The sequence below is a fragment of the Haliotis asinina genome, chromosome 3 (genome assembly GCF_037392515.1).
Source record: "Haliotis asinina isolate JCU_RB_2024 chromosome 3, JCU_Hal_asi_v2, whole genome shotgun sequence".
Classification (NCBI taxonomy): Eukaryota; Metazoa; Mollusca; class Gastropoda; order Lepetellida; family Haliotidae; genus Haliotis; species Haliotis asinina.
This window is the reverse complement of record NC_090282.1, coordinates 34,258,431-34,376,548: the sequence shown is the minus strand read 5'-3', so window position 1 is coordinate 34,376,548 and position 118,118 is coordinate 34,258,431. Positions and strand designations below refer to the sequence as shown.

General features: G+C 39.4%; 2 protein-coding genes and 1 non-coding gene across 4 annotated transcripts; 2 read left to right on the top strand and 1 right to left on the bottom strand.

The window, feature by feature from the left end:
• Window positions 1–5,203: 5,203 nt before the first annotated feature.
• On the bottom strand, window positions 5,204–5,290 carry Trnay-gua (transfer RNA tyrosine (anticodon GUA)). The gene is given in 2 exon segments: window positions 5,204–5,239; window positions 5,254–5,290. It is a non-coding gene; the product is annotated as a tRNA-Tyr (tRNA).
• Window positions 5,291–18,183: 12,893 nt separating this feature from the next.
• Window positions 18,184–69,422, top strand: LOC137277869 (neuronal acetylcholine receptor subunit alpha-6-like). Its single transcript, XM_067809842.1, has 4 exons — window positions 18,184–18,448; window positions 65,089–65,314; window positions 67,010–67,110; window positions 67,278–69,422. Exons 1-4 carry the CDS (start codon window positions 18,399–18,401, stop codon window positions 67,720–67,722), a joined length of 822 nt encoding a protein of 273 aa, XP_067665943.1. The 5' UTR covers window positions 18,184–18,398; the 3' UTR covers window positions 67,723–69,422.
• Window positions 69,423–102,375: 32,953 nt separating this feature from the next.
• Window positions 102,376–117,269, top strand: LOC137277867 (cholinesterase-like). Of its 2 annotated transcripts, XM_067809838.1 has the most exons (13): window positions 102,408–102,739; window positions 105,130–105,279; window positions 105,926–106,082; window positions 106,915–107,100; window positions 107,818–108,023; window positions 108,513–108,678; window positions 108,802–108,980; window positions 109,971–110,097; window positions 110,627–110,789; window positions 111,420–111,601; window positions 113,203–113,350; window positions 114,140–114,184; window positions 115,409–117,058. In XM_067809838.1, the coding sequence occupies exons 1-13, from the start codon at window positions 102,479–102,481 to the stop codon at window positions 115,479–115,481; spliced, it is 2,043 nt and encodes a 680-aa protein (XP_067665939.1). In that variant the 5' UTR covers window positions 102,408–102,478; the 3' UTR covers window positions 115,482–117,058. The 2 variants fall into 2 exon arrangements, with proteins under 2 accessions (XP_067665941.1, XP_067665939.1); XM_067809840.1 differs by lacking the exon at window positions 114,140–114,184 and having other exon boundaries at window positions 102,376–102,739; window positions 115,409–117,269.
• The last annotated feature ends 849 nt before the right edge of the window (window positions 117,270–118,118 follow it).

The following is a 118,118-nucleotide window of genomic DNA, read 5'->3' as shown; positions in this document are numbered from 1 at the left end:
GAAATTTTCTCCGACTTTCGTTAAAAATGAATAGCTTTCCTGTAATTCGTATACTAGTATCTAAATCAAGAAGCCCAACAATACCTGTCGGGAACTTCTTTATTGAAAACGTTGCAAGGTTTCGGTGCATAAGTCAACGCCGTTAACAAGCAATTTATGAAAAAGCGTTAGGGTCAACAAGATTTTTGAAACGCTGTTTGAAAGCGGATAGATGCGTGTTTTGTTTACGTCTATGTAGGTTTGTTACAAACTGTTAATATTAAACAGTTAATTATACTGCCTTAGCAAACGGAAGAAGAGCTTTAGTCCTTATTCACTACAGCCTATGCAGAAAACTAAGATTTGGGTTTACCCATCTTCTTTTTCCTCATCTTCTCTGACAGTTCCGTCCGTGTCGTCTTTCTGTGCTATTTCCTCTGTTACATAAATAAACATATATGTTGTAACAGAGTTGTAACTAAATCCACCTCTTCGCCATATGAATTATACAAACAAGGGAGATTCGATCTTCCCATCACCATGTCATGGTGACCGATGTCGATTGATTACTTCTCTGATTTTGGATTCTGTGTGCTCCTCCATAACGACAACTAAATCTACCTCTTCGCCATATGAACAATACAAACACGGGAGATTCGATCTTCCCATCACAGCGTTAGACTATATATATTATACAACTGTGACCATTGAGCAATGACGCTCACTCACTCTTTCCTCCATTTACTGTCTGCAAGTTTGAACACAAAATCTATATTTTCGTGAGTGAGTCATCAGTGACGTACCGTCTTCCTCTGTCTTGTTCGCTCTGTCCATCTGTATGTAAACGCTGCATGGCAATCCACAAGAACCGGCAAACACCAATACCCATATAATGGAGCGATGGAGCGATGGAGCGATGGAGCGATGGAGCGAGTGAGTTAATTTAGAAATATTCCAGCTATATGGCGGCGGTATGCAGATAATCGTGCTTGGACCAGATAATCCAGCGATTAACAGCATGAGCATCTATCTACACAATTGGGAACCGATGACATGTGCCAACCAAGTCAGCGACCCTGACCATTCGATCCCGTTAGCCGCCTCTTACTGGGTTACTGAAGATCAGTTCTAACCTAGACCCTCAAGGGTTCCGCTATCATTGGTTAGATGTTGGAGTAGGAAATGAATTAAAATAGTAATAATATTAGAATGGTGTAAGGGCTTCAGAATACAAATCCACACATTCAAATGAGTACAGTGTACATTAAATGTTTCCGATTTTTTAAAATTAGATTATAGCATTGACATATATTTTGGTCACCTGATGCAAATCACAGTTTAGAACAGCCCGGTCATGATACAGATTATAATGAATGAACCGTATGCCAGGTTTAATAGTATTTAATGAGCGATCCTCAGGAGGAGAACTACATGTCGATGAAAAATGCAAGTCAGTAGCATTCCCGTGCATTAGCAGACAAACATTTAAACTGTTTAAATACACAAAATATATATCTATTTTTATTGTATTTATTTGAGCAGAACTCCGTCTAGCTGGTGGTCACAGTTAGCTGGTTTGGCTACCATTATCATGGTTTTTAGGAGTTAATCCGCAGTCACGCTCAGAGGGACTTGTAACATAAACAAGATCCCCTAGGATCAAAGCGCATATCTATCTATCTATCTATCTATCTATCTATCTATCTATCTATCTATCTATCTATCTATCTATCTATCTATCTATCTATCTATCTATCTATCTATCCTGTTAAGACCACGCCAATAACAGTATATACCTTCATGGCAGTTATTTTGCGTTACAAAACCCCGTAGCCATGGTGACATACTGTCTACTGATAACCGGAATCGATTATCGTTTGTAAACATAAAATAAGATAGGCTAAGCTAAGCTGAGATAGTAGTTATTGTATATACCTTCCTTTCTTATGTCAGTTATAGCTATTTGATCATGAAACCATAGAATCATTATGGGAAAAAAACGTGAAACTATTCTTCGGTGAATAAGATGCAATCGTTAACACGCTAACCATAGTGACGCTAGCACAATCCCGTGTACTTAAAACGTATCAAGAAATGTTCTCGACAGTTCGTCAGCATATCCAAAACGCAGCACCAATGCCCCAGTGCTGACACCGTGGCTAGTGGGCATGCTGTCACTGAAAGCTGATTGGTCAGTTTTTGAGGTAACTGGCGGTCAGAGGAGTTTGGTCCGGTCATATCAACCGGCAGTTTTCCGGTCAATGAGCATCACCATGCCAACAGTGCTTTCCACTCAAAGGGCGTTTTTACCTGTGAACGGGGGCTGTACTTTATGGGCTTAGAGCAGCTACACATGGGGTCCAATAGCTAGATGCACAACAATGGACCTGTACTAAAGTACTCTTATTTGATGTAGCTTTTGTGTTGTGCATTGTATTGTCTTCATTATTAGTTATCAATCAAACCTATATAAACTATATAAACGCATGCCACTATTAGCAATCATATACAAAACACAATATAGTACATACAGTTAGTGAACATTCCATGCAGAAACGTACAATATTCTGTACACTGTACAAACGTATATAATATGTCAGTATAAGAATAGTACAAAACATCAATAAAAATAAAGAACATGTTGTTTATAATATTTGTTTTAGGTATAATTTAAGACGCCAGTGCATGTGAGAAAAACTAAATTAAATATGTATTCATACAGGTGAAATATTTCCAACAGAATGGAAATAGTAATTTTCCCTTAATTTCTCTTCATCATCTGTTTCTTCCTTGGCTTCATCGCGTGCATTTCATCAACTTTGTAAATCCAATATTACCTATGTTTATTGAATGGTATATCAAATAAAGAGCATCACACAGATGAGAAAAGATATTTTACTGCACATCATTCCTTGAAGGAACAGTGACAATATTCTATAAACTGCAACTACAAGCGTAAAAGGTACCAAGATATTGAAATACACATAGATGATCTTTATCACAACAATTTCATAAATCAGGAGGATAATATTCTACATGCGATATAAACAAGATATATCATGACTGTAACAAGACATATAATATAATGTGTATAATAATAGCCCAAGGCAGTCAAGAAATCTTCTATATTTGTTTGAAGTTACACATGTGGTAACAAATTATTTCTCTTCTATTTGGTTGATTATTGCTAAACATGAGGCTAATGTTTTCTGTTGTAAGACTTTGAAATTCATTATTTTGAGATGAAAGGGAATTAAATAAGTAGCACCTAGCTTCTGAATATTTAGTACAATACATGAAATAGTGCTCTTCACCCTCAAGGACTGAGCATTGACTACAGAGTCTTCCAAAGGTGTTGGTGTTCTTGTTCTCCAACCTAGTTAAACATCTGCACAGTTACTGTCGGACACAGTGCTATTTTCCTGGGCAGTGATTATAGAGACGTTCTAACGCAGGCGTAGGTGATCTTGTCCTCCCTTTTTATTTATTTTTTTGAATTGGGTATAAGTTCACAACTTCAGTCTGCTTCACTGTATGGTTTCGGTATAATGTTTACAATATGTATGAACACGGTTTTACAGTTAAACTATACACTTGTGGTGTTCATAATTCTGTAGCCTGTTAAACGTATATGCATGGTGTCAAGTTTTGAAGGTCTGAAGACAAATTTGCACAGTCAAAGAAATTTAATGACGAAGACAGTAGTTATCGTTGTGGACTTTGTAGTTTTACAAATTGATCAATACTGTTAACATGCACACAAATAACCACATAGTCAAGTTTTTAGTCAAGCGCACCTGAAGTATTTGTCAACATTTAAAACAGCATGATGCGTTATGTTTGAATATGCCTACGTTTCTGTGCAACATATGGCATGAGCAATAAATCTTTGCTCACAAAGGTCGGTCTGCTACCTGATAGCCTGAGAGTCAAGTCAACCCCCTCGACCCCTCCCATACCGCCTGATTTCCATCGACCCAGAAATCCTACATGATACTGTTGCGTACTGTGACATGCGCGCGACACATACATGAACACGTGGGTACGTTTACACTTAATAAACAGTATCGCTTTTAATTCCCCCTATCATAATATAACAGTCGTTCTGTTTCTTTGACACTGAACCCCGTAACACCGCTGAACGGATACTACAGATATGTACCCAGATTTCTGTATACAGAAACGTACCTATGCCAAATTCTGAATACAGAAATGTACCCTAGGACAGGTCGGTTCTGCATTGTGCCGTTTTTTGATCGGAACTGTCATATTGTTGCATCAGATATATGGTTGCGTTAAGGAAGAATGGAGCTATACACAGTAACAAATATTTCGCTGCAGAAATACCACTCGCTATTGAGTTGAGTTTAGTTGAGATTTAAATCACATCCGCATTATTCCAGCCATGTAGTGGCGTCACCAAGCCTGAATACATAGCATTTTAAGTACAAAGTACAAATGAGTTTTATATAGAAAACATATAAAAACAGAAAAGTCATACCACCAAATTAGTTGAATGGGACCAATAACTTCCGGGGTTGGTTCTGGGTTGCGGGATAAGCATTCCTTCAACGTTTAGGGTAACGGGTACGTTCCTGTAGTTTGACTTTGTTAGGGTACATTTCTGTATATGGAAACGTACATGGGGTAAATGTCTGTGGTACATGTTCTGACAACGACTCCTTCAACCCTATCACTACACATACTAGATATTCATGTGGCACATTGTAGCACATTGTAGCAAAACTGACTTACATTATATGCGTTGCAGAATTAACTGTATTGTGTTATTAAGATTCACATTTCACGATGAAATGTGAGCATGTTGACTCGCCGATATGTGGAAACTATTGCAGAAATACGTATTAGTAATTATTCTAGCGGCGGCCTGTGTCACTTTTGTGAGTGAGTGAGTGAGTGAGTGAGTGAGAGTGAGAGTGAGTGAGTGAGTGAGTGAGTGAGTGAGTGAGAGTGAGTGAGTGAGTGAGTGAGTGAGTGAGTGAGTGAGTGAGTTTAGTTTTACGCAGTAATATTCCAGCTGTATGGAGGCGGTTTGTTAACTAGACAAGCAGCAGCAAACAAATATTTACATGATCACGGGTTTAACCAGTTTATTAGAATTCAACTACAAATATTTTCTGTTTTTTTTTCATGTAGAAATACGCACTAAATTGTAATTAACACTTCCAATAATTCGTGTAATGATTAAAAAAGTGTAAAAAGTTCCCGCGAGGCGGATTTGAACCACCGACCTAAGGATGTCCAAGGTAACCTCTACAGTCCTCCGCTCTACCAACTGAGCTATCACGGGGCTGATGAAAAGCGGAGGACTAAAGTGGCTATATGGTATTTTCATTTGATTACACTTATTCGAGAGAAAATTTTAACTAGATTTGGAAAAATCAATTTAGGGGCTAGATCATTTAAACAAATGCATGTAAACAAGAAAAGCACAATTCAGCTACACACGGACAAACTTACAGTTTCTCCTCAGGGTCAGACCTAAAAACATGGTCTCTGCTTAAAGTAAGACGGCGCCGTGTGTGCAGTGATGCATTGGTGTACACACCAGACATAGAACAGGGTAATATGGATTGAGATGTTAAAGGCAAACAACGATACAGTGCCTGTTTTCTTCATCTGGACAGTGAATTACACAGGAATCGCTAACAGACCCCGACGCGTGACCATAAATTGTGTACCGGAGGCCAGGAAGAGTAGCCTCCCTTGACTCTGTGACCACTCCTATATTGACAGAAGGTGTAGTAAAATACTCAGTCACCACTCACTCTGAAGTAATAAAACCGTACCTTGAATAATCTAACTAAGCCAATCATGTAAAATTCTTTCTACATATATGATGCCTATTTTTTCACATTAAAAGCAGTACACCCCACAGATTAGTAGTGCCAACTGTTTGACCTGTATCCTGTCTAGTCCCAAAGCAACAAACACGGAAATTAACCCCATGTAATAGGGTGTAGTGTATGGAGGTCAGGTCGATTTCATTCATAATGCTCACCACAGTGTTGACTTACGTATGATATCACCGTCCAGTGTTCGACATAACAATTTGCTCCCTAGCCCGTGTCTAGTGAAAATCCAGTTGTTCTAGTAAATCAATATGAACAGTCACTGGCCGGATTGGCGAGTGAATTATCTTGAGGACATTTATCACTCTCTCCGACTTGTTAAGTTAAGATAAACTTTTAAATCATGCAAGAAGAAGGGCTGATAAAATACTCAACATATTAGCAGCTTAATAAAGAAACCCATGTCTACATTCAAATTCCGGGCTAGTGAATTATTGTGTACGCTAGTAACTTTCGGGCACAGCTAGTCCGATTGGCTTGCACAATTTGCCACACTGTGACCATCGGCAAGTGACGTTCACAAACTAAACCGGCACTGATACGCGGGATAGTAGGAAGAAGACTTTCTTTAATTCAGGGATCGAATGTGCTCAGTTGTGAGTTGTAAGCAAACATTCTGTTTGTTTTCTTTTCTAACCAAGGGTAGTCAATTACAAGATACCGTGGGTGAAGTACCGTTGGTGTGGTACTTACCGTTAATTATCTGGCGTTTGACGGAAACTAAATACTAAAACTAAGCTGGATGTATACAAATCATTGACACACAGATATCTATTCTTATTTCCCTATTTAGTTATTCGATACTCTTTCCATGCGCAATCTCATACCAGACAAGTGTATGCAACTAGTAGGAATATGGGCTATTACAATACGAGAAAATGATACGCAATGTGAAATCTGAACCTTGCCTTATATACAAGTGTTCTTTCCGAGCACATTTCAAACAAGTGTTCTTTCCCAGCACATTTCAAACAGGTGTTCTTTCCCAGCACATTTCAAACAGGTGTTCTTTCCGAGCACATTTCAAACAAGTGTTCTTTCCCAGCACATTTCAAACAGGTGTTCTTTCCCAGCACATTTCAAACAGGTGCATCTTAACTTTTTATTTCCACGCATGATGCATTTCACTGCAATACTTGGTATCGACTGTAATTCTTTTGCAATATATAAGGGTAATTAGGGGATTCAGTTAAAGACTTTGAGTTTAAAAAATACTTTATGACCTTTGACACTGACATGGCAATCCGACATACATGTGACCAGTGTTTGTCCTCAACCCCGAGAAGCTGCAGATCCTAAGGACCCAGAATGATAAAAGGTTGTGGGTCCTGATCCGAATGTGTAGGTCTTATATTTTGAAATGGACAAAACTGCTCTAACTTATTGGGGATAATACTCTTTCTTATTGAGGATGAAAAATGCTGTGGTCCATAAGGCCTGCAGAAAACAAAAGCTGTTGGTCCGTGTGGTTTTCAGTCGGCTACTGGCCTAAGGACGAACGTTAATTTCAAACGCTGCGTGTGACGTGATTTTGTAACACTCTGCAATACGGCGCAAAGTCGTATCGTCCGCATTTGTGTATCGTCGAAAACATTCAGTTTGAATGCGATTCTACGCACACCGACGTTTTAGAATGGTCACTTTATCACTTATACTCGTGATGTATTTTTGGATATGTTTCTTTGTCAACATCAAAGTGAGAGGTGAAGAGGAGAGACATGTGTTTTACGATTTCAATAGAAATGTATCGCTGACGAGGTGTGTATCTACGTTCGTATTTGTTGAAAGAAGAGACTGTTGGAGAGACATCTGACTGAATTTGAAGGTTATACAGTATGGTGACACTATACACAAAAATATGAACAGTATAAAATTTCATTTTTAAATGTTGACGTTTTTAAAATCATTACAGCTGCACTGGGCGGTACACAAATACTGACACATTGAGGGACAAAACAGTAGGCTGCATATCGAGACACAAGAATCTCACACCTGCACCATGTAAATTGGCCTAGTGACGTCACTGTTTTATCAATTGACACGAGTGACGTCATATTTGCAAGGGACATAAGCCATGGAAACTCACTTTAAATGTGTAAAATATGAATCGATATAATGAGCACTGGTTTGGTGTGACAAACATAGAAACATAATCATTTTGAAATTCTAAGTCACGATGATAGGTTTCTAGGGGTGTCCACCGGATGCAACTCTATGCATTGACTGGGCACATCTATGTGTATGCTTCACACATCGTACATGTGAAGCTATCAAGAGTTCTTTCATGTAAACTGTCTCAGCTCATTATGTTTGTGTCCTGCGAGACACAAACAATCAAATAGTGGCCTGGATTGATGACTGAAGACTTTAATGTTTGTATGTGTTTTAAGTTGCATCTGTGATATCTGTGTATGTGGCTGTGTACCTAGCTGGTGGTTGCCGCTGATGCATAGTGTGTGTGTGTGTGTGTGTGTGTGTGTGTGTGTGTGTGTGAGAGAGAGAGAGAGAGTGTGTGTGTGTGTGTGTGTGTCTCGTGTTTGTGTGTGTGAATTTGTCTAAATGTGTGAGTATGCAGTTGTTATATTGTGTCTGTGGGTATGCAGTTGTCATATTGTGTCTGTGAGTATGCAGTTGTCATATTGTGTCTGTGCTTGTAGATGTTGCGGCTGTGGTTGTAGCTGCAGTTGCAGTTGCAGTTGCAGTTGGAGTTGCAGTTGCAGTTGTATTTAATGCTGCGTCTGTGTTTACATCTGTAGCATCTACGAAACCAAATGCGACGACCCATTGTATATTTCTTGGTATGTAAGCCGTTATACATTCACTGAGGTGATGGTACGAATCTCGCAAATGTGGATAAGGTATGGACAGCAGTGCAACGCTAAACCTATTCGATATTGAAGCAATATTAAAATTGCAATATTCACGACTGGTACCATTCGCACACACATACACGCACGGGCACACAAAAACACACCACCCCTATTTCACCTGACTAAAACAGGACCGAATGTTGGGCATTATTCAGTCTTCGTGTACTGTCAACACGGGATCGTAAAGTCCTGGGCGCCGATCCACAAAACGTTCATAGGACTACGACATTCGTAAGTGTATATGTATGATAAAATATAGAGTTACGACATGTCGAAACATTACGAACATTTTCCGGATCGGGACCTTAAAAATCCAAACCGACATGAACTAATTAACAGGGAGGGGATGAATGCTGGCGGTTGTAACGACTAGTCAGCTACTGTGGATTTCGTGTGGCCCATTAATCGTATCCTGTGATAAGAGGTAGCCCAGCTCTCCGTGAAATAAACCGAGTTTTTGAAATGCTGATTACGCCGTATCAAGGATTGCGCTACCGCGTTATAACTCACTTGACATCAAATGAGTTAAAATCTTACTCCACGGGCGCTGCAATATACGCCCCAGAGGGTGTGGTATCAACAAATTCCGAACAGGGCGTGGTGGATATAAGCTCGCGACAGGGTGTAAGAGGGACTGGCCTCGTTTTGATGTAAGTAAGAATAATAATCCCAGGTTACAGAATCTAATCATGTGTGAGGATTAAACCATTTCCAAACTATTTCGAGAGCGATTTTGGGCGTGTAAACAATGCTTAATGTTTCGTAGGTTGTCACTGATCCTGAACATAAAACAGAAATTGTGACCTTGATGAGAAGGTCTACGTCTACAGATGTGCAAGGGGGTTAACTGGATACTGAACTTCTGACTTATCTTTTATGGGTGCAAATGTTAAGGGAGATACGCTGTTTATATAGAACAGTAAATTATTTAGCCCAGTCTTATCATCTGGAATCTTACTTAGTAAACCATATGAAAATCTTTGTGACATTGTCTATAGAAGGTAGCGATCTTGGAGGTGAACTGGTTCAAAACTGCTCACGCTACTTATCTTTAACAGTAAATATCGTGATCCGTAACATCAAAACTTGGGAGGGAATATAATCAAACAATGTGTTTCCATACCAACCATAACGTCATCGGCCCCATTTCCACTGGCACGTGTCTGATCGTAGTATAATGGAAGAAAGCGTTGTTTTGTATTTTTTTATATTCCTGCAGACAGACTGTTGCGAACACGGCAGTCTTGGCTTTAGCCAAACGTCAGTGAGGGCCACATGTTTCCAAAGCACTTTCAGTCGGAAATGTAGAGCATATTTTTGACTGCAGTCACACAAGAACAATACATTGCCCTCTTTCGGGACCAGAGACAATATTTGTACAGGACTGGCGGTGTATTGACGGTGAATGATTAATGTAAACCTGTGCACTCGAATTTAAAATTTGATTTAGCAACGTTGAATTTTAATGTCACATGTTTTGCAGAGGATCATCATTCAAGGAATCACATTCTAAGATATGTTATCGACAACGTCTGAAGAGCCACTGGAAATGTTCTAAAATAATTCTGATTCAAATATTCAAATAAAGGCGATAGAACCCTTTCCGTATCTACCAGAAATCTGCTCAAAGCGAGTTAAATGAACAGTTGACTTTATCATGCACATGTGTTTATGAATGACTCTCAAAAAGTGACTACGCTATAAGTGCACAGATGAACGCCTTCCTGTCTCGTCTAATTCAGTTACTTTGGCAATTTACGAGACAGGATTAGACATAGAACTGCGATGCATCGTTTGAAAGTGGAACACGACATTTACTAGTCTCTTTAGGGGGATGGGTATCGCTTAAGAGATGAAGCAATTAAAGTGAGAGAAATGTTTATTCAGTAAACGAGATCATGGGCCCATGTTACAATACATTCGTTCTTACAGGTGACATAAGGTGCGCCACATGGTGAATTGAGATACTCGAGTGAGTGAGTGAGCGAGCGAACGAATTCCGTTTTACGCCACTTTTAGCAATATTTCAGCAATATCACGGCAGGGAAAAGAAGAAATGGCCTTGACACATTGTTCCGCGTCGGTAATCGAACCCGGGTCTTGGGTGTCATGAGGGGATGCTTTAACTAAAGCGGCGTAAAACTAAACCCATCCACTCACTATATCTTTTCTGGAGGCTTGCCAATTAAGAATACATATTACCTATTGATATGTGAGAGTGAGTGAGTTTATATTTGCGCCGCACTCATCAGTATTTCCGCTGTAACTAACCGATTCTGGACGAGACAATCCAGTGATCAACAACACGAGCACCGATCTATGCAACTGGAAACCGATGACATGTGTCAACCAAGTCAGCGAGCCTGACTACCCGATCCGACAAGACGTCTCTTACGACAAGCATGGTTTCCTACACGGATCTTCACGAGTCTGAAACCATAAGAGTGAGTGAGTGAGTGAGTGAGTGAGTGAGTGAGTTTAGTTTTACACCGCACTCAGCAATATTCCAGCTATATGGCGGCGGTCTGTAAATAATTGAGTCTGGACCAGACAACAACATGAGCAGTTGGGAAGCGATGACTTGTGTCAACCAAGTCAGCGAGCCTGACCACCCGGTAGTCGCCTCTTACGACAAGCATAGTCGCCTTTTATGGCAAGCATGGGTTGCTGAAGACCCATTCTACCCCGGGACCTTCACGAGTCTGAAACCATCTGAATATAACCATGCGGTATCTAGTTAGGTATTTATTTAATTTCACGCAATGTTTATAAAGACGCATAACAAGTGCGTGATCTATATCTGAATCAGCAACATTGCAACTTCAATAGAGAGACGTGAGCATTATGGAGCCCAACCAGACTATTCGTAACAAAACACTTCGAGCCACGAACACAGCGTTGTACCCACCCAATCCCCATTTGGTAAGATGTTAGCATGTGATCCTTATAGTGTAGCCATCAAAACACAATGCAAGATTCAACGAAATCACGTACACTGTTTACTGTTGTTGGCTTCCTGGGGAGAGGCAATTAGTATCATACTTACTTTTTAAAAATAAATATTTGTGCCATAAGTATCCCGTGTGGTATGGTAAGTGGTATATTTATACAGGTCTTAAATGTCAACACAAGACTCATATTACATAATTTGAAGTCAGTGGTCATGCATGTTGTAACAGAATGTCAGCAATTTACACAGCAAACCTAGCTGAATCACGTATACCCCAATCGTCTACCGTCTCCTGTTTAACGTCATTGTATCCTTCTCTTGAGTGTCAGTCTCCTTTGTTTAGACTTGTGTTCCAGTGGAATGTTGTAGTTCATGATAAAATGGTTTTACCCGTGTCGCTGTCAGTATTTTGTCCTGAAGGGCCAGCCGCTGACATTTGGGAAACTAAAGACAGTTTGCTTTATTTCTTGCAGGAGTTCGCGTATAACATTAATTCACTCGTTCTTTGAGTCAGTTCACCCACTGACTCAACAGCTGCTTGTTGCACTTAGTAACACGTTGTAAAGCGATGGGTCGGTCTGAAATGACATTTTTTTACACATGAATATCATCAATAATTTTCTAGGATCACAGTGACTTTACCAGTTCTAGTCGCTGTTAGTGCAAATATCACGGAGAACAGGTTCAAACTTTCTTTGATGGAAAAGGAGAAAAAACGACAAAAGTAGATCATTGAATGACCCGATTCTATCAAAAGGCCGTAAGCATGACCTGCCTAGCTGGGGAGTCTCACCATCAGTGTTTATTCATTATATCTGACTGCTGTCGGTCTTTCAATATTTGTCGAATATGCATGGGCTGTCCCTGAATCAGTGTTTGCCAAAAGAATCTGGCGTTTGGTTAATATAATAATCATCGTTGAACTAATGAAATGATCCACGATGCACATGTACGCTTGTTGTTTTGGGTCTAAGTTCCGCACATGCACACACACTCATGGGGTGAATCAGTTAATAACCAACCACATCGCAGCTGTTAGTCGGGTGCCCTCAGTGACGAACACGTCAAAAGTAGGACCTAGTTCTAATCCCCACAAGCAGGTTCTGTGCATGTCTTATTCTTGCGTAGTCTATTCGTGGTGTGGCAATTAATGTTATGCAGAGTTATTTTTTTCTGTACACAGAGCATGATAAACGATAAACTGGAAACAAATATACGTCTAATGAGAATGGTCATTGTTCATGACATAGATTTGTGTCTGCGAACGTTTGGATCTATGTTGCAGCTACATGTATACAACTTGAATCTTTACGAACAGACCATTTTTAAAGTGTCAGAAGTCAAAGTGAAAGTAGCATTTTGCTTGTGAGTGTTGCCGAAGGCATTTTAGCAATATATAGCCAGTATCATGGCGGCACACTTCACTCGTTGTACAGATGTAGGGAATCGAACCCGGATCTTCTGCATGATGAGCAAGCGTTTTAACCACTAAGCTACTCCTTAATTACATTCATGTTCCCAGTGGAGCCGAAACATCCTTTCAGTCTTTGAGAGGCATGTAAGAGGTACATAACAATGAATGTAATAAACAACAACACTAAAACGAGGATCTATGGATGACCAGGCCAGTTTTGTCCATTTATCTATGCTAGAATATTGCGTTGAGAAACAAATAGAATTATCATGCTAGGTTCACTTGTTCTTAGGCTACTATAGCTACTTATGCTGCTTTCACTGGAATGTCTTGTCCCGACTCGATTATTTACAGACGACCGCCATATAGCTGATATGTGTGTTTGTGTGCGTGCGTGCGTGCGTGCGTGCGTGCGCGGTCGTGTGTGTTTTTTGTGAGAGAGAGAGAGTTGAGTTTGGTTCAACCTCGCGTCAGTTTTATTAAGTTTTCTCAGCATGAGGTGGGAGGAATTCCTAATGGCAGGTCTTAGATTTTATCACTTGTGCAACTTATGAACTCTTAAAACCTACAAACAAATCGAGCCGAAGGAAAGGCACAAGGTTCTTACCTATAATGTTCTATCCTTATAGCAATTACATACGGTGGGAGTAGCGTACTGGTATAATATCTGGAAACCTGAAGAAACAGCTTTTCCCAATGAGAAAATAAATCTTACCGTTTACTTTTTACCAAAAGTCCATGCTACTTTTCAGTAGTTCTTCCCGACATTTCTGCACATATTATCTTCACAGCCGATTGAAAAGTTACACTTAATTTAAGTTCCACCGATGCCTATTAACTTAAAATGATGTTTGGATACATTCAAGATGTGAACCTGACGAATGTCGCGTGCATTGGAGTCCCTGGAGTCATCTTTTGTCGATGCTGAATTCCTTAACACGCGGCTTGCAGACGTAACCCAATGGCACTGTGTTCTAACATACAGAAAACAGACGGCAGAATCGTTTACAAATAAACGAGTGCTCTTGTGCTAATGATTGAGACTAGAACTCGTTATTGACATGTATTTCAATTACAGCCTTCAAGGTGATTGACATGGAAAAAGATAAAGAAAGAAAAACTGCGAAGGGGTTTCGGTGTTTGTCACTCATGTTTTTAAGTGGCTTAAGCGAGTAAGCATGGGTTTTCGTTATTCTTAGGTGCTGTACCTTAAAACCCTGCCTACATGGGTACGGTTGTACGACACAGGTTCATTGCCAGTGTCTGTTAAGGTATGGGAGTTACATCACCTCAGTTCTAGGATAACTTTGTTGAACGGCTCCCAGGCCCCTTCAATACGGAGACTCTGCCTTCTCAGCTAAGTTGCTCTGCCTTCTCAGAGAGTTGCGTCTTTGAACAGTGTTCCAGCATGTCATGGCGAGTGAATGAGTGAGTGAGTAAGTAACTAAGTGCGTTTAGTCTTATTTAAAGCAGCATCACAATATCACAGCGTGGGACACCAGAAATGGGCTCCAACACTGTTGCGAACTCTTTAACATAACATAGCCTTACCACCACGTGGCGCGACAGACTGACGTGGGGGGCTAGATGAAGGATTGCAGGTCGCAGACAATGCCCATTTCGATGAAACGAAGCACAGAATACATTCTGATAAATCCAGAAACGAAATTGACTTTGACCGCACGATCAACGGTTTCTTGCCTGACTAAGACGGGACCGAAAGGCGCATTTATAATTGCCTGAGATGACTGAGTATCCACATGGCGATTTCATTCGGAACGGCGTGAAATGGACTAAGCATGGAACTTACTATCTTTGGAGTCAGTGAGGCTTTACGCCACTTTTAGCAAGATTCCAGTAGAAATGGGCTTCACACATTGCACCCATGTTGGCAATCGAATTCCGGTATTCGGCGTGACGCTTTAACCACTTGGCTACCCCTCCGCAATAAAAAGTTTGGAAAATGGGTTCTATTGAAACAAACACAAGCCGGGACACGTGACCAACATTGAGGTCATGGTATGGAATACAGCTTGGAGTTTAAACCATTGGGTCTTTATACTGACCATTCTCACTGATCATCTTCACCTTGACCTTGTTGCAGGAAGTGTAGCAGCGTGACCTTTATTTGAAATGAGTTCACTGACATATATGATCAGGGACGTTTAACGCATTGCAATGACCAATTTTCCCAATTTAAAACATTTAACAATCGTTTACCACTTTGAACACTGAAACCACTTCTACATAAAATGCTGATCGTCCAATAATTCAGACCTCAAAGCTAAAGGCATTCACATTGGCTGTCTATACAACGGGAAGTTTCTAAACAATTGGTAAATGAGGAGAAACAAATTACACAGACGGTTGAATAACATATTAGTGATGACACCCGATGTCAATGTCAACTGACGGGAACAAAATCTATGATCGTTACAGTTCCTTTCGAGGCAGTGTGTTGAAGAGGATAGTTCATTCTTACAGGGACAAATCACCTATAATTCTTGTAGATATGTTAAGCTTTTTTTAAATTACGATTGGGAAGAACTGGACAAGCTCGACACGAACAATCATTCAAGATTTGATACTTTGCATATGTTATCTGGGAGATGGGAGAGTGATTGTGCTGACTGTTCTTGTAATTAATGCCTGACAAGTGACCATTGTTTCACAATCATCAGAATCAATATATTCCCATCAGATAAATAGGCACTATATGTCAAGCAGGGAGTGGAGAGATTCGGGCCAAATACGTGTCAAGTTCAATATTCTTATAACAGGAGAGTGAAAAGTTGTGACCACATGTCAACGTACATCAGTGCCATTGCTTGTGTTTTCAGTTCCTGTTTTCTCCTGTGTTGATTATCTACAGGTCACCGTGACATGGCTGGCATACTTTGTCACCTGTGGTGTTAAACAACAATCACGTCACTTCTGAAGCACCCGTAATTGTGAGAGCGGGCACTCAGGATCTACATTCAGAGATGAGACTAAATGTGACTAGGGAACGTAATGCCCGATTGAAATATGGTTGCAGAAGATCATACAGTCATATGTGGCCTCAGACAATGAAATGTTCTTGAACTGCATGTCACATAACCATATAACAAAGACAAGCTGTTTTAGAGGGACGTGACGTCCGAAACTCACTTCAGAAAACCCAAAGGCGAATGACGTTGCAAACACTTACGGCGAATCGAATCGTCGACAGCAGTTAGGTAGGTGTTAGTTTCACATCTCTGACAGGCTAATATATGTACATCATCTGTAGTTACTGATACTCCACCGATAGTCAGGGAAATGTCAGACCAATTGACACCACCGAGAGGATATCTGACGCCAAGCTTTCTACAAACGCCTGTGTAGTTATGGTCGTGTTCCCCGCTTACAAAATAGAGATTAATCAGTTATTTCTCCGCATGACCCTTTCTTCAAATAGATGGCTAGTGTGACGGACGTAGACGTATTGTGGTTTCGTGACAGGAATTAAAAACCAAAACACGCTTTGTTAAAACTGTATTTATGACGTAACTGCACGACATGTAACGGTGTCACACATCAGTAACAAGGGGCATTGGTATATCTTTAGTTGATGTATATTTAAAATTAAAGGACAGTTGTTAAACTGTTTTATCAAGGGCATTTAAACTGATTCCAATATTGTGTACTTAGTCTTGTTAAGGCAGAAACAATGGTCAAGCCGTCGAACTACGCGTCGTACCCACGTGGGGGAATCAACCCCTTGTCCCTGCTTTAAAAAAATCATAGGGCGATACCCATAGATTTGCGGACATTTAAGTGTTAAGTACATGGCGGGTGGATGCTGAGGGTAGGTGCAGGGGTTGAACCTCACTCCCCAACCCCCACACCCTGTCTCAATAGTGTGCACCGCCTTTCTCAAAACGCTGTATCCACCCCTGTTTTGATCAATGGGACTTGCACGTTAGGAACATACGTGTGATGTAAGCCTCCTTGTGGGCTGAGTAGGGCGATTGCTACCTTCAGCCACATAGCATGCTTCAGCATACTGTACGTGGCTCTTAACGTAACTTTTTATACATGTATTACAAAATACAGCGTCTACGCGTATCTCCGCCTCTACCGTAATGAGCTTCGGTAGTGTGGAAAGTGTGTTTAGCATCAGTCATTCATCCTTTATAACATGGTCACCAGTTATCTTTCAAGTACTACGTACGATGGACCATTGCTGACTAGAGTCTTTCAATTACACTGGAAAGATTGTCTTAATGTATCAGCCATAACATTTCCGAGTCTTGTGCTTGGCTTATTTTGCTCAAATTTCATACGAACGTGCTCAGCCAATAGGTGCCAATGTAGTGGGCATAGAGTGTCCGAGTCTTGTGCCAGGATTCGAACCACTGATCCGACATTGGGCGTCATGTCCACATGACCAATAAATTAGCACCATCAGCAAGTTGGCATTTTAATTAATGCGGTCGCCTCAAAATACAATCGCTCAGACCGAGGTTTCTGGAGTAAACTGTCAAGACAAACGAGGTGTCGTACATGTATTAACAGTATACTAATTTTCTCATTAAATTCATTTCTTAGCATCCGTATGTAACTACCCATTCTGTCTCGCCGGGGTTGGATTCCCCACATGGGTACAAACAGATATTGCTGGAATATTGCTAAAAGCGTCATATAACTAAACTCACCCTCTGCCCATCGTGAATTTATATTTCACTCGATCCATATTAGTCAATTCTAGGTTTTAAATCACAACCACCACCTCTGTTTTTAAGCCTTTGGAGATATGTAAATTATCAGCTTTAACATACAATTCGGCGCACTCTCACTCCCTGTTAACTAAACTATCACAGCTATCCGTCATGGTATATGTGTAACGAGATTCAGAATGTTCAAGACGTTTGTATACCTTCCAAAAGTGCTTGAATTCTCCTCTAATGAAAAACTACAGGAGTTACATTTTTTGCTCAGTGGAATTAGCAGTGAAAACCGATGAGTTTGGTAGATGCTGGTGTACAGCAAGATAATAACACACACATTCAAGGACGCGGAGAGGAAAAAGTACTTGCAGACTACAACGGCTGCCGTTTACTACAGAAAGTGCCTGTAGAGTAACCGCGGGAATTGTTGGTGGGATACGAGATTGACGGACGCTCAGTTCCCCAATTCGCACGAGCTGACAACGCACAATCTATCGTCTGCCTCTGGGTCTATTTTTGTTGGCAGAGTGTGAAGCGGAGAGACGGTCGCCAGTTTGCTTGAGGGATACAGAAGGTTGGATGTGTTGTGATTCTTGTAGGTAGGATTGGGGGACATAAACCATGACGACATTCATCGTAGTCTTTACCATTGGGATTTTCCTTGGCAACAGGTAAGTGAATTTTAATATTTGCTGAGTAACGAAGTTTTTGAAAGTCATTTAGGAGTTGGACGAACGTGAATACAAGACACGTTTTATGGATAAAAAAGTCATTTTTATTCTTTATGTCTCAGAGATAATTCTGATTCAGCATTCACATGAAAAAGGAGTAAAAAGTAGCATCAAGTGAATGCTGAATGAGAATTAGCTCTGAGACGTGGTATAAAGAATTAAAAAGAAGTTGTTATCCATAAAACGCGTCTGTTGAGTGATATTTTGTTGCAAACTGCCGACTGAAACCTTTTTGACAATTCTGTACAGTTCTTCTTGTGTCCGGTTTTTACCCACTTTACAAATGATATATGATATAACCATACGAATGATAATTTAAAACGATCAGGCTATTTTTAAAGCATGTGTTTTATTAATTATTGAAACAGCTTTTCAACGATCCTAAACTCAACGATAACGGATTTCACAGATGTCAACATATACTTTTACCATAAAGTGTGATAAAAAGATGTATCAGTTTTCCAACCCCAGGCATAAATACAAATATCCAGAGATACTGAAGGCTTTGAAATTCAAATGCACAAAGCCAAGCCCAATAGCCATAGCCAATACGAAATACTGATTTGGTAATAGTTGGGAGGGAAGGGAATCAGTCCTCGGGACTTATGGTAAACCATTGCAGCGACGTACCTTAACATCTCAGCGTTTTTAAATAAAGAGCACGGCTACTGGCGATAGAAATCTGTGGAGTTGTTGGCTGTCTCTTCATCAGTGCGTAGATGATCGCCGGACCTCTTTGCCAGTATCATTCAATCCAATCACGTCAAGTTACCACTGGTACCGGTGGAATTATTGCTTCCAGAATACCCATGTGTGAAAGATAAGCCCGTGTGCAATGGCCGTTAAACTGATGCAGCGACCACGATATGCGTGATTGCAAACGGATGGCTCCTGGGAACGTAATGCAACATACTTACGTATACCAGGTTTGAACTGTTTGGGCATACGCTTTCCGTAGGAAAGTTTGACCTATTCTATCCCCGCGAATGTTGGTTGTATAACCTGACTGTGTTGCTTTTCACAGAAATACCTATACACAGTTTAAAGTATTTGGAAGCTGCGTTGCACTACCAGGCGCTGCATCCAACAAAACCCTGTCTGAGACTTAAGGAACTAATGCAAGTGCTTAGGATTTAATGATGCTGTAAAACTCTACAGTCTGGTCAGTACCCCTGGCAGATGAATGTTCTGATTTACGGATGTCTGGACCAAAGAACCACTGGCACCGAGTGACTTTGTTGTTTGTAGCAACACTGCTGTGGTTTCTGGAGTTTGTGTCTGTATGTTTACGGGAAATCAGGGCCTCTGGCCGACCTTTCAAGGTGTGTCTAAGTGTCGTACTAAGTATATTAATACATGTATCGACTCTTTTCGTGAGGTTTATTGGGTATCCTGATGTAGGCTTCTGAAATGATATTAAGGATGTTGCTAAGGCCAGGTCTCCGTTGCTTAGTGGATCATAGCGCTACCTAAAGGTACCCTAGCGACAGCCGTAGAGCTAAACCAGCTTTGTGCAACATTGCCGTAGTAAGCGATGATACCTTTTTACAGGCTCAGATTTGCTGATATATTTAGTTGTAATTAACATACTATACACTGAAATATATGTATTCTACTCTGGACCCGAGTTACACATCCATGCATGAAAACACAATAACGGAAACTGAAGCATGCGATGTAACCGCATGTCTCATTTCTGGTCAGTGTGCTCGTAATTGCTGGAACGTGATGCCATGGCGACCGTCCGACATATGCCATCCGATGTTACGTTCACCATGAAACAATGCTGTTTCTGCGCTAACGGGCAGTCTGGCATCGGTATGACATACTATCTTTCTCAGCTGCCGTGCATCAGGAACTAGCAGCCTTCGGCAGATGTAGAGTCAAGATGTTTCAACATGTATCTATATGTCTGAGAGGCCGAAGGTAGAACACCCATAGATCGCTAAGACTTGCAAATGTGCTTAAGTGTCTTCCCACCTGTCGACCGCCCGTAACACGCTCCCTCCCCAGCAGCTGCCGGTTTAGATAATCACTGCAATCCTTTCCTTCTCGAACTTATCCATAACTCAAACAGAACTACGTTATAATAGGCTGTCATTCGCATAAACGCTATCCCAGTGAGCCAGGTAGAGTTACTATTGTACTGAGAGATCATTCAGAAGTACATTGTAATAGGATGTCAATCACAGTTATGCTATCCCATGGACTCATTCAGAACTATATTGTACTGAGGGATCAGCCCAAACTACTGTATCAGAGGAACAACCACAAAGTCTCTATAGTAGCGGAGCAGTCAGAACTACATGTTGCTTGGTTATGAACAAGAACTCCACAATACTAGCTGATCGTCTGAGATCAGCGAGAACTACAACATATAAGGGGAACAGCCGTTATAAAAGGGAATAAGCCCAAACTCCACAACACTAGCTAATTATCAGGGATCAGCATCAGTAGAGCCCCACTATACTAGCTGATCATTGGGATCAGCAGAGCCCCACTATACTAGCTGATCACCTGGGATCAGCCAGAACTCCACTATATTAAGGGTCACTCAGATCTTGATCATATATCGTCCTCAGCCCAAATCGCCAGCATGGTGGATTGTGGATTGATAACTGATGGATAAAACATTTTAAGTGAAGACTGTGGGTACGTTGTGTTATCGCTTGTCCCTGACAGAATGTCGCTTAAATTAGTATTTAACACTAGTGTGGACAGTCCACATTGGAACGAATTTGCTGACTAAGCAAGTCTTCCAAATGTGGTCAGATCAACGGTCCTTGTATTGTGTCAGTCCTATAGCCATCAGTTCACTGCTATTTCGAACTCTGTCGAGGTAAGAAAAGAACGTTTTGAATTTGAGTTTGTCTCGTGAGTACATGAGTGTATCAATTAGGCCACGCAGCTGGGAATTATATATTCCATTACGCCTTTAACCCCACGAAAGCGAAGCTGTGAACAAGAGACGACGCCAGCGTTAATGAACATGTTCCAACGGGGTAAATGGGCTGCTTTTCTCGTCTCACCTACTATGCGTGTGCACACTGGAATGCACGAGAGACACGTGCAGAGTTTCTAAGAATCCCGTTTGTTTTGACACTGAGTATTCTTGCTCATGCCTACACAATTACCACGATTAATGACGAAACGTCTTACAGGGAGTCCTTTCTGTACGTCCTTTCCATTCCTATCCCGGAAAATAAAAAATGCTTTGGGCTTCAAAGAGGTTTTTTACATGTCATGCTCAGCATTTTGACGGGAGAAATTTATAGTCGACGCAGCTAATATTACAGTATTCATGAACTGACTGAGGTGCTATTGACAGGTACTTGAAAACAACATTTCTTCAACAACATCATAGACATCACCTGAGGTAGTTGTTTTTAACCCTGGTGTATAAGTGCTTCTCGCTAATATTGAGTTACGATGTTAATCTCAAAATATTATATGTAAAGATATTTTTAAGTCATCAAGGTTAGGCAGCTATTTCATCAACAAACGGGATGGGTTTCTGTGTCGGAGAAAGCAGTGCAGTTGAGCTTCCATTATGATCATATTATTTTTTGATCTCGAGGGAGTACGTGTACCTGTTAAATATACGTACTACTTGTCATTAATATGATAACATATAAGTTGATCGGCTTAGATTCAGCGCGTTCAGCGTACAAACATACGTACGATCAGTTACACCAGCGATGTACTGCTCCTGTCTATTGATACAATCTTACTCAAAATATTGAATACGTAAGTGATTTGGAGATTTTAAGCATATTTTAACATTAATTTGGTCATTGTGGGCGACACGAACATGGGCGTCCACGAGATGTGAAATCGTACCCCTTTGTCTTGTGTGATACTTCAACTCTATAACCACTATCAAAATACAATACCAATCATAGAATTAGAACGTGTGTAACAGAGTGGGACCTATCAAGGTATCATTGGTTTTGTGAATCTTCTATTCTATTCTGGTTCATGTTTGATCGACTGTAATGACTTGATACCTCAGTGACTGTAAAGTGCTGGTCTAATAACCGACGTTCAGACGTCTACGTGAGCCATCACTTGCTGCATTCATACCATTAAGAAATGAATTAAACTTTCAAGCACATTCATTCCGTGTGATTATATTACGGAGCCATGAAACTCAATGAAGCCGTTGATCCAAGCAGTCAGGTCAGTTTAAACCCGGAATCATATTACGAACTCCCATGTTGATTGGCTCGACCACAACCAATATTTTCTTCAACAGCAGACAAAAAACCTTAAGATGTCTGAGTTGAATCTGCAACTTAACCTCGAACTAATTACCTTTAAGTCGTTTACCCTCCCGGTGAATTAACCAGTAAAACAGTCGACCTTGATCATTGGCGCAGAATGCTTGAAACGCGGGAGGGTATGTTCGCACCCTTTAACATTCAGAACATGTGAATGCAGGGCCTACGTAACAACAACTACACGTACAAACGTATACTTTCCTGTGTTGTTTTACACCTGCGTGTTTCTGGAGCGTATCTAGTTAGGACATGCACGTGTTGCACCTGCATGCATCATGTTAAAGTTGCAGCAGCTTACTGGAATGCTTAAGGAATGTGCGACCTCTTTAATGCAGATTGGCCTTGCATTTTCAGATGGTACTGATGCTAGTTTCTGTTGCTACTGGTGCTGATGTTTGAATGTTGTAATTTTTTATACTTGAGACATTAAACATGTTGTGTTTGTAAACAGGGAATAGGAATAGCGAACAAGCTGAATTTCACCATTCTTAACTGCTCAGGATCCAGAGGTTCCTTTTGTTAATAGAAAATCAACAATTAATGGTATAAACCTTTCTCTGTGTACTGTGTTGTAGAATGTCAGCTGTAAGGATTATATTTTTTTATTTACTTAGTTCGTGTTTAAACAAAGGGAAAACAAACTTTTCTTCCATGCATTTAACTCGAGTTTTGCAAGAAAAACGTTGTTTTGTCTCCATGTAAAAAAACTTGTGCTGTAGGAAGGGTACCGACACGTTTGTCTTCATGTAATAAAACTTGTGCTGTAGGAAGGGTACCGACACGTTTGCCTCCATGTAAAAAAACTTGTGCTGTAGGAAGGGTACCGACACGTTTGTCTCCATGTAAAAAAACTTGTGCTGTAGGAAGGGTACCGACACGTTTGTCTTCATGTAATAAACTCCGGTTTTAAGAAGGCTAAAGCTGCATGAAATAATGAATTGTTTCTCGGGCACATTTTTCTCAAAAGTGACGATGATGGCAGGACTTTTTCTTACAAATGTTTGATAGGAAAAACGTGACGAGGGAGGAACACAGTCTTATTTATTCTCTCTCAGAGATACATCTTGGAAGGTTTAGCACGTGTTAATGAGTTGTAGATTCAGTCACACTCTTTCTTATAGACACTCATTCTTATAGTGGACAAGCGGCTGATCGGGACGCGGTCAAGTCAAAATTATTATTTTTTTAATGGCAATAAAAATTGTTACCCGCACCAATATAAGTGACGCGCCGATGCTCGAGAAACATTTTACTTTTTTATTTGGCTTCACCATTATAGACCCAAGTTTGTCACCATGAAAAAAAATATGTTTAAGAAGGTTAACTACTAAGGACCCAATTTTGTCTCTATCCAAAAGATTCGTGCTTTTAGAAAGGTAACCATTACGGTACCTGAACGTTTTTACGTGAGCATCAGATGATGATTAAACCATCAGTGTTCTGTAATACGCTTTGAAACTCAACACTTTGGTATACGAATTCGTTGAAGAGCCGACTGTACCTATTATGGCATAAACGAAGGATAAGCGTTGACGTCATTGATGAATAAATGAACAATTCTTGTCTCCTTATTTAGGTTCCTGTCGATGTAAATGACTTTGACAACAGGTGTCATACATGATTGTCCATATCACACGCCCACCCCAGTCGTAAACATACCAATAATTACTACCTGGACCCGTTTGATGGTAGGTAATGCGGCAAAAACAGCCTCATTATCAATCAGGCAGTTCTGTGTTGATCAACACAAGATCACAAGCGCCTACAGAAAAGTGAAGCGTCTTCATGAACGGTAACCGGGCCGTGACAAAGAGTCAGCATCTGGAGACTGATATTAATTATTTTTGGTAAGAATCGGCGGCAAGGCCTAGTGATAGCATATTTTCCGGCTAAATATTACTGATTGGATTTGTTCGTAGAATAGATATGTCAAGGTAGTTCGTTTTCTTCTCGTTAATGCTGAGTGAGTTTAAATGACACTTACACATGCATATCTTTATAAGTCTGTTCCTTCACTTATTTTAATGTTTATGTGATAGGTTTATCATATACGCTCCAGGTTTCTAATTATCTATGTATTCCCGTGTTTTAATGGTAAAGATAAAGAGGTTTCTAATCTCTCAGGTGGGTAAAAGGACCCCAAACCAAACACATTATATACTTGCTGCATGTAAACTTATCTATAAAGCATTCAAAGAATGGCAGTATACAGGTACCGTAACCCTTTACCTGAGTAGATTGTTATGGAGAAATGCCTATCCAAATATTTTGCGTTGATCAAGTTCACTCATTCATGATGCAAGCTTTGCAACATCTCGTACTTGTTAAACGATTAAATTCCTCCGTAACCCTGTGTGGAGCTCAAGCTATAAATGCCAGAAAGTCTACTCCTATGTGCCTAGTCAAGGATGCGCATATCTTAGTCCGCTTGGAGCGATTATTCATAATTGAAGCAATTGCTAAAGAGATCGGTTTGCACTTGTTGCATCTGAAACCATTCCCATTGAAAACAGTGCACAGGATTCCGTGCTTTGTAGCCGAGGTGCACTGGTTTGGTACCCAGAGAGTCATCCTAGCAACTGTCAGGTTTCGGGGGCATTTATGCATGACATAAACGTCTGTTATCTTCAAATTGCTTATGAAGAATGAAATATGCTGTTATTTCTGTGCCTTGATAAGTAGTAGAACTTCGTGGCATATACGTCTTCTACAGGAACATGGGCCATGTTATCGCCCCTCAGGGGTAGTACATACAGATACATCACGCACGCACTGGTTTATCATCAACAGATAATGTTTGTTTATCGCAACTTTAAAAATAGCTTAAACCAAAGCGCATGTCTGTGATGTTTATCATGATGTAGATTTACACGAAGTTAAAGAAGGGTTTTCATACAAATTCGCTGAGTTCGTTTCTCTGAGTATCACAGAGCGATACTATGATATCTATGAAAGAACTCTTCATTTTTGGGCGTTTACAAGGCCACATGTGAGTCATGACAAAACAGGGCTACTTTCAGTGTGAATATGTTGCTGTCAGTGTGAACATGCTGCTGTCCGTGTCAATATGTTACTGCCAATATGAATATGTTGTCAGTGTCACCTTGTTTCTGTCAGTGCGAATATGCCGTTGTGTGGATGAATATATTTCTGTCAGTGTGAATATATTGCTGTTAGTGTGAACATGTCAGTGTCAATATGTTGCTGTCAGTGCCTATATGTCGCTGTGGGCGTGAAAATGTTTCTGCCATTATGAATATATTGCTGTCAGTGTGAATATTTTATTGTCAATGCGAATATGTTTCTGTCCGTGTGAATATATTGTTGTCAATGTGAATATATAGCTGTTAGTGTAAACATGCCAGCGTGAAGATGTTGCTGTCAGTGTGAATATGTTTCTGGCAGTGTGAATATATTTCTGTCAGCGTGAATATGTTTTTGTCACGATGAATATGTTGTCAGTGTAAATATGTTTTTGTCAGTATGAATGTTGCTGTCAGTGTGGATATGCTTCCTTGTGTGTAAATGTGTAGCTGCCAGAAAAGGGTGTGTATATCGTGAAAACCCCACCCCCCAGATAGGATCTATGAGGTAGGCATATGTGTTCAGTATCCCGATATCACGATGCCACCGCTGGCTCGGTTTCAATGTCATACATGGGTTTGATATGTGAGGTCAGTTTCAGATATCCCCACCTTGATGTTTCTGGATATAATGATATGAAAACATACTCACTCACAAACTAATTACTGTTCAAAGCGGCGTAATAACACCCCACGCACTTGAGCAATTTGAGCGATTCTTGAAATATACACAGCTCGAAGTGTGAGGGACATATTCGTTTGATAACCATATTCAATTTCACGTGTTTTGCTGCTAGGGCTATCATATGGATTATGTCTTGATACTAGCCTAAATTAAGGCAAAACACCGACTCTGAGAGTGACTTGCATTTACAGAGGCCTCTGCTGTATTTATATTGGTAATTCGTCTCAGCTGGATATAATCTAAGATTCTGGTCAGTGTCAGTCAGTCCGTCACGACCTTGAAGTAATCAGCCATTGTCTGAATTTGTTGCCGTTTGCTTCATATACACACGTTCACTTACACTGAACCTGGCAAGATGTCTCAAGTAGTGAAACCTGTATAGCGTAACTGTAATCACGTTGAAACGGAAGTGTATTCCAGTTACGTGTGCAGTTTTGATCTTAATGTAAGGCAAACGGATACCCCCTTATCGAGTTTGTTCACGAATGGGGCAGAGACGAGTAATGATAAATAAATAGAGAGCAAGCGATGGTCATGTGATGTTTACTGATGACTGTAGGGTTGTTTTCATATGAATTGAAGATTGTTTTCGTTGCTCCCATACATAACCATTTCAAATTAGATTTGTTCTGGCTGTCCTGGTTTTCCCAAACTATCAACAGAAGACGACAAATACAAAGGTGACAGCTATATAAACTACTCAAGAAAAGAAACGCTTAGGTAGTATTTTTCCAAGAAACTTTTCGAATTGGAATCATTGGTGTCTACGTAATCAGTATATCTATGGTGAACGCTGTCTGCAAACATTTCTGAGTTTGAATCCATTGTCACTGAGGACAACTCTCCAAAAAGCACCAACATCTGTTTTCCTCATTAAATGCAATAAATTGTGAACAGGAATGAATTCATGCGTTTCCTTTTGCAAGCACATTCCATGCACCATTTCCAATAAAAGTCGGGGGTTTCGATGTTCTTTCGAAAGTTGACAATTTTAAAATGGGTGTTAAAGTCATACCTAGATTTACTGAGACTCGTCGCAACAATGCGATTGGTCAACTGGAGGATGGGGAATCTCACCCTGCGATTGCAAGGCAACCGAATGTGTCACAGAGTACCATAGCAAGACTTTGGCATCGCTACCAGCAGCAAGGGTCAACGCGTGATCGCTCCAGGTCAGGTCGACCCCGTGTGACCACGCGCGGCTCAGGACAGGTTTATTCGGCTTCGACATTTGCGGAACAGGTTTACCACACCATCCTCCACAATATCGTTTCAGGACTCAGAACAATTTATGACTGTGAGGAACCGGTTACGTGAGGCTGGTATTCTTTCCAGAAGACCTTTGAGAGGACCTGTCCTTACACGACAACATCGGCAACAACGCAAACAGTGGTGTCGCCAACATTTCCCATGGCCATTGCAAAGGTGGAGAAGTGTTATCTTCAGTGATGAGTCACTTTACATGCTGCGACGTCCCGACGGCAGAGCACGTGTATATCGACGTCGTGGCGAACGCTACTCGCAAATTGTGTACAGGAAGTGGACAGATTTGGGGGTGCAAGTGTTATGGTTGGACTGGAATCTCATACAGTGGCATACAGCGGCAGGACAGGGCAATTTGACAGCTCAACGTTACCGTGATGAAATCATCAGACCTCACGTCCTCACGTCCTTCCTTTCATGAACCGCCAGAACGTCATTTTTCAGCATGATAACGTTCGGCCGCATACAACAAGAAAAACCAGGGATTTCCTTGCCCAGAACAACGTTCAGGTTCTTGATTGGCCCTCACGATCACCGGCTCTGAACCCTTTTGAACATCTGTGGGACGAATGGGATCGTCGTGTGCAACAGCGTCACCCTCAGCCACAGACGTTACCTACACTGTTTGTGGCCTTGAGGGAAGAGTACCAACTCATTTCCAGGCACTTCATCCGGCATCTGGTCCAGTCTAAGGGACGCCGATGCTAAGCAACCATTGGTGCTAATGGTGGCCACACAAGATACTGACTGCTCTGCGACCTTGACTTTGGAACAATTGTCATTGGTGACGTACTGTTTCTTGCAGCATTGGACCGTTAATATACATTCAGGTTTTCTTCATGCCTGCCCTGTATTACTGAAACTTAAGTGTATAAACTGATAACAATTTTCAACTATGCGTTTCTTTTTTTAGTAGTGTATAACGTATAGCGTGTTCCAAACAGCATTAAACTCAACTAAGATTTGTGACAAACTCCTCCACTAACACTCTTTTGAAATAGTCAGTTTAGGCGCTCTCTTCATAATGATATATGGGTGTGTTAATGAGCGGTACTCCTTTTTATATTTCAGATGCTTAACAATTACAAACTAGGATGACTTACCTAAAACAAAATTTATCCTCCACCTGGTATAGGAAAAACATCCTATGAATAGTCAATTTCTTTATTGCAATGAGTTCGCTTCTGTGACATCGCCGTCATCAAGCTAGTGATTATAACTTGTTTTTCCTTCATATTCACAACTATTAAACAATGCCCCTCAAAGAAGTTCACTTGATAAAGATTCACTGATTCTAGTGTCAGAGAGACCCGCTATATGTTATGTACTGTATATGGTTTCGTCTACGGAGAACCTGAAACCTCGGTGCAACCAATCCTAATAAATTACACCTCTTGACTAATTCGCTATTATGTCTGACATTTTATTCTGACATTGACCGCATACTTGATGTATGCACGGTGTCAAAGGTCATGTTTCGTGTAGTGCATGCACGCCATTCCTAGTCTGTTGATGGCCTGCAGGGCACAATTAGTAGACAATAACGTCACTCTCTCGCAGAATGACTACACATGGGTTTCCTTAGAAAAAGATAAAGAGACGGATAACGCACTCACTCTAAACATGGCGTGGGATAGTCGATCCATCTGCATTCAGATGATTATATGACAAAGTGTGAACTCAGTATTTCGCAATTAATTGTGTATAATCGTATCAATTTTACGTCGCAGTTCAGTCACTACCAGCATATGACAAATACATGAGAGAGAATGCACCAGACAGTCCTTGACTGACATCATGAGCACTCATGCAGTTTCCCCTTAGTGCAAGTTGGGATCTGTCGTCTTACAGTGTTACGCTCGTATGCATATATTACTGGTGATTGAACGGATTTGTTTGGGTTTGATGTGTTTTGAAAGGTTTCAACTTAACGTAATGTCAGCATGTCGAAACACAAACTCCCAACTGGCCAAGATGTGTGTAGCTTTCTGTAAACGATAGCTGGATTGACATGTGGCACCAGAAGCTATTTGGTTGTTCTTGTACAGTTGGGTGCAAAATGTGAATAATCTCTTGGTGCAGTCATGGTGGCCCGGGATCCCGCTAGCACCATTCTCGTCCAATCACCGACACTGTTCATGATGACCTTATGTTGGAAGCATTTAATAACAACGCTGAGTTAGTGAAAATTGTTACATTAGTTAAATATTCAAACTGATAATTTACCTTTAAATACACATATGATATACTGTCTCTGCCATCACTCTTAAGGGTGAAGTGTCTGTGATCTCATTTGGTAAAAACGTTTTAAATTCTATAGATATCTGATATATTGCACCGTGTCTGGTTTGGTTCTTTCATCGACGCCCACACTTTGCGACTGCAGGCTTTCAGCTGGTCTTAAAGCCACGGTCATAAATACACCACCAGATTCTACTGGCTCCCGCCTATATATTATTACCTGTTCTGGACCATATATGTTGGCATCGAAGGGAGGGTTTCACCGAGTTTGATTAATTCATTTCTCTTGGACCTTTCAACCCGGACTCCATGAATTACATTCAGAATGTCCATCCATTCCGAGAATTAAAATACCGTTAAATTGTATTTCCGTTTCCGGTCCATGGTTTTGAAACGATTGTATACACAGATGGTTTCACATTATGGATTTAGAGCAATGATTTTGTTCGATATAAACAGTTATTGTTTAAGTTTATTTTATGGGAAACAAACGGCTAACATTTCAACCAAAATAATGTAAGGTAAAGTGCATATTTATGTTGAATCCCGGCGGAAAGACTGATGATTTGTTTTATGTAGATGAAATGGCCATGACTTTGGTTGAGAAATGTTTTCCTCGATGGGAAGTAGAGCGTGTGATGTGAATGCCTCGTGATGTACTTTCATTAGTATTTCTGGCCGAGACATTGTTCACGGTTGTGTCGTATATGCTGCTCAGGCCGGCTTGATTTGGTTTAGACTTCAATGACACACTTGATAGCATAGAAACTGTTTGGAAGAAATTTGGCGTAACATCTTCGGACACCATGAGGTTTCCAGCTGGGAGTCACGACGAATGATGTTAGTTGAGGAGGACAACTAATTTCCAGATGTTCCAGTCTTACAAGAAGCGTCCTTCGTACTGTACACTGTAGATGTTTGGGCCTGCTTCAACAACCACAGGCGAACAGACACTCGCCAAGCAATTACCCATAACTACAATACAGAGATGCTTACCAAGGTGATTTACGTGTGTGTCTTCTATTGTTGTTCTCAATGTACCATTCATACAATGCCACTACACGTTTGGCACCCCAGGACTCTCTGTTTTGATGCCAGGTTTCTTCTACAAACAATCTCGCTACAGAGCCAAGTGTTCCATGCATCTCTGGGGGTCTTGTCAGAAACTCGTATACTCACAGAACGGGAAGTGTAAAGAAGCATATGTCTTTCATGGGTACCTTGTACTACGTCGAGAATATAGGATATTGCATCTTCTGATCTTCAGATGGTTCCTTGTGAAAGTGAGCACAGCTGTATCTAAAGAGGAGGGTATCACGGTTTCTAATTAGCGTTCTGCACCGCTACCTGCAGATTTTGCGTCGAAAATAAGGAATATGACGATCTGATATTCAGATGGCTGCATGTAACTGGGAATTGTAATTGCAGACGTTAGCGTATATATACACCAAGGCGTTTATACCAGTATATGTCAGTGTGTTCGTCCATTGGAATGCTTTATAATGAAATAATCGCTTTTGTAAACGGATGTGGAGTAGTGCAAATAGGTAATGGGAACATTGTTTTGGTGAAGTGCATCTTGATGATTACATTAATAAATACTGCACATCCAACTAGTGAAGGCTTTGATCTGGGATGTGACTCCCATATAACAACCCGGGGAGGCTATTCCGCAGTTCTCGTGATTCATGGGATTAGGCGTGTTAGAAACCTTTGATCTAGGATGCGATCACCTCAGTGATCACCATTTCAGACCAGCATCACCTGGAGTTTTCTGTCACGCCTAGCTGACAGGCTGAGAAAAATGTGATAACGACAGCGTTAAAATGACACTCACTGTGTCACTGGGGTCGTGCGATTTTGCAATAATTAATTTAGTATTCCCTTAAGGGAATAATGGGACCCCACTATTATTTCTGCTCTTAGGAGCCGACTATTGATCGTGAGATGTTTACTCGTAATGTGGTGGCTATATTTCCGATATTATGTTAGCCTCTATTTTGTGGTTTATCTGATTCTGTGTCATTGCATCTTATTGCAGTCACCAACGATCTACGATTACGTACATGACATTCCGTTATAATTCCGATTTCGTAATACTGCTTGCTTTGAATAAAATAACACTCACTGTCAGTTGACCGTGTTCTTTGTATGCTCCTATGTATGCGTATTCCTATGACTAATTTTGAGGTATTGTTTTTGCATCTGAACTAATAGAATGATCTCGTGGAGTATTCGCAATATTTGGTATCGAACAACTGGTTTGAAAAATGTATGAATTTGATACACTTCACAAAGTCAATCTTCTCTTTGGTCGATATTTATATACACGGGGCTGAAAAGTGTGGTTTTACTGTATCCACATAAATGCTGACGGTGCAGATGTTAACCACTGAGAGTTAGGAAAAACTAATGAATGTTTCTTTTTTTCAGCTTGACAAGTAAAGACAGAATGTCTGTATATAGCATGAGTAACCCGAGAATCCTACTCTGACACCATCGATCTTATGAGACGATAGTTGCAATAAAGTATCCACGCTGTGACGTAAATAGCTTGTTCCTCTTAACAGACAGCAATGAAACGCGTCAAAGATATGTAGTTTAACACTTAAAACAAGTATTTACTAACTTGTAGTAATGAAAATGCAAAATTGGAGATATACTGAAAAATATTACCGGAAAGTTTGCAATCTTTATATTGTAGACTTTGAGTGAAGTAAACATATGTGAGTGACACTCTAAAATATAATCACTAATATGTTTGTGAGCCAATATAAATTGAGTTTTGAGACAAGGCGAGCTTTCCTGTGGTCTTGTGTTAAATTGGTAATTCCATTTTGGCATAGTGACTGACAAGTGACTGACGTTCGTCAAGATGCTTTCATTTTCATGAACACTTGCTGCACAATAAAATACTAATTTCATTGGATTTAGGTAGTGCACCCCACATTTTCTATATTCATTACAGACATCATTGTCCGAAGGTAATAAAAATACTGCTGTAAACAGGGTTCTCGTATCCTTTGAAATATGTTAATATTTGCTCGTGCTGCGTGTTTCGACAACTGAATAGTTCATTGTAAAAACAGGAAGAAAAACATAAAAGGAACTTCCATGTCATTAATTATGGTAACATCTGATCAGTTTCTAAAACAGGGCGTAAGCATATCTTTGAGAGACATTGTTACATAGTGTTTGGAGATGTGTAATTTACACACGAATAACGCTTTTAATGTTAAAGATATGTGTAAGCTGAAGAAATACGTATAGCATTCTGACCTATCGAAATGTTTGCATCTGAACATCATGGGTCGCTGCTCTACAATAATGTATGTAAACTGCAATTGATATCATGTTCACTTGAATATACTAGTGTGAAGAGGAATCAAGAATAGTGTTAAAGGTACACACGTATGCACACAGGCATGTTTTTAGAGGTTTATATTGTAAGCTGTTCACTGGCTACTAGTGGGCTCAGGGACCATACACAGACATCGAGGGTACATCAGCCCATGGGCAGTGAACAGCGTACTCATCTTACCGAACACCTCATTGTTGATTTTGAAGTGTTTGAAGCATGGGTATCGGAGAGTACACTTCAGTCAAACGATTCGAATCTTGCATCATTCTGTTATTTCTGCAGGTATTGTCTTAGTAAAGTCGCCGCGATGTAATGCACCTTCGTAATATTCACAGGGATTATATTTAAACGTTTTGTCAACATTTATGTATTGGAATGCGGGGCAAATCTTTTCGTAGCCATCGCTAGATTTTGCAGAAAAACAGATTTAGTCTTATATCGATTTGCATTCGCAAAACATTGGTAATTTTCGTGTGTTATGCGTGATTCAATATTATTTGAGGTAAAGAAGCACCACCACGAAGTACCCAATCAGTTGCCATTGGCAGCGGGATATATTTAAATGTACCTCGCTTATAAGTGGGGTACACTGAAAATAATAGAAGGGCGCATAGCCAATCAGAAAGCCACATTTTTATGGGAGGCAAGATAATATTTAATACCCATGCTTTGCAGAATGGTTCAAGGAACATCAATAGTGTAAAAGACAAAGAGATGTTTAACACGACTATGTAGTCTGGCTGTTACACCAGATGTACGAGTAGACCACCTATATGAGGTCAGTTATTACAGTGCCCCCTGACCTCATCTGTAAACATTATTGCAGGTTTAGATGGATGCCAACATGTGTTTCCATAAAGTAGGGCGTTATCTAAACTCCAACTTGCTAAACATCTGTAGTTTGTAGTGCGTGTTTGACATAAACTATATGAGTCAGAGTTTCACAAAATATCACAGACTCCAGCACTGCACTTCCTGGTGGAGTGTTTTAGTTGCCTCCGTGTAACGTACAATGCCATGCTGAGAACATCTGAACAGGTTCATGGAATGTCAATTTTAAACAAGCCAACAGAGGTTACTTGATTTTTCGTCGCACCGTATTTTGTTATACAAATATCAAATACATTATGTCAGCTATGATTTGATTTTGATGATGTTATTCTTGTACCATTATGTTCTCGGTCAACTGCTTGCAACAATGTACTATTTGAAACATGTAGACTGACATGTATATACCTTAATGCTGTTGAATGTCTTTATTCCAATGTAAGGAATCTTTAGATTGCATTCACGTTATATATTTTATATAGAATTTAATGATTTAATGAACTTTTTTAAGCACCTACAACGGAAATAACATTATTGAAGTTGTACTCTTTATTTTACTGATTGTAATGGTTAAGAAAGGAATATAACAATATCATGGTGTTGTAATACGTCTCTGAACACTCCCCAAGATATGATTCAATTTCATTGTAATCATATAAAAAAACTGGAAAGTGACTATAAATCATAATGAACTTTGAACAACGGACACGTCACATGACCCCTGTCAATAGCAATGTCCTGATTTCCTCTGTGTTAACATTTGCACTATCGTCTCTGACATATACCATCCCACAGCCTAACGACAATGTCTGGCAGCTACCTGGATGGTGGTATTTGCAAGGAGATCGGGTGAACACCTACCCTTGAACCTCCAGAAGACGCAGTATACTGGCTTCAGGGATTTTCACCACTCCTCTGCATGCGCCAGATGAATGAGGGAATCACGATCTCTTTACGCTGAGCATGCATGTGGCATTTGGTCATAAGTACGGTTCCTTGGTTACTTTTTGTCAGTCACGTTCACTGCGACTCTCATGTGCAACGTGTTTGAACCCAGTACATTTTTTAACGTAATGCTGCTTCGTCTTATAATTGAGAGTTAAAGCTCAAATCATCCGAAACTGACGTATGTAAAACTGCTAACATTATAACTAATTATTGCTTGAAGTAGTAACATGTGCCTGCAATAGTCACAAGTCTTAAAGATGGAAATTGTTGTGAAGACAGTCACAGATGCTTAAAGACGTTGGAAAAAAACCTTTCAAGTATCATGTAAAACAGGTGTATCAGGAAAAAACTCTCAACGTCTGCGTGTGGTAATTCGAAACATGACAGTTTGTAAAACGTATAATAAAAAACGGTGCGACTGCTAGATTCTGCAAAACCTGTGTATCATCGCTCATTAGTTTGTACATTAGAGCGAAGAGCTGAAAAGTGGAGTGCAACGGAATCGTTCCTCTTTCCATGCATCATGACATACTGACGGTTATATTACAACCTGTGTTGAAAGGTTTTTGTTGTATTCTTTCATCTGCCATTTTGCCAAAAGATTCTGAAATGGCAATGTGCATAGTTGTATCATGTGGTCGCCATGGCGTGGGAGTGGAAAGGTTAAAGGTCACATGTAACCAAAACATAAAAAATAATTAAAACACAGTTATCACTTATTTGTGATATATGAATGCACCGATGATTAAGAGAAAAAACAGGAACGAATAAACAGAATTATGAGCATATAATCGCAAATCAAAAGTTCAATATTTTGCACTTGGGTCTACCTCCCTCGCAACGAAGCAGCCGCGATACCGATGTGCACTCAAGTGTATTACTAACGAAGCCTTTTCATTTGCTACTGGTTCATTTGCCGATGCGTTTATCAGGTTTTTTGTTTATGGCTTATAAGCCCGATAGATGTTAATTTCAAATCTGGTGTGCTCAGTGATTGAAGTTGTGCATTGCATAGTGTCATTAGCAGACAGACAGGCAGACATACAGGTGTCAATAAACCAGACACTGAGTTTTCTCTTTTACAGAGTCTGCTCATCACAATCAACATGTATTTTTTATGAAAAGTGTAGATTATTTACTTGTTTGTGTACTGTTCACGACCTCATACTCCAGGCAGGCATACTGTTTCAAGCTTCGCGAACCTATTCATTGCGCATGCGTTATGGGCGCAGCGCAGCATAGCTGTTGAAACCAAATTTCCCCCACCGATTTCGCGGGCTATTATTTTCTTCGCGTTTTTCAGCTTTTTAGGTCGATTTATCATTTTTGATGATTTCTTTCGGTATGTACATACCGACAGGTATCAGTGAGTGAGTCAGTCAGTTTAGTTTTACGCCGCACGCAGCAATATTCCACCCATAAGGCGGCGGTCTGTAAAAAATCAACCAAGTTAGCGAGTCTGACCATCTGATCCTGTTAACTGCCTCTTACGACAAGCATAGTCGCCTTTTATGGCATGCATGGGTTGCTGAAAGCCTATTCTGCCCAGGACCTTCACGGGTCGACAGGTATCAGAATCTGCAAAGTTGTGTTTTACGTCACATGTGACCAAGAAGACTAAAGGCATGTGTTTCAAACAAACAACACCATCTGACGTTCCATGGAATAAAGGAAAGCCCCAACTTCTTTGAATAGTGAACTTCTTTTCGGCAGTGAATGCAACGTAGATATAAATATTGTTATGAAGCAAGCATTCATTTGCTATAAAGAAGTACATAGAACTCGGTTTGTCTTCATATTTACAACTTCTAAAAGGCCGCTCAAGGAGGTTGCATGGAAGGCTGCCTCTCTCTCGATCCAGTCTTAATGTGATGCACATGCATTTGAGTTTGTTCAGCATTAGTAAATGTTTGTTTCAAAGGAATGTAGTCATAACAAAACTGATTGAGACATATCGAGGAGTGTGTCACCATAAACATCATTATGCTCTCATGTTTGGCTCAAGCAGACATTGGAGTGACAAACCTGGAAGTATATCATTTCATCCCGTGATACGAGTAACAGGTTACTGGCCACCAAAGGGGGACTCAAATCTGCTGAGTCTCTGTCCGGTATTCCATGTGCCGGTCTTATAAACGTATGCCAAACAGAAGAGTTAAAGTTCTTATAGATTGTATATTCCTACTTTGCTTTCTATGCCTTGCATTTCAGTGACACTACTTGAAATAAAAAATACATGTCCCCAAACACGAATGTACATGTTCCTATCCAGTGCATGGAGACAATGTTCTGTGTCACTAGAGAACATTATTTTCATGTTCACTAATTGAACTAATGCTTTATGATAGATCAGCACTGGGTCGTTTCTTTCACCTTTTCCGCCCACTTCTTAAACTTCAGTTGTTAAAAGTACATGAACTGCACCCACAGACATCAACAGGGTGTTTAAGGGAACTTTATTCCCTCTTCAGAAGAAAATAGATCTGGATGATAAGATTGTGAAGATTAGAATGTACGTTCATAAACACATCCTTGCTAGAATACTTCAGAACTTATGGAGGGTGTTGTAGTTTGTCAAGTACAACGGTAGTCATACAGCCGCCTATCCATTCTAAGTATTCCGACAAGGGTATGCTACGGTGGCACTTTCATGACGCCTTTTAATAGATGCGACAAATCCCTCTCCACAGTCATAAAGATTTAACGATCTCTGCCCAAAGCAGAGTCGATTGTACATATATCACAGCTGCATGATGTTGTTTGTAAACAAATCGGGTCAGTCTAGTGATTGTCAGCATGTAGCCATGATAGCTCCACTGTATCCGACTGTGATGGAGGAGATCAGCCTCTCTCTATATACACGGAAGGCTCGAGTTTGGATTTCCTACATGGGTACAGTATGTGAATTCAATCTCTCGTGTTTTCGCCATTGTAGTGTAAACCTAAAACTATATTCGCTCACTTATTGTATATCAAAACCAGTTATGGACATCAGCCAATGTCAGATATGTTCTTAAGAGTCGTGAATATTCACTGTCATAGTTTCACATCTGAGGTAACAATCCCAAGACATCAATATACTAATGTAATGAGTAATTGAACGGAAGTATATATGCAAACGTTTCGGAAGACACATCACCAGCGTAAAAGTTTTTTGAAAGTTAAAATTAGGATTTCGTAAGATGGATTTAGAACTCATATTTTTTTCTGTTGACTGTTTGCACAAACAAACATCTTATTTCTCTCTAGTTGTTTATTTTGGCAGCAGTTCACCAGCCACAAGTTGTTCTTCATGTTACTGCGTGTTCTTATACATCACATCCCTTGAACCAGAGTACACCTACTTCATCACGGGAACACAACCGAACGTCTTCATGTTTTAAATGATGGTACATTGTTCATCCGCTATCTTTTGTTTTGTAGACATATTTGGCAAATGTGTTCTATGGAACAATATATACAGAAATCTGATGGATGCGTCATTGTGTCATACCGCAGAACATAAATGTGGGAGCGACAAAACTTCCATATTCATAAGAAATCTCCCCTCGATTATACATTCCTGAATATTATCACTTGAAAATTCGAGTTGCCGTTCGGCTTGACCTTGCTAACATCAGCATAAAACAGTAATACCTTGGTTGAACTGTGGAAAAATCGTTTGCATTTATGACATGTATTATTTCCTATTTACGTGATTATTTTGTTTATTCTTTATTCCCCCCGGTTCTGTTCCTCGACAGAGAGGATTCCATGCAGTTATGTTATTACAGAGCATGCAGTGTGTGTTTTACATGTGTGCGCCATTTCGCCATGCCAGACCTACCAGAACACCTCGGCGCACCGACCTCATCTTTCAGCGGTTATAAACATCTATCTGGATCCGCGTTCAAAGGAATTTTTATTTGACTGACAATACATTCCCGCTGCTGCCTGGTAGGTAGGAGTTTTACACATGTAAAGTGAAGAAGTAAATCCCATTAGCTCATTTGTGACACACATTATGGAGTATGAATTGTTCATCTGGACATAATACAGACTTTAGAGGTGTAGTGGACACAGCGCATGTCTGAAGAGCAGACTGTCCATGCTAAGCTAATGTATGGTGCTCAGTGGGCACCATTCACACACGCACACGCACAAGCACAAGCACGCACGCACAATACCTAAATGTTAAAGATACAAACAATTAAAATGATATAAACAGCTCTGGATAATTAAAATACCCAACCTTTCTGTCGTATGTGCTGTGAATGAACGCGTGTTCTCTAGGACATAGCGTAGGTATAACAATTCCGATCTACGCCACGTTCCTCGAATCGATCGTAACGTTAAGATGATCATAACTTCCGTACTTTCACATGGGCTTAAGACTGTCCCTACGCTACGATTGCCTCGAGAAACTGTTGTATATATCAGTTGTATACAACATTAACAATAAACATCAAAAAGCGTAATATTTGTGCTTATGACATGTTGCTTTTTGTGCAAATATGGTGTAGGATGCTTTAATCCTTAGACAAGAACAGTTAGAAAGATCAGCATGGAAAAGAGTAGCAAAAGCACTTTGAGAATACCATGTTGACTCAATGCTCACGACACGTAAATAATGTCAGCGATTAACCCGATTATGTAGTGAAGTGAGGAGGCGACTACCAGGCCGGGACATTTGCTACTGGAGCTAGGGTCTTGGCCCACGAACATGTTGAGCTGGTCACACAGAGCAAGGAGCACAAGGGCTTCACTCTCCTCTGTGAACCACAGGGGTGGGTCTTTATGTGTTACTAAAGGTGACACTGTTGACAGGCCTCATTTGTAACGAGAGATCTGTTTGCTGTGGAACTGTTTAAACGATGCACACACTATTTCATGATGCATTGACAGAGAAAGGACTCAAGGACTCCACCTATTACTAGAGTGAATACGTTTCATTTAACGCTCCTTTCAACATTGTTCAGGTTAAATCACGGAAAGTCGGGTTTTTGCAAGGAGGAAGACAAAACCCCTTGGTGAAAACCATGGGCACGAATAGAGCTGACAAATTTACAATTATAATTGGAGTGACTTAAACACTCTATAGGGTATACCCAAGGGACGCAACTCCACACAGCAAATTAAAAAAGAAAGCGTCACCTTGGTAAAACATGGCGATTGGAGAAGTTGTCTTGACAGTTCGTATACAGGTGTGTACAATGAATAAATTGAATAAACCTATTCCTCTTCTAGTCTGTTTTTGACCATTTTGAAAATTCATTTGACTGCTGGCTTGAGTTTGTAATGCCTTATCTCGAAAGAGTAAATAACCAGTTTTATACGAAGGGTGGTGGGTGTTTTCAGTAATTTGTTACGTGCGTTTCAAGTGTAAATAGAATGGGGTGGAGGACGGAGCTAATTGAAAGCTGTTTAAGTCGACATGAAGTATATAATTTAAAATCTAATTTAACTGCTGTCTCATATGGACATTTTCCCACGTTCATTACGCCGATAATTAGACATAAATCTTCTCAAGTAGAAAGGATTCTTGGATCTGTTGAAGCCTCCAGCGTCACAAAAATTCCTAAACCAGTCTTGCCCAGCATCCTGCAATATAGTTCTGCTCGCTCTCTGCAGTCACTTATAGCATGGCGCTAATATGTTATCTGATTTGACAATGTTCGCGAAATTAATCAAATACATCCGGTAAACCCCACGCTTTCGCACATCAACCTGTCACACCAAGAATCTGAACCTTCCCAACGTAATGTGGTAGGTGGGATATTCAATTAATCTGGAAAAGAGTCTCTCATCTTTATCAAAACGAGCGCAGGTTACGAATGATCATCTTTTTTCTGATTGTGTGTGCTTTTCACGCTGTCATAGAATCGTGTGGAAAACAGATCTAAATAGCGTCATGTGTAAAATATTAAAGCCCTTTAGTCACGAAGGTTTATGGAGATTTATTTTTGTGATAAGCAGATGGCAGTGGTGCCATGTGCATGACTGCACTATCTCCATGCTATTTCTTCAACATTAACGCTATCGCACATCTAACTCCTGAAATAAATTTGTCCATTATTGTCTTGCTGTGATAGTTTATTTCCTCGCTATCGTAAATGTACATGTTTATCTTGTATAAGTGGTTTTAATGATAAACTGCTTAAGATTACATTAACCGAAAGAGTTGTACATAGTTCATGACTGATGAGGGCCCGCAGAACATTAAATTCCATTATGGTTAGAATTGTTCGTTCAAGAAGGAATAATCTAATAAGTTCCATGTTATTGTTTCTCTGCTCTAAATGTGACGCTTTGAAACGTATTCCACTTTGGTAATGAAGTGTTTCAGCTTGATGTTCAAAGGTGATGCACGGTTTTAGAGATTTCCCATTTTGGAGAAACCACGTGCCGATAAGCTGTGAAACATGATCAAGTAAACATGGGATGATAGTAACGGGATTCTATCGCACTCGACGGACGAAACCCTACGTGGATTTTGTAAAGAAAAATACGCGTGCACACTTTGACCTGAAAAGCCGTACGGACACAGATGTACATGTTATATATTTAGGTGTAGTTCCACTTCCATAACGACATGTATATTCTACATTTGGAACAAGTATCTCTGTGTGTGTGCGCAAATTTTGCTGAATACCGGATTTCATTATTGCATAAAAGTTCACAAATTTCCTCTGAAAGAGCTTTCTTAATCTTTGTGCCAACTCCAGGGGTGGTCCAGGACGTATTTCAAATGATTTACAGACAAATGTGTTGGGAAGGTAAAACGATCGAAAGAGTCCGAAAGTACACTTACTTAGAAAAAATGATCTTGTGACTGACAAATGTATGAACATGGCAATAGGAAGGAAACAACGTTTTTAATGCATAATTTTGACACCACATCCAAGCACACCTTGATCTTATCTCCTTAAAACCCTAATTTTTATAGGCATTGACGTCATACGGTACTCAACATAGACGGTTTCAACGGAAATTTCTATTTACAAGAAATGAATATAAGTCTTATTCTTTAAATCCAGGAATAGAAACACAGAAGGTGCAGAGTGCCTGTAAAACTTTCTTGAAAACAGAGGTTACTCACCTGGGGTTGTGTGTTACAAAACAACCTCTATCTTGACAGCATAATCACGTTTGGTCGATAGCGTTCCAGGCTGCACAGACCATGCAATAGTGACACTATCACAAGCCACGGCGAGGAGAGTCAGAAACGATGTACTGATACGTTCTGGATGACTACCTTCCGAGGAAGATCTTTCAGGATCTCAGAAGCATAATTGTTTCCTATGTTAGGGATATTTGTTCTGACCTAAGTCGATTTGTACTCTGCAGAATTGTGCAGAAATGACGCATGTCATGCAGGAATGGCTAAATAGTCTTCCAGAAACTCATGACAGCAGATATTCCATCATGAGAGTTTCTAGGACGTCGGTCCTGCCCCACAACGAAGCACATGTGAAACATGTGGTTTCACCTTAGGCAAGTGAGTTTGTTAAAAAATTGCTTCTGTTCACCCAGCAGAAAATGGGTACCCGGTGAGATAAAAGTCAGGTGACTATAACCTTCTAGCGCCCAACAAGCAGCTTTGGTTATCCGGGGTAATAATGATGATCAGTGTGTTAGCGCTTTGAGCATGCTTTGTTGCATAGAGATTAGCGCATTATAAGACTTCACGTTATTATTATTACTATTATGAGACATTAAGTGCTGTATAGTCAATGAGCCAAGTCACTCAGACAGGGCTTTTCGGTAGCACATGGGGGAGCACACAATATTACACTTTCAAAGGAGCATGATAGCATACATTTTATTTGAAAAGAGTAGACGTCTATATTAGGTATAATTATAAAACATACAGTTGCAACATATGGGTAACCTAATCATTTAACGCAAAGCTAGAATATCAGTGCATCTGTATTCCTTTAATCTGGCGATGTACTTGTAAAATGTGACTAGTGCCTATACTTTGCCTCCTTCAATAGCTGTCAGGGTAGAGGAGTATATCACGATCAGCACACATGACATAAGACGCAGTTCATTAGAGTTATATGAAAAAAAACCCCAACCTAATGTATCAGTGGTAATTAATATAAAGACATCTGTCATATATATATATATGTTTTTGGCATTCCGGAAAACAAAACCAGAAACGTCATTGAGATCTTAAAGGACCCTATAGCATTCATTTGAAGAGATATCTGTTCTGTAAAAGTGATTTGGAGTGGGTTCGTCCCTGTGTACCAAATTCTAACGAATTACTTCATTAGGGCGCCCTTACAGTTGTATCTAAAGACACTGAGTACCTTCAGGGTCACCTAGAACGAAAATGAAGTAAACCTTGCAGTCCCTTCAAAATAAGGATCTCCGTGGATTTTCTGTTCACCAATTACTCACCCTACAGCGTATGATAAACCAAGGATATGGAGGCAAACACGGTTCCTAAGGGTTTAGCGAACTGCCAGTGCGCATGTCAAGAGGCAACCCAATCGTTTCCAGCTATCCCCATAACGGATCCTGTCCCTGTAAACTATCCTATGCTGAGTTATCTTCCCTTGCAGACATGCTGTGTCGGGGTGTGAGATAGCACACATCAGGTCAGAATATCATCGCTTCATCACCTATCTGTGGACCAGGCATGTAGACACTCTGCAGATAAGAGGCTTCTACTGCATGCATCTGAAGGTCATGCACCATTTATCTGTTGAAAGGTGTCTAATTGTAACCGATATCTTCGTCTGTGGTTATGCAAACAGCTTTCCAGTAGGTTCACGACACTTATAGTTTTAAGGCTGGAGAAAGGAACAAATTTCTTGTAAAAACACCATCTCTTTTGAAAGTTTTGATATTCGACGTTCAGTTTCCAAATGAAAAACACGTTGTTCGTGTAAACTAAGTTGTACGCGTGTATGAATCTTATAGTAAGACAATGAAGGTTAAAGGCAACAAGTTTATGTATTGATTAACCAAATAGTTTATGTCAAGTAAAACACCCAGTAGCACAGCGCTTGTATCTTTTCAAGACATATATGTTGTATAAGGAATTCCGTTCTTGGTGTCTTTAAATATCCCAGGCATGTGTTCCTTATTTGTTCGATGAAATCTAGAATGTGTCAAAAAGGTAAACAATAACTACATCCTATATGAACTTTTGTCAAATACCCATCACATCATTCACATGAGACGTCGATCTTCTGAACGTGATGTACAAAAGGTGATACAGTATACCAACTATATGATGTGACCGAACATGTCCGCTCAAGACGTGATCCACTTGTTTCTTTAAGAACGCCATAAGAACCTACCTGGTGCTACTTGAGGTCAAAGGATTACCCTACACCAGCATGTTAAGACCCAGTGAACTATTGGGGATGAAGGTAAACTTCCCTAGCTTTATCAAGCGGTTACACAGCCGTGTGTATTGTAAGTGGCGGTTCCTTACTATGTTTATTTGATGACTACTAAAATGTACCAAGCCGTCTTCTCTGTAAACAAACCAGTCGTGTAGTCAAAAACCAAGGAACATCTGAAGCTAGAATCTGTATTCACTTGGAAATGCTTTCCTAAACCCTGTATTTCTGAGGTAGGGATTATATTCAGCTTTCGGGAAATCCTTCGCTGGCATCAGGGTGTTATATTATCTGTAAACAGTTCTCTGGGGTCATATTTCTGTCGAAGATGTGGATTCATACCGGGAAAAAATGTCGACCTACCAAGAACCTATATCAAAGTTATTTTCTGAGGGTGTTTTTAAAAGGCAGCTTTGAAGCATGATGGATCTGTCGAAATAATTTTGAACAGGAATACCACTAATGTTAAGAGCGACAGCAGCAAGTTCCTTTGTGGCATGTGGTTCTGATAATGTATGGTGTACCATGCTACATCAGCTAGATGGTTAATCACATGTGGAAATGCTACTGAGTGTTGTACAGTATGACAGTAAATGTTAACGATAATGCCAGTGTGTGATGTAGATCAGTCTAATATCCACGGCGTATCTGTATATTGTCGCCATGGAAGTCTAGTGGTTAAAGTGTTGGTTAGTTTTTATGTGGATGGAATATTGCTTATGGCCTGCTGACTTGTAAAATATTATTGCAGCTTTTTGATTAATGGCATAAGGAAATGCCACCGTGTGCTGATACATCAACTAGCGTAGTCATTATGTTTTTTTAAACTGGCATAATTACGGGAAGCTATTATGCAGCAATGTGGTGAGAGACATCAACTCCTTTATTAAGAGCATAAAGTATTTTTCAATAAGGGCATGTTGTTTTGCTCTTTAGTGTTGTTGTTGTTGTTTAGTGATATATAGGGTCTTGATATATTGGCGACCTCACATATACGTAGGCACAGCTGGGGTATTGTCAAATGGGCGTTAATCTGTACTCACTCACTTACACACTCACCTACCATGTCTTTCCCAGATACTAGTTGGGGCGGTGGGGGTAAACCAGTGGTTGAAGCGTTCGCTCGTCACGCCGAAAACCAATGTTCGTTTCTTCACATGGATACATTGTTAAACCGATTTCTGGTGTGCTCCGTCGTAATATTGATGGAAATGTTGCTGCAAGAGGTATAGAACCTTATGCACGCACGTGGACACTAGATTCCATACTCTTCATGGTTCATTGCGATGTGACTAATAATAAAATTTAGGCAACTTATGTAGCGCTGAACTCCACACCACAGGAACATGCTCGAGACGAATAGAACATGATGGGCAATATTATATATTAGCCAGGATAACCTAAGCTGCCTGTGAAGCAGAAAAAGGTTAATAGTCTTATGACTTATACTACCGGGTGCCCAGTATCTGTAGTATGAAACTCGTCTACCTAAGATGAAACAACATGTTATTACATGTCCGCTTTTCATATTCACTATTCATGGAAAACTAAACTCTGTAAAAGTTACAATTTGGGTTTATTTTGGGTTGGTATCTAAATTAACACCCATTTATCTGTATAGCACTACTTTCGTAACAGTTTGGAAAATAGTCAACCGCTTTGGTTCTTTTCAGGAAACACCTCACCAACACTACAAATTTTTCATTTAGCAATTTATTCTTGATTCAACTACACACAGTTGACCGGCATAAATATTTCTTATCTCTCTTGAAGTAATTACTCGTCAGTTAAGATGATAGTTTATCGTCCAGGCTGCCACTGATTTGCTCCTTAGTCTTGTTTTCCCGTACATCAAGGCCGGGTTGAGCCCCAAGAAGCCAACCAACACAAGGAAAACAGGTGTGCAGCGAGTGGATGTTCGCAGATCGTTAATCACACATAACGACTCACAGGACTGTTGCTTAGTAATAGTTGTCCAAATATGACTGACACTGACGACAGAGTGCTTGGCCGTTTACATCTATCTTATCTTAAAAAAGTAATCGTGCTCTCTTTTATGCCTTACAACAGTATATGATTATTATTATAAGCATGGTATGTATATATTGCATGTATATGTATTTATTTAAGAACGAATGTGAACTCTAAATATGTCCAAATGTGTCTCTGTTAATGTGTGATGTGTCAAAAACACAATGAAAGTTCTCTTGAGATGAATCGTTTCCTGCTTCCTCATACTGTCATCCTAAATTCTAAATTGTTTAAATTCAGAACTTGTATAGTTTAATCAAAATAGGTGTACATTTTGAATTTGCTTAGATCGTGCATTTGCTTGTTATAGTTCGTTTTCCATTTCGTTACCATGCTTACATATTGTTTCTTTTATACTCATGCATGTGTTGCATAATTCGCGAGTTTCATCTATCAATCAATCAATGCGTTATTGCACAACAGGTCATAGGCCTATATACGAAGAGTTACATGTACATGCCAGTATAGGAATATGCATGGGTCGAACAGAAATATGATTCAATTAACAAAACAAGGTTTGGCGTAATATCAAAGCATGATGTATATATAAGGCAATGTGAAACTTGGTAGCAAGATAAAAAGCTTCTTAAAGTCATGTGTGGATATAGAATTAGATGTAGGTAAATATTTAATTCTGAGTTTTTTCATAGATTGGACAGAGATACATAAAATGGTATTCGCCTTCCATTCCGTTATTACATATTTTACAGCGCCTTTATATTTTATCGATGCTGTAGTGCCTTTCTTTGTAGGCCTCTAGTTCATTTAGACTTAGTCGGAATCGAACAAAACAGTTTCTAAGAGGTTTAGATTCCAGGTTGCGGAGGTATGTCTCTGTTTCAAAGTCGGGGTTAATGGTGCGATATGTGTCGTATCTTGAACTTTCGTCCAAGCCTGACATCTAAGAATATGGGTGCTGTAGTAACAGACAATTGTCCTCGTTACTTCGCTAAACATACGTGTGCGTGGGAGTGTGCGAGCTTGTGTTTCTGCACAGAGCAATGGAACCCCCATGTCCTGGAAACGTGCCATGCAATGATGTAAGTGAATAAAACTAACATCATGAACGAAATTGACATTGTGGTAAAAGCTGAAGGTCATGTGACGTAATATGCGCTTCACACCGGGAGCGAAATCCGATATGTTTGTTGACGATATTTAAACGGAACACACTTTGTTTGTTTCCACTCATTTTGAATCCGAAAATGAAAAGGTTTGTTGAAACAATCATGAACACAAGATATTTTCACCCCAGAAAAAGTAATATGAAATGCTAAATCCTTTCCATAACTCATGATATTTCTGGTAGGAGCAGAGTGGATTGTGTGATTTCAACTTGATCATGAGCATGTCTTGTGAATCACTATAAAATAATGATGACACCAGGTGTTCTCGACAAAACACGCGTATCCTGCCTCGACCTGTGGCACCATCATAAATACTTGCAAAGGCTAGTCAGTTCTTCACCTGTAAATAATCGGAACGTATGTTACAAGTCAAATATTGTACACATGTCTATCATGAATATTTTTGAACTCTAGACTGAAGTGATTTATATCTTGCATCCCTGAATCGAGCTGATCGAAATTTGACTGTGGCGATTTCTTCTTGTGATACAGCCTTGTCACTCTGAATATATATGCATCGATCTAACTATATTACACTAAGCGGTACCTAACACTTATCTCCTTTATGTCAGGTTCCTCTGGTCTTAAGAGTGGAAGGGAATTTGCTTAACGACATCAGATAATCGATATACTTGGAGCTTAAGTTAAATCACTTTACCAAATTACCGTGTGCCCCTCGCCAACCCAGGATTCTGATTCAGATGCATATGGAACCCGTATGGTGATGCCTACTTCCTGTCCAGTGTCTCTAGAAGACAAATCTCTTTCGAATGAACTTACCTCTTGCTTGCCAGCTTAACTTTTTGACATGTGAATGCTTTCTGTGAATGCTTTGCGTTTGCGCTTTTTCTTCAAATCAAGCCTAAGTAAATATTATAGCACGAAAGAGCTTCATGATGTGATGAAAATATACTGTTAGAATTATAGATTAAGTGCATTTCGTTCGAAGTTTTGCGTTTCAAACACGTATTGCTTGCACATCCAGATGGCCCAAAGTGATCTATTTCGAAGCGGTCTCAGACCTTACTTGCTCACACAGAGCTTTCACCCTCTTTGTAGTAACATCTGGAATCCATTTCCAAAAAACGGTCAGAGGAACAACCTTGTAGTTGTAACGAAACATGAATGGTGTCCCCCATCCATTACAGAGCAATGAGTAAAAGGCCAGCGGAATCCCAAATAACACAAACTGAAAAACATGACATCCTCTTAAAAAGATTTCCTACTAAATATCACATTCTTTCCCCTCTTTATTACTCTTGACAAGACACTCGCCAATATGTACTAGAGCATGTTTGATGTACACTACATGATTAATACATTTTACTTTTTGAACCCAAGAGAACAGTTTTCATGAAGTGCTTTTTCCAAAAGTGCCGATGCCAGGATATGTATCGTTTCATGGCTGACAGTCTCATGTGGTGCGTCTACAAGCTACGCGAGGAACAACACCCAAATACGAAATAGCCTAAGTGTTTGTTTTGTAACGTGCTTACAGAATAACTAGCATTTGTTAGGTTTATCTTGACAGATAGCGTTACAAGCTCGACGTGATCGTCTTATCCACAGTACGTGCAGAGACTGTTGTTACTGTCATTGAATGTAGACAAATATATCTCAACAGCGCCATTGACGGGCTACATCTCCGGACTCCATGACATTAGCCTTTGTAAAGAAAACGCTGGGTCCAGTTTCAAAACAGAATTTTGAGAAGCTTTTTGCGAGATTGTTTTATGAGAAAGCATCACAGATTTCAAGAACGCTTTCACACACACATTCGTAAACGTGAGCAACCCCCTACCCACACCCGCACACAAAAGATTTATACACACAGATGTTGGCACTGGTTCGCATACGCAGACATACGCACACACATTAAGAGCAAAGTACAGCCAGTTTCACTAATTTGAGCCTACACGCACACAAGAAAGCACAGACACGCACATACACCTAATCGTCGATGTATACTATATGTTCAACTATAAATAAACACTTCTTGAACGACATTAAACACCCTTCACCTCACCGCCACGTACGGCAATGCTATATGTGTATATGTGTTGTTTCAAATACTGATTGGATGAGTGAGTTTCATTGAGTGATGCCCCTTTTTGCATTATTCTAGCATTGACTTGTGATGAAATGGGTTAGAATTGGTCCTCAGCAATCATGCTTGTCGTAAGAGACGACCATCAGGATCAGGGGGGCAGGCGGGCAGGGTTGCAATCATATGTCGTCGTGTCCTAGATGCGTAGACGTGGGGTTCGTGATCTCAATCCCTTGACTACATGACGGACACTCCATTATATACAAAAGTGTGTTATTAACTTATCAATGGAACATTGCTTAGAGCGGCAATTAACAACAACCATTCTGGCCATTGCTGGCGACACAAAGACTGAACATCACATGTGGAATCGAATCCGCATTTTGGGCGTGACAAATTAACACTTACACCACTACCTCATCAGGCTGTGATAACAGGCATTATGGAACCTGAATGCGGGAACTGTATGGAATGGATTTGCAGTATTTTCATTTTTCTTAGAAATGACTTCTTACTTATGTGGTTTTATGTGGTGTTTCAATACCAACATGTCCTTTGTTTATCCTCATCGCCCAAGTAACAATGGCACAATCATTTCGTGATTATTTGACTTGGAGTTTTAGCAGGCATCACATGTCTTAGTTTTCAACATACTAATACCAATAACATACCGGACCCTTGAGCATTCGGGGTAGAATAGGTCTCCAGCAACCCATACTTGCCACAAATGACTACTCTGCTTGTCGTAAGAGGCGACTAATGGGATCTGGTGGTCAGGCTCGCTGACTTGGTTGACATTTAATATCGGTTCCCAATTGCGCAGGTCGATGCTGATGCCGTTATCACTTGAATGTCTGGCCCAGACTCTATGATTTACGGACCGTCGTCATATAGCTGGAATACTGGGTCCGGCGAAAAAACTCAACTCACTCACTCACTCACTCACCCACTCACTTATTAACATACTGTGGGAAAGAGAAAGGCCAACAGAAATGCTGGTGAGAAGTACACCATGATAGTGATAAAGATCACCAAGAATCATGAACTGGTCAAGCCCAAAACTAACAACAAGGTGATTAACATGTGTCAGCAATTGATATCAACCCTTAATGCAGTAAAATAATTACATTTCACTGTTGTTTTTGTGACCTCTTCTTAACATTGAAAATTATCTGCGTGAGAAACATGATATTTACATATTGTTCATCTGCGTGAGAAACATGATATTTACATATTGTTCATCTGCGTGAGAAACATGATATTTACATATTGTTCATCTGCGTGAGAAACATGATATTTACATATTGTTCAAACATTTTCAGAAAAAACACACAGTTATTTGGTTACCGCAAATCGCAATTAAGTAAGCATGACAAATAATACATCACTTACACTTATTTAACTCAGCCTTTGTAGTTGAGAATCAAGACCTTTGGACACAAATTACGAATAATTGATTAGGCCGTGACATAACACTTTGGATTGATTCATGTGGAGCAGAACATTATTTGCGATTGTTCGTGGACTGCAAGTTCAGGCTAATACGGTGAATGTACATTTTGGGCAAACAAACCTCCCCCACCCCTACCCTTTCCCATCCACCATCTTCACAGGCATCCGTTTAGATTATACCTTTATATTACATGCATACACAATTCTGGAAGATCCGGTCTTGATTATTCATCGAAACGGATTATAAATTACGTAGCTGAATAATTGAAAATCACCAAATGTCTGAGAAAATGCTACAACACGACCCACAATGATGGCTTTTATGCAGGATTTAATGGTAGCTATAACTGAAGCACATGCTCTGATATTCAATATTGCATTTGCATGGGTCCATAAAGGTGTAAGCAAACATGGAACTCGTTAAACATCACAGATGATAGGGTTTACAGATTCAGCATGAGACTTATTCCTGTAAATCAAGGTATATCTTGACCCGATCCTCTCTGAATTGATGGAAAGAAGCATTTAAGTTGTGTCAATGATTTATTGAGCAAGTTGTGTTGCCTGGCATTCCAGTTATTTCACGTTGAGTTGGCGTAATGTACGGAAAGACTTGTCTCAGATATTTACCACAGTGGTTGAACTCAACAACACGTGGATGATACTGATAAACCTAGGAACGTTCGGTGCAAATCGGTACTCAAATCCATGACTATGGGTTTATAGCATAATAATAGAATTTTATGAGGAAATAAATTAACTATATTTGAAAGATATATCGCCTTACAGCCAACACACCTGAAGTGAAACTTTAATGCTAAACGTTCGCTGTTTTGGTTGGTAATGACAGTTCTCTCAACAAAACTAAATGGGTTTTGTTACGCTGAACTGTTCTATCAGGTTAAGAAAGTAACACTATCCCCTATAATATAGCTTCCTCAGACACCCTTAAAGAGCAGAATGATCAACCTATGTAAAAACTCCAACCTTATAAAATTCGCATTCCTCACGTACAGTCTGATGCAGTCTGAAGATAAACTTATAAACTTCATGAGAATGGCAGCTTTTTCATTCGTCCACTGGGTCCGACGTAATCAAAGGTTCTCACATTTGATATGAAATGACCTTCTGATCTGGACTTGGACACCATGATCAGCTGGCCATTTTGGCAAGATCACCTGGCCATGTTGGCAAGATGAAGATGACTTCTGTATGATGACTCAACGTCCTTAAACTGATGCTTCAGAAAACTGTAATACTTTAGTTGGGTCATATTAGTTTATTAATACATTTTGTTTGAAGCGAATGGCTTTCACTCACTTCTCAGTTCCCCGTAGGTTTGGTGTGTTTTTTCAGTCAGAGAAGACCTTCTGTGATGTTCTCTATAGACTTCTGTAGCTAGAACTGGTTTTCCAGCATTTCGTGCAAGACGGAAAACACGTTAAACGTTGTTTTATCACAACATGACTGATATTGCCTCGAGTGGAATCATTACACACACACACACACACACACACACACACACACACACACACACATATATATATATATATATATATATATATATACGCATTCTCTATACCACTGATTGTGTTGCTACGTGAATGTACACACTTCAGTGGAATTGAAGTGCGTATGCTACGTGCATAAGGAAATTGTTTGTCAATGTTTCAGGCTTAAGTATGTTTTGATAGATAGATTAAGCACTCCAACAATAGCGTCTCCTTTCTGTCGCATACGGTTTATGAACAACGCCTTTATCTTACCGAACACCTCAATGTTAATTTTGAATTGTTTGTACAATTTTTTTGTACCCATCGCTAGATTTTACACATGACAAGAAAACCATATTTAGAGTTATCTCCCTTCCATCGATCTGCATTCTCAAAACATCGGTACTTTACGTATGTCATACGTGATTCAAAGGTATTTGAGATAAAAAATTACTACCACGAAGTACCAAATGAGTTCGGCATTCCCAGCGGGGTACATAGAAATGTTACTCGCTTGTGGGGACATGGTGGGCGAGCTGGCTATAGCGCCAGGCTAGTGATCCAGCCAGGTTGAGGTTTCGAGATCGAGCCCACCTGTGACCGAGTGTTAAAACCTTGGCGTCAACTTTGTGTGCAGACTCTTTCAGTGTTGTCACAACCCCTAATGTACAGTACACAACCGTGTGCACTTAAAAGAATCCACGAATCCGTTGGTTTATGACCAGATGGTGGCCACATGAACACGTGCATACACCTAGTTGCAGGTACAGCAACGTGCAGTAAATTTGGACAAAGTGCTGTGACTATGTGTCCCAGTCCACCCAGCCGTCAATTGGGTACCTCGTTACAACGAGAGAGCCACAACAAACTCCGTGCGCCTAGTGGCAGCAAGAGTTGTATACTCTCTATGGCGTTGAGATTGAAATACGATGTGCTGTTGAGATTGACATCCGGTGATCGAGGGAAAAATCCCAACGCCTTGAGCATGCACTAGTGCGTGGATATGTGCGCTATATAAATATCCTATATCTATATCAGCTTGTAAGCGGGGTACATTGAAAATAATGGAAGAGCGCTCCACCAATCAGAAAGCGATATTTATGTGTGAGGTAAGGTAAAGTTACATAGTATTACATTGGAAATGATGCATCATGATGCGATATGTTCGTAATGCAGCGTACCAAGTTCAAACTACAAACTGTTGTCTTGACATACGTTTGGCTCATTCAGCAGGGTACCTCCTGTTGAACGTAATCTTATACTGATGTACGCTTTGGATTCGTTACCTCAAGAGGTCCTCCTCGGAAGCTTTTATCTCCAAAGCCGAGAGGGTGTAAATGGGTATCCTAGAGGAGAGCTGAGTTAAGATATTTGCTGAAGTTAGTGTAATCTCCCTAAAGTTTAAGACCTTTTCCTCGTGGTGTAGTTCTCTGGTGCCACAATCGCTTAATCGTTTGATCCACCTTCGTGTAATCTGTTAAACATACCCTTAGTCAGCTACGTTACAAAGAGCTTGATCCTGTAATCTAACAAACATATTACTGATAGACCAGGTCGTGTTAAGATAATATTTATGTAAAACCTAACTTTTTTACTGTCATTATACAAGATGATGGGTAAATGAGAAATCACACAAGTTTGTGGATAACAACCTTTGGTGTTTTGCATGTAGTGACGTTTCGATGTAGATTCATACATTCGTTAATAACAGCGTACGAACTAACATGAAGCTGGGATTCAGGGTGCCAGAATCAACAGAAATGCCGTCCATATACATATGGTAGAATTGCCAGGCATCCTAACTGTGTTTGTCAGAGGGTGATGTTTTATCATCTTGATTCGAATTTGAGTGAATGAGGTTTGTTTTTCGCCGCTCTTGGCAATATTTCAGCAATATGACGGCGTAGGACATCAGAAATGGGCTTCACACAGTGTACCCATGTGGGAATCAAAGTCGGATCTCAAAGATTCTCGGGTTGGAAAATGTTTCCATAGGCTTTGTAAATCTTTCAGGGACTTTACTGCAAAGAAAACACTAATTGGTGGAACATGAATTTCACAAACACAGCCCCAATGTAACAGCTTGCCCAGCATCTATGTAATGAAGTACATCAAACCCCACAGAGAATCGGAGCTGGAGGATGACTGTTTGTTGTACACTCTATTACATAAACCCTGTTTGTTATTTTGACAGCATTTAGTTCCACGTTCTGGCTGTCCGCACTTGCAGATATCCAAAGGTTAAGGTAGACAGGAAGTACACCATGGCAGATTAATTGAGTAATGGCCTGTACTTGTCAATGAACTAATACGAGAATCTCGTCAACAGCGTGATATCCGGTTATGATGGCAAAGTTGTATCTCAGTCTCGCGATATGTGTAACTCATACGCTTTATTCTATCACCGGGTATTTCAATCACGTAAATGTGAAACGCTGGTGTGGAATGCATTGTCGTATCCTGGTAGTGAATGTTCACATATTTCTGTTTTACAAATTACATACATAATCTTTGAAGTTCTCTTTCAACACGTTGGACGGGAATACTGTCTTTAAAGCCTATGATTTGACGGTGTATGCATCCATGACCAGTAGTTGTTTGGGATTGCATGTTGTCTTTTTCGTATTTTCTGCATTTAGACTGTATGGGTATAAATAGATCCCATGCACGCCGTTTCCACAACAAATAACACTAGAGTTTCGATGCTTGCGATGTTTTATGCGTGTTATTTCTGAATGCTGCTCTACCTCGTACACTGCTGCACTCATGAGACAAATTTACCGACATCGGCGCCCTTTAAAAGTAGAAGCCCGTATCATCATCTCTGGAAAGTTCATTAATTCATGTCGGCCCAGACCTTCATGTGATGGGATAGAAGCATGTTTTACGTCCTCCACATTGATGTGCGTTTTTGACGCGCTATCTGGATTTTGGATGTGATATAGTGATGAAAGTTTTACACACTACCATTGCTAAATATAGGACAAATGCCGATGGATAGGAGTCAATGTGCAGATAACAGATGTACAGATAGAGCTACATTGTACCACACGCTTCCAGTCATCTGGAAAGGTAAACGCAAACACACGAACAAATATGCCCAGTGTATGTTTATATTAGTTATTGGGATATTTGGGTAACAATGTTTTCATAACTGACGAATGTCATTGGAAATGAAAATACTGACAGACATATGGATTTAAAGACAACAATAAATCGACAGATGGATGAACGTATAGCAGAACAACAGGTTGCAATGTATGATCTAAATTTAAGATTTTGATTTGAATATATATGTATAGTAACTTTGCAATGATATTGTTCATCTACCCTTTGAGAGGTATGGACCACTTATTCTCGCACAGCTGTTTAAATTTTACCCCTTAACAAATGAAGCTGTTAAATCGGTTGGGTTCCCATCCTTCCTTTTTTTGCCATGGATTTAAGACCGAAACTTTTAGCTGGTGCATATTTACAGTATCAAATGAACAAATGAAAGCTAGGTATTAGGAACTTAGTGCTTCTGGCGGTAGTCGACTTAGTGGAGCGAACAATGTAAGCCTGTCTTCAACCTTCTCACGAATTGAACAGACAGTTATACCCATATGGATCCATACGATAGACGAGAAAATGCTGGGAATACACATCCCAGCACGCCTGGTTGGACACTGGCTGGTGTTTACTTTCCAAGTAGTCACGTTGAGTTATAACAGTTGTTGCTACTGCGACTGTTTTCTAGCCAAACCTGTTAAACTAACAGAATTGAAGTTGTTCTTTGAAAAGCACAGTCTTCATGCGAACAAGGAAGTTTTCAAAGACAGCAATGTGCAGACAAGCATCTACTTAAATTAATTTCGGTAAGCCAAAACAGAAGCTATCATTAAGATATCATTTTTTTTAAATGATCAACGACCTAAAAAGCATTAACCAATGCCAAAACTGAAAAGCTTATTCCAGTTAACGTAAAAAACGTCGCTAAACATGCAATTGCAGTTAGCACTTTTAAACCTTTATCATAGCGGCCTGTAAATAAACCCAAGGCAAAGGAATTGTTGTACATGTGAAGATCCGGGTTAGAACTGGTCTTCAGCAACCTAAGCATGACGTAAGACCAAATAATGGGATCGAGGGTTCGGGATCGTTAATTTACTTGACACATACCATCGTATTCCAGTTGCGCGCAGCGATGCTCATGCTTTTGAACAGTGGATTGTCTGGTCCACACTCGAAGTCATATAGATGGAATATTGCTCAAACAAAAACTATAAACAAAAACATAACAAACCCCAGGTTGACAGCCCAGACAACTATCAATGACAGTCGGAACAGAATGACACACCATCAGCCGGTCGCACGTCAAGGCTTCCATTAATGGACTTTCACTACAAACAACGATAATATTGGCCTTTTTCCAACCACCTACTGTTATCTATATCAAACAGTTCAGTTGTGATTGATTACCTGCGGAGAAGGAAGGAACCAGTTACACATACCCTCCCGCTTAAAAGGGTAGTGGGTAATGCCTTCAGGCGTCAAGTCTATGGCTTGAGCTTGATTCCTCACATGGGTACAATCTGCGAGATAAGATTGCTCGAATATTGCTTAACAGTGGTATAGCATCACATCCGCTCGTCACTCTTAGAATCGACCAGACACTGACAGAACATCAAATGGGTTATTTATACATGGCAATTAGCAAGTATCTAAAATTATTTAGATGCGCGATACTAGTAACTCAAGAACAAATCGATCACTGGAGGATGTGAATGTCACAGACTATGTTGCACTTCGCAAGTTAGTCTCTAGCTGATAGACAAACTGCTGACGTTGCACATTCCGTGTATGTAAACACTCGTCTGTAAATGCTGATACATGACGAGAGTTATCAGGGATGATGTGAACTACTCCCGGGTCACGTCCTGAAACAAAATATCCCCATAACTGATAATTTGCAACCTTTGAGAGACACAAATACTTCATCTTCAGCTGTTTAGAGAAACCAAAATGCCAAAAACAAGTGCAAAGTATACCTAATTTTAAACTTTAAAACACATTATAAGTCATCAAATGCACTGTTTATCATTTACCCCGAAAATCTCCAAGATTACCTTTGAAGCGTTTATTTTGAACTCGTCTTGTTCTCAAGCATGCAATTGTCTGTAAGAAGTGGTAAGACGTTGTGTATCTAATTGGCCTGGGGGATGGAAGCTGTTTTGGAAGCTGCACGTGTTCCTTGTTTAGAAGCTACCAAAGACATGAGGATGATGGTAATATGTGGCATCTGCCTGATAATGTATCCATCAAACGCCTACTCAAGAGAACCGACATTTTGTCATGGGAATCTGAATGTTGTATGGACGTTCCTCTTATAAACCTGAGTTCAGATGGATAAGAGTCATTTATATGCTCATTACGCGCTATAAGACGACGTTACCATGAGTATTGTTACTTTTCTAATTGAAGAACGCCAACATATGACTAAGTACATGTGCACCACTTCACATGTCCCCTTAGAGTTATGTCCCCTTCTTATCCGACCTTGGCATTTATCACTGGAATGCTGACACTGTAATTCAGGAAAGAATGGTGATGAGAATTCTTTGCGTGCAAGACGTATTTGTATTTCAGCATGCTGTACCCGCTTCTCACGTGGAAATGCGCGTAAGGGGTAAATGTGTTCAGTATGAGGCTTGCATATCTGTGGCCATCATATGTGTCAAGGTGTACAGGTACATGGGACTTGTACGCACTTTCAAGGTGTATCATATCACGAGTCCATTAGGACATTTGCATTGGCTTTCAGCACCAGTTCTAGGCTTCCCGCCTCCAATCCAGTTCTATTAAGTTTTAGAATGTATACGATATGCCTATTACCAAGATACCGATCATGATGTGAGAAAAGTCGGGAACATTTACAGTTCAGTTGCTCAATACCGGAACTTTCATTTCTTTGCTGAATTTTCCTTGCATTTCTGGTTTGCTAGAGTCAAATAACACGCTTTGTAACGTATCACGAAACATCATGTGAGGCCTTTAAAACGCCAACAGCTGAATATTATGTTTTTAAATGACTTACACTTATGGGTATTTTTAAAACACTGGTTTGAACTCAACCTTTTAAACGAGATTTACAAATAAATTGTCCCCCCTAAAGCGAATGTGACGGAGGTTCCCGTTGGCTCGCGTCCCTCCCGGGGGCAGCTTGCCCTTTTGCTGACATGTGTGGTAATATACAGCCGACATATATGTACCACTTACTTGTTGTGGTGCTGCACGCCCAGCCTCGGAGACCATGTACATCAGCATAACACTTTGCCTGAACACAGCTCCTCCGTAGGCTCTGGTAGTGCTGTGAAAAGAGAGACCTAATACTGAAATTGGCACAAATTTGGGGGGCTAAATCTAAACATTCTTTGCTCAAGAATTACGGTTCATTCATGAACATTTCCTGGTTTATACTCAGAATTTGTTTTAAAGTAGACATTGAACGTGTTACACTGAAACATGATCCAGTTGCAATTTATTTATTTGAATCTTGGAATAACCAATACACCTCCCCTTGTTTGTATGACTGTGATGTACAAAACCGAATGTTGCAAAGGGTTTTAAGACTTGGAACATCTAGACTTAGAGAAACTCTTGTGTATACCATACCTAAGTCAACATAGCCTCAGTACTGTTCGTTACACTCCACTACTGAGTCCAACAAAACCTTATGGGAGGTCGCATCAGGTAACCTTTGAGATTGACCAATCAGAACACAGCTTACCAAATCGCGAAAGTGGACATTCGCACATACCTTTTGAACTTTTTATCTCGAAAAGGTTCGTTCCCCAAACGATTCCGAATGCTATTTAGCGTACGCTCGCGTCCAGGTGATGCACACTTCGCACGTTACAACCATGATAGCGGTGAATAAACAGTCGCTGAAAATAGTGTTTTGGACAATATTCAAGGATGTCACCTTGCAGAAATATTAGCTAATGGTAACCATGTCAACACAAAACCCAAAGCGTATATACTGCAGGTCAAATAACTGTGTAATATGCGAATTTTGCTTCTGGAGAGATCTGTGTCAGTGGCCTGAATATTTTGTAAGTCCCACCGATCCCTCAGTAGTAGTTGTTGTCTGATTGGTTAAATCTATTTGGACGGTCATAGGTCTTCCCAAAGGTTACCTGACGCGATCTTCTTCTATGGTTTGTTAGACTCAGTGGATAACACTGAGCCTGAGTTTACTTAGACTGTGTGTATACCATCATCATATTTGCAAAACAAAATATATCTTATTTTATGTTACCACCATTCTAATGAAAACACAAATGAACAAGAGGTCAATATTTCGGCTTCACTCATCAGGCGCGCTGTTTTCGTTAAGCACTAAATTATTACAGATGCGGATAACTGCAATGCACTGTCAAACGAGGAGTGGAAAGACCAATGGCCCAAATAATTACACTTTCAGACTTGGAAAGGAATCAAAGACACCATTAGCTACATAAATCTGACTTCATGAAATAATGAAATGCATTTATGTAGCATGTTTTGTGCTCATTACCAATCCCATGCATTGCCTGGAGTCATCGTCCTGCCAATAGTGTTGTCCATGCTTTTTTTTCACACGATACAGATCGGTGCTGAACCCATATGACCTGTCCAATTAACTACCTCTAACGAACAGTATTTGCATACCTAAGTGAAGTAGATCCCAAACCACGTGGTCCATTAGCCTCGGTATCGTTATTAATTGTGCTTCAATTACAGAACAAACTTAGTAGGGTACCAATGGAGCAGGTGCATGCAATTATCCCCACTTAATGCGTGTAGATCATAGGGTGTGCTCTGATCCGACTCACTTGCCATTTGAAGCAGAACGACCCGACTATGTAGCCATATACTCTGCATGATCATTTAAGGTCGTGTACTATTCTTTTGTATAATTGTCGTACGTTTCATGAGAGTAGGTTCATTATGAGTTTCTTGTCATGTTGACAACAGAACCGAAATGGTGATTAAGTCATTAACAACTATTATTGTCGTGCATGTCATAATTAATGTATGTCCCTTATTGTCGTTTTGTGTCACATACATTCTCAACGTTTGATGAATATACGTGTCTTAGTGTGTGAGTGAAAGTAGAACGGGATCTGATTCGAATACCTCAATCACATGACCCCACACATCCAGCATAAATCAATATCTGACAATGACACTAAAATATATTGTACAACATTGACAAACTTTATAGATGACAACTTGTATTAGTTCGTGAGTCCGACTTTTCGATACAGATTCTATATAGAAATGTTGCATTCACGAATATAAGAAGTTACTATCCAAAGACTTTTTCAATATTGTACTTCCCAACACCTAAAATGCTACACAAAGAAGAAATATATTGCCATTTGTTTAGAAAACAACAACTGCCGGGATTAAGAAACATGGTATTAAATGTTTCTTTTACCCTTACATGATAGTTGCAATGAGTGGTGCTCTTCTTGGCATCATCAAGACACCTCTTAGTCACTTTATGCGCACTTATATGACTTATATGACGATGTTAGTTAGCAGACTATACCAATTACACCAGTAGCCGATGTGAACTCGAGCTGACCTGCTGATCTGGTTACTGGTCGTCCATCAGTCTGACTGCAGATGGCGCTGGCATTATCGTTATTTATTTACGGACATAACCGAACGCGGGATTTCAGGCCTTGACGGATTCTGGTTGATCAGTTAGTTACGTACGGCCTAAAATAGATCGGAACATCGGTACTTAACACACTTTCCCTCGTGTACTTTTTATCACTTAAACAGTCAGCAGGGTACATTTCACAAAGTTTAATAAATGTGACAATTGACCTTCTTGAACGTTACGGAAATACATTTTGTTGGTTAATGTCAGAGGATAGCCCATATCGCCTATTTATTGAAAAAAGTGAAAAAGTGAAACTGGCTCGGGTTTCGCTCTATTCCTCAAACGCTCGACAGTTCATGGGTTATTCCTGAGATCTCCTGATTTGGTATTATGGAGATGGTGTTCGTACACTATGCAATCGGCTTTACCATGACATCGGTAGACGTGAACATATTATATGGTGCGAGACGAAGTTCTTGTGGCATATAAATGATTTAGGTCCTGTTTTGGTTGACGTGAAAGTGGTTTATTTGCAAAGCTGTACATAATATCGTATATGAAGTTTTAGGGTAATCGCACGCACTGTCTCCACTCTTTTCTAACATTTTAATGTTTGCACCAGTTCAGCTGGATGAAGATTCTGTTCATGTGGAATACCAGAAAATGGATCGTCAGATATGCCAGTCTAGAGATTTCCATTTGCAAATGTCTTCACCAACTATTTAATAACACCATCATGTTAACGGCTTGGAATATAGAACATAAATGGACCAAGCTAACAACAGGAAAAGATGTTTACAATGATATGAAAGGACACAGCAGTGTATGAGTGTAAACATTAAAGTTCAACACAACAGTGTGTGAGTATAAACATCAAGGTTTTATACAACAGTATGTGGGTGTAAACATCAAGGTTTGACTCAACAGTGTGTAAGTGTAAACATCAAAGTTCGACACAGCAGTGTGTGAGTGTAAACATTTAAGTTCGACGCAAGGTCGGGTGAGTGTAATCATCAAAGTTCGACACAACAATGTGAGAGTAATATATTTGGCCTCATATATCATGCGCATTAAATAGAAAGTTTACATATGACCATCGTTTGTTTACTTTCGACGCTGATATTTGTTTTTCTAGTTTAAGCTCGCATGTTGGCGGTGTTATTTTGAAACATACTTAAGATTGCAGAAAACTGCTGACAGTGCAGAGCTAGACTTGTGGTTCTATCATTAGATGTTATCAGATGTGTATCAGAATAGTCGTTGCTTGTATCAGTTTAACAGCAGTTTCTGTTTTTCAGTGAAATGACGACGTCTTGACTACTACTTGGTTCTATTTTAGTAAGGACGTTTACTCGTGTCATGTGGATTGTACATTACCGGTATTCTATGACCAAGTTAAACACTTTTATGAAAAAAAAATATTCTCGTTTCATACATTAGTGAAAGATAAGTTTATATTTATGACCATTCATGTACAATTTTAATAGTGTATTAGACGCAAGATCACTGGCTCAGCTCGTATGTAACTTTTTGCGACATTGTTCTAAATTTTAGATTTTGTTTGGTTTGTTTGCTGTTTAACGCTGTACAAAGCAATATTCCAGCTAATGGCGGCGATCTGTAAATAATCGTCCTAACTAGACCATCCAGTGATCAGCAGGATGAGTATCCATCAAAGCAATTAGGATACGATGACATGTGTCGTTAACCTAGTCAGCGACCCTGACCTCCCGAACCCATTGCTCCTGAAACAAGCATGGGTTGCTGAAATCCAGGTCTTACCCGGATCTTCAATATGTGTAAATGTTCGAGCACAAACGCAGAACATGTGAATAACTCCAATTAACACACTATTTAGCTCTATTTCTGTTGGATTACTATTATTATATTATAAGGAGAAAGCTATAGAACTATTAGTCTTTCTGATCTCATGTATAGACCCGTTAGTATGTCCAGTATTGACAGGAATCCGGATTAGTCAGATTCCGATTAACGCTACGGGTTAACGTTATATAAATAATCACATAGTGTCGAGGCTCACTGAAAATATGATATCTTTGATGTTTTCTGTCACTGCTTTGAAGCATGATGCCGCTCGTGTCACCTGGCTTCTTGTAATGCTCTCTGTGATATTACGAAAACAGAGAACCATACAGTGACAGATTTGCTCCACCCTCCTATTCTCACAAGCATGTAATGAGAGTACTGCCTAATGAGGTACTGTCCCACTGACAATTTCAAAATGTCTACCATTGCTCTTTTGGGAAGGGAAGATCCCTTTGCGTGTCCAATTACCCATTGAGAAGGATGAGGGTTTGTTTGTCGTGCTCAAACAGAACAGGGTTTTGTGTTCATCGTGAGAGGTTAGGTGGCCCATCACGGAATCCATCGGCCATAATAGACATATAAACCAATACAGGGCCCCATCTTCATGCATGTCGGACGTCGGGAACAAATATCGCCAATTATCTCAATCAATGATGCATTTAAACATCAGCAATGCTGAGTGGACTTGTGTATGTGTACAAGGCGAATGACGGACAGCGCACCTGCTGGATGGATATGTCTTACATACGGCTGGGTTAGATGATATACTTTGCCCTGACATTACTCGTTAAGGTCTTCTGTTCCTGCTCTTTACAGGGCCGATAAATGCACTACCCATATAATGTTTCTACCAGACGAGATAATAGTATACGAGTTCCAGTATACCTGATACTATAAAATGTATTTATATATACTGAACCAAAAATGTTACGCGCCATATGTATTTTAGGAGCTTTGGTGATAGTGAATAACTTAGAAGCTATTTTTTTAGATATATGAGGCATGCAAAACTACTGTGATTTTTAAAGTATTTTGTTCAGTTTTAAGCAGAATAGTTGGTGAAGACATTCATCGTTTGACCAGACTAGTCGGTGCATTCAGTGTTTGGTGTCTATATTTACCAAAGGTTGACATTCTCTAGCCATCAAATTATGCATATACATTTTTCAATTTGTCTACCACCATGCCACTTCAGTCTCCGTCATCACCCACTTAACAGTCATTTAAGCACTTGTAAGGTTGGATAACCCTAGACATTAACATGTACAGGGACTGACAGGCACATCTGTTTCTCCAACTCCAGACGTTCTTTGATTTATTAGTGTAGGTTCCTGAATCGTCATTTTTTAGAGTAATTGTTACGTACAAAACATATGCAAAAAATAACCCAATCCATAGACGTCCTTAAATATCATGCCTTCCATCTATAAACTGTAAAGCTAGACATTGACTCAGATTATCCCTGTCTAAGTAAAGTATTAGTGCTTAGTGCATCCTCATTAACAACTAGTGCACTAGTACAGGGAAAAATCTTCATCCGCTCCTCTAACACCCGGTGTCATTGAGTAAATGGTTTCTTCTATTTTACTCTGTTTACATCTATCACATGACCCCATGGACGTTTTTCATATGGAAGTAGAAGGAGTTGCGATAAGTTATTATACCTTTCTGTTGATAGTTTTCTTCTGACATATTCGTGAATTTACAAGGGTCTCGGCTTTTATCATACCTGTTTATTCGCTCTTATTTCACAAGACGCGAATGGAATAAAGCCTTGTGATGAGTCTCTGAACCTTGATCTAATGTGTATAAAGATTCGGGCGTGAATGGTTGGAATATTGCTGATTGTGGCATCAAACTCCATTCACTCATTCACATTTCGTGTGACCGCGGTATGAGCGATATCCCTAATCGTATTTGCTTTTGCTGCTTCAGTATCTACGGCACTGTGGCGCAGGAAAGAGACAAAAACGACCCCGATGCATTTCAAGAAGAGGCGGCCCAGATCTACTCTACCATCTTTCACAAGTACAATGAAAGAGTCCGCCCACCAGATAACTTCCCCAACCCTGTCCTGGTGACAGTCGAGGCCACGTTATACCACATACGGGATCTGGACCTCCAGAGGCGAGAGATGGAGTCACTGCTGGACTTGAAAATCGTAAGCCACTTCCTACGTGTTCAGGCGTAGATTGGTGCTCATTTCAGTCACTGTATTAACTAGTCCAAACGAACCGCCACCATATAGATGTAATATTGCTGGGTTCTGAGTTTAACAACAAACAAACGGAAAGGAGAGTGAGAATTTGATCAGATGACACCGGGTACTCCAGTTCAGTTAACGATTGACCAACTGCTTGTCACCCGTGTCATGTGTTCAGTCAATAAGTTCCATATTCAGGTAGGCACCGTTAGAAGAGCAGAATGAATGTATAAACGAATGACGTATTAAACAGATTTGCTTAAAAACATTGTAACAGAAGCTATTGTGGATTTTAACTTCTCCTTTATTGTATACCCAAAGTTTCTGGGTTTTTATTTGGTGAATGGTCAATGAAAAAGGTGACATTCAAACTAGTGTGTCTTCTACTTTATACAAACGTACATATGCATCTCAAGAATCTCCAAAAGCCCGTGTGAAGACGTCAACGTATGGACGATTAATCCATACTGAATCATACATGCAGGGGACAAAACGTTTGGAAAAAGAAACGTTGAAGAAAAGCATAAGGGTACACTCAGCCATGAATCCTTACTGTACATGTACCGCACGTACATCATGAAATAGTATGTCACCCTGAGCTTAAGCCTATGACTGTAGGCTTCAAAAAGACTTCATCAGTGGTGCTGTACGCCAGTATAGACGACAAGAGAATGAAAAGACTGACAGAAACGCATGGTACGACACAATGTCATCCGCCGTTTACAAAGATTGGCATCGCGGCATGAGGTAGCAAAGCACTTCAGTGTGTCAACACAGACCATTTCAAACCCATGGAGCCGATACAACAATATTGGCAGTGTTAATGACAGATTCGGGTCAGGTCAACCTAGAGTTACAGTCTCCACCCAGGATCGCTACATGCGGATAAGAGACATCATCATTCAAACCCCACGGCTACATCAACAATTCAAATTGCTGGACAGAGCCGAATCGCTGACCAGACAGTGCTATAGAAAACCAAACTTATTGCCAAAAGACCAGTTCAGCGTCATGTCGTTCCCTTCATCAACGTCAACGGTTGATCTTTGGATCATGACAATGCTTGACCTCACGTTGCACGAGTTTGACGGGACTTCCTGCAGCAACGTTCAGGTGTTCCCTTGGCCTTCTCGGTCACCCGGTTTGAGGCCCAGTCAACATCGATGGGATACTCTTGATATACGCTTGAGTCAGCGTGATCCGCCACCAAAGACACTACAAGAACTGCTCACAGCACTTCACCAAGAGTCAAATCAGCATTCGACATCTCCATTCTTCTACGGGTCATCGATGCCAAGCTGTTACCGATGCTCATGGTGATCACACCGGACCAAGATTACTCTGACCAAGTGGCTTTTACCAAACACATTCTGGATAATCATGTTTTGAAAATTTGTAAAGTGATGATTTTAACATTGTAATTGAGCAAAGCAACAATGTTTGATTCAGTTTTATGGGCTCAGTGAGTAAACCCCAAAATAACATGATGTAAAGTTTCTTTTTTAAAAAGATATTTGATATTTTTCAGGTGCAATACTTGTTTCACAATGTTTCCTCAATGGTTGCTGATTAACGTGATTATACTACTGCATCACCTCTCAAGTATAGTATTTGTTCTGTATTTGGGCTATAGCATCCTTTCTTTCTTATCAGATGTGGAAAGACAAGCGTTTAGCTTGGTACCCCTACCAGGTTCAGGAGATCACTGCCAATGTGAGTGCGGTATGGTCACCTGATATCGTCTACACGAATGGGTAAGACAAACTTCTGTACACTTCCTGCGTCTCTTTAATATTCTGGTAGCGTGTAACCCAATTTCTGCGTTTGACCGATCGCAAAACAGAAACGCCTATTCTTACCTAATTACCTACTGCGATGGAAACACGGTATTCTTGTAAACATCTTTAACTTGATCTTTCAGGGCTGTCCCCCCAAGAGCAATGTTCGCCCCCAAGGTATCCATCAAACACGACGGTGAGATGACGTGGAACAGAAGAGAAGCCGTCGTCACCATGTGCCGCACCCAGCCCGGAAATGTCAACCAAACATGTGAAATTAGCCTCGGCTTTGTTTCGGCCAGTGACACAGAAATGTTTGGAAATGATACAACAATTGACCTAACCGATGATTTTGAAAATCACATATGGGACATCAGCGGGCTTCTGCTTGATCGATACTCAAACACTGAAATTAGTTTTGTTCTTTATCTTTCTTCCAAATCCGCAAATAGTGGTTCAGTGGTGAATGGCAGCAACTGCAGTCATACTTTGAAATATAAAACAAGCGGCAGTTCCGTTGTAAATGCTTGGACCTCTTCAGTGCTTCTGATAGTTGCCACGGCCATGTCCATCAAGATGGGATTGTAATGAAAACCTGTGTTAGTCTTTGTTGTTGCACAAATGTGAGGGTAATGTACGTTTGTGGCTTAAAATAACACTGCTCGTATTACTAGAGTACAATCAAACTGTGCGCAGGTCATTAAAGACATATACAGACATGACAGTAAGTCGCATTGTCGACCAAGAAGACCTTGCGTTTAGTTATCATATTTACTAAAAGACCTAGGTTTACCGTTTGCCACTTTATTTGTTAATTAATTCATTTCTTGTTCTTCATTCTCCTTAATGATGTCACTTTTCATAAGTAGCATGGAGATGAGCATACCAAATAACGTCAACTTAAAATGACTGATTGGCCTTTGATGTTCTATGCAAACTACTTTAAGGGTTAGTCCATTATGCTAATGATCTGATCAGGACAATTATGTTAATTAGGGGTGTTTGACGTCCATTACAACATAATCCATGCATTTATCACTCATCTCCAATTAGTTTCGTAGACTTTGTAAAAAATGTAAATTTGCTTCATTCGTTTTGAGATCCGTTATGTCCATTCCAACTTTTGATAAACTGTTTTGTCGTTCTCCGTTTCTGTTTAGCGTCTTTCCTCTTGTCAGTGCTTTTTTCTTCAATTACGAGAGCATTAAAAGTGGAACCTGTGATTACCGAATCTAGGACAGTTCCTAAATTCTAGTGACATTAACAATACTTTACAAGTATTCAGGATTCCCTTTGTCTTCTATTTATATTCACACATATTTGGTTCTGTAAATTTCTACTTTTTTGTTTTGAATAGAGAAACTCGTTTTCCACGTATGGACTATCTCTTCCCTTGTTCCTTGTTCCTTGAACTCTGTGTATTAGTTAAGCCAAGTTCTCTTTTGCCTTATCCGGGGTTTATGAATTTTCTTTTTTGCAGACGCTAAACACCTCAGACCTGAACCAGCCGGTGTTTTTAGTTTATATGTTTTGCTAAATGTCACCGAATCGTTTCTCAATTTTAACTAATGGATGTGCCTTATATATAGACAATGTTGATGTCAGTTTTGTAACATATGGGTTTTTGTGCCTTTTAACTTCATACTTCATACATTATTGTGCCTTAACTTGCTGTTTGAAAAAGACAAACCTACCACACCTGGGATCTATTTATTTTGTAACGATACATTTTGTAACCGAGCGTACCTTACAAACATCAACACTAAATGTTGTTTCATGTTGACTGATGTATCATTGATTCACAAATTGTTAATCCATGAGCTGCTTTTTGATGAGGGCAGTTATATAAATTCCTACACTAACAACACAGATACCCTTAGTGTCGTCAAAGTAACGTCAACAGTGAAACGTTGTCATTACTTCTATATCTGTATGGGAATATACACACTCTGTACAGGTATTATTGCTCTCAAACAGGCTATTCAGTTGTCAATACGTCACGAGTGTGCAGTTTAGGAATGTAAGTAGAGCCATCCTAATATATTACCGAGTCTGCAATGCTTAACGGTATTATCACTGACGGATAATTATCACAGGGTTTTATACCGTGAATGTAAGTGTTTTTGCACTTGTATGTAGTGTGCATTACTGCTTCTTACTGTCCGCCCATCATGCGATGTACAATGCCAATGCAAGTTGAGGGTGGGCATGGCTAGCTAGCGTTAACTATCGACCTTGTAAATAGGGGTACCTCTAACGACAATAAAACGTTAATCCAAACTGTGCCACCTCTCTCTTTTATTTCGTTGACAGGTTTTATAATGTACATGTGGTCGTTTTCATTGTTGAATGTTTTCGTCACGATATGGCTTAAATATTGCCGATGTGACGTTAAATATTAACTCACTCACTCACTCTCTCTTTTATTAAGTGAGTTTAGTGTTATGCCAGGTTTGGCAATGGTTGCTGGGGACACCATGAATGGTGCCCATTGTGCCCATGTGTGGACTTGAACCTGTGTCTTCGGGGTGATGAGCGACCACTTATACCACTAGGCTACCTCATCGCCCTTTAATTAAATGAATTAGTGAGTTTAGTTTTACGCCGCAATATTCAAGCTATATGGCAGCCACACAACCCATTGATCAACAGCATGAGCGTCTGTGCATGTCTGCTGATATAGGTAACGGTTCGACTCTCAGCGTTGTCATTTGAGAATAGAACCTCAGTACGCCATTTGTGGATCGGGTGGTCAGATTTGGTGACTCGCTTGATCACCTACACCGACCAGTGTTAATTCAGTTCAGTTATATCACAACAACCTTCGTTAACTTTGGCCAGTATTTCAGTTACATCACAACAAACGTGGTAAACTTTGGCCAGTATTTTCTCGACGTGCCTACCTCATGATGTAATACCAGTTTGACAGTCGTGCGAAACCCATCGCCGGTATGACGTTAACGAGCCTGGACACATAATCAGGATCTCAGATTCAAGGTTTTTGACACTGCTAAGGTACGCAACGATGAACAGTTATTTGACAGTAGTGAGCGAGTGAGTTTAGTTACACCGCACACCGACAGTAAATGGCTACTGACAACTGATTACTTGCTGACCACCGCAAACACAGCTTGAGTATTGCTGAGTGCCGCGTTAAACAACAACCAAGACCAAACATCGTTCTGCATAAATGTTTGACGGTTGTCAGCCAAACAAACCAAACGAAACATCGTTCTGCATAAATGTTTGACGGTTGTCAGCCAACCAAACCAAACAAAACAAAACATCGTTCTGCATAAATGTTTGACGGTTGTCAGCCAACCAAACCAAAACCTTACATCGTTCTGAATAAATGTTTGACGGGTGTCAGCCAACAAACCAAACGAAACATCGTTCTGCATAAATGTTTGACGTTGTCAGCCAACCAAACCCAAACCAAACATCGTTCTGAATAAATGTTTGCAAGCTATTTTACTGCCGCATTGATGACTTTGGCCACGCATAATTGTTGTAACGTTTTTTTTCTGTACAACACCGAACACCTTCATATGAATACGTCGGCCTTTGAATACATCTGTCTGTGCACACTGTGTTACCAGGTACTCAGATCTGATTTCCTGTTATTGTTAGCGATTTAATAATGTAACAGACGTTTTACTCACTCCTCATGACTAATACGGTAGATAAATTCCACTCCAAGATGCTGTTACAAGTAGCATATTCTGTACAGGCGACTTCCTGGTATGTCGTTACTAGCTGACAGTCCAAATTCAATACTCCAATCGCAAAGGTCAACAAACACTTCGGGGCAAGTTCCTCGTAGCGATCATAAGCGTTACGACAGTACTGTCTTAGCACTACAATCGCTTTGAGGAATGGGTCCCTGTACCTACAGTACTAAATGTAACCACACAGTATCAACGAATAGTCAGTTTATTTCCAAGCATAGTTTTACAAGGCGATATAATGGATCAGATAAGTGGTGTTTGCAATAAGTAATGGGCCTTAAATGTAACACTAGTACACACACAAATGTTCAGAGCACTTCAGCTGTAATGCCTCAGTCTGTGGCTGTGCACGTTTTCTCAAGAGCTTTATATCCACAATAAAAACAATCATAACAAGAACAAACGATATAAATACCTGTCAACAAATGATAAATGACTGGAATATCACAGAATCACATTCAAAAGTAGCATATATTTCTTTATACGAAACATTATAAAAACAGTTCATAGATCGTTCAGCAACGGACGGTAGGTCAGAGACTATGGGAACTAACATCACTTTTGCTACCTGCATGCACCCTGGTTGAATTTACACATTCTCTTCAGATGAGATTAGACAAATTTAGCTATAAAATAACAAACATGTTGTGATTAAAAACCTGGTTAGTCTAAATTAACTTTCTACCCTTAAAGTGGCCAATAATCTTACAATACTTTAAACCCATTTTATGATATAGTCACTACTAATCTCAATTGCTGATAAATCTACCATATTAAAAATACTCATCTTATCTTTGATGGACATATCGGAGTATATCCTTATTCCTTCATCAGGATCGTGTTACTCACAATAAAGAAGTTGACATCTATAATCTTCATTTTCTTAAACATTCATCTAATTACAAAAAGTATCAGGATTTGTTTTCAGTTCATTCTTATTCTTTTGAACACGGGAAAGAAAGGTATTGGTTCCTCTTTGTTGCCCCATAGGTATACTTATTTAGAGAAGAGGATCCCTTAAATTTATCAACATTGAGACCATTGAAACTAACATCGTTTTGTAAGCCATACAGGTCGTTAATTTCGAATCCACATTTACAATGCATTACAAAGCATAGTGAATCACGGTGTGGACTTTAAAGGTACTGTTAATAACGGTAAGACACAGAACACAGCAGTAACGATATATCTTTTCATCTTATGGAATATTTTCGATAGAGTTGCAATGGGAAATCACATTTAAGTTGTATTTCTTAATTACTGGTAGTAAAACTGATTTTGCTACTCGTCTGCCTCTTACTAAAAGCGACAAAGCTGTCTATAATCAAGTGTCATAAACGTTTCCACGACCACAGGAAACTGCTGAGTCTGTTGTTTTGCGATTGAGAGATAAGCGTGACTGTCAGAATGTGGTGATGCACAAATATTGCGGAAAGAATCCCCAAAATAAGACGTTTTGACGGAAGCATCATCTTTTGTCCGAACGCATGTAAAGAAATTTGGATTTCTTTTATTTGGCAATGGACTACAATTGTATCTTCAGCTGTCAAAATTCTATTTGTGGATGGTAACAGATTTTTCATCATTCAGTTTCTCATTGTCATTATTTCCCTGAAAGGTCTCTAACGCGTCAGGTGTGAGGGCTATGTTTTAACCTGAAAGACCTGAATTGTCGAATTTTGAGAAAATATTTTGAAAGACTCTGCGTGTCTCCACAGGTGCGGATGCAAACAAATTCGGTGCCTGGATCATCACAGTTGAACCAAATCCTTGCCCAAAAAGGATTAGATGCGAAGTTAACTGTCGAAAACGTTGATGTGTTCAAATGCATGTGTTTGTTATTAGCAGAAAAGATAGAGCAATGGATTCGAGACCACAAAGTGTCAACACTGATTCCGATGTCCAGTTCTACACTGTGACCTTTACGTAACATCGGGAGTGGGCTATAACCATACCGTCCAGTCAGGAAGACAGTCGTGTCCTTCTGGAACAGACCACAGGCCTGTTTGTAGGGACCAGTACCGCCAGTGCTATTTATGGCGCTGCTGATAGTTAGAATGCGTTTATAAGCGACGGCCTCTTGTTTAACGATTTTAATTCTAATAATTCCATCGTAAACCATTCTCTTGGAAATGACATGTATGGTTACAACGTTGAAACAGTTGTCCTGTTGAGAAGAGGAACAGCACCGTTTGGCAACGTGTGATGGATAGCAGACGTCTGGTTCAAACAGACCTGAAAACACAGAACATACGTGTACATGCATAGCAACAGCATAAAACCTTGAAAATTATCACGATATTTCCCATCTACCTGGGTTCGTGAACTTTGTGACAATGACTGGCACCATGTGCATCGATATATGCATTAGAAATACAATGGTACAATGATATGCATCAATCAAGTCATAGATCTTGCCCGCCCAATCCTTGCATGCCTCTTGCAACAATTATGTATGTATAGTCAAATCGATATCATTAATGATACACTCCTGTATTTTCAGATTTAGATTCATTACCATTGCTATTTAACAGCAGAAGAATCCTTGGGAATTTCTGTATGAACGTAACATACATATATGACATACATATCATATGACAAACGCCTCGAGTTTGATGTAAAAGGTCAACTCTTACACGCTGAGCTGTACTTGGCAACTGTATTTGTTGTAACTGGAAGTGTCGTGGCTATTCCCCTAGGTGCACATACATGTCCCTTGGTTCTGGAAGTGAGACATCTTTCTCTCACGGCACAAGGCGGGAAACACTAGACACAACATTGTGGGAACAGTAAAATTACATCATCAAAGTAAATACACAGGTTGGATTAAAAAGTATATTATATATAACTGTTCATTCTGGAAATCCAGTCGTCCAAATCTCTCCTTGCTGTGGACAGTTTCTGACAATGAACGTTTGTCAAATATTTCTAACGTGAGTACTGATAAACATTCCCATCCAAAGTGGCGGGTTATGATGTTTTTTCCAACACTTGGTAACAGAGGACAAAATATAGGGAAATGACAACAGCTTCGTGTGTTTCATGTCACGCTGTATGGTGACCCAATATATGACAATAACCTAAACTTTCACTCACCTTGCCATTAATCTAGAGGCTAACTTCACTCACTTTCCAATTAGTCTAGAGGCTAACTTCACTCACCTTGCACTTAGTCTAGAGGCTAACTTCACTCACCTTGCAATTAGTCTAGAGACTAACGTCACTCACCTTGCAATTAGTCTAGAGGCTAACTTCACTCACTTTCCAATTAATCTAGAGGCTAACTTCACTCACTTTCCAATTAGTCCAGAGGCTAACTTCACTCACCTTGCAATTAGTCTAGAGGCTAACTTCACTCACCTTACCATTAGTCTAGAGGCTAACTTCACTCACCTTACCATTAGCCTAGAGGCTAACTTCACTCACCTTGCAATTAGTCTAGAGGCTAACTTCACTCACCTTGCCATTAGTCTAGAGGCTAACTTCACTCACTTTCCAATTAGTCCAGAGGCTAACTTCACTCACCTTGCAATTAGTCTAGAGGCTAACTTCACTCACTTTGCCATTAGTCTAGAGGCTAACTTCACTCACCTTACCATTAGTCTAGAGGCTAACTTCACTCACCTTACCATTAGCCTAGAGGCTAACTTCATTCACCTTGCAATTAGTCTAGAGGCTAACTTCACTCACCTTGCCATTAGTCTAGATGCTAACTTCACTCACCTTGCAATTAGCCAGAGGCTAACTTCACTCACCTTGCCATTAGTCTAGAGGCTAACTTCACTCACTTTGCCATTAGTCTAGAGGCTAACTTCACTCACCTTGCAATTAGTCTAGAGGCTAACTTCACTCACCTTGCCATTAGTCTAGAGGCTAACTTCACTCACCTTGCAATTAGCCAGAGGCTAACTTCACTCACCTTGCCATTAGTCTAGATGCTAACTTCACTCACCTTCCAATAAGTCTAAGTTTTTTTTGAGGCTCAGAAAAGGTGTTTGTTCAATACCTACTACATAACAAGGCTGACTACACAGTTTGATCCAGAAGAGTCTACTCTACATTTCTAGGTACTATGTGTAATCCCAAAAGAGAGGGGAAAGTAAATTTTGATGAGGAAAAAATGTGTGTTTGGTTCTCAAAAAGTGATTGAAAACCACGCTTATTTTAACCTTTCAACATTCTGCTGAGTCATCAAATGAAACTAAATGTATATCGCCACAACGGCAATAAAGGCAGATTCTAACTATATCACACACCTAATGAATTTTAGCAAAACATATCTTTCTTAATTTTAGCACCGTATTTACAAAAAACAAATCATGTTTTGAATGTACAGTCTATTGACAAACAAATAACAATATTTGTTTGATCCATTCAGCATTTCTAAAAGTTGTTAATGTTGATGTTTGCCACAATCGGTTATGTCTCCGAAATTATATATACAGGTAAATAATGCCTGGTGCCTTGCGTGGTCCATGAACACTGACGACTCCACATGGAGAAGTGGATTCATGTTCCAGAATACATCAATGGGATCTTGTGTCTAATGGAATCAGGGATCGTAAGGTAGCATCAATGATGTGTAACAAAACTCTCTGGCTAAATGAAAAGTGAACATTAGAGAACGAATAAACTCGCATGTTTTTACTCTTTTAACCATTACACGTGAAAGACGTCTGGTTAATCTTAAGCGGAACACCATTTTTTTATAAAAGTAACGCGTGGTTAATTAATAACGAGCGATTAAAACTTTCCAAAAAGCCGTCTCCTTCCCTCTCGCCCGCCAACAAAGCTACATATAGGTTATGTCACTCTGTCACCAGACCCCTGTAGTGACTTCATATGAGGAAAGATTTTCAGTTAGTTGTGTATAAAATATGTAACAACCTCGTCAATTTGCTGATTTCTCGACGTCAACAAAGACATGCCGAATCGTTCTGCTCCCAGGTGTCGGGGAAAGGTGTCACCGTGCATGCACGTATTAAGTCGTGTGGTTGGACAGCTACCTCGTTTCCAAGATAGATGATGCTATTTAGATTTGTTTCCATAGAGTTAAAAAATCCAAAATACGTAATAATAAATGATTGATAACCAAAATCATTTTGCATGACACAACTTGTAACATAAATATTCTTCCTTGTAATCGATCGAAGTTTTGGTAGAAGTGACAGTAATAATGTAAGTAATATTATATTGCCACCCACTTCGCAATGTCATGCAAAATCCTATTGTCTATCAGTCAAATACATATTGTACTGCCAGTAGAAAGTAGTTTACATTTTGTGACTCGGTATAAACAATCTTAAGTAGCATTCATTCTCAGACTGGCGGATGTTCGCGACATGGCGCCACCAGTTTTTTTAAAATCGTGGCGTCACGGTCTGAAGTCAGTTTGAGATTTAATTAGAATATGGTTTGTTTTCATTAAGTTAAACGATAAAAACTACTCCCTACTCGTAGTTAAATATGTTTTTGAATCATGTCCAAAAAGCTTTTGCATGATACGAAATTGGTAGGGGACAAGTGGAAGCCACGGACTGTAAATCCAGGCTTGATTGATAAGATAACAATAGTAGCAATTTAACAAGGGACAAGACAACTGAGAGCCAGGGTGTTCATTGGTACATTGGACAAGTGGAAGCTAAGGATTACTTGAGGTTCTTGAGAGGCATTTAGAAGTCGGTATTCTAATATACGACAAAATGTTAAGGATGTCAACTCCTTCTTTGTTGTTTTCACGACGTTTCTAGGCTATTTCTTGCTCCTTCGTCATGTGGATGGCAAAGGGGCAAGATATGAAAAACAATAAAGAAGGAGTTGACATCCACAACATTTTGTCGTATATAAGAATTACTTGTTTGAGTGGCATTTTAGAAGCTGAGGCGTACAGATTAGAACAACATTGTATGGATAACACCTTCTTTAATTACACGAGTGCGACGTTTCAGTACAGACTCCTGTACCGTTGTCAGGCTCCTGTACCGTTGTCAAGCTCCTGTACCGTTGTCAGGCTCCTGTACCATTGTCAAGCTCCTGTACCGTTGTCAAGCTCCTGTACCATTGTCAGGCTCCTGTACCGTTGTCAAGTAAGAGTGAGCAGTAAATTGGTACCAGTGGCACATTTGTCCAAGTGGAAGCTAAGGATTGTTCACCCAGGCATTGCTTATGAGGCAACAATAGTGGCATTTAACAAGGGACAAGAAAACAATTAGAAACACCGTTGAAGTATTCCTATCGATCATCTCATTTTTAAAATAAAGGAATATATTTATATAGGTAAGTACTGATATTAATAACTTCTTTACAATAAAAAAATCTCAATGAATGCTTACGATATTATTGTCAAATGGAAAAAAGAGTCAAGAAAGTGTTTCATGTGCATGCGATATTATTGACAGAAGAAAACAACAAAGGCAAACAAACAAACAAACAAACAAACAAACAAGAAAGTGTTTCATGTACGCAAATTTCCTGTACTGCAATTTGATAAATACGTATTATATTCATCTGTATTATTTTTCAGAGACATGAATGTTCATTAACCTAGCCTTACCGTCTGTCTAACCTAACTCCCGGCTTTTGTATATTTTTTTCACACTGTGTTGTGAATGGTTACCATAATGTAATATTGCTTCTTGCCTGGATATACATCACGGGTTTGTTCAAACACTACAATACACTAAGTGCGCTCACTTGTATGAGTGAATCACACACATTAAAGTAATCATTGGTCATAATTTTTGTTACCATACCGATTTTACAATGATGAGTTTGCATAGTGTCCGCCGTTGGGTTACACGGTAATATTTCTGAAGTCATTTTGTGCCAGTTTCATCACATTATGACTCTTGCAGCATATATTACATACGTTGAATATGCCTCACCATGCACATGTATCTATAAAATGAACTTAGTTTTTACAATGGCCACCTTCCATCAAGATGACTTTACATTTTACATAACCAATAATTTGGCATAACATAGAACCTAGAAATGATCAGGCTTTTCTAATTCGAATTGTATAGTCAGGTCCTTTACGTAGCTGTTGTTAAACAAAACCCTTTTCCTGGCTTGGCTCCAAGTTTGCTAAACATGATATCCAACAAAGCGTGAACATCATTTCAACAAACAAAACGTGAAATCACCGTCAAACTTACAACCATACCCCTTTTCTCACTTCCACACACTCTACAGATACACCCACCTTAGAAGAATGTGTATTCCTGATGCACCTACACATGTCGGGTACAGGAAGCTGACACAGCAATTGATCAGGGTTGTATCTCATGTTTTCTGTCGATACAATCTGGTGAGTCAAGTCCAGACATTCCTTAATTCCCAGTCTTCGTGTCTCAATGCTTTGGTCAGCATCAGTTTCCGTTGAGAATATAAACTGAATAAAGGCTTGGATGATAAAGGAACTACGTGTCTCCATTGTCTGTGTGCTTGCGGATCTGACAGATTTGACAATCGATGATGAAACCTTTCTGAACAACTAACAGGAAGTGATGGAATTACCTTCAAGTACCTTTACACCATGCATATGATACATAGCTCCGTTCATAACTCTATTGTACTGCATTCCACTGATCCACAAGAGTCCGTACACACAGATGGCTTGGTTCACCACATATAGCTCCAAATTCCAGGTCCGAAACCATTTGATTTTTCAATTTAATATGGGACAGTGGGATGGTTAAAGCGTTCTCTCGTCACACCGAATACTGGGGTTCGATTCTCCACATGGGTCGAATGTATGGAGCCCATTTCTGATGTCCTGAGCTGCGATATTGCTGGAATATTCAAAAGTTTAGACTCATTTAAAGCACTCACTTTATGTTAGATATATGTGTATGGTTACATCAAAGGTGGATTTCTCCACTAACGTAATGGACCCAACTGCAAACCTTATGTATATGACTTGCACGAGGATCATGCATCTAATTGTTGAAAGCATATGTACACATCGTGCATGTAAACAGCTGCGTTTGGGTGTAAGTTTGTTAAGAATTAGAAAATGTCCACTGATTTTTATCATTCACTGAACTCATGACAATAATCTTTTCAACGTTGCGATTTTTTCGCAATACTGTTCATGTGTAAACAGAACCTTTAAACAGTATGGAATATTTTGCCAAAAATAGCTTATGTGGCTATACCTACATTAGTGAGTCTAAAGCTTTAATGGGAAGTATATAATGTTCACCATGAGCTCTGGGATTTATGTTCGTATCAACAGACTGGTCTCAATTGGCCATCAGCGTTTGTGTTCTGGAAATTAATCAAGCAACACCCCAATTTTTTCTATTGGAGCAACTTTGAAGTGTTCTGACAATCAAAATATGCCGGGTTGATATAGTTTGACACTTTTTTATTCAACAGACGATCTCTGACAAACAACTTAAAGGGAAAAAGTATCAAGACTTTGCTTTATTGCAACGAAATCCAAATTCTTAAAACTGTCTTAAATTCATGAAAAAATGGACACAATTTACTATTCATCCACAGACGTTGTTGTCAGGTGTATTAACACAAATGTCACATGGAAAGAAAGAACAGTCATCTGAGAGTCTGCACACCGACTTTCATCAATATCTAGTGTGTCCTCCCTGCGCACGCACCACCGATTCCAGACGCCTCCTCATTCCTTGGATGAGTCTCCGGATCTGATTCTGGGGGATCCTGTTCCACTCCTCATGCAGGGCAGCCGTCAATTCGTTGAGATTATGGACTGGTGGGTCTCTCTGCCTCACACGACGGCCAATAAAGTCCCACAAATGTTCAATGGGGTTGAGGTCAGGGCTCATGGCAGGCCATGGAATTCTGTCAATTGCATTTTGCCGCAAAAAATCATTTACAGCATGCGCCCTGTGAGGTCTAGCATTGTCGTCCATAAATATGGGTCTCGTTGCCAGAGGATGGTTCTCAAAATGAGGTACCACAGCCCTGTCAAGAACCTCCTGTTGGTAACGAACACCGTTAAGGTTGCCACGGATGGTAATGATATCCAACTTGCAGTTCATGGAAATGCACCCCCATACCATAACGGAACCTCCCCCAAAGGCCACAGTCTCCTGGATGTTCCGTGGAGCCATTGCTGTGTTCCTCTGCCTCCAGACCCGAGTACGACCGTCCACCATGTGCAGCAAGAACCGGCTCTCATCTGAGAAATGGACCTTCCTCCAAGAGGCAATGTTCCAGTGCAAACGGTCATTACACCAGGCCAGTCGGGCTGCCTTATGGGCTGGAGACAGTCTGGGTCGCTTGATTGGCCTCCTTGCCCGGTATCCTGCAGCTTTCAGACGATTCCGAACAGTCCTGTTCGAGATGGGTCTCCCTGGAAGCCACTCCTGTCTCAACCGAGAGCTCGAGTCGAAGGACCTGCGCCGTACAAGTCTCAGTAAAGCTCTGTCCTCCCGGACTGTGGTCTTCCTGGGTCTTCCTGGTCTAGGCAGGTCTTTAACTTCATTAGTGGCCCGGTATTTTTTCAAAAGTTTTGAAATTATGGAATGATGTCGTCCGATTTGAGTCCCGATTTGTCTTAGAGACATACCAGCATTCCTCATGCCGATTATTTGCCAACGAGTGGCCTCTGATAATTTCCTACGTGCCATGACATTGAAATGAATGAAAAACCGAATGCAATCGACAACCTGCGCTTGTAAACACCCCAGGGAAAAAGTGCATTTTTCGAAAGTTGAGGTTAAAGCAATGCACGTGCGCTGTGCAAGCTTCACGCGCGTCATATCAACCCATGAAAAGCTCATGCTGTATGTCAATACATCAAAATTGAATAATCAATCATCAAAATTACTTCGTTAAACTTTGTTAAGTTTTTATGTGTCTTTGAATTTGGTGTTGCTTAATTAATTTCCATATGTATATATTAAATGTATGTACAAGAGGGTATAAAATAGTGGTCCTAAAGAATAAAAGCCAATACAATTAAAACTGAGCACAAGCAGCGAATGTTCTCGTTCGGTGCATTTCAACAAATATCCTTTTATCAATGGTTAAAGAAGTCTTGCTCACCAAGTCAGGTTCTTCAAATATGCACGGGTAACACGAGAGCACACATTGAAGCAGTGTGTGAAGCACCGAATAGCTGTAACGCGCTCAGCATTGTATTGAGGTTAAAAGTCTTTCGTCTCCAGCTTATGATCTCTCTGTTGCTAAGGAACGCTCTCTTTTATGCCATGTGATGTTTTTGTTGCTTTTTTGGAATATTGCTACAAGCGGCATAAACCCACACTCACTCACTCACTCTGTTGAAATCAGATCTTCATGATCTGTATTATCACCCGTGACTACCTCAACAATGATAACTCTCCTTCATGCCTCATGATCTCCTGTATTTTCCTAAACGTGAACTTCGATCCTCAAGTGGGGCTCTCCTAAATCAGCCTCTGCTTGCTTCTGTAGTGTCTGACCGTGCTTTCTTAGTCTGCATTCCCCACTGATGGTCAAATCAACCCAAAAGTCCTTTCCAATGCTTTTCTTATAACCCCCTTCTTCTACTCATCATTCCTCCAGACTTTCACGAGTGTGTGCCTATATATGCAAAGAATTTTTCAAACTTGGTCATAGTCTCTGTTGATAGATATTAAGTGCTTTAGAAATCAATAATTATATTTTGACGATATAACACGTTTAGAAGATTATAATAATTATAGCGTGATGCTTATAAACCGCATTGTCAGACCACACTGGCACAGCACATTAATCACGAACTGTGTTTGGAAATTGGATGAATGTTAGGCCGAACTGATAGTCTCTTAATTTCATGGGTATGAGTGGCATAGATTTGGCGTTTGCTTGACTGAAGTCTTGTGAAGGCCCGCTAAACCTCATAGGAGGATATCTCATGTTGTGTAAACCATTCCATACGGAAACAAATAAACGTATCAGGTAGGCAAATCTATCTAACGTTTTGCTGTAAATTGTACATGAATAGGGATGTATTTTTACAAGGCTTTACATTTTAAATATTGTCGATTTTTGGTTGGGGTTGTACATTGTAATTGAGTTCTCTCACACATGTCGATGAAAAATAATATAGTTGCATTTTTGTTTAGTTTTAATAAATATTTTGTTATTAACATGTCCATCTCATCTGTTGTGTTGATACCAGCCGGGATAGCCTGTTGATTAAAGCGTTCGGTCGTCACGCCGAAGATCGGGTTTCATTACCCACATCAGTACAATGTATGAAGTCCATTTCTAGTGCGTGATATTGCTGGAATATTGCGAGGAGCGTCGTAAAAGCACACTCACTCACTGATATCAGCCAAGTTGGTGGTAAAGCAGAAGTTGTGTTGCAGTGTTGCACACGTATTCAGTGAAACAGCCATTAAATCAGATTCATTGTCATTGTCCTTCAGACCAAATTGATTGTGATTGTTTATTGATTTCCATTTAAATTCTAGTATTTCACATAATCATGGCAGAATACAATCTGTCAACAGGACACACTGGACATTTGTTGCACTGTTGCTGTTTGAATAAATATTTAATCCTTGAGTTGTTGCCTTTACGTTAGTCGCCTTTTACGACAAGCGTGGGCTGCTTAAGGTCACTTCTAAAACTTCAAGCATTGCGTCTCTATGCGATAATAACTTTATTTCATTTATTTTTACGATCACCTTAATATGAGTGATATTTTAAACCAGGGTTTACGAATCATGCACTATTACTGTCATATTTGCTATCAGTTCATTTCAAAGCCTCGACAAAACGTTTTTCATATCACCTTAGCACTACATTGTGTAACGTTACACTGAGGGGTAGTTAAGCTGTATAGAGTGAGTTAAGATTTACGCGGATTCCAGCAATATCATGACGGGGGACACCGGAAATGAGCGTCATGCACTGCACCCATCTGGGGAATCGAATCCGGGTCTTCAGTGGTTCGCTTGAACCGTTAGGCTATTCCATCGCCCCTTAAATACGCCGTGGAAAGCCAAAGTGATGCAGATGTAGGACGTTTAACATTTTGGTGAAATGTTATGCTAATCGCAAGCCAAGGAATATAATCAGGGTGTGTGATATGTGTAATAGCTTATGGCGAGCAGCGAACTATTTTACTGCCGCTTTGATAAGTTTGGCCACACGCAAATGATCTATCACCGAACACTTATTGTGAATGCCTCTGACTGTATACAAACAAGCCATGTACTTTGAATTCTGAATATCTGTTTTCTCGACTTTATTATTAATACAGTAGATAAATTCCAGACAAAGATGCATGCCCATGCTATCTGTTTCTAAGAAAGCTGCATCCTGGTATGTCACGACCTGAAGTTTAGGAAAATATTTGACACAAACCAATCCATGCAGAATGGTTGCAGACGATTAAACGTTTGAAAATATTGAAAATAAGAACGCTGAACAGATACAAAACGTTACAATCATGTCTATAGTGAATCGCTACGACCAACCTTACATGAAATGCACGCGCATCATGACCTTGTGTATCACCCTGAGCTGAAGCCTATGACTGTAGACTTTAAAAAGCCACATCAGTGGCACTCCACGTGCATTGCTTTAGGACATTATAGACGACTACAGAATGAAAAGACTACCAGAAGCTCAAGGACACAACGCCATCGGACGTTTGTAAGGACGGACATCGCAGCATGAGGTGACAAGGCACTTTAGCGTGCCCAGACAGACCATCTCATACCTATGGACCCGATGCAACAATACTGGGAGCGGTAATGACAGACACAGGTCAATTCGACCCCCAAAGATCGCTACATCCGGTTGAAACATCTTTGTTCAAACACCACGGCTGCATCATCCACAACAATGTGGACCAGTTCACCGTCACGTCGGTCCCTTCATCAGCGTCAACGGTTGATCTTTGGATCATGACAATGCTCAAGCTCCCGTTTTACGTGATTGGCGGGGCAGCAAAAGGATGTTCTGGTGTTACCTTAGTCATGATCATCCGAATAGTCCTCCATCTGTGGGATACTCGACGTTTGCGCCAGCGTAATCCGCCACCTCAGACACTGCAAGAACTGCAGACAGCAGTGTGAACAGCAGGGGTATCAAAACAATCCTTAAGACAGCATTAGACATCTCCTTTCTTCTATGGGTCAAGTTGTTGTCGATGGTCATGGTGATCATACCAGACAATCACACTTTACTCTGACCAAGTGGTTTTTATAGTCTTCTGTGGATTTACCAAATACTTTCTGGATAATCTGTTTTGGAGTAGTATCAAAAAGGTCCTTAAGACAACATTCGTCATTCGTCGTGATCGCACCAGAAACTCACATTTTACTCTGATCAAGTGGATTTGACAACCTCTGTGGTTTTATTATACTCTTTCTAGGTAATCATGTTTGGAAATTTCTAAAGTGATGATTTTACTGTAATTAAGCAATGATGTCATGTTTGAATCAGTTATATGCTACAAGAAAGTAAACCCCCCAAAAAGCATGACATTGTCAAATTTCTTTTATATCTATACATTGTATTACAAGTTACAGGTGATACAGTGGATCAGATGAATGGCAGCTGTAGAAAGTATCGGACCCTAAACGGAACACTCGTAACACTCACAAATATTTAGAATACTTCAACTGTAATGCCACTGTCACTGTAGACTATTTCCAGAGAGACACGTTTCAGTTCTGGAATCTGAAGCACTGTCTCCCATAGCAAGGTGTTTCCCAACAGGTTCAGTACCGTGATATTGCTAGAAAATTGCGGTTTAAAAACTAAACTCACTCACTCCAAACAGGTTCCAACCCGCACTTGGGAAGCAGATATGAGGGAAACTTCAGAAACTTCCACAACAATCAATCTTTCCCTGTTCATATACATATCAAGGGTCAGTAACCGAAACTATAGCACAAAACTCTCCAGAAAAGTTGAATTCGCAGATGACACCACTTGATAGTTTTACAAGGCATTCAGTCAGTTTTAATTAAATGTAAAATTACTTACACATATCTATGTAAACAAACAATATCAACTTTGGTTTAGTCAAGTTACTACGATAACAGAAGGCCGATTCAAACAGGTCTGAAAAGAGAATAATCGAGTACATGCATAACTACAACATAAAGCGATATCAAGATGCGTCCCTCCTACGTGGGTTCTTTGTTGTTTAAATCTTCTGGCAATATTTCAGCTATATGACGTCTACCAGAGCGTACTCCAATAAAACCAGACAATCCTGTGATGGCACTATGGGCATCTGACTGTGCAATAGGGATACACTGATATGCACAAGTCAGAGTGCTTGACCATCCGGTTCCTGCAACAATCATGGGTTGCTGGAGGCCAATTCTAACCCGGATCATCATGGACTCTAACGAACTGATATATACATAGGGGATTTCAGTTGGTAAAGAGACATGTTATGTTGTATTACCTTTCCAAACGGTTCTTCAACTGAACATGCCTTTAGGGTACCTGGAAGTATAATCTAACGGAGTTAGAAGACTGGACAAGGATGGACAGTCAATCAAATATTCTGCGAAAGCTGGTCATTCTTTAAACGAAGACCTAGCGTTCTGAACGATCATTGTGTTACGTAAATCCATTCCAGTCGACATCATTATTGACCGTTGGTATTCTTTTACTTCCTATGTTTACAAATTTGCAATTAATTACCTAATTCGGTCTGCGTCCTTTTCACGTTTTATGCTGTTATTGTTAACTCTACCACTGTTCCAATGGTGACACTTTCTAAATGAACGTCTCTTCATACTAACGCACATTGCCACGTACATGGGACCTACTACTATTCGACATATTCGTAGCAAGTATACAACGATTGGAAACCTGGTAGGCTTTAATTTACATCAGTACCATGTATGTTGGTCAATACTTTGACACAGCCGTAACAATCTCAGTTGCTAATTTAATCCCTAATTTATAAATAATACTAAACCAATAAACATAATTACAAAACATGTCAATATTTCTTTTCATTTTTTTTAATTTGAAAAAGAAAGAAAGAAAAGAAATAATGGTATTTGGTCCAATTACCATGATCGAGAATAGGCATGCATATTTATATATACACAGTGTGTAAACTAAGCTATACTAAGTATATATATATATATATATTTTTATATTTTATATATATACATACATACATACATACACACACACACTTATATATATATATATATATATATATATATGTGTGTGTGTGTGTGTGTGTGTGTGTGTGTGTGTGTGTGTGTGTGTGTGTGTGTGTGTGTGTGTGTGTGTGTGTGATAACCGATTTTTCATTATTTTGATTTTCTTTATTGCCATTTTCCCAAATATTCCAAACGCGTCAGTGGTTAAACTTAAGAAACATTTCTGACGTAAAGAGATATTTTCGAATTTTGTGAAAATGTTTTGAAAGAGTGTGTGTATCTTCACAGGTGTGAATGCAAACGAATTCAGTGCATGACTCATCACAGTGGAACCACATCCTTGCCCAAAAATAATGAGATGTGATGTTAACAACCGAAAACGTTGATAGGTTGAAATTCATCTGTTTCTCATTGACGGCCAAGAGAGAGCAATAGATTCGAGCTCTCAAAGTGTCCACACTGATTCCGATGTCCAGTTCACTGTGACCTTTGCGTAACATCAGAAGTGGAATATCAGCATACCGTCCACTCAAGAAGATGGTCGTGTCCTTCTGGAACAGACTACAGGCTTGTTTGTAGGGACCAGGACCGCCAATGCTATTCATAGCGCTGCTGATAGATAGAATGCGTCTATCATTGGCTGCTTCGGGCATCACGACTTTAACTCTAACAATTGCATCATAAATCATATTGTTAGAAACTGGTTTGGATACAATGTTGAAACAGTTGTCCTGTTGAAATTCGGAACAGCACCTTTTCGCATCGTGAGATAGATAACAGAAGTTGGGCTCAAACAGACCTGAAAACAAAGAATATGTATATGTATGGCAACAACACAAAACGATATCAAGGTGTTTCCCATCTACCTGGGTATCTAACTTTGTTGTTAAACTCTTCAAGCAATATTCCAGCTGCATGACGTCAGTGTGTGCGTACTCCAACAATCCAGACAATCCAGTGCCTGGCACTAGTGGCATCTGACTATAAATAGGTATACAATGATATGCATCAGCCAAGTCAGTGATCTTGACCAAGTAATCCCCACACACCTCCTACGACAATCCTGGGTTGTTGAATTCAAGTGCTAACCCGGATCATCACGGAGACTATAAACTGACACATATTGGCAGATTTCAGTTGGTAAAGAGACATGTTGTGTTACTTTTCCATACGGATCGTGAACTGAACATACCTTTAGGTTGAGTGTGTTGAAGTATAATGTGACTGATTCGAGTCCGCGAAGGTAAGACACGGCTTGACAGCCGAACACGAAACGAAAACTAGTCATTACCAAGACCTAACTTTCTTAGCGATCATTGATGTAGGTATATTCATTCTAATCGATATCATTTGTGTTTTCAAATTTAGATTCATTACCAATGCCATTTAATACCAGAAGAATTTCAGGATTTTTTTGTGTGAACATAACATGCATATGCAACATATATATCATGAGATAAATGCTTCGAGTTTGATGTAAAAGGTCAACTCTTACACGCTGAGCTGTACTTGTCAACTGTATTTGTTGTGGCCGGAAGTGTGGTGGCTATTCCCCTGGGTGTACATACATGTCCCTTGGTTCTGGAAGTGAGACATCTTTCTCTCACGGCACAAGGTGGGAAACACTGGAGATGACATTGTGCTAACAGTAAAATTACATCTTCAAAGTAAATGCACGTGTTGGATTAAAGAGTATATACATAACTGTTCATTCTGAAAATCCAATTGTCTCCTCCCAACTCTCCTCGCTGTGGCCAGCTTTTCAACATGTTGGTTTCATGGACATATGCTAAGGCCTAAAAATGAGAACTAGACATAATTAAGCATAAGCAAATAAACATTAAAATGCAGGGCATATTAGATTTACAGGATTAATAAAATGCAAATGATGAAGCCAGGAGGAAACAGATGATGAAGAGAAATGAAGGGAAAACTTGACAAAGTATTCCATTCCTTTTGGAAATATTTCATCTGTATGAATATATTACTTTTTGCAGGCCATATACAGGCCATATGCACTGTATATTTCTTTTTTCGCAAAAACTCGTAATTAAAATATGAGCACCATGTTAGAAAGTGTTTGTTTAAAAATCGTTGTTACCCTACGAACGAAGCAGAGTCTGGGCCCACTTGCACAAAGTGATCTTTCTTAAGCTTATGTTGCAGAATGGGAGCTACAATCACAAGCGCTAAGATTGCTACAGTTGCATCTTGGTGGAGCATCCATGTGCTGCAGCATGGTACTTCATGATCAGTGGACCGACATGATAATGTTTATCAATGCTCACATTACAAATATTTAATGTCAGGTTCTAAATACCTCGACCTCATGAAACCAATCACTCATCCATATTGAAAGTACCTTGCGGCCACTCTAGTACCTCTGTCTGATGACTTGTAAGGTATTTGCAACAAAAATGTATTTGTTTTCTGGTTCCTTATCAATAAGACGCTTAGTCGCGCAGAACTCCTGCACAGATTGCTTTTTTATGTTTTGACACACTGTGACACCAAACTGTTGAACATGAAAATATCCATTCAGTTTAGGTTCTAAAGTAAGTAACTCCGCGATAGTCTCTTTCCGGTAATTCAAATGATAATTATTTAAGCTGAATTTTAATTGACTTTGTTTTACTATGAGAACTTTGTTCAATACTCTCCGATACAGGTCTTTCCAACACTTGGTAATAGAAGACAAAATATACGGACATGACTACGGCTTCGTGCGTTTCATGTCAAGCGGTGTGATGACCTAATACATGATAATAACAGAAACTTTCACTTTCCCTGCAATTAGAGCCTTAGTTTTGCACAGTTTGATCCACTATGATATCCCACATTATAGGGTAGGTAAAGAACTAGTGGCCATTCATTGATCTTGCTTCTACAGCAAAATGAACGCATATGTTCTGTATTGTGTCGCATGACTTTCTTAGTGGTGATTATTTTCATCATCATTCTCTGAAGCTGTTTATCGGATTATGCAAAATGATTTCAAATTTTATGACAAAAGTAAATATTGTTGAGGAAAATGATGTGTTTAAATTGTTTTAGCTCAGTTATAACTTTCAACAGAAGTGGCATAACACATTGTGACAATTTCTTGTCACTTTTTTCGCGACTGAAAATCATCTGAATTAGAGGGTCATTTAGTTGCTTCAGAAGGAAACTACTGCAAGACCCGTTTCTTAAATTATGCAGGTCTGATTTTAAGTTTTCAAGAGTGATGAGTGTCACTCTTGCTTGACAACGGTACAAGAATCTAAATCGAAACGTCGCACTCCTCACTTAAAAAGTTATCCATTAAATGTTCGAATTTGAAGCTAAGGATTGTTCATCCAGGCAAGGCCGATGAGGTAACAATAGTGGCATTTATCGAAGGATCAGAATGCAATTGGGGACCCCGATAAGAGTATTTTTATCAATCATCTCTTTTTGAAAGTTAAGAATATATTTGTGTTCATAAGTATTTATGTCAAAATTTGAGTGCATACGATATTATTGAAAGGAAAAACAGAACAAAACAAACAAACACAAAACAAAACAAAACGAAGAAAGTATTTCATGTACACAAACATTTTCTGTACTGCAGTTTGATAAATAAGTATTACATTCAAATGTCTTATTTTCCAATGAAATGAATGTTCATTAACCTAACCTTACATGCTGTCTAACCTATGACACTATGTTGGAATGTAATATTGCTTCTTGCCCGGATATACATCATTCGTTTGTTAAAACACTACAATACACTAAGTTTGCTCAGTTTTGTGTGTGAATTACATAAATTTATATTAAAGAAATCATTGGTCATAATTTCTGTTACCATACCGTTTTCAGAATGGTTACTTTGCCTAATAGTAATATGTCTAGAGTCATTTCGGGCCCGTTTCATCACGTTATGGCTCCTGTATCATTTAGTACATACGTTAATATGCCTCACAATGTAGATATATCTATGAAATGAAGTTAGTTTTTACAATGGATGCCTTCCATAAGATGCCTTTACCTTTTACCTATCCTACAAGTTTGGTTAGCAGAGTACCTAGACATGTTCAGGCCTTTTCTGAATCAGGTCCTTTTTGTAGTTGCTGTTAAAGAAAACCCTTTACCTGGCTTGGTTTCAAATCAACTAAACATGATATCCAACAAAGCATGAACATCCATTCAACAAACAAAACGAAATCACATAAGTGAAGCATAAACCTTTTCTCACTTCCACACTCTCTACAGATGCACCCACCTTAGAAGAATGTGTATTCCTGATGCACCTACACATGTCGGGTACAGGAAGCTGACACAGCAATTGATCAGGGTTGTATCTCATGTTTTCTGTCGATACAATCTGGTGAGTCAAGTCCAGACATTCCTTAATTCCCAGTCTTCGTGTCTCAATGCTTTGGTCAGCATCAGTTTCCGTTGAGAATATAAACTGAATAAAGGCTTGGATGATAAAGGAACTATGTGTCTCCATTGTCTGTGTGCTTGTGCACCGGTTCTGACAGATTTGATAATCGATGATGAAACCTGTCTGAACAACTAACAGGAAGTGATGGAATTACTTTCAAATACCTTTACATCATGCATGTGATATATAGCTTCGTTCATAACTCTATTGTACTGCATTCCACAGATCCACAAGAATCCGTACAAACAACTTGCTTGGTTCCAAATATACCTCCAAAGTTCCAAACAGCAGCCATACTCCTTGATAATGATGTATTTGCGACGTCAAACCATTTGATTTTCAAATTCAGTGAGGGGCAATGGGGTGGTTAAAGCGTTCGCCCATCACGCCGAATACCCGGGTTCGCTTCCCAACATATGTCGAATGTATGAAGCCCATTTCTGGTTTCCTCTGTGATATTGCTGGAATACTCAAAAGTTTAGACTCATTTAAGACACTTACTTTATGTGGGACAGTGGGATGGTTAAAGCGTTCTCTCGTCACACCGTATACTCGGCTTCGATTCCCCACATGGGTCGAATGTATGGAGCCCATTTCTGGTGTCCTGAGCTGCGATATTGCTGGAATATTCAAATGTTTAGTCTCATTTAAAGCACTCACTTTATGTTAGATATATGTGTATGGTTACATCGAAGATGGATTTCTCCTCTAACTTAGGGGAACCAACTGCAAACTTCATGTAGATGAATTGTACGAGGATCATACATCAAATTACTGGAAGGCATGTGCACATATCGTGCATGTAAACAGCTGTTTTTGGGTGTAAACGTTTGTTCAGAATTTGCCAATTTTCACTGTTTTTTATCACAATGACAATAATCTTTTCAAGGTCACGATTTTGTTTCACTATACATCTGCTCATGTGTAAACCTTTAATCAGCATGGAATATTTTGCAAAATTAAGCTTAGACCACTGGCTATATTATCACTAGAGGGTCCATCTTTTGGGAAGTATATAATGTTCACAACGTGCTTTGGGTTTTATGTTCGTATCAGCAGATTGGTCTCAGTTGACCATCAGTGGTTGTCTTCTATATTAAATATATGTACAGAAGAGTATAAAATAGTGGTCCTAAAGAATAAAAACCAATACCATTAAAACCGAGTACAAGCAGTGGATGTTCTCGTCCGGTGCATTTCAACAAAAATCCTTTCATCAATGGTTAAAGAAGTCTTCCGATGTATTCTCACCAAGTCAGGCTCTTCAAATATGCACGGGTAACACGAGAGCACATGCTGTAACAGTCTGTGAAGCACCGAATAGCTGAACGTGCTCAGTATTGTATTGATGTTAAAAGTCTTTCGTCTCCAGCTTATGATGTCTCTTTTATCCTGTTGCTTAGGTACTTTTTTTCATGCCATGTTATATTTTTGTTGCGTTTCTTTTGAAATCATGTAATCATGCAATACCACCATCATATTTGCTATCAGTTAATTTGAAAGCCTCGAAAAAAACCGTTTTTCACATAATCTTTAAAAGCACTACATTGTGTAACGTTACACTGAGGGGTAAATAAGTGGTATGGAGTGAATTTAGATTTACGCGGATTCCAGCAATATCATGGCGGGGGACACCAGAAATGAGCGTCACGCACTGCACCCATCTGATGAATCGAATCCGGGTCTTCGGTGTGACGCTTAGTAAGGCGGTGGAAGTGATGCAGGTCTAGTACGTTAACCATTTTGGTGGAATGGTATGCTAATCGCAAGCCAAGGAATATAATCAGGGTGTGAGATATGTATAATAGCTTATGGCGAGCAGCGAACTATTTTACTGCCGCTTTGATAACTTTGGCCACACGCAATTGCCGTATCACCGAACACTTATTATGAATGCCTCTGACTGTAGACAAACAGGCCATGTTGGGCTCCTTTCAAAAGCAGCCTGAATTCTGAATATCTGTTACCAATTTAACAATGTGACAAGTTTTCTCGACTTTATTGTTAATACAGTAGATATATTCCAGACAAAGATGCACAAAGTCAATACAATCTTTTTCTAAGAAATGCTGCATTCTGGCATCTTGTTACGAGTACAATATCAACCATACAATAGCAGCCAATAAACAATGAACTATACTCTTCAAAAAAACCCCAACAACTTGACATAGGAACATTTTGAATTTTAGGAAAATATTTGACAAAAGGCAATCCATGCTGAATCCCATCATGTTGGGGAATGGTTGCTGGCGGCTAAACGTTTGAAAATAGATACGTTGAACAAAAACATTACGTTGCACTCATGTCCTTCGTGACATCGGCCGTTTGCAATGACGGGCATCGCAGCATGAGGTGGCAAGGCACTTCAACATGTCCAGACAGACCATCTCATACCTATGGATCCGATACAACAATACTGGGAATGTCAATGATACACCCTAGAGTTACAATTCCACCCAGAATCGCTACATCTGGATGAGACATCGTCGCTCAAGCACCACGGCTGCATCATCCATAACAATCCAAATGCTTGACAATGCTTGACCTCACGTCGCATGTGCTTGACAGGACTTACTTCAGCAAAACGATGTTCAGGTGTTTCCTGGACTTTCTCGGTCATATACATATAGGTATCATACACGTATCAACAACCGAAGCTGCAGCTCAAAACTCTCCCGAGAAAATGAATTCGCAGATGGCCCCACTTGATAGTTTTACTAGGCGTTCAGAGTTTAAAATTACTTGCACATATCTTCGTACACAAACTATACAGTTAAATATAGTTACATTGTGACCCTTCCTTTTTCACATATTTGTTATTGTTAACTCTGTCCCACTGTTCCAGTGACGACACGTCATAAATGAAGCTGTCTTTAAACCAACAAACATTGCCACGTATACTGGACCTACCAATATTCGACATAACCACCAAAGATTAAACAGAATGTCAGTCATATCGTGACTATAAAAGCTATGCATTACTAGTAAACTGTTTTAACTGTAACAACCGATATAAATACCTCTCAGAAAAACACAGTAATATACATGCCACAGAATGTCACAGATTTACTTTAAAAAACATAAAAAGCATAAAACGATATTACACTGCTGTAGATTGCAGAGCAACTGAATGTGAATTTACACAATCCCAACAGATGCTTGCGATTATAAACAAATTTAAAGATGTCTTAAATCAGCAAATATACAACTATTGGAAACCTGGTAGGTCTAAATTTACTTTAGTACCATGCATGTTGGTCAATAATTTAACGATACTTTCATCCCCTTTGAAGATACAACCGTAACAGTCTCAGATGCTGATTTACTCACTAATTTATGAATAACAATAGAACAATAAACCTTTTTACAATCAGTCAAGCAAAAACTTTATTTCCGTGCAAAAGGCATCTGGCCCATATACATACAGTTTCACACAACAATACGGTTTACACATATGTATACATGCCCATGCCCATACATATATACACATAATCAGACTATGCAATACAGGTTAATATGGATAAAGTAAATAGAGGTATGTTGTTATAGTACAAATTTATAATGTGGTAGTTCTTATTATCATTGTTGTAATAGTTTGTATCTTCATTCATAGGAATTCATTATATATAGGCAAGTATGAGCGTCGTTTGTCATAATTAGTTTCTTAAAGTTGTACGTATTCGTTTTGGAGTCACTTGGTAAAATATGTACGACGTAAGTCATCATATCTAGGACAAATGAAAATAAAATGATATTTGTCTTCTGGACCTTCATACCAGATAGGACAAGTTCTGAGATATGTGTGAATTTTACACCATCGTCCTTCATTACATTTTAACCTTAATAACCCAGCTCTACATCTAACTAAATATTTTCGGAAATTATAATCTGCAATTTCAAAACGCTTTTTTTCAGGATGTAATAAGCTGTTGAATTCTCTGTGCAAAACATAACGTGTGCTATTGTCAAGATCAGATCTTCAGCTTTGCTAACAACATCCACTAAACACATTTTAAAGATTCCAATAAAACGTTCGCGAATTCCAACAAACAAATCCAAATCCATACGAAAAGAGCAAAAATAGAGATGTTGTTATGCCCATGTCTCATATCCAAAGTTATCTATATCAAATAATATTTCATCAGCTTTTTGTTTGGTATACGATCTTCTTGCATTGTTATTACTTTAATCCAGTAGTTAAAACAACGAACACCTGCATTTACAGAAATAGGTAAACGGCCACATTCTCCATACACTACAGCGATAGGTGTCTGAGAACCAACATTTAGGTATGCTTTACAAGCTGAACGATGTGTTTTCTGAATACAGTCATATTTTTATGTCCCCTTATTTCTAAGGCAGACATAAGGGGTAGATTGAATTTGATTATCATTTTTTTTAAAAACGATATCTGGTGATAATGTACCGAGTTTTCTAAGATTGACTTATAATTCCATTAGTGCTTTCGGATAGTGATTTGCTCAAGCTGGCATAACACGTTAATAGAAAACCGAGATACTTATAGCTATTGACTATCTTTAAGTTATTACCTTTAAAGTACTATGCATCAATACTTTTAGGAAATAACTGGATTCCATGTTTTCCGTTTTGTGAGATTTCAACAGAAAGCTCATTTATAAACAGAGAAGAGAGTATTGGGCTCAGCATACAACCTTGTCTAAGACCAAAAGGACAGTCAATGTAGTCTGTTAAACGTGAATTACATCGCACACATGATTTAACGGAAGAACAATTGCCTTTCAGTGCTGGTAACATTTTTCCACCCAAACCATAGTTTGATAACAAGCTCCATAATTTAAACCTGTCTATTGAATCAAATGCCTTTTTATAATTTATAAAAGCAACAAACAATTTTTTTCTCATTTTACATATGTATTTTTCAATAAGTGCATAACATGAAGATGTGATCTATAGTAGAGTAACCCGCCTGAGTATCTGATATCTTATCCATGAGAGTTGTGTTAGACGATTGTTTAATATGCAACATATTTACAAAACATGTCAATATTTCTTTTCAGTTTATTTTTAATTTATTTTTTCCAAGAAAGAAGAGAGAGAAAGAATGGTATTTAGTTCAATCATCATAATCAGAAATGATAATCATCAAAAATGGATTTCTGTGGAATTTTCCACCTGTGCGAAACATCAGTCAGTGCAAGGTAACCTATTTTTCATTATTGGGATTTTCATTACCATTATTGTCCCCAAAGTTTTCAAACGCGTCAAGTGTTAAACCTACGAGACATCTCTAACGTAAAAAGATATTTTCGAATTTTGTGAAAATGTTTTGAAAGACCGTGTGTGTCGTTACAGGTGCGAATGCAAACAAAGTCGGTCCCTGGTTCATCACAGCTGAACCAAAGCCTTGCCCAAAAAGAATGAGATGTGATCTTAACAACCGAAAACGTGGATAAGTCCAAATTCATCTGTTTGTCATTGACGGCCAAGAGAGAGCAATAGATGCGTGACCATAAAGTGTCCACACTGATTCCGATGTCCAGTTCACTCTGACCTTTGCGTAACATCAGAAGTGGAATATCAGCATACCGTCCACTCAAGAAGATGGTCGTGTCCTTCTGGAACAGACTACAGGCTTGTTTGTAGGGTCCAGGACCGTCAGTGCTATTCATAGCGCTGCTGACAGATAGAATGCGTCTATCATTGGCTGCTTCGGGCATCGTGACTTTAACTCTAATAATTGCATTATAAATCATATTTTTGGAAACTGGTTTGGATACAATGTTGAAGCAGTTGTTCTGTTGAAATTCGGAACAGCACCTCTTCGCAACGTGTGATAGATAACAGAAGTCTGGTTCAAACAGGCCTGAAAACAGAATATGTGCATACACAGCAACAACATAAAACGATATCAAAATGTTTCCCATCTACATGGGTTCGTAACTTTGTTGCTCAACTCTGCCAACAATATTCCAGCTATATCCCTCGATCTGTGCGTAGTCCAATAAACCAGACAATCCAGTGACTGCCACCATGGAATCGATCTATGCATTACAATATCAGACACAATAATATTCACCTATGTGTCAGCGGTCTATAAATGATCGGGTCTGGACCAGACAATCCAGTGATCAACAGCGTGAGCATCGATCTGCGCAACTGGGAACCGATGACATGTGCCAACCAAGTCAGCGAGCCTGACCACCCGATCTCGTTACGCCTCTTACAAGCATAGTCACCTTTTGTGGTAAGCATGGGTTGCTGACGGCGCATTCTACCCCGGACCTTCATGGATATACAGTGATATGTCATAGGTCTTCCAAAAAACCCGGCACGCCTCTCACGACAATCGTGGGTTGTTGGACACAAAATCGTGGGTTGTTGGTCATTCTGTCAGCCAAGACCGAACGTTCTGAACGATCATTGTTCTACGTCCATTCATTTAAATCGACATCATTGTGTCTGTTGATATTCTTTTACTTCCTATTTTTTCACATTTACAATTCATTACCTATGTTGTTTCATTGTAGAAGAACAACAAGGTTTTGCTGCATACGCATATGTTATATACATATTCAACTTATAAGGTCAACTCTTACACGTTAGGCTGCGACTGTCAACTGTGTTTGTTGTAGCCGGAAGTGCGGTGGCTATTCCCGTAGGTGCACACACATGTCCCTTGGTTCTGGAAGTGAGACATCTTTCTCTCGCGGCACAAGGCGGGAAACACTGGACACAACATTGTGGTAACAGTAGGGTTCCATCAACAACGTAAATGTAAAGGGTGGATTGAAAACAAGATTATATTATCAAGATAAGATTACGCCATAATGTAATCCTCGAAATCCATTTCTCCAGAAACTGGCCTCGCTGGGCCCGTTTCTGGCAAAGGATTATCCAAAAATATAACTGTACAGGCTTCTTTCACGGATAAAATGTTAAAAGATGAGAAGGCTAACTTGAGAATATTCCCTCAGAATGTTTCCATTGATCAAAACTCATGTCGATAAATTCACAAAATTTATGACGTATTCATTCAAGCATCGTGATTCATAATTCAACTTAGTTGTGCTATTGTTATAGTGTCTAATACAGGGCAGCCATCATTCAATTATTTCTTTAAAAAAAACCAACTATGTAGGCAGGCCATAGGATAATCATTTGTTGTTTTTTAATCTGCATTCATTTTTTATCACTACCACAGCGTACATTGTCTTGTCGGTTACCTTGTTCCTCTTTGTCACTTCCATTAATTACTGCATATGTCATTTATGGCCTTTATTGGTAATCCCTCTTGGCTGTGTCAGTCATCACATCAACTGTACAAGAAAGTGCTGTTGTTTTTCTATCTGCCCATAGTTGAATCTTTGCCTGTCCTTTTTTTATGAAAACTGTACATATATATGTATGCTCACATCTATGTGAGATGTAAATTGTAAATTGTATGAGTGCCGCCCACATGCCACTTGAGAGTCTTATGGGCACGGCGTCTGAGGCTACCCGTGGATTCAATTTCATTGTCATGTACTGCGCGTGCACAAGAGTACATTTGCACTGTCTTTCACAAACCGAATGGATTTGCTCATAGCCGTGCACCGCCCAACTTCTCGTAAACGCATTCCCTGCGACGGTCCAGCTTGCCCTTATTTGCCAGTAGTATGAGGCCAATCCGTAACATTGGTTTTGAGGTAGAATAGGCAGAAACTCAATCGGGTGCTGACGATGTACAAGGCTAGCATTAACTGTCGAGAACAGTTACCAATGTCCTGGTCAGGGAATGTCTCAGAACGTCAAAAATGTGCGGAACTAAATCAAGTTAAGTGTCATGATACCTACATGTAATTGCAAAGAGAAACAAAACAAGTACAAAAATCAACACAGTTTTGAACAAATGAAAATATTTTCACTCGTGATAGAATTATTCAAATAATACCCTTGATTAGCTGAATTACACTTGAATAATTTCAGTTGTGTCATGACGCTTGCACATTCACAGTAAGTAGTCTCGATGAGGAACCAAAGTGTAATAACGCCATACATATGCTGATTTCCGTTAAACTTAACTGAATTACATATCATGATGCTTGTAAAGAAGCGTTCATATATTTGAAAATGCAAACATCTCACGTGGACGAGGCGTTTTAACAAGACGATAAATAAGCTGGAAGAAGGTAAGAAATACATCCATGAAAATAGCATACTGAGTTTTATTAGAAACTTAATTTGCTGTAAACTGAGGAGTTAGTTCAGTTTTACGCCGTATGGCGACCGTCTGTAAAAAATCGAGTCTGGACCAGACAATCCAGAGATCAATAGCATGAGCATCGATCTGCGCAACTGGGAACCGATGACATGTGTCAACCACGTCAGTGAGCCTGACCACCCGATCCCGTTAGTCGCCAAACACAGTCGTATTTTTGTGGGAAGCATGGGTTCCTGAAGACCTGTTCTACCACGGAACTTCAACGGCCTATATACTGAGGAGTGCTTGTGATATGAATATGAGGGAAGTTATAAGCACGCCCTCTTTCTCACTTCCACACACTTTACAGATGCACTCACCTTAGATGAGTGTGTATTTCTGATACATCTGCAGCGCATATCCTCGGGTTCAAGAAGCTTACATACCAATTGATCCGAGTTGTAGCTCATTTTTTCTATGGATACTATCTGGAGACTCAACTCCAGACACTGCTTGATCCCCAATCTTCGTATCTCAAAATTTGGGTCTATGGCAGCATTAGCTTCTGTAAAAAATATATTCTCAAGAAAAACAACGATGGTCAAGAAAGTAGAAGTCTCCATTGTCCTTGTGGTCGCCACACCGTCAGTTTGAACAGCCGATGTTGAAACTTATCCGTACCCGCTGGAGGAAGTGGTTGAGTACCTATACATTATGCATATCATACATAGCTTCTCTTGACATTTTGCAAGCTCAGAAAAGCACCGGATACAATCCTGACAAAACAGTCATTTGATTTTCAAATTTTATGATTTCATTTCTTGATCCACGCACGTTTGCGTTCCTAAGTATCTCTGTCTGAAGCGTTTCAAGACAGTCATCTTGATTCATATAATGTTAACCACGAGTGAACCATGGGTTTTGGTTTTATGCGCGTATGGTCAGTATCGGCAGATTGGTCAGAATTGGTTTTCAGCAAGTCACGCCTGTCCAAAGAGGCTACATGTGTGGATCCAAGTTAGAAAAATTCTTCAGCAACCTATGCATGTCCAAAGAAGCTACTTGTGAAAATCAGGGTTACAATATGTCTTCAGCAACCACAGGTGGTCAGACTCGCTGACTTGGTTGACGCATATGTCATCGTATCCCAATTGTGTAGATGTTCATGCTGTTGATCACTGGGTTGTCTGGCCCAGGTGCGTTTATTTACAGAGATCCGCCATATAGCTGGAGCATTGCTGAGTTGGGTGTTAAACAACAGATCAGCCGACCAACCACCTAACATAGCATGCCTTAGCAAGCCAGTTGTTTCGTGTAAGCCAGGTAAGTTGCAAAGCTTCATATTTAGATAGTATTAAGGGTTTTCCCAACTTTTTAGCAACAATCATTTGTAAGCCGGGATTTTAAAAAATAATGGTGGCTACGTGCCTGCATGATCCATCTGTGCCTTTTCTGGCATTAGTGTTTCATATTTAATGAATGTGTATAAGGATGCCCTATAAAATAACAGAGAATGAAAGCCAATACCGTTAAAAGTAAGTAGAAGCACCGGATTTTCTGGTTCGCTGTATTTCAGTAAATATCCTGCCATCAATGATTAAAAAAAAATCTTCCGAAGTATTGTCACGATATGGTGTCAGGTAGTTTGAATATATACAGGTAACATGAGAACTCACAGAAACAGTTTGGGAATGACGGAATAGCTTCAACGGGTTTAGCACTGAACTGAGGTTATAATCGTCAGTTTGACGCCAGATGCCAGGGCCTGTAAAGAGCTGGGTTAGAATTTATATTCAGAAACCCATGTGTAGGTCGATGCTCTACGCCGCACTCAGCAATATCCCAGCATTATGGCGGCGGTCTGTAAAGAATCCAGTCTGGACTAGACAATCCAGTGATCAACAACATGCGCATCCATCTACTCAGTTGGGATCCGATGACATGTAGTCAACCACGTCAGCGAGCCTAACAACCCGATCCCTCTTACGACAATCATAGGTAGCTGAAGACCAGTCTGAAGATCACCCGGATCTTCACGGGTTGCGTCTCTGTGCGATTTCATCTACTTTATCAACGATAACTATAATATAACTAAACAATATAATAAACAAGCGTTATAAATACTATTATAAACAAGCGTTATAAATACTATTATAAACACGCGTTATAAATAATATTATAAACAAGCTTTATAAATAATATTATAAACAAGCTTTATAAATAATATTATAAACAAGCGTTATAAATAATATTATAACAAGCTTTATAAATAATATAATAAACAAGCGTTATAAGTAATATAATAAACCAGCGTTATAAATAATATTATAAACAAGCGTTATAAATAATATTATAAACAAGCTTAATAAATAATATAATAAACAAGCTTTATAAGTAATATAATAAACCAGCGTTATTATTATAAACAGGCGTTTATAAATCAGGTACTATAACTACCGGGCCTTCGGCTGGACGAGCGACCGTTTTAACCAGGGAGCCTATACAGAGAGCTAGGCAATCTCATCGCCACATCAATATGGCGGGGAAAGGCAAAGTGATGCAGATGCAAGACGTTCACCACTTTGGTGGAATGGTATGCTAATCACAAAACCAGAAACATAATCAGGGTGTGTGGCACTATGTATGTATACATTCGATGGCTGGACAGTTCAGTTTCAAATAGATTGGTCTCTAAAATAGCACTGATAAGTTCCGTTTTACGCCACTTTTAGCAATATTCCAGCAATATCACCGCGGGTGGTGGTGCTGGGTTGTAGGGTGGTGGTGGGGGGTTGGGTGGGGGGTTGGGTGGGTGGTATTGGCTTCACGTATTGTAGTCTACCCATGCGGAGTATCGAACGCGGATCGTCGAAGTGACGAATGAAAGCCGTAGCCCTATATATGCTACCCCACCGCCTTAGTCTATAACGGCTATGGGTGAATGGATGAGTGTTTTCCTACGGGGTTCAGTAATATTACACCTGGGTATGAAGCCGTCGCATGCTGCAATAACTGTAAGACAAACCAGGGCGTGATGAGTGGACAACGCTCTAGATACACCTGTATAGGTACATTGAAAGTATGTAATGGCACTGTTGACGTTTCGAGATGTAACTGTATTTAGGACGTCAAAGTTTATCATTTTCTATCATTGTGGGGTCCCTGTAAGGCCTCTTAAAATATACTAAAAACAAACAATATGGGAACACCCTAAAATTTGATAGTCATGCATAAAAAACGTGGTGAGGTCATTTACACTCTAAGGTAAATGCAACTTTTGTGAGCTTAATGGGCACTTTAAACAACATGTTAGAACTTGCAGTGATGCAACTGATTCAATATTTGTCGAGTTTGAGTGAAATGGAATATTTTCAAAAACAGAAACAACAAGGATGCTGAAACGCACCAACACCGTGTTTGATTCAAAAGCCCAAACACAGGAGACTAGTGTATGTCAACGACAGACGGTTGTGAGAAACAAGAACTAAATTTATATGTATTGCATGGTTCGGTACTGCTCCCTAGATAACATAACAACTCAATACACGGTATAAACATGCATCTGGTTTCCACAAATGTCATGTTTAATTCTGTAAATGTAATGTTTAATTCTATCAACTAAATTCAGAAATCTTTTATAATACAATAGTTAAAATGAAAAAAATAAAGCAAATTGATTAGCAAACAAAAACAGTTTACATTGCGTTGGATGACACCGAAATTAGTTTCGGCAAGCGTTGTCCCTCAATACATCAATTTCCACCCCCTTCTCACAGTTTTGGGGCACTTGGGGACACCGAGTAGATCGCACACGAGTTACCGTTCTTGACACACCTGAACACAGGTATGAAGCAATACCTTGATCACGTGACACCACCAACGGCTACAGCCATATTCGTTTGTTCAAGAAAATGGCTGACCGAACGCGGAAGAGAGCGAAATAATGACGATCGGGTTGGACAAGGGGTCCTTTGGGGCCCTGACCTTGTCTGTGATATTAATTAGCGTGATAGAACTAGCATGTGGTTATAGTTACAGCGGAGACTATGTCACCACAGATACCGTGTATGGTAAAGTGAAAGGTGTGAGAGTAAAATCCAGTCTGGGGACTAAGTACAACTGGCGAATCAACATGTTCCTTGGGATACCGTATGCTAAACGCATTGAGCAGTACCAAGATTGGCGAAGAGAATTCAGGTTTAAGGTATCAAATTCTTTATTACTGGTCTGTTATGTTACATAAGTAACTAGTAATTTCAAGTAATATTTGAAATAATTGCCTAATGATCGAAAGACAAACCGGGGTAATATTAATAGTAACTAGTGAAGATCAGGCGATGGTCAGAATTTGGTAAGACCTCCTACCATTTCCCCATCCCAAACAATGTTTATAAATTGATATATACTAGAATTATTAACAAAACCTAACTCACCAATTACGAGATGTCGCACAAAAATAACAAAGAACCCCCAAATTAAGAACAATATATATGGTCGAAACACTTAATGTTACCTCTGTTAATCTGCGGAAGAGAGAATCTGGGGGGAATGGAAGGAACTCTTCCCCTGCACTGAGCAATATTCCAGCAGTATAGTTCATAAATAATTGAATTTGAACCAGATAATCCACTGATCAAATACATGAGCTTTGATCTACACAATTGCCTGAATTGAGTGGATACCATGACATGATCGAGTCAACCAAATTAGCAAGCCTGACCACCCAATCTGGTTATAGTCACCCCTTAGGACAAGCATGGGTTACTGAAGACCAGGCCTTACCTGTATCTTCGTGAGTTAAACAATTAACGAAAAGACTAGAGGGGATACATCCTCAAGAAGGATGGTTAGGGATTTGTTAGGAAGCAAAATAACTCCATTCCTTAGTCATCGGACCAATGCTATTTTAATTATTCTGTGGAATCACAATATGCATTTGAAGGTCAGTGACTCAACAAACCTGGTTTTGACAACTAAAGGAGAACCTCCTTGAAAACCAGAGGAAACTCCTTGAATTCTCGTATTGGATCAGATTATGCATCAATCAACAAAAAAACATTGTTGAGTTCCCAACACCATGTCCTGTGTTATGATAGACAGCTTTTTTCTTTCATCCTATAATAGAAACCACTTTGTGCAATATACAGTATTTGCCCCAAAGCAGAAAATCTGCATATTTGATGCACAAATTATTCAGATAACCTAAGCTTGTAATTTGTTGTTGTTTAAACTACTTAGTTTATTGCTTGTCGGTTAACTGCTCAGTGCTGATTTAATACCTGACCTGCTTCACCTTGTTTTTTTTATCGTTATTAAACAATCACAGTTGATGTTTTAATGAAAGACCAATACGAAAGTTGACTCTCAAAAACATGTCAATGACTCCCTCTCATGAAACCAGGGAGTCGCTGTCTCTCATGACAATAGGGAGTCATGATGACTCTTAAATTTTCATGTTTAGGGCAAACACTGAGTACACAAGGAGAATAGCCCTGGGCCTCATTCCTGAAAGTGATTGTACATAGTGCTATGACAGTGGTAACTCCCATACTTTAGCACAGACTTGCAGCTGTTGAAGTGCTATGATCGCTGTCAGGCGCGGGGCCCAGAACACAAGTGAAATAATTCATTTTGAATCTGGAACAAAAATGCCAATTCATATTTCAATACTTGAAAACAGTGTTGTTTCTCATAAAACAAATTTTGTAGGACTGTGCTGAAGTGTGCAAATATGCCAACTAGGGGTGACTATAGAGGGGAAAACAACAATTGTGATAGCGATAGTCTATTGCCACATACTCTTGTGATAGTGAGTCTCTTGCAAGCAACTGTTGCAATAGTTTTTTTCTTCTTGAATTGTTTTATTTGAAGTCATTTCCCAAATGAATGTATAGTTTATATGACATGAAAACAACCTTGTGTAGTCTCAGTCTCCTTTGATAACTGTTAAGCAACTTCCAACCCAGATTGAGTTTAACAGGGGCAGATAACTCTAAGTCAAAGCGAATGAATCTGATACCGTATTTTGTGCTTTGCATTTATCAACAGAAGTCAGTTACTGAACAATAGATAGTCACATGTACTTATGATACGTTATTTCCTACCATTGATTAATTGCTATGGGAGGCTCAACAATCATCCATTGATAGTTTGATGCTTCGTTACAACCATAATATCAACACTGACAATCATCTCTGCAGTACTGAGTTATTGATCTCCAGAGTAGAGCATAGAGTACTATAGTATTCATCATCTTAAATAATCTGCATTTTCAAAAAATGAGTTCAGGTTAGTCCTTTGCATATGCAATTACTATTAATTGTCCATATTTTGTATGTTCTTTGACTGGTTCAGTATTATGCAATCCATGAGCAGATCCATGAATTTTGAATAGGTAGAGTAGGGAGTGTCAGGAGTTGGCTCTGCCAGTGTGAAAAAAAGGAAGTTCAATGAGGCCTTAAGTCATTTTCAAGGGGGTTTGTGTGTCTGAACTCGAACCCTCCCCCACCCCTACACACACACACACACACACCATCACCACCACCACCACCCCTACCCCCACAAATGCAATCAATCACATATTTGTCTTTGTAGAATGCTGAACCACCCTCATGGTATGGGATCTGGGATGCCACCTACCACCGCCCGGCCTGTCCCCAGCAGTTATGGCTCCTCAGGGAGACCCTCCCCGAGTACAGCGAAACCAGTGAGGACTGTCTCTACCTCAATATCTACACACCGGATGTAAGTAATAAATGTTTGATAACAATGAACTGATTTTTATTTATACCTGCTGTAAAGGTTTCTCTCCTGTAAAGTGAGAACAACATGACAAAGAGGCAGCATCGAAGGTCCTGCAATACTTCTTCTATTCTATTTTAAATTGAGTACCTGATCATGCTGATAAAAATTGCCACAATTTTGATATGAGTTGATATTCAACAAAACTGCCTGAGAGCCCCAAACTACATCACATTTTATTTGTAAACGTTTGTGTCAGGATAAGTGCTGCTTTTAATGTGTGCTGTGCTAAAAGGCAAGACAGTGTTTCTACGAGACTGAAGGACAATGTGCAGTCTTAAATTGGATGTCGCAATATGCCAGTATTTGATTTGCCAAATTTTAGAGGTATCACTTTGTTTTGAACACTGTTAGTCATCTCTGTGTATCAATAACTGACACTGATGAGAAACTTGCAAAGCATTCATGTTTGACCTGATGATATAGAAAATGTAATAGATGTTATAACATAGTTGGACCATATTCTTAAGGATTGTGGTTTGATGCTCAATTTGTGTTAATTATGCCTGAATTATTTGTTTCTGTTGTGTCAGTATTGTGTTAATTTGAGCTATTTAAGTACAGTGATGGTTTAATTTCTAAATTTCAGAAAATTGATGATTTTGGAGGTACCAATTTGTACCCAGTGTTGGTGTTTATCCATGGAGGAGGATGGACAATGGGCTCGGGCCAACAGTATCCAGGCATGTTCCTGGCTGACAGATCAGTTGTAGTTGTCACATTCAACTACAGGCTGAATGCTCTAGGTGAGTACTGAGACCTGCTAGTGCCACTGTAGTGTGAGTTTAGTTTTATGTAACAATGTTCCAGCTCTATAGTGGAGGTCTGTAAATATTGAGTCTGGACCAGGACCCTGTTCCTCAAAGCAATCGTAGCATTAAAATGATTGTAACTCCTATACTTTTACATAGACTTGCCACAGTCATAGAGCTACAATTGCTTTGAGGAATGGGGGACCTGATAATCCAGGGATAAACAGCATGAACATTGATCTATGAAGTTGGGATGCACTGACATCTGTCACCCTAGTCAGCAAGCTCGACCACCCGATCAGGTTGGTCACCTTATGGCAAGCATGGGTTGTTGAAGACCTAATTCTACCCTGGATCCTCATGGATGTCTCATTGTAGAAGCTGAACGACATGCATGTTGTAAGAGGTGGCTAATGTGATGGGCTGGTCAGGCTGGTTGGTTCCCAGTTGCGCAGTTCGATAGTCATGCTGTTGGTCACTGGATTGCTTTACAGACCCCAGCTGTACGACTAGAGCATTGCTGAATGCAACGTAAAACTAAACTTACTTACTCACCCCTGAGGAAAATGGGATTGATTCTCCACATGGGTACAGTATGTTGAACCCTTTTCTGGTGTCTCCATGCATGATATTGCTGCAATATTTCTAACAGTGGTATAAAACTAAATTCATTCACTCACTCAAGAGATGAATGGTAACAACCCCCCAAAGCAAATCATTTGCCAGTTGCATAATTATTTTCCATTATTTTTTTTTTTGTAAGTAGTATTTGTCATCAGTTTAACCCATGTTAACAGCATGTCTCATAACTATGCAACATTTACAGGGTTTCTGAGCACTGGAGATCAGCATGCCCCTGGCAACTATGGGATGTGGGATCAGATTAGAGCGCTTGAGTTTGTGAAACGGACTATTTCCTCATTCCGGGGCAACCCTAACCTGGTGACTATCATGGGGCAGAGTGTGGGAGCTGTCAGTGTGGGCCTGCACTTGCTGTCTCCCAGGACTGGGAGTAAGTTACTGTCACATTTGCTCATTCATGATGCATTTATCCACGGCGTTGGAATTGCATCCCTTAAACATGGGACAGGAAATTGCGTGTTTTAAAAGGAATTCTGTGTTCTGATAGTACAAGTGTGTTCTGACATAAAGTATCTGTTTTGTCTTCCAACAACATATCTGTGTGTTCATTGTTAATGTTTGTTGTGAGTGCAAGTGTGTCATGCTGTTTGTTTGATGGAAACGGTGTGTGCTAATGGCATATGTGTGTTCAGATGGAATGTGTTCTCATGGTAACTGTTGAGGTGGAAAGGGTATGTTCTAGTGGTAACTGTGTTCAGATGGAAAGCATGTTTTCCAATGGTAGCAGTGTTCAGATGGAAAGGGTGGGTTCTAATGGTAACTCTGTTCAGATGGAAAACATGTGTTCCAGTTGTAACTGTGTTCAGATGGAAAGTATGTGTTCTGATGGTAACTTTGTTGAGATTGAAAGCATATGTTCTAATGGTAAATTTGTGTTCAGATGGAAAGGGTGTCTTTGTAATGTTGCTTTCAGAGTGAAAGCATGGTAAGTGTGTCCAATTGGAAAGGTGTGTCCTAATGGTAAATGTGTTCTGATGGAAAGCATGTGTTCTAATTGTAAATATGTTGAGATGAAAAACATTTGTTTTCTAATGGTAAATGTGTCCAGATGGAAAGAGTGTGTTCTAATGGTTAATGTTTGTTACAGACTTGTTCCACCGGGCTATCATGATGAGTGGTTCAGATCTGAGCGAATGGGCCATCATCCCATCTGACGATGCCAAGAAGTATTCAAAGGCTCTGGGCTATGAGGTGGGCTGCCCCACTAATGACAACCAGCGTCTCATAGAATGTCTCCGAATGTACCGTAGCTACAATGAAATCGTCAATGCCTCTGCTCGTGTCATGATGAAGGTGAGGATCGATCATTTAGAAATTCTGACTAAGAATCTAAAAAAGGACATGTATTTGTGAATATTTAAGTTGCTGAATTCATGGAACACTTTCTGTTCTCATGGTATTGACTGCATTACCAAGGCTTAGGCCATTGAATGATGAGATAATTTGTTTGTTTCCCATGGTAATGTAGTTATTTAGTCAAGACGACTACATGTCAGTTTTCATTAGCAAATCATCTTATATAGTAATACAAATAGCTCTTGAGTGGCCACATATTCCCTCTCTACCTGACTGTGACTTTAGCTCACTGCAGATAATTTCCAAACATCTGATGTGGCATTGAGTAATATTTATTCACTCATTCTGTATAAGACTGGCAAGGAGGAAACTACCCCTTCCTGGGTGACCCCCCAATATCCATTGGCTAGGTCATTTGAAGAAGATGTATGTCTTGGATATTTATAAGGATTTGTTTGCTCTATCTTTGCATGATTTGTGTTTCAGCCTGGCAAGGTAGGGAACCCTTGGGGCCCTGTGGTAGATGGGCAAGTGCTAGGTGTGGACTACTCCTTCCTGCCTGACCCCCCAAGCACTATCCGCAAACAGGGTCGTTTCAAAAAGATGCAGGTCTTGGCAGGCCTTGTTCTGGATGAAGGCTCATTTTTTATACGTGAGTACAGCTCTTTTACTATGATATTGTTATTAACCTTTTTGCATATTGGTTTACCCTGATTTTGTTTTATGGAGCTTGCATATCTTTTAAATATGTCCTTTCTTCTGTTACACAATCCAGCCAACCTACAGAATCTCCTGGATGGTGTAACTCCAGCCCAATTTGACAATATCCTGAAGGAATTCCTCCGTGACCGAGGAATTGTGGACATGTCCAATGCCATTGATGCTCTTTCATATGAGTACACTTACTGGCCAGAGCCCAAGAACTACAGCCAAGTCAGGCAGATGTTGACAGATGTAAGTCTCCTTCTTTACCTTGCTTCTCAAGAGTGTGGGCTCGAATCTCAGATGAAACTTAATAGGGCTCTAACAATGCATCCAACTATAGAAAGAATGCAGTTGTTGAGTCCCTGATAGCAATTAATTGATGGTAGAAATGAAACAATATTGATAATATGTGTGACTATCCATAGTTTAATTGACTTCAATTGATAAATGTGCAGCACAAAATACAGACAGTACCTGATTCACTTCACTTTGATTTAGAGTTGTCTGTCCTTGTCACCTCTAAAACAAACTTGCCTGTTGACTTGATCTAGGTTTCAAGTTTCTTGTCAGTTATTAAAATAGACTGAAACTATGTCAACTTTTTATTTCATATAAATCATATATTCATTTGAGAAATGACTTCATATGAAACAAGGAGAAAAAACATTGCAATAGTTGGTCACAATAGACTATCGCTATCAGGATAGCATGTTGCAATAGATCATCGCCATCACAATAATTCTATCCCCCTCAATACTGACCCCTAGGACTTACCTTCCCCCAAATCTAGAATCTGGGCCCTGTTTCAGTCAAAACTCTCTGAAAGCCTAACATCTTTTAAGTATTCTCATAGCACTTGCATGTCCTATGTTAAAGTATACCAGGTACAAATGCTATGAGAAAAGTTACGAGATCATAGGCTTACAAGAGTTTTAAGAAACGGGCCCCTGTACTTTACTGAGAAAGACTGTTCTCTTCATACGTATCTTGTTGCTGTTGACCGCATTCTGAAAGGCATGGTATTCATAGCTTTGGCACTTGCAGCTGTGCCAACTTACACTTGTCAGAGAAGCGATAAAAGTATCGTTTAACTGTCTAACAAAGGATGTTATGAGTAGTATCAAGTGCTATCAGTGGAGGACACCTTTAATACATTTAAGGCTGAAAATGAAATCGGATGTATGTCTTAACATATTTATGTCTGTCTGTTAATGATCATTATAAATGTGATGTTTTCAGTTGATGTCGGACTACATGTTTGGAACTGGCATCAATGAGATGCTGCGTTCCCAGGTTATCTTCAACACAACCTACTTCTATGTCTTCAAGTATAAATCATGGAATGACTATCTTCCACCATGGAGAGGTGAGATTATCTCTGTGTTGTATGATTAGATGTACACTTAAGTATAAAGCTTTTTCAAAACTTGTGATGAGCGAATAAGTAGTTAATGAATTGAGGGCATTTTGTAGCCATGTAGTAAAGTGTTCACCTGGAATGCCTAATGTTCGATCCCCTACATGGGTACAATGTGACAATCATTGATATCAGCTCTTAACTACCTTGCAAAGTACCGGTACATATCTTTGTTTGTAATAGTCTTGTCCATGTATATTTTACCTTGAGCAGTTGTAACCCAGTAGTTAAAGTGTTTGCTCATCATGTCAAAGACCTGGGTTTGATTTCCCACATTCTCTCGAAACTCACTCATTCACTCTGGAACAAAATGCCTTCCACCTCAAAATGTAATAATTTGTGGCTTTAAAAGACTTTATTTGTGAGGGACATCACCAGTGTCTGTAGAGCCATTTGTGTTAGTATCAGCAGTCTGGTGGTAGTCTAATTGCTCTCACTTACATATCACTGTATGTCACTTGCCATTATGATGATTTAGGTGTGGCCCATGGACAGGACTTACAGTATGTATTTGGGCTGCCATATTTCAACGAGACTTACGTCAATATGACTGGTCTGAGACCTCGGCAAGAATATGACTTGAATGATCGCAACATCAGCGAATACATGATCAACATGTTCACCAACTTTACTGCCAGAGGGTAAGTGCTCATGTATAAAATCATTGGAGAGGTAAAGCATCACAGGCCACCAAATCACCAGTATATTCAATCATAATTGATTACCCTAGACCATCAAATCACCAGTATAGTCAATCATAGTCAATTACCCAAGACCATCAAATCACCAGTATATTCAATCATAGTCAATTACCCTAGACCATCAAATCATCAGTATAGTCAATCATCTTTCGCCACCACACCAAAACCTTAGTCATTTCTCGACATCTGATCACCATTATAGTCAAACATCTTTCGCCACCATTACAACCTTAGTCAGTGATTTCTGGACATCACATCACCAGTATAGTCAATCATCTGAGACCAGATTCAGCTATTAATCTGGAATATATCTAATTATGATGTTAAGCAACTAACATGACTAAGACATAGACAATCATCTTCAGTCTTCACATAGCATTCAGGGGCGTTGGGGTAGCCTTTTGGTTAAGGTGCACGCCGAAGACCTGGGTTCGATTCCCCACACGGGTATAGCATGTTGTGCCTATTCCTGGTGTCCTCTTAACAGGCGATGAAAGTGTTTAAGCTGAACGTTAATTATGTGTGAGAGCTGTAGTTTTCATTATGTCATAACATGACATTTTGTTCCAGTGATCCAACCCCACGTGACCGTCCCATCAAAGACTTCCGTAATGCAACCTGGTTAGGGTACAATCCTACCAATCACAGTTACTTGAGTATCACCAACAAGTCAGAGAACCTGACTAACTTCAGACAGAAACAGTATGCCTTCTGGACAGAATACTTCCCCAAAGTCTCGGGGAGAGATTTATGTGAGTATAACCAAACATTTGTGTGTTGGCCATAGATGGAAATTTACTAGAAAGTTGTACTACACTGAACAGCATTAGCAAATATAGACAACAGTATAAAGCCTGAGAATTTACTTGCAGCTTGAACTGACTTACCCCCGAAGATCAGGGATAGGCTTCTTCTTTAGCAACCGATGCTTGTTGTAAGGGGTGGCATGGTTGATACATGTCATTGTATACCAATTTCTTAAATCATTGCTCATGCTGTTGATCACTGGATGGTCTGATCTAGACTCCATTATTTACTGACTGCTGCCACATAGCTGGAATATTGCTAAGAGCGGCACAAAATTAAATCCACTCATGCCGTAAACTGACTTTAGTTTGTAGAAAAACCATGTGCCAGTTAATATCCTTGGTCGGTGTAGGATATGTTTGGCCAGTTTGACAAAATCAGGCTATTCATTCTCCTTTACAGATATATTTTCTCAGGTCCTTCAGTCTTTGCTAAAATACAAAACAATTAGGGTCTTCAATTTGGTATCTTTATTTTATGATTTAACATTAATTGAAATAAATCTTATTTCATGCACTTTATAAGCACAATCAAATATTGATGGTGAGTCCTGACTGACCAAGTGAGGAAGAGCTCTTCTGTGAGGGCTTATACTGACCAGACTGATCAGGGGTTAAAAAATCCCATTGCCCGATGCCCTGGACAAGTCAATTTTCATTTCGGGCAATAAAATAATGGTATCTTACTTCTCCATGGGCTACTTGAAAAATTCAACTTCTGGTTTTAAACTTCAAATAAACTTGAATTCCTTTTCATATCTGCTCTAAATGTAGCCATTAAATTTTGAAATGATAATAAAGTAGAGTTGTCTTTCTTTGCTATTTATCATTTTTTGATTAATAGTCCAGGAAGCATCAACATCAAATACCATGTTGATTTATTCTTTGTTAATTACATCATCATGATTATGTCATAAAATCAGGGCAAGTGGCCTTTACAAAAATTTTTGAACTCCTACTGATTGTCAGTCATAATAACAAATCTGACATACTGAAAGTTGACTGATATCTGTAAGGCTTAATGCTGTCATTAGAAGTGCGCAGTTCTCTCACTGAGATCAGTGATCATACTGCATGTATCACTTAGTCTTGTCCTAGATTAGACAGGGAACTGTAGATACACAATGTTTCTGTACACTGTTACTAATGGGATTGACAGTAATAACATGCATTTATCTGATTTTTATCCATCTCAAATTCCTGCTTGTAGTGATTACAGTGGAAGCTATCTAAACTGGCGCTCTCTGGGACTGAAAAAATAATTCTGTTTAGACAGTGTGCTTGATAGTAGAGGTGACACTGTTACCTAGAGCTATAACTGAACCAGTCACTCTCATATACATTGTTATATCATGTTGTTCTCTCAATTAATGCCGAGATCCAGAATTGTCAGCTGCCTTTTAAATGATGATAAATGTACAAGCCACAGATGGGACTGATATTTTGACAGCTTCTACTGTATGTGACTTAAAATTGCCCAGATAGAGTTCTTGATCAACATATGTCATGATAAGCATAACTAGTAATGATAGTACATTCTTTTACAGTTGCTTTTGGGACGACACAATCTCCTGAAACTGAGAAAACATCACCATATGAGATCTCAACATGGGCCTTGGTGGCAGGAGGTGCCCTCATGATCATCATCATCATTGCCGTCTGTATTGTCCTCGCCAGGAAGACAAGAACTAAAAAGTATTGATGTAGTTCTTTATCTACCTTATAAAATTGACTTTCCTTTCACACCGGAATTGGTATTTCTCAAAAGCATGTCAACGGTTGCATTTATTATATACTATTTTCTGCACTGTTGCTTTTTTGGGGTGTATTTTCTTTCTTATATCTGAAACGAAAAAATTCTTTAATATCCTGATTGTTACTATTCTTAAGTATTCCTTTTTCACATGTGCTTGTTTTGATCATACTTGGTACATTTGATTTAACTGTAGCATTTTATGAAGTGAATTGTTTTATTGTTTTGTTACTATTTAACCAAAATGCTTTGAAGTTCCTCTTAACTAAAGTAGTGATTGAAAGTGTATTGGCATAACTTACAACAGTGAATTCAGAGCTGCCCTGTATTTGTGCTTCCTAATCCAACACGCAGCTTGGCCAGTCTGTGAACTAAATTTGTTATAGATGATACATCATGATACATTGTCTACTCATTAAATATACTCATACTTCTTATCATGAGGAATTTCTGTCACTGACAAGTAATTCTAACTTTAAGATCAGTGAAACATCTTTCTTTTTTCAAAAGTTACAGTCAATACATTGCTGCTGCAACACATTCATATCACTAAACAGATGTTGACATGTTGACATCTTTAAGAATAATATATTCAGTTCTGTTTTATCTTTGACTGTATGAGATAATGAGGAAATTAGTGTTGAAACTCAAAAGTTCACAGGTTTGTCTGCTTTGTACTTTCCCCTCTGTTGTCACTTGCTTAAGAAGGTCCTGTGGCTTTCTTTCTTTAGTTATGAGACGAAATATAGACCAGCTAGAACCAGAGAGACAGACAGGTAAGACTGAGTTAAACCAATGCAGTAACAGACATGTATTGCTGAATACGATGTTAAACAAACAAACATAGCTGTCAGATGGTGGGATCAATCACATGTAGCTGTCAAACCCAAGACAGGATTGTCTCCCTTTGGAGTGGTTTTAAAAGGATGACTATTTATATGCCCCCACCATATATGGCTGAGGGCATATGGGGTAACTTTAACCATCTGTGTACGTTGGTCCATCCATCCATCCGCCTGTCCATTTGAAACAGGGAATGTACTCTATCCACTTCTTTTTAAAAAACATTCTGGAATTAAGTGAACTTATACATGGTATTTCTTGGGACTCTAATAGTGTGCATCTTATTTTTTTTTTGGTATTGATTTTTGTAAGTGTGGAGACGTTTGAACTTAGGTACAATTTGCTGAATTTCTCTATGATGGTAGTGTGATAGGGAATGAAATCTATCCACTTCTCAACAAACACTGCTCAACAGAATTGACTTGAAAGGTGTGTATCTCACACCAGGGATGCTTATTGTACTTGTTTAGTAGAAATTAATCACCCAGCACACTCAGTGCACAGAACTGTTTCTACAGCTGCGGGGGCATCCATGTCCCTGGACACAGTTTGTTTTCCTTGTATGCATTTTATTTTTCCTTTTATGTTAAAAGACTTCCTGCATGCTTTTCGGATGTTTTTATTATGATCATTATATCTTGACAAACTAAATTGAAAATTGACGATTACTTTGGTAAATGTTTGTGACAAAAAATCAAATTATAAATGAAAAACCTAAGCAAAACATAGATTTCTTCTGAATGCTACCCTCCTATAACTAGTCATGTTTTGTTTATTAGTGATTACTATGGTACTTTTTATGATGTAGTTCCATCAAAGTGTTCATGTTACCAGTGTTAACTTATGAAATGAGTTTCCTATGAATTCTTTCCTCCTGTAACTGGTCACAATTTCTTGTTTTCCTTGTCTTGTTAATGTCACATATGTAGGTGCACAACACTGACTTAAATTAGTACAAAGTTTGTTGGAAGGGAAGTTCTTTTGTCAGATGGGTCATATGTTTTCTATGCTGATAAAAACCATATGTTGCTTTAATCTCTTGTGGGGGCAGCTCTGAATGCTAGTTATGTTTCTATGTAAAGTAAGGAGATCATTAACAGATACCCTGGTACTTAAGTTTTGTTTTGTGAACCTCAAAGCTTGTTTTGCCATTTCAGGTATGATAAACATGGTTATCGAGGATCGACAAACTCCAAACTAAGCAGCATGACAAACGTGTCTCGGTGCTGACCTTGACAGCATGCCTAACCTTGCTTCAACCTGTGTTTGTCTCACCTGTACACTTGTTGCCTACAAATGTGCTATGTTCATGAAATTTGAGATTGGTTGGTGATTGAATAATACTGATATTATCAGATGCGTTGAACAACCATATCAGTCCTTTAATTCAAATTGTGGTCAGTTAAGCATTAAAACAGTTGTTGGGTTGTTTACACATTGAAAGGAGTGATAGGGTGATGGACTAGTCTAGTGGTTAAAGCTTATGCTCATCATGCCGAAGGCCCAGATTCAATACCCCACATAGGCACAATGTGTGGGGCCCATTCCTGGTGCCCCCATCATGATATTGCTGGAATATTGCTAAATGTGACATGAAATTAAAGTCACTCACTTGAAGGAATACTTTGAGCATGTCAAATTATTACATGTATATATTGTTAGATAAAAAATTTCCCTCTCTTCAGAAGTATTTTAAGTCCATACAGAAAACACCATTCTGCAATGGGCATTTTGTATGTACTTTATCAGGAATGTAATGTATTTGTTGCAGTAATGTATGAATATATAGGCATAAAATGTTAGACCTTTTATTTTGATATCTGTTTTACTTTTAACATGGCTTGCAAGTATGCAAGCTCTTCATGTGGGGATGTATACTGTCAAAGCTGAATTGTATGAGATTTGGTGACTTCAGTGTAGAAAGTTCTGTCTTTGAAATAGCATATACATTGAAACCTCAGTGACATACCATACAGGGATTTAGGTGCACATGTGAACCATCATCCATACTGAGGGACTGCCACTGGATGGAATAATTATATCTTGATGCTGTTGCCCTATCAGCAGCATAGGATACTTATATCTATCATCTCACTGTTTGTACATAAAACGGGCATGTATATTGATGACATCGTTTGGCTTTTAGAGCAACACTGACTTATGCCAAAATTGTTAAAGACTCTATAAACAGGATTCATTTAGTTTGGTTTTTAACTACATCCATTTTTGAGACAGTTAACCTGTTTTAATGACACAGATAATCTCAAATGTTCATTGTTTTTCTCATGTAGTCCCATTGCCTTTTAAGAACTTTTCTGTTTATATTTTTAACTGATATGCAAATAGGAATACCCGTAGGACCTTAGCATATCTTAGCGGTATTAATTATCGTGAGAAAAGATTTCATTTTGATATGATTTACAGAATCATTTTTTTAACTGTATTTTTTCTGCTCAATTGAAAGGCAATACTAATTTCTGTATTGATTTAATCATGTATGTCAGTGATGACATCTGTCACCTGTTGTAAGGCCAGCAGTATGACTATAATAAGTGGATTATGGATTGACATATAAAAATGTGAATTGAAAAAGAAAATGTGAAGGCAGATTTTAGCAAGATTGGGACTTTTGCCTTAAAACCTGCCCATTATACTTTTATACAGCCTTTACTATGAAAACAGTTTGTTACATGTTTCTATGTGTTGTTGATTTCTACAATGTGTTTTCTACAATTCTCATGTGTATATAATCTGAGATAATATCATAGTTTGTACATTGCCATAATAAATTCATCCATTTGTATTGATGTCTTTGTCATACATGACTTTCTTAACTACTCCAACACAATTATGAGGAGGCATCCTTTGCAAATCCCATTGTTGACAATTATATTTATCACAAGCTACATACTCTGTTCAGCTTTCTGGAGCACAGTTTTTTCTTGCTGTAAACCATATTGTACTGCAGATGCCATTGTTTTAAATGACACATTAAACTGACCCCAGGCCAACCAAGAGTATATCCACATTGTCTAATATTTAAACCAATTAATTCTGACATTGTCTGATTACTGGTCAAATCAGATAACCCAGTCTCTGTGATCACTGAACCATGAAGCTTTCCTGGTGTAGTCCATGTTGAGCATAGTTGATTAAGCCTTAACCCAACACTGCTCGTATATGGCAGCATGATGGTAAGAGAGATCAACGATGAGTACCATAGATCAGTACATACATCGATATATAAGTAAACTGCCTTGTCTTTTGTCCATTATCAAAATCGTTACAAGGATGATGTCAACTTTTGGAGGTCAACAATGTCTGGCTGGATGCTATTGCTGATGCACCAGGTGATAATGCCACTATCAAGTTCATGGACTATGTCACAGCAGAGACTATATAACATGGGTGGATGAGCAACACTGCTCAAAACAAGATTTTAGTCATTTTGCCAGTGATGGCTACTGACTAAAAACCATGCACTTACAAGGCTTGCACTTAAACTTAAGGCTCTTACAACATGTCATCCAAATGGAAAATGGAGTGGAGTGCACACTTGTGTTGGAAGGAATTGTAAAACAGTGCCACCAGTCTCATCCCAGTGCACCTATTTTTATACTCCTTTAAAACCACGACCTAATTAGGTGATATTGGTATGTTATGCTACCTGGATGGCTGCTGGGGAGTGGGTCATCTGAATATGGCTATTAATTCTGTTTAGAAAGGGGTGATTCGTGTTCCGTTTCATCATAAGAATAAAACACTATCAAACTCTCTGATATATTTCACTGGATGCATTGATAACATAAATGCACAAATATTGTTGGATGGATGCATGTCAAACAAATATTTGGTTTGGTACATAAT

Excerpts from the sequence above, each read along its gene's own strand:
- LOC137277869 (XM_067809842.1), top strand. The coding sequence starts at position 18,399 with ATGACGACATTCATCGTAGTCTTTACCATTGGGATTTTCCTTGGCAAC. Across the intron at positions 65,315-67,009 it reads CACTGCTGGACTTGAAAATC|ATGTGGAAAGACAAGCGTTT; the intron begins GTAAGCCACTTC and ends CTTTCTTATCAG. Across the intron at positions 67,111-67,277 it reads GATATCGTCTACACGAATGG|GGCTGTCCCCCCAAGAGCAA; the intron begins GTAAGACAAACT and ends TTGATCTTTCAG.
- LOC137277867 (XM_067809838.1), top strand. The coding sequence starts at position 102,479 with ATGACGATCGGGTTGGACAAGGGGTCCTTTGGGGCCCTGACCTTGTCT. Across the intron at positions 106,083-106,914 it reads CTACAGGCTGAATGCTCTAG|GGTTTCTGAGCACTGGAGAT; the intron begins GTGAGTACTGAG and ends CAACATTTACAG. Across the intron at positions 107,101-107,817 it reads GCTGTCTCCCAGGACTGGGA|ACTTGTTCCACCGGGCTATC; the intron begins GTAAGTTACTGT and ends TGTTTGTTACAG.